This window comes from Photinus pyralis, unplaced genomic scaffold (assembly GCF_008802855.1).
Source record: "Photinus pyralis isolate 1611_PpyrPB1 unplaced genomic scaffold, Ppyr1.3 Ppyr1.4_LG4, whole genome shotgun sequence".
In the NCBI taxonomy this organism is placed as follows: domain Eukaryota; kingdom Metazoa; phylum Arthropoda; class Insecta; order Coleoptera; family Lampyridae; genus Photinus; species Photinus pyralis.
The window spans coordinates 48,209,031-48,353,209 of NW_022170511.1; the positions used below are offsets into that span (position 1 = coordinate 48,209,031).

Sequence of the window (144,179 nt, forward strand, 5' to 3'; positions counted from 1 at the left end):
AAACTGAAAATTCCGGAGACGGAAGTGACTTAATTTTGCGCCGAAATCGCAACAACAGTATGCAAATCGTCTGACGCTATTGCACGAGTAATTAAATTCCAATAATTGGTATGGCCTTGTTCCAGAAATCTGAAAATAGGAACCGCTCGGGAGCGTAATGCCAATAACTAACGTTGCGATGTACTTCATTATACTTTTAGCAACGCGAAATAGCATTAATTTTACAACGGTCGATTATTTACTTAAACATACCCTAGGGGGTTTATCGGAATTACTATTTATTCGGCATTAGCCTGATTCGGTGTATGTAAAAAAGTAGGCATTTCAATTGTAACGTATACTGATCGCCGGGGGGCGTATTTCCTTGACACAATGCGGGGAACAATGTAAACTGTACAACATGGTAAAGAGTTTTCGTTGTTATTATCAAGCAAGATTATCTGAGTTTGGCACAATTCGCCCTTAGGTCATATATTTAAATATAAAATTCTTTGTAAGCTGGTTTTGTTACGGCATCAATTTTCCAACAGTCACATAACCGAAATCGATTTTTCATGTCATCAACCGCAGACTTCTTAAAGCGAATTAGTTGATTGAAAATAGAAAAAACGCCGAAAAGAAGTTTTCGAAGAAATGGAAAATTGTAACGCTAGTGTCGACGGTGATGCGGTAATAAGTTAGACTAGCTCGCGTTTTCCATAACAATACAAGTTGATGAGCGAGCTGCGAATTGCTGCCAACATTGTGTTGACACCAAGCAAAGCTGCTAATCGCAGGAGACAACACAAAACGCCGGAAAATCACTTTTGTAGTATGAATAGTTGGTAGCACGCCTGTTATCATTTCAAATGTGAATAGCGAAATGCATCATGTAAATCGCTACACATTTTTCAACAATGAATGAACCAAACGAGGCGAGTTTTTTTTTTGCGAAATTTATTCATTTCGCAAATCAACTGCGGCAATCTTTTCATTTCAGCAAATTACGTCAACTGCATTTTCGCACTTGTGGATGAATGATAAAATGGACTATTGTTAAAACTTACTAACGATAAAAGGTGGCGTAAATTTGCAAGGGAGAAGATACAGATCTTTGGTATACATTGACCGATTTCGTCCAAACTTTATGCACTGACTTTTGTTAAACTGTAAAACTCTCTGTTTCAATGGGCCCAATCTAGATTGTTATTGATCATTACTTTCTAGGAGTTGTAAAACTTGAAATGTGCACACATCGAGGAAGAGGTTTCGGAAAAGGCACTCGCAAAGAGAAATTGTTAGTTCTAGACGAGGTGTATGGAGCAGGCTTTCATATACGAATATGTTAAAAACGGAGACACATGCCCGTTCAACAATCATAAGTGAGTAACATGCATCTGTCGCAGTTCCAATTGTTCGTTTTGTAGATCTTTCATGTATGCCAGTTTGAGGTTCTTTAAAATTGCTCTCGAAATTTCCGGAGATCACCACGGTGGACTCAAAACATTTGAATGCACTTCATGAAATTTAAAACTTGAATTAACCGGCTCACTTCGCACAAATGCGCCATTGTGGCCTGCTCGTCCTAAGGTTAGGTTTCTAACTCCCGGCCTTTTCTCTCAACTTAACTCACCTGTTTCAAATGTTATTTTTCATGAATTTTTCAAATATTTTAATACTTATTCTGCTAGTTGGGTTACAGACAAATTCAACAAATAAAAGATCATGTAAATCGATCGAGCCGTTTTTGAGCTTTATTTTGACTAAAAGTTGATATAAGCATATGTCTGCAAACGCTTCGTTACCGGTCTACAGGGTGTTATAATTTCAAGATTTTTGAAGTTTTTTCTTTATATCTCCTACATTTTTATATTTTTATTAGTATATATTGTGTTGTTATTTTGTTTTAGTTGTAACTTGAAAGAAATTATAGAGCGTCTGGATGTGACAATTTTTTCATTTAATTAACCGGGGGGGTTATTAATAATTTGAGACACAGGATTGCGTAAATTTCATGTTATAGTTTTGGTTCAATTTCTTAGAAGTGTTCTGTTTTTATTTTAATTCCTAGAATTTTTTTTCGATGTAAATTCTTTTTAATTTTATTTTCCGTTAACGAGGTATAGCGCGAAGTAGAGAAATACAGGTTTTCGCAGAATTGCGGGCGTACGTGCCGTTTAGGCGCAAGAAGTTGAAAAATCGACGCTTCGCGTGATTGGCGGGCGGGATGTTGAAGAAAGGAGAAGGGCTTTTGGCTTAAATAGGAAATTTTTGAAGAGAGCGTGGCTTTTTGGTCGTTACAAAGCCAACCGGCGCTTCTTCGGTTACGTTATTTTTTGAATTTTGTGGAAGTTTCTTGCGTAGTGGATCCAGGTTTAATTAGAATTTTGTGTCTGCCGTTTTAAGAAGAATTTTTGGAAAGTTTAAGAAGTTTGTCGCCGTCCTGTTTTTTTTTATTTTTGCGGAAACACGGAAGTTGTGAATTTGTGGGTACCCGAAGAGAGAAGACGTCGGTGTTTGAGTGTTTGGTTTGCGTGTTTGTGTACGGATACCTCTTTTTATCGGAGTACGTTACTCGGACTAATTTTAAAAGTAAGTAGTAGTTAGTGTTTTGTTTTGTCTTGTTTTTTTTTTGTAATGTTTGAGTAATTTGTTTTTTTTTGTGTGTCACTTATCTGTTTAAAATTGTAACAATTTGTAAAACAGAAATTTACGCAATTTTTTGTTTGAAATTAAACCAGTCATTGCAATCCAGGTTTTGTTTATTAGAGTCAAGGAGAGGTAATTGTCGGCGTCTCTTACTTTGTTTCAAGTTGATTAAATCTGGGGGTAAAGTTTCATATTGGAATTTAAGGATTTGGTTAAGCCACCTATTTATGTCATTGTTGGAATGCTGTAGGGTGGCAGAATCCAGCTGGACCTTGAGATGCGGATAAAAATTTTGTTTTCATTTTAATTACAACTGAGCTAGCTAGAGGTAAATCGTGGGATTCCCAGAAGTGTAGGTTAGGTCTCACAACAATAATTTGGCGCCCAAAACCGTGGGGCAATTTCAGGGAAACGCGAAAGTAGGTAAAAATTTTTGTAGGTAAATTCAGATTAGGGTTGTTTTGTCGTTCGGGTAAAAAGTTATTTTGGTACCCAGACATGTCATTTTTCAGGGAAAAGAGGTGTACATTGTGGAGGTTAATTGTTATAGGAATTTGTAGGATGCGTAGGCGTAGGAACTTGTTAAAATGTGACAGGAAGAATTTGGTAGGGTGTTTTTGCAATTTAAATTAGATTAGGATGTTTAGGATAGGATTAGTTACGGGGTAGGTAGTGTTAGATTTAGTGTTAGGATTTTTTTTTGGAACGTGATTTTTATTCAAGACGAGAAGAAAGAAGAGTTGTTCACGATGGGAGTGTCATCTATTCAGGCAGCGAATTTTGCGGTGTTTATAGAAGCGATAAGAGAGTTGAAGAAGGAATTGGGGGAAAAAATGGATGAAATGAAAGCGCAGAATGCGGAATTAAATGCGGAATTAAAAGCGGAATTAAAGGAAGAAATCAGACAAGAAATAGAATTAATGAGAAAGAAGCGATCAAATGAGATGGTAATTAAAGAAGAAGTTGAAGTTAAGGAAGAAGTCGAGATTTAAAAAGTTCATAGGCAAGATGAAGAAGTCGTACAAGAGAAAGAAGATGAAGGGATTTTAGTTGAAAATAGGGTTGAAGTAGGTAGTTATTTTATTGCAGGAACTGGTAGGGGACCAGAGTTGAAGGTGAAGTTGTATTGCGTGAATTATAGGAAGTTTGAAATAGAAGATGAGAATAGGGATTTGAATTATTTAATAGCGAAGAGTTTTGTGGATAATAAGATTTATTGTAGGGGTAGAAATTTACAGGCGAATTTGTTGGAGATTAAGTATGTGAAAGGGAGTAATAGTTTAAAAAGGAATAATAATTTATGTGTGGACGTTTTATCAAGGAAAGGAATAGGCGGGAAGGAGATAGGAACTAATTATGAGATTTTAGATAACCAGATAAGGGAGAATTATTTTCAGGATTTTTAGAGGAATTTTTATTATGATAGGGTAGTAGGAGACTTAGAATTGGAATTATCGATTGAGAATGAAGGGAATTTGTGTAGCTTTGAGCAGGATGAGGATTGTAGGAAGCAGGATAAGATTAAAAGATTTAGGAGTAGTGAGTTTTTGGAAGTAGTAGGCATTGATTATTTGAATAATTTAATTATGAGTGAAAAGGGTAAACGGATTGTTGTAATTGAAGAATTAAGAGATTATTTTATGTGTGGGATTTTTATAGAGAAGCCCTGGATTAATTTAGAAAAGGGGGGAGGAAAAGAAAAGCGAGAATGGAAAAAGTTTAGGAAAAGATTAGGAATGATAGGGATGGTTCCCAGGCGTATTTGGTTGACAGTACAGTGCGAGATTTTTGACTTTGATTTAATTTTAGATTAGGGATGATAGGTTAGGTTAACTGCTGGAATAGGTCGGACCTAGGTTGAAACAATGCCGAAGATGGTTCGATCTATCCGGCATTTGAATAGTTAGCTAAGGGTTGGAGAGTTACAGTAAATTAGTGGTAGTTCTTAAAATTTTATAGTATGTTGATGAAATTTCTCAGGCTCAGCTGGTGACGTCACCGTGCGGGGTTTCAGTAATGACTAGGGAGCTGTGTTAGGCGATCGTGTCCGAATACCTAAAGCAGGTCCCGAAGTTTTTTTAAAGTTAATTGGTAAATTGAAAAAAAAAACCCTGTAATTCCAATATTTTGTTTTGTTTTCATAGTCAGGGGAGGATTGTAATTTTGTGTTTTGTGTTCAATTTAAAGGGGGAAAATGTTGTGTTATTTTGTTTAGTTGTAACTTGAAAGAAATTATAGAGCGTCTGGATGTGACAATTTTGTTTAGTTCAATTAATTAACCGGGGGGGTTATTAATAATTTGAGACACAGGATTGCGTAAATTTCATGTTATAGTTTTGGTTCAATTTCTTAGAAGTGTTCTGTTTTTATTTTATTCTTAGAATTTTTTTCGATGTAAATTTCTTTTTAAATTTTATTTGCCGTTAACGAGGTATAGCGCGAAGTAGAGATAAGGTTCTTCGCAGAATTGCCGGGCGTACGTGCCGTTTAGCAAGAAGCAGAAAAATCGACGCTTCGCGTGATTGGAGGGCGGGATGTTGAAGAAAGGAGAAGGGCTTTTGGCTTAAATAGAAAATTTTTGAAGAGAGCGGGGCTTTTTGGTCGTGACAAAGCCAACCGGCGCTTCTTCGGTTACGTTATTTTTTTGAATTTTGTGGAAGTTTTCCTGCGTAGTTGGATCCAGGTTTAATTAGAATTTTGTGTCTGCCGTTTTAAGAAGAATTATTGAGAAGTTTAAGTAGTTTGTCGTCGTCCTGTTTTTTTTTTATTTTGCGGAAACACGGAAGTTTTGAATTTGTGGGTACCCGAAGAGAGAAGACGTCGGTGTTTGAGTGGTTGGTTTACGTGTTTGTGTACGGATACCTCTTTTTATCGGAGTACGTTACTCGGACTAATTTTAAAAGTAAGTAGTAATTAGTGGTTTGTTTTGTCTTGTTTTTTTTTGTAATGTTTGAGTAATTTGTTTTTTTTCTTTTTTTGTGTGTGTCATTTATCTGTTTAAAATTGTAACAATTTGTAAAACAGAAATTTACGCAATTTTTTGTCTGAAATTAAACCAGTCATTGCAATCCAGGTTTTGTTTATTAGAGTCAAAGAGAGGTAATTGTCGGCGTCTCTTATTTTGTTTCAAGTTGAATAAATCTGGGGGTAAAGTTTCATATTGGAATTTAAGGATTTGGTTAAGCCACCTATTTATGTCATTGTTGGAATGCTGTGGGGTGGCAGAATCCAGCTGGACCTTGAGATGCGGATAAAAATTTTGTTTTCATTTTAATTAAAACTGAGCTAGTTAGAGGGAAATCGTGGGATTCCCAGAAGTGTAGGTTAGGTCTCACAACAATATATATATATATATATATTAACCACCTTGTTTAAGGAATGCTCGCGATTGGTTGCTGCACGAGGTGAGTAATTACTGCGCTGTTGTCGCAATTATATTTATTCTGGAGGCTGCGTTCGGAGTTGCTTTGTATCCGACCTTACCTTCACAACTTTTGTTCTAATGGCTTTGACGGTGGTCCACCTCTTGTTTGCGTCTGCGACCCTTTTATTTATCTGGCCCACTTCTTCACCACAGATTTCCAATCGCAAAATATCTAAGAAGAATAATGATTGCCTTTAATTGTAATTGCTATGGTGGCACCTGCAAAGTGACCAATTGCATTTTTAATAGCAATGTAATTATTGCATAACCGACAGGTAAATAACTTATACTTGAAATCACGAATCTTTGTCCCTGCGTCATTGATTTGTGAATCAATTTCAGACAAGTTTTTTATCGATTTCGCATACTTGACAGATATTACAGTGTTTTAGCGTATGTCTGAAATTGATTCACAAATCAATGACGCAGGGACAAAGATTCGTGATTTCAAGTTTTACTTGCTATTCAGCCTGTATGACACACGACTTTTAGATTATACGTAAAATGGGTAGAATATGAAATACATACTCTTTTCCGCGCAGCACAAGCAAGATTTTTGAGGACCACCGCAACTGATTTCTCCCGGGATTCCTGAATAGTTGTATGGTCGCCTGGTGACAACATTGAAATCAAAAACTAAGGAAGGAGCTTATATATTTCCTAATTCAACTTAGCAGATTTCAGGTGTATTTTATATGTGTTTTGGGTGTAATATTCCTGTTTGAACAGAGTGAGATGGCAACGATTTGCGTTACTCTGTATTGAATCAATAGAAATTATTATTCAGGTAAGTTGCTAAACGAAGTATATCGATTTGTCGTCACAACCTCTAAAGTGGGCTACTCGTTATTGGACCCTTTACAAGCATTTGTATTTGTTCAAAGCACCTGTACAAGCTCAAATACACTACGTGATACGTAAGTACGATAAGTGTTTATCGTGAAAGAATACAATTATTATTTTATTAGTTTGCATTTCAGGTATTCTAGCACGGGCATGTCCAGTCGATTTTCTGAAGGAACCTTCCGACTTATTCCCAGGAGTTCACGGTACGGTAATTTGAAGTCTACAGGACTCCCCTCTTTAAAAGCTTCGTACCGACCGTAGCGACCGGCTTACAGTCTGCCATTCCGAATCGCATCTGGTCGTTGATAAAACCTCGCTGATGCGCAGCGACTCTACTGCCCTTTTGCAGAAAGTAAGTGCCCAAGCGTGTGCTTCACTCCGACCTCTTTCGACAGAAGGTCACCAGTTTGGGAGATCTCGGAAAACACATTATGATGCAGTTACCAATTTACAGCGTACCGAATTTTAAAGTCAAATAAAACTGTTATTTGATGAAATGAATAAAATATATGTACAATTGTAAGTACCTATTGTATCTTTCTTTGGTATTAAAACCAGCAAGGCGAAACACAGAAAAGAGGGAAAATACCATTTTTCAAGAGCAACAATACGCCATTAAGGCCCGGTTGTATAATGTCAGTATAAACTTCAGTTTATAGTTGAATTGTGGGTTAAAGGATTTGATTGGCTAATATTTCACAAGTTGGCCAATAGTATTTCTCAAATCTGTCGGTTAAACCAAACTGAAGTTTAACCTGACATTGTACAACCGGGCCCTTTATCGGCCCTCCGATTGACTTTCGGACAACGTTGCCAAACTTCTCAGCATGGTATAATTATAATTATAATTATATGTATTTAACCCCCTCCCTTTTATCTCAATAGGTGACAATGAATTTGTGCATAATACATCATTTCCTTCCATTACAGCATATTGTGTAAACGTCATGTAGGGGTAGTTAAAGTGACTTCTTATGGCTCATCAGCATTTTGTTCAAACACTGATTCGCCATAAACAGTATTACTTTAACTTCTTATAACATTATTACTTTAAATATACGATACTAATAGGATGTTTTTTCAGAGGGAAAACTGATGAAGGAATGGAAGAATTCGGACATATGTATATCTAGACAATTGGAATTTTTAGCCACAACCGTTACTCCATCTCCAACAGTATCCAGTCTGGATGAAGAGCCATTTTTGGAAGACGACGTCGATGATCCTGGTAATAACGAAGAGATAGTACCCGTCTCTCGTCCTGGCGCCGTGCTGGCTCTTTCTGAAGCCGGGTTCATTATCAAATGCATCGTACACCTCGCCTGTCGATAGCTACATAGTATAAGTTGTTTTCACAATTTCACGTTTTTTTGTTTTTATATTGTATTTTATATTTTGGTATTTGCATTTCATTTTTTTATTAGTATTTCATATTGTATATTTTTTAATTAGTTTTGATAATAAAAACATAAATATTCATTATTAGAAGATTTTAATTATTTTGCCCTAAAGAAGTATTGATGACAGCTTATAATGCTTTATTCGTGCTATGCAATCTTTAATTTTTCGGCTAGTCAATTATACAAATATCTAATACCAGTTTCAATTTGAGGTTTTTCATCTAATATGAATTCTTCACTTTGCTTACCTACCTTAATGTTACCGCCAACCTTTCTATTAGCCCTTATTGCCAACAAATACCTTAATATAGGTACATAAACCTCTCGCCAGGAAAGATTGCCGGTCACAGAACACTTGATCCTGGTCTACAATCTATGTTTTTCTAAAGATGTGAGCGACTTCCGGGATAGTATCATGTCAATGTTGAACAAAAAGACTTTTCGTTCAACATTGGCACGATCCTATTCCGGAAGTCGCTCGCATCTTAAGAAAAATATAGATTGCAGATCAACACAAGGTGTGCTGTGACCGGCAATGTTTCCTGGCGAGAGTTATATACAGGAAACTGACATTGAAAGCCGGTCGCAAATTACAGCACCACTACGTTGCGGTAGGAAGTGTCAACAGTAAGTTGTCATACTTGCTTTAAACTTTATTGATGATTATCGTACCTTATAATTGTCAGCTTTGTTTTAGTACTAAATCGTAATAGTAACCCGTGAAAGATAAAAAGGAGAACACAAACCATTGATGCTGGTCTCGATGGAAATTAACTATCAGATAAATTAGCGGTAACTTGAAAGACCGACCTTTAGTTTCTAAGTACGTATTTAACCATGTCTAAGCGTCGATTTATAGTTACAGGGAATTCTTTTTAAATGTATATGTCGTAGGCAAATAAGTTATTTCAGGCAAATGGCATTTTCCCGCGCAAATGCTATCTGCCTGGGGGTCGATTTTTGGCCGTACGTTTCCTTAAAACGTATACGTATTCGTAAAGAAACGTATGTTTGCAATTTTTGACCATACGTTTATATTGCGTATACGTTCAATTGTGTTCGTTTTTCTGCGAGCGGGTAAATGGCGTTCGCAAACGCTCGCAACTGACGTTTTGTGGGTTATGACGTATTGGTTAGTGTTGAAGTTTTGACTCTTGAGACTTGAAAGGTATCTACTAACAACAATGGATGAAGCTGTGCTGCGAATGTGTTTGTAATAGACAATTTAGAGAATGCTGAACGCAATTATCGCCCTAATAGGAACCGTAATCCTTGCAACCCCATAGAAGTCTTAAATGAAGCACAATTTATCAAAATGTATCAGCTACTTCTTTCCATGAGTCTTGCATTTTCTTGCACGTCAAAATCGTAGTTTATTTCCCTGCTATTATATCGGAGTGGTTTTTAGCAAACTCTACTAGCCACCCTTTTTGGTTTTGCGTGGTATTGCACCCTCGCTTTGGCGTGTCCATCGTGTTTTCAGTATTCATGCTAATCAGTGCCTAAAATATTATTATTCTTTAATTTGAAATGACTGAGCAATATCTTCACCTCACCACCTAAGCTCAAACCCAAACGTCAATGAACGTCAAATAGTCCGTTTTAGTTCTAATCAATCAATAAAGGCGACGTTGTCATATGCACTGTACGTTTCGGTTCCAGGCAGTTACGAACAGTAGTCAAAAATTGCATTTGGAAAACGTATACGTTTTTAAAGCTGAATTTATAGTTCCGTACCCGCAACGCCGTACCGTAACGTTTAGAATACTAAATAATAATAAAATACTAAATACCCTACTTGTTGCGTGTAAACATTTATAGTTAACAACGTTAACGTTGCGTTAGAACGGTTACGGTACGTAGGAAATGCCCAAATCTCATTTCTTACGGTAAATCGTGCTAACGCGTTTGTCGTCGGCAGTACTCGGATAATTCAAACAGTTGAGTTTATCCTGACGTTCGTTTCGTTTATTTACAATAATTATTGAATTGACACTTTGTTGGTTATTATTATTTTGAAATGCACGTTACTCTTACTGACATATGTCATAAGTTCGTGGCGCAAGCTCATCTCTTACCACTACGGTAACTATAAATCGTATAATTTTCGTTAACGTAAGATTTTACGGTTTCGTTTTTACGTTCTTAAGGCTACGGAACTATAAATCCGGCTTAAGTCTTCGCATCTAAGCGTATACGAATAGATGCCACTGGTTTCAAAAATCGACCCCCTGGGCAAATGACTTCATCAAAATAATTTCTATTTAAAAGTCATTTGCCTAGGGAAATGGCATTTGCCGAATCCGTTGTTGGGCAAATGACTTTTAATGAATGAACGCGTTGTGCATCTTCATCGGTGGTTTTCTATTACCTATATTATTGTATTGTTATTTCGTGAGTTTATTTAATTTATAATTTTGTGTTAGGTACCAGAAAGATGTTTTTATTTTTCCGCAGGTAAACTTACCCCGAATTTTCCGTACTGTCTTTTAGCATTGGAAATGCTTATGTTTTGTATGGGTATAAATTTACTAGGTTTGCAGAGTAGAAAAAAAGACAGTGGTGCCGCGTCTAGGGTTGATTGTACCGTACTCGACTGCAATCGGTAGATTCAGGAAAAGTCGCGGATACTGTCGATACGGTACTCACTTAACAGTGCGTAGGGGTTTTCTTAATTCGAATTGAAAATTCTCGCACATCGCCCGTGATAGTATTACAAGCATGTTACGCCGCTTATTATTCAGAAAGTTTACGTTTGCGACACGAGTGAGCTTGCGAGCGAGTGGAGCAAGATTATTCCGTGTGAAGGGTTATTTATGACTATAGGTTATACGGTTATCATTTCCATTGTCTCCGATGGTTCAAGGATTGCGAAATCTGTGAATTTTTTTCTACTCGACAAACCTGGTAAATTCATACCCATAAAAAACATAAGCATTTCCAATGCTAAAACTGATCAAATGCATGGAATCATGATACTAATATACGGCATGGAACAGATTACTGTAGGCAACCAACATTACACGCGACGTACTGGAGCCGTTTTTACAGTTCCTGAACGTTACCACCCTCCTACCGAGTTAATATTTTTATTTGTTACTCAGTTGTAAACGGTGATTAAAAAGACAAAACGCAAACGGGTAAACGTCATGTTTAAACGCTACTGACTTGTAAAACTGACAGCAGACTTGTAAAACTGACAGCAGACCTGTAAAAATTTTACACGTTAGTAATCTAGTAATTTCATTGGCCAGAATTAATGCGAAGTCTCTGTTACATGGATCACATGATATTTTAGACATTTCTTCAAGATCAATTTAAGAACTAATTATTTACGTTTACAAATGAGTAACAAATAAAATATTGTACATTATACGCCAGGTAAAAGTTTTTACTGGCTCTAGGAGATGACAGGCTCGCCTAACGGCTCGCCAGTCAACTTCTCCTATCGCCAGTAAAAACTCACTTACCTGGCTAATAATGTAAAATACTATAACCTTATCGCCTTTGCTATACATCTGTGTGTAAAAAATCACAATTTGATGCTAATAATAAAAATAAAGACTATTTGCTAACCCATTTGACATTGAATAATCAAGTTACTGTTTCTATAGCAGATTGGTTATCATTTAAAACAAATTCGTGTAGAGTTGGTTGCGTATAGCCATGTATTCCATGCGTTTGATCCGTTTTTCCTTTCCAATTAGATACGAAGCAAGGTTGGTATCACTAACCTTGGAACGAAGTACGCATAAAGGAAAGTCGTGATCACGATGTGTATCGTGGTCACGAACTTATAAATTAAGATGGACTGCTAATGCTGAATTGACAAATGACACCTACATGGGGGCAGCCATGATGTGCACATTAACCTCACGCTTTCTAAATAAATTACAGTGACACATGTCATTTTCCAAGGCTGCAATAGTCTCAAAACTTGAGCACTAGGAAAATTCCCCTAGAAAATAACTAAAATGTGAACATCATGACCGCGCCCATGCTAGGGCCATTTCTACCTCTATGCAATTGTTTGATCAGCAGTCCATCTTAATTTATACGTTCGTGATCGTGGTCGTGATAAATTTTCGATATGCCAATATTGCGTTTTCAGGACGTTTTGAAGCACCACAGACCCCAAAAAAGTGATTTTTAGCTTGACGTCTGTGAGTGTGGGTACGGGTGTTTGTGTGTGTGTGTGTATGTGGTTCGTCTTTTGTGAACACGATTTTATTTTAAATTGCGATCAATCAAACGCCGCAGTCTTTTGATTTTGTAGAAGTTTTAATATTCACTCGTGTCAGAAATTAGTCCTTTATCAAGCTTTAGCAAGATTAACATAGTTCTTTTCAGGTATTAGGTACTAAGTGCGAGATTATATCGGCCTCGAAAACACGTTTGTGTTTATAAAATTAAAAACAAAGGGTAGGTAAATGATGTCGCAGTCGAGCCACGTGTTGGTATAACCTTGTAATAATTGCACTTAGTACCTATTTGATAGTGGACAGGTGGATTCTATGTAACATATACACTTCGAAATGTTCTAAGTAAATACGGTCTTTTGTCTTTCTTTAGTGCGGCGGTTTTCTTAACTTGCTCGCAATTACTCGTTATTTTGGTAAAGGTTTCCTAACAAACTGAACGTAGGTACGCCATTTTGCCGTGGATGTTTCCCTTTACGAAATAACAATAAGTTTTTCGTGTTCGTGTCGGTGTGAAAAATCTTCTTTTTCTCTCTTCAAAGTACTTAAGACTTACCTTCTGTACCTCTTTAACCCGCTAGCTCAGATAATAAAATGGGTGCAAATAGGAAGATAATTCGTTCTATTCTAGCTCACGGTATAAAATTCATTAATCATAAAAACGTAACCAAAATTTGGAAGAATGTTATTTTGACGTTACTACTCTCATATGCTTCCGAGATTGGTATGTAAATGCAACAATTTGGGTTTCCTTTATACGCAAACTTCTTGACCTCCTTGAGAAATTACAGAGAATTAACATTAATTATCTTTAATACCTTTATTTGAAAGTCAATGGATTCAAAACATATAAATATCTCCGCCCTTAAAAGAACGGTAAAGCTTAATAATCAAAAATAACGGACATTTCCTTTAACTAGTACCTTAATCAAATTTAACTGTTATAGGTACAATCCCCTAAAATACATAAAACCCCAAAAGTCAAATATAAAATTGTTCAGATCGATCCAAAATACGCAAACTTCACGATTTAATCAAGTTTATCAAATATAAAACTGCAAATTCTACCTTAATTCGTCTCGGTAATGGCGTTGCTTCTTATCTAATCGCCTTACATCCGCTGGGAACAGGTTGGTGACCTCGCATTCCAGGCGTTCGGTTCTGTCGCTACAGGAAATCAAACTGGTGGTGGTGGACTGCCAAATTTCCCCAAATCTAATCTTCTCAATGTGGAAATACCCAAAAATACTTGCTGGCTTTGCAAGCAAAACGCAAAGCTAAGTTAAACAAGCGCTGGCGGAAAACAATACGCCGGCGGGAAAAACTAACGCTGCATAGGCTCTTCTTCCATACTGGGAAACAAACTACGTTGGCACGCAGACCCCAAATTCCACTCTTAGATAACGATGTTGGCGTAAAATATCTCGATAACTTTATTTACGCTATATCAATCTTAAAACGTTCGGCGACGTCACACTACCACTTTTGATTTTTTGTTGCGTATTGAAATCGTAGTACGCTAACTGCGTAAGGTGCCTTTACACTTACGCTCTTTCGTGCGGTATAAACGCGTGGCGTTCCAATCGCGCGCGAACGACACGCGCCAAGAACGTGGCGTTCCAAAAGTGTGTTGTTAGAAACAAGAAATTTGTAACGTTCCAATCGTGGAGTATTGTCTACGCGCCCGGAACGTAAGAGGAAAAGAGTGTCAGTGTAAAGCCGTTTTCGCCTGCTTTCGCACGTTCTTTGCTTGGCTCGTGGCATTTTAGAATTTCTAAAAGTTTTAAGAAAGTTTTATCAAAAAATGTATAAAATAAGGCGGAAAAAATGTATTGCTGCACTTTGTGTGGCTGTGCAGATGAACCTAACGGAAGAAGAAAAGAAAAAAAGAGTTTGGGTTAAAAAGTGGAGGGAGGATCGGAACAAATTTGGTCACATGCCACTTTTAAACGAACTTCGGCTAAATTTCCCAGACGATTTTAAAAACTACCTTCGTATGGATCCTGATACATTCAAAATTTTATTGAATTTGATTTCGCCAATAATTTCGAAACAAAATACGAAGTTAAGAGAGAGCATAAGTGCCGAAGAAAGACTTATGGCGACTTTACGATATTTAGCAACGGGGCGCTCTTTCGAAGATCTTAAGTTTTCCACTGGAATTTCATCGTCTGCCTTATGTCAAATTATTCCTGAAACTTGTAAAGCTCTTTACCAGGTTCTGAAGAAAGAATACATGAAGGTAAGTTTATTATTTTATTATTTACACTATTCATTCGTATTAATATTAGCAATAGATGTGTAATACTCTACTAAACTGCTTGAGGGTACAACAACAGGAGGTTGTGGTGCATCTTCGCATGGCAATGTAACTTGCCAACACTGCCTGCTATCTGATGAGTTTAAGGTATAAGATGATGAAGATGATGCAGGTCTTTGCTCATTTGCGTCGGACAATGTAACCGCATCTGACAGCTTATTTAATAAACCACGAGAAACAATGCTATTGATTAAGCTTTCAGCATAAACAGCTTGTTCGGGGTTCATTCTTTTTAATTCTTTGGCCCATGAAATTCCAACTGCATCATATTCATCGATATCATTGTGTGCTTGAAGTTGCTGCTTACAAAATTCCATAAATTCTTCATTTCTCTTCTTAATAGTGGTTTTCTTTTTCTGCCTTGGTGTGGTACTAAGAGATTTCATCCCTGATGAATATGCGGATTTTGGAGTTGAATTTGAAGCATTATCATTCTGAAAATTTATGATATGAGAACTTATTCACTTTGAGCGATGAATTAATAAGACTAAGGTCCGGTTGTACAATGTCAGTTTACACTTCAGTTTATAGTTAAATTGTGGATTAGAAGATTTGATTGGCTAATATTTCACAAGTTGGCCAATCGTGTTTCTGGAATCTGTCAGTTAAACTAATCTGAGGTTTAAACCGACACTGTACAACCGGACCTAAGTAATATTTTGTTTTAGTTTCCATCAACAAAAGAAGATTGGTGTAAAATAGCCACCAGTTTTAAAAATAAGTGGCAATTTATTAATTGTGGAGGAGCTCTAGATGGAAAGCACATACGGATTGTTCCTCCTCCTCATTCTGGCGCTCAATATTATAACTACAAAAACTTTTATAGTATTGTGTTACTAGCCCTTGTAAACGCAAATCACGAATTTATATTTGTTGACGTTGGAAAAAATGGCCGACATTCAGATGGGGGTATTTTAGAGTATACCGATTTTTATGATGGTTTGATGAATGGTAACTTGATTTGATACAATAATAAGTAGCTAATTTTATTATGTTGTATTTCAGGTCACTTACATTTGCCAGACAACAGCGAAACAGATAAAAATCTTAATTTTGTTTTTCTGGGTGACGAGGCATTTTCGTTGCATGAGAATTTTTTAAAGCCGTTTCCTCAAAGGGATTTAACGTATGAAAAGCGAATTTATAATTATCGTTTATCACGCGCGCGAAATGTCTCAGAAAATGCTTTTGGCTTACTGTCTGCAAGATTTAGAATTTTGCATACAGCCATACATATGACCAATCCACAAAACATTACGTATGTTGTTTTAGCTATTTGTGCTCTTCACAATTTCCTAATTAAACGAAAAACGTTGTATGCCACTCTGAGATCGTTTGATCAAGAGGATGTGCTAACCCATGAATTACAACAGGGAGAATGGCGCAACGTCACTACCCAACTCGAAAATTTAGAAACGAGCCTGCAAAAAAATGTATCGGTAGCAGCAAAAACTAATCGCGAAAAATACATGGAATATTTCAATAAAGAAGGACAAGTGCCCTGGCAGGATGCCATGTTAAAGAAAGGAAAATCATAATATTAATTATGTACTATATAGCTTACCTCAGTCAATAAAAGGTCCTTATTAGATTTATTTTCTCTTCTTTCCTCCACAAGTTCATCTGTTTCCCATTCAGTGTGTTCTGAAAGTTGTGTGTCTTGATTTTCTTCTTCCTCATCATCCTGGCTATTATTATCGACTACTGTTTCGTCATGAGACATATTACTCTGCACACTTGCGTTTGGTATCTCTTGATCGCAAGTAAAAAGTAGTAGATCATAGTACCAGAGCGTTGGTTCATACACATCCGGCACTCCTGCTCCGCTCCTTTTCGATTGCAAAAGCTTTTTCAGTTCTTTACGGAAAGAGCCCCGGAAGCTCTGAATTTTTTTTATCACATAATCTCTATTTGCTTCTGTATTAAACGTTTTGCAAAAGTCAACTAGCTTGTCATATGCAAGATTTTTTAAATTTTTGTTAGTGTAATCTTTGGATTTCACTTTCCAAAGACATGGATGGCCTTTGTAAATTTCTATAAAGTTTGCAACAATTTCTTTTGACCAATATCGGCTGTCCGCCATTTTGTACAGAACCAGAGAAACACCGACTCTTACAATGTTTTCAAAATGAAGTACCTGAAGAAAAATATCTGTTTAACGTTTATGCACGAGTATCTTTGATTCGGATACACTTACCAATTTTTATAATAAAACGTGGTCTAAACGCGCGAAAACCGGCAACCAAAATGAGCACGTTTTTTAACCGCACGCAATTCCTGCAGTAATGCGCTCGCGCTCGGCATGCAGGACCGGAGTTACATCCAGATTCGCATTCTTTCGCGCGCGATTGGAACGCCACACGTTTAGACCGCGCGAAAAAGCGTAAGTGTAAAGGTACCTTATACCGCGTACTTCAATTTTCCAGACACTAATCACCACCTTTTCTACTCGATGGTTGAACGCCGACTACCTGCACTTTTTACTCCGCATAAAAATTCCCCTCGCACCGTATTAATTGCATTCATATAAAAATGAAACAAAAGCACTTTAAAAATAGAATCTGTCCTTTGCACTTTATATCTAAGTTACATTGTGTAAGAACCATATTTTAGGGTAGTCCTTAATAACGAAAAAGTAAAATGTCAACGCAACCCCTATTTGATAAATGTGGCAAGCTGACTGGTCAAGTATGCGCGATTCTGCACATATGGGTGCAAGGGTCTTAAGGGATCGTGTTAAGGCAGTTAAGTTGCGTACGCGCTCTGGTCACGATCGTATAAGGGATGCTAGGTAGAGCATCGGACGTTAGTGAGTTTGGTGTAATAGCTCTTTATTGTGAGTGTCTCCCACGCGTAGGTGGTGAGTGTCTCCCACGTGTAGGTGGTGAGTGTCTCCCACGTGTAGGTGGTGAGTGTCTCCCACGTGTAGGTGGTGAGTGTGTTGTGCAGGCCATCGTGCTGGTCGTGCTTTGTTGTTGGGCTATGGTAAAACCCCTGGCAGATATCCGGATATATTCCTAGGCTTTTAGAGTGCATTATGTGCATGTGCCTATGACGCGGTCCCGCGGGTAGCTCCCGTTGATTATACCGCTGAGTGATCTACTCGCTCGAGTAGATCATGGTGTCGACCCAATACGAAACATAAAGGCCTCATTGTTAACACAAACAGTTCGGGGGTGAACTCGACCTGGATGTCGTTCCCAGGTAGGGCAATGAGTGACATAGATCGACGTTACTGATCTATTGGCCGAGGGTCCTAGTCAGAGGGCCAAGGCGGGATGTGTATCCTAAATAATACACGTGCGCGCGGCGTAACCCTTTCTCAAATAGGTATGAGCTCCATCTTAACCCTTCAGGAAACCATCTCCAACGACGCATTCAACCCCAATCGCCAACCGGAGTGTTCGGAGATCCAGGAGCGCTTAGTGCCAGTTCGGGGCTAACGCCCCCCGGTGAGTTACTTAATTAATTGGCGAGGATTGCGGTTAAGCAGTCGCGATATTTGTTTACATGACCCTTGAGCGCGGGAGACGACCAGTCAGACTGAATGCTGCCATACCAACCCCTTACGCGTAGATTACAGAGGGACGTTTCTAATGAAAGGTGAGTTTACAGTAGATTTGTCGCATCTTAATAATGAGTTCTGACCAACAATTGGCTCCAATTTAATTAGTGACTTCCCTTGTTGACATATAACATACCCCCCCTCTTACAATTGTAATAAAAAAAAAAGAATGTGTAAATTTGGTTTTAAAAACTCCAACCCATTACATTAGTTGCTGTTTACTTCCCATTAATGTGGTGAATCTGCTAAAAACTTGTAACGCATTACTTTTGTAAGCCCGAAAGTAGGTTCTAAATCCAATCTTGATGGTCCAAGATCCGAGAAGCGCTGTCCAATCGTCAATTCCATTGGTTTCAAACAAGTGAACTTACGCCCTCGCTACCCACTGTTGCTCTATTAAGGTTTCATGTTGTTTTGTTAATACTGGAAATCCGCTATTGTAAATAAACTGTGCATTTCATAATTGTATTTTGAAATAATGCTATTCTTCCGCTCGCACGACGACAGGCGAAACACAAATTTTCGTGGGTTTCGTTTATACAATTAGTTCACTATCATTGGATCATTAGTTAACAAAGGTTTATTGTACGTCGGTAACCAACGAAATCATACCCGTGTTTCTATTGGCTATTTCTTAATGATGTAATGATAGTGAACTAATGAGAATAATTGTATAAATTCGCCATTACATAGAAACAAAGGTTTATTGTACGTCGGTAACCAACGAAATCATACCCGTGTTTCTATTGGCTATTTCTTAATGATGTAATGATAGTGAACTAATGAGAATAATTGTATAAATTCGCCATTACATAGAAAAACGACTGATAGGAGACTATAAACGGAGTAACATGACAGAAAACACTTTAGGGGAGAGTGGGTAGGAATGGGTCACAGGAGGAATGGGTCATTGAGATTTATTTCCTATAAAACGGGTGCATTAGAACGGTTATTGAACAATAGATGGCAGCAGGTGTGAGTAACGTGTTCTAATTGCGTCTCGAGAACAACAGAACGAAAAGTGTAGTGACGGTTTTTTGGATTTTAGAAGTTAAAAGTAAGTTTTCGTGTTCCTATTTGATGTGAAATATTTTCCTTAAGACTTGAGATAGATAATTATCATTTTTTTCCTGAGAGATAGTAACTATAACGTGTTAAATGGCGCGATTAGTTTGTTGTCATCTAACCTTAAAATTGAACTAAATTTGTTCGTATGTTGAAATGTAGATGCAGGAGGAATGGGTCGCCAGGATGCAGGAGGTTTGGGTCTGACCCATTCCTCCTGCTCATTTAAATTACTACTTTATTTACATTAGCTATACTTATTTTCTAGAAATGCCTAGAGTTTGGACCAAAAAGACTGACCGTATAAGGAAAAGGCCAGAAGAAATCAGTGCAGCCATTGAAGAAGTAAGTAGGGGCTCATCATTAAGGGAAGTGTCTAGAAATTACGGGATATCGTTCTCAGCATTACAAAGACACGTGGCAGCATCCAGAAATAAAGAAAACTATGTTCATAAACCAAACCTAACGGTGCGCCAAGTTTTCACTCCAGAGCAAGAAGAGATGTTGGTAAAATATTTACAGAGATGCTCAAAAATGCATTATGGCCTTACTTCCAACGATACTAGAAAATTAGCTTACAAGTATGCTAAAGCATTGGAAATTAACATACCAACAAAATGGGATGAAGAGCAAAAAGGAGGAAGAGAATGGCTATTCGGTTTTCTTAGAAGAAATCCTCGGTTAGGTTTACGGACACCTGAAGCTACTAGCTTATCCAGATCGACTACTTTTAACCAACATAATGTGGGACAATTTCTTAATAACGTGCAAGACGTTTATAGCCGATTTAATTTTACTGCCGATGATATTTGGAATTGCGACGAAACAGGTTTAACTACTGTGCACAAACCTCAGAGAGTACTAGCAGAAAAAGGGTTGAAACAAGTAGGCCAAATTACGTCAGGGGAAAGAGGACAACTGGTAACTATGTGCTGTTTCATAAATGCTTCAGGAAATACAGCACCACCTGCATACATCTTTCCAAGGCAAAGAAATCTTGACATAATTGGTAATTCTGCCCCGCAAGACAGTTTAATCCTGGGACATCCCAGATGACTGGAGATAATTTTGTAAAAGTTTTCGACCACTTTGTCAAACACGCACGATGTTCGAAGGAAAGGCCCCTCGTCTTGTTTTTCGACAACCATGATAGTCATGTGTCAATAGAAATTATCACAGCAGCTCGAAATTCAGGCGTATACCTTATTACTTTCCCTCCACATTCCAGCCACCGACTGCAACCGTTGGATGTTGCAGTGTATGGCACTCTCAAAACTCGCTATAACCAGGCTTGCGATGACTTTATGGCAACTAATCCAGGAAAACCTATTACAATTTACAATATTGGTGCATTATCTCAAAAGGCATTTGTTCAAGCTTTAAACAAAAGCAACATCATAAAAGGCTTCGAAAAAGCTGGAATTTGGCCGTTCAGCAGGGACATATTCTCCGAAGACGACTTTTTAATGGCAGCTGTTACAGATCGCGTATTAGAAACTCCAGATCAACCTGAACCTTCTGCCAGTGCAATAGATCGTGAAAGACCAGTGACACCTCCTTCTGCTACTAGCCGAGTACATGCGACACCGCCTCCTTCTACTACCCAAGAAAATGTGGCATCTCCTGCTTCTACTAGCCAAGTAAGAGCGACACCTCTCCCTTCTACTAATCGAGTAAGTTTATAATTTTGAATTACTTATCTATTCCACATTTTTATTTTAGATACTTTCCCCGGAAGATGTTATTCCATATCCAAAAGCGCCTCCGAGAAAACTTATTAAAGTTGGACGAAAACCAGGACGAACTCGTATATTAACTGACACTCCGGAAAAGGAAGAAATTGAAGAACGTAGTAAAAGGAAAGTAAAGTTCAATTTAATGGAGGGAAAAAAAGAAAATAATCTAAAAAAGATAAAAAGTAAGCATGATAGCAACCGAAAGACAGGCATCTGTATAACAAAGACCGCAGAAAATGAGAGCTCTAGTGATTCAGAATCATTTGAGCCGCAAGATTCCAGCGACAGCGAATTTATTCCTGAGTTACCAGAAAAAGATTTTGATTTTTCGGCTGAAAATGTAGATGTGGACGACTTTCTTGTAGTTAAGTTTTGCACGAAGACCACTCTAGTTTATTATGTGGGGCGTGTGGAAAAGGAATTAGATGAAGAATACGAAATGAATTTCCTTCGTAAAAAGGGGAATGGGTTTATATTCCCACTTGTTCAAGACATATCTTGCATAAAAAAGGAAGATGTTGTGTTAAAACTCCCATCTCCCTTTAAATCGGGTTGTAGCAGTAGACTTTTTTCTGTTCTTTATTTTGACGTCGATCTCACAAGTTTTGAAAAACTTCGGTAAAATTTAAATTTTTTTCGTTTCAATTAACCTAAATAAAATATTCGTTTTATTAACTAATACATCCGGTAAAGACCAACGTTTGTAAGTAACGCATTCCTCCTGCGCCATGACCCAAACCACCTGCAAGCAGGAGGAATGGATCAACACGTGACACTTGGTAATATACTCTGCACTATCTACTAATTTTTAATTTTTTATTTCGGTAAACTGAATATGAAGAGTCCTTTAATGTCAATGCGATCCATGAAAAAGTTGGTTTGCAAAGTTAATCATATGGAAATTAGGGACTATAAAGCCAAAAATGACCCATTCCTACCCACTCTCTCCTATTTATTTATTTGACTTCATTCAAGCACGAATAGGTACAACTGAAAGGGGAAACACGTGAGTCAAAAGACAAGAGGTAAAGGGCATGAGGCGACAAATTTGAGACAACTGGCAATAGATAAAAAAAACGGAAAATTGACACGAGGAGCAAGAGACTAAAGACAACAGAGAAAACTCGAAAGACAAAGACAGACGACATAAGAGTGACGAAGAAGGTACAAAGTTGTTATTTAGTATTTCAGCTTTTACGTAGCAGTCGGCAGCTTCACAGAAAGAAACTCGAATAATCTAAGAAAAAGTATCTGCGCCTAGAATAGCTAACAATGCATAGAGGATACTACAAAAATCATATTTTGCCTCCTATCGATTATAGTAAGCAACTAATAATTGTCGGTATCTTCCTCGCATTATTAGCTAATGAATATTTGCACCGTCAAATTTATACTGAGTCTGAGACTAAACGTGGCGTCGCACATCAGTGGCGTCGTAGATGATCGGGTAAGCTGCAGTTTCGATTACAATATTTTATAGTGAATATGATTGGTTACTCCTGGAACAGATATACACAAACAACAGATTGCTAACCTCATTTAGGTATACTGAAAAGCGCCCTCTATTGAGCAGCATGTACCTTTCCAAACTGTAAAATTACTCTTATGGATGTATCGTATGTATCGCTGCAAAAAAATTAAAGCGAATGAGTAGCTCCATTGTTCAATTAAACAAACGCAGCTCAGCTTACCTACTATCACTGTAATAATATCAATAATGGCCATTTGCATCGACAAATTAGCTTAAGCGTAGCCTAAAATCTATGGCAACGATTATTGCGACGTTGGTTGTCATGGATTATCAGCTAAGCTCGGCTTAAATTTGTCGGTGCAAACCTTAGACACGGAAAGAGGTGCAAACGGCCATGAGAAGCAATTCGAATTGTGCGAACTTTAGCGTTTGAAAATTTTTGCAACGACATGCATAAATTCTTAAGCGTCATTTTACAGTTTGAAGCGGTACATGTTTATACTGCTGCTCAATAGAGGGCACTTTTAAGTATACCTGAATGTGTTAGCAAATTGTTGTTTGTGTATATCTGTGCTCCTACTAATTTACGGGCGAACTATATATAATCACGCAAAAAATAACGCGATTTTTCCAGATAGTAATAGCCAAATTTATAATAATCGCATTAATAGTAATAATAACCAGCGGAAGAGGTGGTCGGTTTTCTTTGCGCCAAAGATTGTATTTGATGCATTCTGGCTTCATAATTTTGCACCGCATTTCTCAACTTCTTAATATTTTGCATGAGAGCAATATTATCAGTCTCGGCTTTTCGCAGAGCTTCCTCATTCACCTGATACATTTGCTCGGTTTGGTTGTTTACGAAATTAATTTGATCGGTAAGTTCACGTCCTCTTTTCGCTTCCTCCTAATCGATCAAAAATTGTCATTCCTGTTTAAAATCATGACACAGTTATTACCTCTACGCTCCTCTGGGTATCGTATAAAGCCGCTCTTAGCTGTTCGTACAAACGCTGCTGTTCAGTTAAATTAGATTCCTTCTTGTCTTTTAAGTTCTGAAGTGCGTCCATTCTGCGTTGATAAGCTTCCTTTACTTTAGCCAAGACAAGAGAAACTTGTTGTGCAAAACGTTCAGCTTCCTAAAAATAACTGAGTGTAGGCTGTAATTGTAACACAAAAAGTGAAAATACTTCAGCCTTTAGGCGTCCTTTTTCTCCTTCTTTGCGAAGCTCCTTTCTCATTTGTGACGATATATTTTCATGCTTTTTTTGCATTCGAATCGCAATGGTCTCTTTTTCATTTGCCAGTAAATCTATAAATCTAAAGAGGGAATTACTGAATTATCACGAAATGGAGTCTAAATCAGCCTAAATCGTATCCTTCGTTATAAGCATTTTTAAAAGACAAAAAAAATTGGACCCTTCTTTAAATAATAAAAAAAGATTCCTTTTTAGCGCATTTCCACAAAAATAAAAAAAAATGCGCTATTGTGGCCACTTTGTCCGTCCGTCCGCTCGTTTTGCGACGCTACTAGTTCTTTATCTTAAGAGCTATTGTTCTACTTTTTTCGCTATTTGGTTCGTTATGGTGTCGAGTCTTGTACCAAGGAAGGATTTTTTTCTGTACCGCTTACAAAAAAAGTTATTGTAAAAAAAAAACAAAAAACCGTTTTTTACATGTTCCATAATTTTACACTTTTGCCGTTTATTAACGATCCTAGAGATCGTTTAAAATTTTGCATTGCTATCTGTCGATTGCCGGTTGGCCTGTCCGTCTGTTCCTTTGTCTGTCTGTCCATCTATCTGTCCGTGTGAACGATAACTTTGTTTAGAAATGTTCAATCGCTTTTACATCTCCGTTAGTTATGAACTGAATTGCATGAAATTCAATATGGGCATAGCTTTAGCCATATAATACGCAATGCCAAAAGTTGAATCGAATCGATTCAAAATCACAGTGCCCTTTTCGCATCTCGACCATTTATAAACCGAATTGCAAACTTTTTTGCTTATAAAAGTACAGTGTGAGCAACAATGATTGAAGCGTGCGTCATCACCGCTTGTTCCTATTAATATCAAAACTACCTTCTTTGTATGAAGTTGTATACGAAAATGACGTTCTGCGCTGTCACAGTGACGTGCGTCTATTCGTATTTCGTATCTTGTATCAAATCAGCATATGCTATGAGCGGCACATTGCCAATTTAGCTGAAGCGGCACGCTTCAATCTTTGTTGCTCACTCTGTATTTGAATGAAATTTGATACATAGGCACTTGGAATAAAGGAAAATCAAAACGCCAATTTCAAAATTTGGTTTTGCGCATGCGCAGTGCCACCTTTTTTATTTATGGAAGCATTTAAATGAAATTTGATACATAGGTGCTTGGAATAAAGGAAAATCTAGCGCCAGTTTCAAAATTTTATTTTGCGCATGCGCAGTGCCAACTTTTTTATATATGGAAGCATTTAAGTGAAATTTGATATTTAGGCGCTTGGAACAAAGGAAAATCTTACATTAGTTTGAAAACTTAGGTTTGCGCATGCGCAGTTCCAACTTTCTTATTTAGAAAAGCATTGAAATGAAATTCTTCTCATAAACTGAACTTGAAGTAGCACGTCAAAAATGGATTGCCCGTGTGCAACGCTATCTTTCATATTTGTGGCCGGATTTTTACGATTTTAACAGAAGTTGCATCTTACAAATGGGAAATGAATACAAGTGGAAATGCGCTTTATGTAAATCGTTTACGATTACTTTTTAACTTGTTTTATATTAAAACATCGGGTGGTGCACGGTAAGTAGGAACATAGGGATTTAACATGGGAAATTAGTTTTATGCAATATCCTACCCTCCTGTACATTTTACAGAAAAAACTGTTGTTCAGAATTAAAAGGTGCATACAAAACCATTGTTACATGTTTTATTAAGCTTTTGGTATACCCGCAAATTTCAACATTTCTGTTATTACTAGCAATTCATAAAACAACACAAGTCATGGCTCTTACTACTATACAGGAATTATATAAAATTTTTAATTTTTTTCGCATAAAAGGATATACTTTTTTTTATAATTTCGTTGTTTATTAAGTCAGGACCAGGAGCTTTTTTGACTTTTTGTTTATATACTGCCTTTGAAATTTCCCTATGAGTAAATTTTTCGAAATTAACATAATTTTGAATTTCCGTTTCCAAATATTTTCTTTTATCTTTTTGTAATTCGGTTGTTTCAATTAAATCATCATCTGTTATTAAATTTGTTACTAATTTTTCTGCTGTTTCTATCCATGTAGTATCATATTTAATTGTGGAAGGTATATTTTCTCTTTTCATTTTATTTAATTTATAAATTGCACCCCGAGGTTCTTCATTTCCGTGTTTAGTTACAAAATCTTTTAAATGATTATTTTTAACTTTTCTAATTAGTGATGTATAAATTTTAAGTTCATTTTTATATTTTAATTTTAATTCAAATTTTTTATCCATATTATTATTAGTCTGATATAATTTTCCAATTCTCATCACTTCTTTTCTTTTATTTGTTAAATTTTCATTCCACCAAAAATTATATCTTTTTTTACTGTATTTGATTTTAGGTATTAATTCATTGCATATGTTTTGAATATTGTTTGTCAATTTAAGAATATTTTCTTCAATATCATTTATATTTTCTATTTTTATTTTTTCATTAAAGTAATTATCACTTGATAATCTTTGAAATAATTTCCAATTTGCTTTTTTTATTGAATATCTGTTTTTATTCTTTTCTGCAATAATTTTTTCTTGTTTGCCGAAATTTATATCAAATGTAATAGCATTATGAATATTAACTGTCCTATGTATGTATATGGATTGTTAGGTTTATTTGATATTATAAGATTATTTTCTGCTATGAATTGTTCCATTTTTTCTCCACAGTTAAAATTTCGTTCAAATTGCTGCATTAATAAGAAAGTTGCGTTTTGCGACTGCGCCGCCTCGCCTCGCATATGTACCCAAATCACCATCGATTCTAGAATGTGGACGAGTAATATAAGAGACCAATGTAAAAACCCTGCGTCGTTCTAACCCGCAGTCTCCATATAAACGCCAAAATATGACGAAAGTGCATTTCGAAGACATTGGGGCGGAGGGGAAGAGTAAAACCCTAATGTAGTTGCCATCCAGTCTCACGCATTTTATAGAACCGTTGACACATTGCTCGGTTTCGCCTCGCACATTGAAACGCAAAAGAAGGTATAGCTCGGCTTCGGCGGTTGCGCCGCCTTGCCTCGCGCATGTACCGAAATCGCCATCGGATCTAGAATGTGGATAAGCAATATGGTAGACCAATGTCAAAAACCGCATCGTTCTAACTGTTCTAACCCTCGACGTTCCCGAATAAAGGCCAAAATATGAAAAAAGTGCCTCCTATATGCAATTAGGAGGTGGGGGGGGGGGGGAGTTTCGGTAGATTAACGTAACGTAAAACCCTAATGTAGATGCTACCCAGATTGTATAGAATCGGTTGACATGTTGCTCGGCTTCGCCTCGCACATTGAGACACAAGAGAAAAGACATCGCTCGGCTTCGGTCGCATTTGACCGATCGTAGGTTTTTCCTAGGTCGTCTCGTTTGCGCGCCGCGAGGGATAAAGCGGAGCGACGTCGATGAGGGCAAACTTTGCCCTCCGCCCCGAACGGCCCATAGTTTTCGGACGGGACCCCGTACGTTTTACGCGGGCCAGTCGGGGGGCTATCGATTAAGTGCGTGTCGAGGGGGTGAAGGAGGGCTACTTTTCGAGCAATTCCGCCCCCTTTCAAACCAGGGGGGAGGCGCTAACTTCCGCGATCGGCTGCATATTTTACACATGGTGCCTCAAAAGTATGGAATAATGGGTCTGCAGGTTTAACAGTTTGTGTTATATTATGGTTATGAAATTTGTTTCAAATGAGAATTGCTTGAAATTTTTACACATTTTGGCACACAGCTAAATATTTCATGATGACGTCATTTGGAATTATGAAGTCACCCTGTATTTTATTGATAATTTACATCCCTCTGAATAATACCTACCTTTTAAAATGATAGGTTTAAAAGTGTAAAGTTAACGTTTTTCGAGATGCAAATATTATTTCTGATGCATCTAGCTTTTACTTGTACACAAAATGGCAACTTTTAACGTAGGGTGTACATCTGAGGTCATGCGACCTTGGAAATAATGTTTATTTGTTACTCAGTTGTAAACGTTGATTAACAAGACAAAACGCAAACGGGTAAACGGCATGTTTAAACGCTACTGACTTGTAAAACTGACAGCAGACCTGTAAAAATTTTACAAGTTAGTAATCTAGTAATTTCATTGGCCAGAATTAATGCGAAGTCTCTGTTACATGGATCACATGATATTTTAGACATTTCTTCAAGATCAATTTAAGAACTAATTATTTACGTTTACAAATGAGTAACAAATAAAATATTGTACATTATACGCCAGGTAATAGTTTTTACTGGCTCTAGGAGATGACAGGCTCGCCTGACGGCTCGCCAGTCAACTTCTCCTATCGCCAGTAAAAACTCACTTACCTGGCTAATAATGTAAAATACTATTGTATCTAAAAACCTTGGAGTATGAAATATTCTGTTACATTGACAATGCTGTTCAAATTTTTACAAGCGCTACACTACAGTCGGTTTTCCACCAAAAAGGAGCGAAGATATGAACAAAGCAGGGGCGGCGCGACAATAGGACATTATGTAAGTACCAAGGGTTTTTTTAAAAACACTTTCACGGTGAGTATAACGTTCCAAGTGGCTCAAAACCACGCAGAAATCTGTACACATTTTTGTTAGAACCGTAACCATTCATTTATTTATAGGAACCACAGGGAAATTGAATGAACACTACATCCCTCAAATAGGCAGTTCCCAAACTCTCTGTGGAGTGAAGAGGATACCCTTGTAATACAACTTTAACTAAAAGCAGGTTTCATTTTTATTTTCGTACCTATATAAAGACGATTGTGCAGAAATGAACAATTTAAATCGTTGAAGAAACTGTGGGATAATTCTTACTAAGGGACTAAGCGATCGTATGGATGAATTTCAAAGTAGTATAGGGGCCACCTGAGCCAGACAGTCCCATGGCGCGCCACATCTGCGCTATAGCACAGATCTACACATACACAGATTGCTAACTTTATGCAATTTTTGGGAAACAAATTTAGATATACTTAAAAGCGCCCTCTATTGCGGAGCAGTACAAACATGTACCGTTTAAAACTGTAATATGACGCTTATGGATTTATGCATTAGATGTCGCTGTAAAAAATGTAAAGCGGTAAAGTGTGCATAATTCGAATTCGTTATTCGTTATTAATTATGGCTCAGCGTACCTCCTATCATACCATATCACTGTAATAATACGAATATTAAGGAATTCGAATTGTGCAAACTTTAGCGCTTTAATTTTGTTTCAGCGACATCTAACGCATAAATCCATAAGCGTCATATTACAGTTTTAAACGATACATGTTTATACTGCTCCACAATAGAGGGCGCTTTTAAGTATACCTAAATTTGTTTCCAAAAAAATGCATAAGGTTAGCAATCTGTGTATGTGTAGATCTGTGGCTATAGTGAGGTTTGTCCCTTTGCGGCTACATACATGAGACGTATGGCGATAGCTATTTTTACTCTGTAAATGCGTGCTAGTAAGTAGTTTTAATTTTTGTTTTATTTTTTATTAAATAGTGTAAATATGTATTTAAATTATAGAAATGAATAATAATTAATTTTTCTCATCTTATCTTATTGTTTACATTAAAAGTGTGCGGGTCCCCTATACACTTAGCAACTACTTTGCTTTCAGAGAAGGTTGAGATGTAATGCAAATTACAATATTCGACATTGGTGATGAGATTCGTGCGTACTGCATCAATTCAACACTTCAATGCACTGCACCTATTGGAAAGTTTTCTTTGGGGTTAGGGCAACAACTGAATGCCGTTGTGCAATGTTTCTGTCCAATATATTACTCAGGTAAGTTAATAATCTATTTCTTTTAACGTTAGGTCATTGACCTCGGATAACCTTGACATTGTAATTTGACACCTCAAAAAATGCGATTATTGTTTTGGGTGACCTTGAAAATGTACTTTGTCAATTCGACCGAAAAAAAATAGAGTCATTGACCTTCGATGATAAAAAAAATGGAAGCAATTATTACAATGTATTTTCGACTACCTATCATGTTGATTCGAGGACATTTGACAAATTTAATGACGAGTTACGGACATTCCTTTCTGCAAGTAAACTTGCTACCGAATTTCTATTTATACACTTGCTAATTTGCTTGTTCAAGTTGGAACAACAAAATGGCTCCATGTGTGTGGTTGCTATTGCTATTGCAACAACATTAATCAACGACATAAGTTCTAAGAGAACAAAAGAAAACGAAGAGAATGGATAAAACGTAGGGAATACTATAAATGCAAATACTTTAAAAACGGTTAAAGCAAATGTCAATATAATATTATATATTTTTAAAATCAGACAGGAAAGTTCTATTCAATTTTTGGAAAATATACGGGGCGAGGCGTTTCATTAAAAATTTACAAAATTTGCATTTTTTTACTATTTACTACTTTACTAATATACAGGGTGATTCCTATAGTACCTGCCACCGTTTGGGAGCGTATAGGGGGTGCCCAGGGGAGTATTTTGATATAGGACACTTGGGGTCGGAAATCTAAAATAAGGGCGCCAGAACCAAATTTATCTTCTGGAATTTCACGCCTGTATGTAGGCAACCCAACCGACCGACGTTTCGCGCGGAGCGATGCAGAGCGAGTTAGCGCGAGGTAGCGACATGGGAGGGAAGGAGGGAAAACGACAGTCAAAAGCAATAACGTTTACAAGTGTTCAACGTGGCCACCGTTGTTCTCAATGCACTTCCTACATCTAGCCAACTATTATTATACTATTGCCATAGTGTTTATTCACTTGATACGCGTCGTTGCAGACGGGATTTCGTGGGTTTAAACAAAATTCTGATCAAGTGTCAGCCACACATCGCCGCCTGAGATCGCTCCGTGTGCACCGCCGGCCGGTTGGGTTGCCTACCTACAGGCGCGAAATTCCAGAAGGTAAATTTGGCTCTGGCACCCTTATTTTAGATTTCCGACCCCAAGTGTCCTATATCAAAATACTCCCCTACGCACCACCTACACGCTCCCAAACGGTGGCAGGTACTATAGGAATCACCCTGTATGATAAAACCCACAACTTTTGTATTTAAAGTTTTTGTCTATTTGTTATAATAAACGCGCCACACACTATCTAAATATACCGAATAACCCCGTACATATTCTTGATTTCAATAATTCCCATCCCAATTTTTTTATTGGTGAGGTTAAAATGAGGCTGACTTTAGTGTGCTAATTCACCATCATACACCTTATCATCACCTGTACTAACTTGTTAATTAAATTATGTGGATAATTGCTGAACAAGCTCTCCATCAACTTTCTGTTTGGATATTTGTTAATAGCCTGTTCCCACATAGTCGCCGGAAGCTCGACTACATCTTCGGGTTGCAAAGACACATCAAAAAATGAAAGCGGCATGGTTCTTTGCTCTATTTCGTCAAGTACTTCTTCTCGTTGAGCGGTCTGTGTAGAAGAAGATAATTGATATGTCACCAGAAAAAATAACACGAACCTTCTGCCTTCTAGCAAACACTCGGTCGTGAAGTAAAAGTAACAGTTCAGTGCGTCTTTGTTTATCGTCCATCGCGGCATATGTGTCATATTTCTGTTTTCGTTTTAAATCTTCGATAAGCTGATCGATAAGTACGTTTATGGTATCATTTTGTTGCGGTGGCACTTCCTCTAAACCACCAAGGGAGGTAAAGAAAAAGAACGTTAGTGAGTTCATACTTGCCATTAAGTTCACTATTAATATTCTGAAGAAGCGCTTCGTAATACGAAAGAACCTTTTCTCTTTCAACGGGATCTTTGCGTCGCAAAAGAATTCGTTCCATCTCCGACATTGGAGGTACGTATTCGGGAAATTTTTCTTCCATGACTCGGTCGAACACCCTAGAAGGAACCGAGATTGAATGAGTATTTTCAGTAACTATTAATGTACCCCTCGCCGCCGCCCAACCATTTCGGTTCCGCTTCTGCTAAAGTTACAGCTAAATAAGCAAATGCCCCTTCACCACCAGGAAGAGTTCGAGTAGCTAGATAGGTACGTCCATCGCGCGGATCATCTAAATCTGGAGCATCTGCCACTTCTTTTAACCAACCCGGCTCCTATAATTTAACTAGCAGTTTACGTCATTATTTAAATCTGTTTAGCATACGGCAAGATTGGAAGATAGATGTTCGAACGCTTGCATTGCATCAGAAATGTCAACTTCATTGGGATTCCCTAAAAATGGTCCGGCTAGCTTTCCATCTTGCATGCATAAGATCAGATTCGACAAATAAATATTGCGACCACGTTTTTTGTCAGCAGTAATAGGAGATCCGCACAATTTTTTCAGCCAAATCTACAAAATAGTAGATGATATTACGCACCTATCAATTTACATTTACATTGCAATGTGCTAATTCCGCTTCGTCCTTAAAGTTCTTAAGGTATTCGTTTATAAATCCCAAGTAGAATAGGAAATCTTGGTCTAATTTATTTTCGATACTTTTTTCTGTGTCCATTTTTGTGACATAAATTTAAAATTTTACTTGGCACTACGTTTCCATAGTATTCATATCTTTAAATCCGGGTTTACTTTTTACAAGCGTATCGGTGGTTCTGCATTTTATTTATTTTTAGCGCATTTTTGATTCTCAAAAAGGAGCTTCACTAATTGTCGGCTGTTCTGGCGCCTTTTATAAATCGATCGAGATTTCGACAACGGAATATCGTAGAACTATCGGGTTTTTCGCATTATATTTGTACTATCGTGTTATTCCTGCATCGCTAGTCTGAAAGCCGAAAGGAATTCTTGAAGTTGATAATTTATAAATTTCCTTTAAATGTGTTAAATAAAGAAAATAAGGAAATCGATATATTATATGACAGAAGAGACGCTTAATGCACTGGTGGTGTGGTGAACGCCATCCACTTTTCTTGTGTAACGCACAGCATGCTACAGTGACAATGGTTGTATTTTTGTTCAATAGGCTTAGCTAATTCGCAGACATACGTTTCTATGCCAATTTGATAAACACATTGTGTGTACAATAAATACCGCAACAAATTGGTACTTCTGTGATAGAATCAAAGGATCACGCCGCATCGGTAAACATTCAATCGCCAAACTTTTGATCATTCTTTCAAACATCTGGCAATTATCGAATTTTTTAGCGCATTTTTGCAAATTTATTTAGCGCATTTTTGCAAATTTATTTGTAAAAAGTAGCTTTTAATCTCACTTTGGCTGGCTGGCTGGTTGTCAGCAAATGTGGGCGCGTAGAACTCTTGTAGAAAGGCAACGGGTGTACATGTATCTACAAGGCCGTGTAATTTGTCAACCTTAGGAACAGGGCTACATGATGTAGGGTTGGCGACAACTGGGCGTCATCATCGAGCGTAGTATACTAACGTGAAGGTTTTTCAGTTTTTTCCTATCTTCTACTACAGTTTTGGTCCGATTCTTTTCAAATTGGTGTCGTCGGAAAGATGTTGTAAACGCGCACAACTCCTGCGTGGCGGAATTTTGTTTCTTGTCCCAGGGCCGAAATTAACGACCTTTTGCAAGGCGCGCGCGCGTCTTCGAGAGGTAGTCAACTTCGGGCACCTTTTACCTTCCGTTGCGAATTCGGTCACGCGTTTTAACGTTTTGTAAATCTCGAATCGCTGTCTCTCTTTCTCGTGTCGCCAATAGAAGCTCGAGCAATGAGAAGTGCCCCCAAAAATTAAGTACCTACTATCTTGTGGAAGGTTTTTAGCGAAATCCACCAAAATGTGGGTGTAATATAAGTATGCACCGAAAAAGGAAATGTGGTAGCCTCCGACAAGATCTAACTGATGGTGGAGTGAAAATTCAAACGCGAATTTGGGGTGAACGGTGCGTCGGAAGTGGGTACCGTGAAAGGGAATGTGGTAGCCTTCGACAAGATCTTTTATTCATGGTTGATTCAAAAGTGGCTAATAGAATACTGATCTGCCAAACAAAGATGCGCTGAAGTCCCTTCGATCTCACACGAGGACTTTGATAATTTTTTAAGTTTAAAGTGTGTATGGACTTGTTTGTACACTTTTTGCCTTGAAGAGACAGTCGCGGGGGTGGTAAATAACTGTTGTTTGGTTTTCACATGCATGTTACAAAATCAACATTTTATTTTCCACAATAAATGTTCTAACCTTCTAGTCCGTCGTACAGATAAGTTACCTCTATACGGTTTGATCTCGTACGTACAATCTCCAATATCTCTAACAACGTCTAATTCGCTAATAAAATATTAAAATTTGTTCTGTGTGATTGCGGTAAAGGCGAGAATAACGAACTGGAAATTCAAAGCAATTATTGAAGATTTGAACATTTACTCTAACTTCCTTATTTATGTTACTCCTCTACCGTATCCATCTCATGACGGAGGAATTTCATCAAACAAGGGTAGGTGCAAACATTCATTAAAAATTACAGTCCATTTAAATATACAACTGTTGTTATGTATTGTTTCTTACATGAACAATTACATTTATTTAATAAGCATCACATCAAGAATTAATACATTTAAATCGTAGACCTTGACTAACTGGCTGTGTCTCTGCATACATAATTATCATTGAGTTAGAAAACTAATGGAGGGAATCAAATGCTTGGCCAGACGTAGACCACGGGAACCAAAAGTGGCCTCTAGCTGTGATTAAAGTACCACACCACTTCCGTTATCATTAGCGTCTCACTTCAGTGGCGTAGAGATATAATTTTCTTTCCACTAATAGGAATAATAACAAAAAAAACGTATAGAAGGAGTAAAATACATGCTCGTGGTAAAGTAAACAAAATAGACAAGGATGGGAAAGTATGCAGATTTAATATAATCATTGATTACAAATCTAAATATACATCGATGTGTTCCAGTAGTATAATTAAGGCCAGTTTACTATAACCACTACAACTTGACAACTCCCATTAAATTCACTGTGTTGATCAATAGCTACAATTGACTGGTTGGTCTCAGGTTCATTACAACGGCAGAGAGATTCAATAATAATTTATTGTTTATTGGTCTCAAAATGTATCCGCACTCGTAATAGCTATTAACATACCAAGGTATGTTATGCTTATGACTATCATAACAGCCGCAGATGTCAGGTTAAAATCCGAGCGTAGCGAGGATTTTAAGATATCTAAGGCTGTTATGATTGCCATAACATCAGCGGTTTGTTCAATAGTTTATCGGTTGCAGGCGCACAATTCCCTACTTTTAGACAATTTCGTAAATTTGATAACCAAACAATTTTATCGTAATCATCAAAGTTGCCGTACATGTCTGTTGCTATGTTAAAATTTGGTTGTTATGGTTGCGAGTGTTGCTAATCAACAGAACCTATTTTTACATTTGGTTAATTAGAAAATGAGTAGGTAGATATACAGGGTGTCCCTAAAAGGTCTGTACAACGCCCTACCAGGGTTTCTTGGTATCAAAATAGGACGATTTAACCCAACTTACCTCTATCCAAAAGTGCCTCGGTAAGGCGCTATCTACCGCCAAAGATTAAAAAAAAAATCGATATTTTTATTTTATCGGAAAATGGTTTTGCCGATTAAAATGAAATTCGGGATGTGAATGTCTAATGTAAAAAGGGTTTTTGTGATATCATCGTTTTGATCGTAGTTGCTATGTAGGTGGTAAAATACTGACCATCCACATCTGAAGAGGTCTAAAACTTTTTAACTACTATTTTGACGGTTCTGAATTTTTAGACACTGATAGACAGTTTACTTGCAAGCATTTTTTGTCTCTAGATGAATATCGCTATCTGTGATGGTTTACGAAAAAAAAAATTTAGGCATGATGAATGGCATGCACCATACATGCTAATAGTCCCATAGCCCCCCCCCCCTAAATCCGGCACTGAATTCAATGATCCACCACAATCAACATCTTCATTGTCATTAATTATGACTCGTTTTCTCATCTGTGGTTCGTTGAAGGCGTATCGTAAATGATTACTGTTTCTTCTTACGATGTTGCCTCTATCATTTTGTACCAAATACGATCGTGGGGCTACATGTTTGTCGATAATCTTTCCTGGTTTCCATTGGGCGCGTTCGTAAGACTCAACGGTTACTGGTTCGCTGCTTTGTCGCCAACCGGGAACGGTTGTGGGTTTTATAACACGACCGCTACTTTGTATGGGATTAAACATGCGCTGTATTGATTCGTTATTTCGTGGTTACCATTTTGAAAATATAAACAAACGCTAAACAAGGCGTGTTGGCGGTGTGTTGCACATGTTTTCTGCGAGAGGACAATTATAGCTGTTTTTTAGCGAGCGATTGGTTTGAAACAGTAATTCGAACCGATTTCACTGTGACGTCATTGGTTTAAGTGATCGCTAAAATGGATGTTTTTAAACCATTTTAAATGTAAACATAACCTATATTTCCACACATAAGTGAAATGATCAAAATCAACTTTTACATTACATTACTGAATTCGAGACCGAATCAATGATGTTGCTATTAAGGGTAATACAACATTCAAACGATAATAATGACCATTCATTTATTTCTGCATTATTAATGCTACAAAATGAACAGCATTTGAGAATTAAAGGATTTTACGAGGGACTGGATGTGTATTTGGATTCGGATTTTTTTAATTTATTCCGTATGAGTAAAATCGCATTTAACAACCTTTTTGAAAAAGTAAATTGTATGGAGTTAAACAAGCCCTACACTGGAGGAGAACATCAAATTCCTGCTCGGAAACAGCTCTTGTTAACAATTTGGTGGTTAGGCAAGGGAGAGACCTTAATTTCTGTGGCAGACAGATTTGATGTCAGTTTGAGCACAGTATATCATTGCACAAATTTTTTACTTTCAAAGTTACTATCTTTACAATCAAGATATATTACATGGCCTGATCTTGCAGAAGTGTCGAAAGTTGAACTAGATTTTCGTGAGCGATGTGGATTTCCAGGTAAATTCCTTAGAAAATATGCTCTGTCATAATAAAATAATGTTACAGGAGTTGTTGGAGCGATAGATGTTTGCAATATATGTTTTAAACCGCCCGTGGAACACCAAGAAAGCTACATAGATCGCAAAATGCAGCACTCTATTAAACTTCAAGCGATTGTAACATCACAAAAAACATTTACTAATGTAAAAAGAATACACCTATAATTCACTCAACGGTAGTAGTATTTATTTATTACTCTTTGCTACGCATTTGTTTGTCTAAAATTGCAGTTTCAATATAGCGCCCTCTAGTAATAGCTAAATAAAACAAACAATCGAATTGCCACCTGTCATTTTTAGTACGGAAACAGAACACTATCGTAATAGTCTGTACTGTAGTGTACTTTATAGAACAGATACCTTAGTAAATTGTTGTATAAAATGTTAAGATGTCGCTGTGGTGTTTTGGTGAAGCGTCGGCTTTACCTCGTAATGTTTTTCCAATCACAATGCTAAATGCAGCTTTTAATTTTTAAAAAAATAGTTGTGTGTATATAGTGATATTTAAATGGTCATATTATTTAACAAGCTTCTTTTTTAACTGCATCGCGTGAATTTTTTAGTTTGATACAAAATTTAACCTTCAATTTTATTCGTATCATCAACCTCTGTGGGTACATTGGGACAAGGCGTGTATTAAATCTTACATTCATCACTTGGAAAGATAGAAGTGAACTTTTTTATACATTTATTTGGTGTAATTTATCTCCAGGTTTGTGTGTAAAACATAAACCATGAGTAACGCTATTTATGTTGCTAAAAGTGAAACAGTGCCCAGTATACCGAATGTATGCAGATTATGCAGTGCTGAAGACGAAGAGAATCTTATTGATCTTTTCAATCCGCAAACTCCAGTGCTTAATTTCTTCCGAAGCGTAATTCTGTACGGAACTGGTCTCGAGGTAAATATTTTTAGTTTGTAGCTTGTAATTAACTGCATATCCATAAGTATTTCAAAATTGTAGAGTCTGATGTGTAAATTGTGGATATCGGTGCATATGTTCACTTTCTTCCCATTATTTCATTTTACCAATACGTGAAGAGATTAATGAAATTGGATTGGTAAGATTGTCAGTGTTATAAACAAATGAAGAATCATTGCATTAATGTTGATCGAACTTTAGCCAACTGGTCGGTACTGACGTTATGCAGAGAAATGTTGCATAAAGAGTATAGCAACAATTTGAAGCATCTAGACAACTAACCATACACTAAGGTATTACACATGTACTTGGTGACACAAGGTGACGAATTTCAATCTGTTCAGTTTCGTTTCCTTTCTTTCCATCCGGTGTATTTGGCTAAAACATGGCGAATCTCCTAACTACCCATAGAAAATAACACCACCGTATGACCGCACTGTCTCTATAGAGTCGCTGTAGGTTCACTGATAACAGATGAATCAAATGTAATCAATGGGCATGTTGTGTTCACGACAACTTTGTTCACTTTGTCCCTCGCTTTGTCCCCATCACTGTTTCCGTTAATTAGCAGTATATCTCATGTGACATCAAATAAAAGCTTTTGAAAAATCGCATTTAATTTGTGTAAATAAATGACGTTTAGGTCGGTCTAGATGTACTGATATGAAGGCACAAGACAAAATTGTAATTATTAAGTCGGAAAATAACTAAAGTAAGAGACGATAAAAAAAATCGTGTGAAAATACATTTAAATTTTATGATATTATTATTTATATTTATTATATTAAGGTAAATGCACCAATAATGGGTCGCATAAGGACGTTAACTCATATTTCTCTTGAAGTAGGACAATGACAATGACGGCAAGCCGGATTCTACTACTATCAACTTTTGTCTACAATAATCAATGGATGTAACGTTAACATGCACCTTCTAAAGTACCATTAGATAATTCCAAACATTCTCGGGAGCATGTACCAATAATGAACACCCCTCATATGTGTAGATCTAATAATGGACCCCCCAAAATTGAGCCAACATTGGAATGACTTTATATACTGTTTAAACCTGGATTTAGACAAGAAATGTTACGAACTCATGAGAATATTAAATTAGTATTTTAATAAATGGTAGATTTTACAAAAAACACAGTCATGAAAAAAGTATTATAATACAAAAAAAATATAAAATATTACATTTCATTGACGGCAACTTTTTTTTTGAAAACATACGTCAACCTTCTATCAACCATTGCAACTTCGGGTTGGCTGACTACACCTAGGACTTGATTAATGGAAATGAAAGAAATGTCATTCTCAACTATAACAAATTTCATTTTTTCTGTATCTACTGATTTTAGTCCTTGTACTTTAATCCCTTCAGTACCTACCATGTTCTTGAACTATACACAAATACGTGTATTTTGTAGATTTTCTTTTACCACCCATGAATTCTACCCAAACGTAGTTCCCTGTTTTAACTTCCTTCGTTTGTACGGCAGGTTCTGTCTTCACTTCCATCAGTTTCTACATCCCATGGTGAATCGGATGACTCCTGTAGTGGTGGTTCCAAATCACTAGCAGATGATTCTGATTCATCGTGTAATCCTTTTTTCTTTTTTTCTGCTGCAATCCTATTTTTTTCTTCTGTGGTTCTTTTCTTTTCTTCTCGTTTCATTTTTCTTTCTTCTTTTTCTTCTTCTTTTTTTTGCTTTAATTCCTCTTTCTTCTTATAGTAAGTGAGCATACTTGGAGACGTACACACAACGGGAATTTTTTCCTTCGCTCTCTTTTTTGGGCCAGCTGTTTGAACCGGCCATAAAAACGCCCTTTTAAATGGTGACGGCGAGGGTGACGGAATCATAGGCAAGTCTGACCTAGATTCTGCTGCTCCCGAGGCTGCCACCGTATTTGACAACTCGCCCGTATCAACATCTGTTGGTGTTTTTGGGGCTGCATATGACGTTCCCGGTTGTTGTGTTACTGGTGTAACATCAAGAATAACATTTTGTGGAGTTGAGGCTAAAGATTCTGAAGGAGTGCTAACCGTTGGTTGTTTTGCGTCCACAAATGCCACCTTTTGATCATAAAAAATGCTAATAAAGTTAATACTATTTATTGAAGCACCTACCTGCACCTCCAAATCTAATTGGTTTGTAGTTTTTTTCCATATAGCATATAAATCACTATCTTCTACTGACCCTGTCCACTCACCCTGACATGTTTTAAACTTGTTCAATTTTACTTCACCTATTTCATGTTGAAACATTCTTAAAAAAATTTCCAAGTCTTTATTTTTAGTTGATCTGTCAGTTTTGCTCACATCAGGTTCGGTACTTCCCTTTTGAATCTTAACCTTTTTGGGATCCCATGGCATAAGACCACATGCTTTAAATCCATTGCTGATTGTCTTATCTGACAATTCATCTAGAACGGACTTCAGCACAGGAGCGAAATCATGCTTGAGAATTTGTTTCCCATCATTGGCCATTCTCCATTCCGATACTTTTTGCTTCCAAGTTGCTTTTAATGTATGGAATACGGCCACGTCCATTGGTTGTAAAAGGTGAGTTGCATTCGGAAAAAGTGCCACTAGTTCTATTTCATGCTTTAAACAAAAATTAGTCAATGGTAGAGACATGTGACGTGTGACCATCCATGAAAAAAACGACTGGTCTGGCTATATTGTTCAATGTTAACCACGGTTCGAATATATTCGCCATATATTCGTAAAACGTTTCTTGCGTCATCCAGCCATTTTCTGACCTTCCCATTGCCCATCCAGGTGGTACCGAATGAGCTATGTTGGCGGGAATTCTTGCGTACCTGTAAAGTTTCCACTATTGGCAAATGCAAGTGCTTAGAAGGACTGTGAATATGAATCAAAAAAGAATAATAAATAGGTACCTATACCCAATCATCAGTGGTGCAAGCTGACCTGCAGCATTTGCAGTAATCAAAACCAGGGGTCTTTCACTGCTTATTATTTGTACATTATTTCCGAAATACCCGTATTTCCAAATATATTTCCACTATTTCTTATATTTCCATTTATTTCCATTCTATTTCTACTATTTCCATCTATTTCGATTATTTCCGTTTATGACCGAAGTCGTATTTCTGTACCACGTTCTGAAATTTCAAGCGATATTTATGCATATTCAGGTTAATCGGACTGGGAAAACTAAGAACTGATATTGAAATAGTCAACTTGTAGATGGAATTTTACTCAAGAATTTCAAAAAAACCTCGAAAAAAACAATATTTAGATCTCGATTTGGATTAACATATTTTATTTTATAACAATAACAAAAAATTTCATTCTGAGACAAGTAAAAAAATAAAGTAAAATACATTCATTTAATTAATAACTATATATAAAAACTGGTATGTAATGACGAGGCTTTTACGGTTGTTTGCATTACATCTCGCATTACATCCTTTTCTCAAATATATCAATATTATTTACGAATGATATATTTAAATTTCTCCCCGCCATCGTAAAAGTTGGGTCAGGCGAGGGGCAAACCACTAAGCAACATTTGTGACAGTATTGCGCAAAACTGGGATTTCTCATGATTTTTTTGCGATTTCGCATGATTGCGCCAGATTTCGCAAGATTGCGCCGGATTTCGCACGATTGCGCCGGATTTCGGACGATTGCGCCGGATTTCGGACGATTGCGCCGGATTTCGCACGATTGCGCAAGATTTCGCTGGATTGCACAGTAATTCGTAGGATTGCGCGGGGGGATAGTGTGGTGTTATTTTTCGCCCAATTATGTGCGATGCTGAAGCCTTATCAGATTTTTTAATAAATACGGGCAGTTTTTTAAGGGTTTTGTAGAAGACAATAAACGAATACCTATGTCTTACAAAAAATTTTAATAAAAAAAATATTAAGAAACATGTCTAAAAAACAAAACATTTTACAAAAACTCTTTTAGCTCTTTCTTAATGGTCTTAAAAATTTGCTCAATTTTTATTTTCTCATTTCGTCTTAAATGAAAAGGTCCATTACCCATTAATGACACTGGACCATAAAAAATGAACTTATTGTTAACAATTTGTTTATCGTCCTCTCTTGGCCAAACATACTTATCTAGTTCTAATTTTAAAAACTTTATCTCACTTTTTGCATTATCTACCACTTTTATGATCCTTGCAATATACCAGCTTTCGTAGCATACTGCATAATAAGCTTCCTGTTGTATACTTATATTTCGACTTATATTACTTACTTCCGAGCTTATTTCAGAATCATCGTCTTCCGAAAAGGTTTCATTCTCAAACTCGCTATGAACAGACAACGAATCACTTACTGAAGTCTCAGAATCTGAGATATTCTCACTTTTCTTCTTCTGCTGAGTCTTCTGAGTTTTCAAATTTTGTGTGTTTTTGACCGGGTTGTTGACACATTTTTTGCCTATTTTTTCATTAATACCTGATGTTCTTTTTTTTGAGGAACTCGTTGGTCCACTCATAGCTTTGCATCGAATTAACCTATCGCTCGACAAGCGTCCTTTTCTTTTGAAAAACAGCCAACATAAAGTTGATTTTTTAACTACCATTTCTTTATCATTAATTTTAATTTTGATTAAAGAGATGTCTGATATGTCTGTTTTGCATCCGCTTAGGTCTTTTATATCTAAGGATGTAAAATTTTGCAAAATCTCTTCATCTTTGTTAATATCTTGTATATCTTCTTCATTTGCGGTTAATTGGGTTTCTGATAATTGTTCTGCTTCATCTTGAAGTGCCGTCGAGGTAACATTGGATTGAAGCAAAAAATTGCTGTCTGTATGGTCAGAATCATCTTCCGTTAAAGCTGCCTCCCACTGATTTTCTAACATATCTATTCCTAGTATTTTACAATCATTGACTGCATCATCTCTGGCTTTTATTATAACATTTCGTAATTCTTCGGTTGGCGGAATAAATGTTTCTTTGTTTCTTAAATTAGCACCTAGCTTCTTGTTTCTCTCTCTGGAGAACACGAATTTGTCTCCTAAAAAACACATATAATTAAGTAAGTAAGTAGGGTCAAGTGGGGGAATTGTAAACGGTTTTTGCTAGTCTGGACAGTATATTTTCATAAAATATGGAAATGTTAATTTTTCGAAGTTAAATTATAAAAACAACGTTATTTGATGTCTTTTGTTTCACGTTATGCAACTATGAAATGTTAAAAACGTGACTTTATTTGTTTAAAAACAAGTTTACAATTACCCCATCAGTTTACAAATACCCCCAAGTCTTTGGGGTAATTGTGAACACTATTTTAATAAACTATGAAGGCAAATGGAGTAAAACTTCGGGGAATTGTAAACAAATTAGGTAGCTAACTAACCATAGAAATTTAACAGACTAGATCGTTGTTTACAATTACCCCTAATCAATAACTAAAGACATGTTTTAATACAGATATTTTATTTTGAAAATGCCTACCTACTTCTTTTCATTTACAGATACATAACCTGGAAAAACATAAATTAGCTTGCGTTCACGTGATTCAATTGTAGGTTGTGGTAGCATTGCTTTTATTGCAGAAAATGGAATATTTGAAATGTCATTTTCAATTACCTATAATAAATTCAGTGTTAATATTGTTAACACTCTTCATTCCAGTAACACAAAATTCTTCTTTTCCCACTAAATTATTCACAACACACAGGTAAGTATAGTGAGTTTTATTTCTTTTCCCACCTACAAAGTCTGCTAGCACATATGAACCTGGAACGATCTCATTATAATTAGGTGGTTCGTAGTTTACCTCAGGTGTATTTTCCATTTCCATTTCAATTATGAATTGTTCTTCAGTATCGTCATCGGTGTTATCCTCGTAGATATCCTTACTTTTATCTACTTGACTTGGATTTACTTCCTCTAATTCTCTTGACTTCTTGGTTTTTTTTACATTATCTGTATTTTTTTGTGTTCTCTTTTTTGCAAGTGAATTTTTCTTATCTTTTTTTTCTTCAGCTTCTATCAACCTTTTCATTACTTCTTCAGAAGTTAAGACCTCCCCATAACTAAACTGGGTTAGTCTTCGAACAACAGTAGATTTGTTTTTATTCGTATCAGGTTTTTGAGCTTGGTTTTTTTTTTCTAATACTGATGAAAATATTTCCACTACGGTTCGGGGATTATTCAAAGGTTTCATTGGGGAAGGTTCAGTTATTCGTGTTGATAAATCCATTGCCACATTTTGAACTTCTGGGCTTAAGCAATCTTCAATTCTTGATGCTGAAATAATAGTTTTTGTAGGTGTTGAATGCATTACAAGTTCTTGCGTGTCGCTAGATGAAGTGGATGGTTGTGAATTCCACATATTAGTATTAGACACAAGAACAGTATTTTTTTCAGTGTTTTCAGTAGATGTAGATGGTGTTTGGTGCTCGATATTATTTTGAGGCAAGTTATTGGTCTTCTCAATCTCTGTACTTGTGCACCGTTTTGCATGTTTGTACTTCTGAAGGTCTACGGGATCGAATAAATTTTCTGGAAATTTTGCTGGGTCAATAGGATATGTTCCAGTAGAGACAAAGCCACTAATAATATTTTTTGAAAGCAATGATTCTCGCAGCACTTCTCCAAGGAAAACTGCAAATTCTGCCTTGCTGAGACGACCAGTTCCTTGTCCAACTTGCGTCTTTCCATATTGCACCAATTTTTTATCCCACTTTACTTTGATTGGTCCAAACACACATTTGTCGAGGGGTTGGATTCTATCAGTCAAGTGAGAGGGAAACCGTACAAGCTCTATTTTATTATTCATAGCCTCTTGTATTATTCTTATGCTATAATGACTGGCATGGCCATCATACATTAAAACTGCAGCTTGTTCATGGTTATTGTTGCGAATGCTGTTTACATGAGGTATAAAACAATCTTTGAACCAGTAAAAAAACTGTGGTTCTTCCATCCACCCATTAGAAGAAGCTGCATATCGGGTTCCAGGATAAGATTCAGCAGATGTCCATCGCGCCTGCACAGCAGCCCCCTTGAAAACGATTAACGGTGGAAGAAAAAAGCCATCAGCTGATACGCAAATCAGAACGGTTGTTGATTCACGTCCGGATCCTCCTGATATTCTACACAGGGCCTTGCCTTTTTCCCCGAGTGCTCTTAGTCGGCTGGGATCATTGGCAAAACCACTTTCGTCGCAATTAAAAACAAATTTAGCATTATCCGCTCCCTTCAGATCATGCTTGTTGTAAACTTCCTCTAATTTTGAATAAAAATCATAAACTATTGCTGGGTCACGAGCCGTTTTTCGGCATTTTTGTAGATGTTCAGGCTTCTTTAAGCTAATATTACTATTTCTCCTCATGAAACTTTGGTACCAGTCCTCACCTGGTAAACTATTATGAAATGGATTCGGTATATCATTTGCTTTTACATATTCAGACACCAATTTCTTTAGTTCTTCCTTATCACAAGGAAAGCCAATTTGTGCCCGAGCTATTAAGCATGTCGCAATTTGCTTTTCAATATCGGGATTAAGTACTGGTGGGCGACCTGCACCCATTCTATCTAAGGAAACTTTTCGGCCCTTCATTCGATGATATATAACCGAAATAGGAACCCCATATTTATCTTGTGCTTGGCGATATGTGGCATTGCCATTTTGAATATCATTTACAGCATGCTCGATATCTGCTACAGAATAATTAGGTGGCTGTCTTTTTTTTATATATGTTCTAGGCATATTGACCTGAAACAATTGCCTATTTAAATAGCTTACAATGCTCAGAACTAGCATGAAAACTAAAAAAAAGTTGAAAAAACAATTAAAAAATGAAAAAATTTAAGTTTACAATTACCCTGTATGTGTTGTTTACCATTACCCCATTACACAAAAATTAGGGGGAAATGTAAACATACCAATATTTTTCCTCCTAACCCATAAATTTTCAATAATATTGATTTTACATGATTCTCAATACATTTAACTATCAAGCGATAATGATACTTTTACTTACCAATGAATGAGTTCAAAGACACAACACTTTTGTTAAATCAACGTAAAACCGAAATTCACTTTGCGAACAGGTGGTTTGTAAACTACACTATGAATGGGGTACAAAGAGACTGAACATAGCCGCAAATGCACCAATGGGCAGCAGACATTACAGGAGTACCAGTGTTGTCAATAGCACATAAAAATAATGTGGTTTAACAGAGTTGCCAATGGTGTTTACAATTACCCCTTGTTCACAATTCCCCCACTTGACCCTAGCAACAATTAAATTATTGATTAATGGCTGATTTAAAGCTAAGCAAATCGAGTCAGTGCAATAATTAGTTGTTACCACAAATACTGTTTTAGGCCTAAATTTCTTCAGTATAATTTTAAAAGTCATCTCTAGTACCCACCACTTACATAAATTTAATGAAATTTTGTCGCATCTAATAGTGAGTTCCACAGTACTGCTAAGTAGTAGAGATTTTCTGTTACATTTATTGCATTAGACACAATTTCATGCTTAGTAAAAAAATTAATAAACTAAGCTCGAAACTAAGGTAAGCTGTACTTAATATGTCTTTTTCTTTTCTTACTATTATGTAATGCTATACAATATCCAATAAGCTTCTTTATTTACTTTACCTGAATCGTTTATTATACTATTTATAGCTTGAATTCTGTGTCTTCTTCTTAACAAATCCAGCATGTCAAAATTTACGACAGTTGACCAAGTTGATGTCATCGACCTCGTCTGCCTAAAGAATTTTTCACACGGTTGGCTGCTATAAATCCATGGTAACACAAATTCAGGATTGCTTCTAAACTTTTCAATGAGGATCATATAACCATGTGCATTTAATTCTATGCAAGTATATGTATTCAGAGTGAGCCAATTTTTTGCCAAGGTGTAGTTGCTTTGTTCTTTAATCCAAGCTCTCCATAGACGTAAAAAGAGCGTTACATACCAAATTAAGTAAACTCTTTCCTCTATTGATAATGACTTATCCAAGTATGAATCCAAAATGTATCGAGTGAGAACAAGCAACTGACGGGTAGCTTTACATACATCACTGGTTAGTAAGCTGATCACACGAGTGGACGACAATTTGTCGATGGCTTCAAAATTCATTTTATCCGAACCTAACAACGAAAAATAAAAGCTAAGCAAATTTTCACAAAGGACTGAAAGAAACTGGGTATTTACTTTTAGTAATTACACCCTGTATAAAAAAAGCAGTAATGTTACTTACTATCCAGATAACTAAGGCATAATAAATGTTTGTCTTTGGAAACAGTGTTAATCAAATCGGTTAGATGATCCTTCGACACTTCGTAATTTCCCATTTCCAACACAATTTTTTCATTCAATAATCTGTTCTTCATTTTAGTGGCAATATGTACTGTGTCTTGAATTGGCACTAGATTATTTATGTCAAAATTTGCCTGAAAGGGTAAATAAATTTACTTTTATGAACATTAGAAAAAACCGGAAATATATTTGTATTTAAATAATCCAAAAAAAAACAATTTTTATAATCTACTTAGTTCTTTCCTCGGTTCTTTCTTTGTTTAATTCCAGAGAAATAAAAAAATTACCTGAAAGTATGGTGAATACGGTGTCTCTTGTTTGGAGAAAGCAGGAAGTCCGGCTATTATTTTCATGGCTTTTAAGCAACGAGAATCCCCATCAGAAGAAATTCCATCGACTACAATATTGTAATTTGTGGTTTCTTGTTGTATATATTTCCATCTTAATAATACATCTTCATGTGTAAATGTGTTATTACTCCCAAACAAAGTCAAGCAAAATGCGGCAGCCCCATCTTGTAAAGGCTGAGCCATAAAAACATAGGCATTTTTTGCAAGATCGCTATTTTCTATAATATTTTTAATATTAGAGACTGAATTTATTAAGTTTTGATTCGTCTTCGGAAAACCAGTGTGTTCCAAATTAGTAAGAACATAGCCTACTAACTGGTTGGTTGACTGATCATAACGCGGTCGCCTCACAATAGCCGTTTGATCTTCTGAAATAAAAATCCGAAGAGGGTAATTTCTTTTTTCTAAGAATTCTTTTAACTGACCAAATGCTAATTCTCCTTCTCCACATTTTTCATAATTTTTTGACAAGCTTCTACTTAAAGTTGAAACAGAAGGAAGTCCGTTTGGAATATTAGCTACCAGAGTCTCATATGCAAGACGCCCTGAAGTTAAAAACAAATAAAGGCACAGATTTTTTAGTTCATCTGGGTACCGATTAGCAGAAGAGCTTTCTGAAGAATTTTTATTTACGGCTCTTATAAGCATTTCAAAAAACGATTCTGGGCCAAGTTTTTGACACTCATTATTTAACATTTCTGGTTGTCTATTTTCACAAAACATGTTTGCTGATGTTGAAAAAGCTTTATTTAGCGTTGCGTTTTTAAGTATTTGACTTTTTATTTCTTCACAAATTTTATAAAAGTCGGTGATTTTAGTCTGACTAGAATCAAAATTTAATTTTTGGTAGGAAATTTTTTTTTCCGTTCTTGAACGACTTTTAGGCGTGTTTTCAGCCGGCGAAATATTCAAGTTACACACCGTTTTACCCTCGGTTTCACCTCTGCTGTCATCTATTGAAATTACAGAATTACAAATATCCTGATTTATGTCCTGTTCCAAGTTCTGTTCAGAAAAGTCTATTTCCTGCGAGATTTCCTGCATAGTTTCTGGAGATTGTTCTTCTGATAAGTCTATTTCTCTGTTTGTTAATGGGCGTGAATTTGGGCATTCTGGTGGCAAGGATGAATTAGACGGTAAAAAATATTTTCTTATATTCGAGTTTATTTTTTTTTAACTGTAGATTTTTCGGAGGGTAATTTAAAATGAGTTTTAAAGTGCCTATTGACGTTTGAAAGGACCCACTTTTTTTTATTTCTCTTCTTATCTATTTCGCAGTATGCTTTTGACCTAAAATCACATCGACTACATTGAATAAACGCCACGTCATCCTTGACTTCAACAATGATATCGTTAGTTGCTTGTTCCTGAAGACAAGAACTTTCTTCTGCTCCTATGCTTTTCAAGAATTTTTCTTGATAGGAGCGAACAACCAATTTTATGTGCTCTCGGATCCTTTCATTATTTTCCGAGTTATTTTCTTCAGAAGATAAAGCGCAGTCATTATCAGAAGCCGTACTAGAAAGGGATGTACCTCGGGATGTAGCTTGAGATGTACCTGGTGTCTCAGATATTCTTTTTTTTTTTGTTTGGCGATTATTTATTCTATCGTTAGTATTCAGTCTTTTACGCTTATTTTCTTCAAATTCTTTACATTTTGTTCTCAAAAATTGTAGTAGTTTTTTGTCTCCATCCACGATGCAAAACACAGGAAGATTTCTAATAAATATTCCAAAAAAACTTATTTTTTCCTCTTCTGTAAGTAACAAGGGTAAAGTTTTTCTTGCAAAATCTTCAAGTTTTACGATGTCTTCGTCGTCTAATAAACTGAGAGCTTTATGATTAGAATATCCGGTGTATGCAAGGAGATCAATAAGGTATGCTGGAAAATTGGTATCTATATCAAATTCTTTTAGGATATCCAAAATTTTATTCTTGCTTTCATTTACTCGCTGCATTTTCTACCAACCTAAAAAATTATATGTTTGTCACATTGAAAAGATTAAATATTAACAGAGAAAACCAATATACCAGGTAAAAATAAAAACAGGGAGCATGCCGCCATGTTTCTTGTTTAAGTAATCGTTTTGAAATTTTGGGTCAATAATTGAATCGCAAATACCCATTTTTATAGCCGAATTCGAAATACGATTCTCACAAAACTGACGCTTCTATGATCCTTAAATTAACAAGACCGCGAAAGAAGGTTAAAACGAACACAAAAGTTTCTGCATCAGCATTTGCGTTTTTTTCAAAGCTTGTGTCTTACAAAATACAAAATAACTACAATTGGAAATTTTGCGACCGTATTTATTTCATTAATTGTAAATAAAAACGAAAAACAAGCGAATGTGAAACGAAACTCTAATGTAAAAGAAGATGCGCTTTGCCATTATAATTTATTGGTGATAAATCGGAGTTAAATTTAAAATTTTGTTTTTATTAATAATTCAGTCAATATCCTTCAACGCACGCGAAAAAGTCTCAAAAAAAGTATCAATCTAATTTTGTATTATTGTTGTTTTAACGCGTGAATCGTATCCCAAAAACACGAGCTGTAATTTGAAGATACTCTGTAAGTTTTCTCCTCGCTATTAGTTTCGTGATTCTTTTACGAAGTAAAGGACGAAATATTCTTAGAAATATGCAAAGGAATTTAAGTCAAGCGTTTTCTCACAATAACCAAAAGAAAAACAGTTATTTTACTTACCTTAAGATCTGAGAAACTCGCCGAGAAATCAAAATAACACAACAGTCGAGACAACAATACACTTCAGACTGCACTCATAATAAGTATTTTGTTTATGCTGCAGAAAGTTAACACTTCCGTTACGCATTGCGCTGAAAATCACGCGGGAAATTTTTGGAACGCTATGATTGGTTGAAACTTGAAACTCAAGGTTATCTGTGAGGCTCCGATTTCCAAAAATTAACGGATTTCGCGGGATTTCGCAAGATTGCCGGTCGATTTCACGCGATTTCACAAGATTTCCACGCGATTTTGCGATTTCCATAGCGATTTCCGCGATTTCGGGGGATTGCGACAGAATTTGTGACAGTATTGCGCACAGTGGTTAACCCCTCGGGGTCAGGTAATTTTCCAACTATGTTTTTACGTTCCACCACAGATATGTCATTGTCTATATATATATTGGAATGTTTTTGCATCTTCTTGACTCTGTAGACAATAAACCTCTACTTCGTCGCTATTAATTATTTGTGTTACTGCGGCAACATATTTATACTTCGTGCAAGTAGCTCGCCTGCCTGGTAATTTAGTTGCTGTAAACTCCACAAGCACAAAGTTCCCTGATTTTAGGTCATCAATTGAGTAGAGCTCCGTCATTTCCCCACTATCTCCTACATCTACATCATCCAGACTATCTCCACTTTCTATCCAGTCTTCGTTGGATGACGAGCTAGTTTTAGAATGATTGTCAGATACTTCATCTGGCTCACTATTCGTGTTTTGTTTTTTCCCATGAGCTTTAGTTCGCTTTTCAACAATTTTGGATCTGTTTTTTAAATTATTTTTTAAACAATTTCTTTTCAATTCAGTCTGACCCCGAACACGAAGAAGCCTGTCACCAGAGTTGGACTGGGTCAAGCATAGAGTGACCCAGTTAGTTTACTGACCCGGTGACCCAGCTTGACCCGGTGACCCAGCTTGATCCAGCCTGATCCGGTGACCCAACTTGACCCAGTTTGACCCAGTGACCCAGCTTGACCCGGTGACCCAGTTTGACCCGGTGACCCAGTGACCCATCTTGACCCAGCTTTACTCAGTGACCCGTCTTGACCCTGTGGCCCAGTAATTAAATTATTGTTAGGTATCATCCAAAACAATTTCAAGTAACTTTTAATTTAAAAAAAAAACTTCCTAATAATATTCGGCAACAAGCACGTAGCCCAATTTCATTCAAGAGAACTAATACCTAAAAAAATCAAATGCATTTGTTTATAGTTTGTAGTCAAGTAGTCAATGAAAGTATTTAGAGAAAAGATTTATTTGGATTAAGCTAACTAGTAGAAAAAAATTAAATGTGAATGAACACCTGTAAGCAAACTGGTAAGCCCTGAAGCAAAGAAATAACATTATTCTAATACAATTCGGGACATGGAAAGTTTTTTACGGCAGTATTAAAGCAAACATCACAGAAATGGCAGTTGTCAAGCAATCGAGTATTATTTTCAACAAACCAGCATTAAGCATTTATTTCATAATCTGTACACTTGAACCGAGGGCACTGAGTTAACTGCGTTAGTCGATCAAACTAGGTGATTGGGTCGAATTGGGTCCCCGGGTGAAATTGGGTCAAACTGGGTCACTGGGTCTAACTGAAAAGAGTATGACGTGACCCAGCGACTCAGTGACCCAGTTTAATTTAGTGACCCAGTTGACCCAGTGACCCAGTCCAACTCTGCCTGTCACTACTGAGCTGTCCATTTTTGTCAAAAAAATACCATATCAAAGATGATTTACGCACCTTCATAACTTTTCCATTTATGTTTAATGCAAGAAAGGACTGTGTATCATTTTTAGATCTTGAATAATCTTTTAAATCTAGGGTGTGCAATGATTTAAAAGACGTCAACCTGGAATTTAGTATAGTGGCATCTTTGATCATATTTTGATTATACTCGCTATCGGAAAGTGCATCATCTTCTATCACATTTTCGGTTTCTTTTTGTAGCCTTAGGACTTGAGAATAGACTTCTTTATTGGCATTTTTAATACTGCTAACTTCGAAAACCTTACAATAGTCGTTTATATGCTGGTCAGCAATTCCTAAATCAGCCCAACATTTCACGGCGTCTTTTTGCGCCGCGAACAGAATATGATTTATTACAAATTCTGTAGGCATTTCCTTGTTTTGATCGTAATAACCAGTTCCAAGCTTAATATGCTCCTCTCTTGGAAATCGAAATTGTGAACCTGCAATTGCTAATTTAATACAGAGAAATATTAGACATTAAATACCTAAATCTGTACTAATTTCGTTAATACACTGTATTCGATTAATTCTTCTAAGAATATCAAGCATCCCAAAGTTTACCATCGTTGAAAAGGTGGACGTCATGGAGCGAGTTTCACGAAATAGTTTCTCACTAGGTGGTGCACCAATTGTTTGAATTGTTTTACGTTTTTCACATTTCGAATGTCAAGAGGAAGTTTGTTGAACATTTTAATGCACGCGTAGTAGCACCCTTTTTCAGTCATTGACAATTTATGCCCTGGATAGTTATATAATGCCGCATTTTTACGAGTATCGTAATTGTGACTTATTTTGTTTAAATTGAAGATATTTTTATTTTTGAATATAAACAAGCAGATTTCGTAGATGTAGAGTCCGAATGAAGTTAGAATGGGGTCATCCCGCCTTCATTTTTTATTTCTGATCCACAAAGTACATTAAAAATAAAAAGACCCGTGTGTCCTCAATTTTTATTTGCGAGTAAAATAAACCCAAAATAAATTATTGAAAAGCTGTGTTTTTAGTCCGAATTTGAAACGCTTCAGTCTAAATACGTCATAAACCTACAACCAATCACGTAGAAGTGAGCTGGCAACCTTACGCGAGGGTATGACGTTTGTCACATTTGACGTTTTGAGAGGGATGTTTAACTGCATCTAGCACGAAAGTGACAAGTGCCTGTGACAGATGACGCAAGTTATAAATGCCATTCTCCTGCAATATTGCCAAGTCGTTATGTCATCTGAATGGTTCTAGGAGCTGATTGGTCGGGCTTATTACGTCACAGAGCCCGCCATAATCATATCGTTTTGAATAAACCTTTAAAACCGCACATGTTCATTATTTTTTTGCTAATCAGCCTCTTTAAATAAACTTTTACTGTCCAAAAAAAGGTTTTATGGTTTCAGGTACACGCTTATTAAATTAGAACTGCGGAATTCAACTATACTGTAAACCCCCATGATTTCTGAACACTCCCCTATACGATTCACGATATTTCAACCTGTACATCGTTCTAATGACATTTTTTTGTATCTTAAAAACCTTATTGTGATCAACGCCTTGTCCCCAAAACGTAATGCCAAATCTAAGTCTACTCTCAAAGTTAGCATGATAGACAATTTTATGTTTAACTTCAGAAACAGTCATGTTGGGTATATCTTTTTTACCGCATTACAAAAAAAATAGAAAAAAATACTCTGTTCCCAGTGAGCAGAGTGCCGTCACAATAACGTCATATTTCCGCCACTCCAAAGGTTATTTTAACGTCATTTATATAGTTTATTTATACCTAAATATGACGTCATTATGTCATAGACCCTTTACGTCATTATATGTACGTTAAAACGACGACATTCAATGTACGTTAGAATGACGGCATTTTATGGGGTCAATAGCCCAAAATAAAAAGTAGGGAATTGGTTAATTTTTCTGGGAATATGACAAAATTAAACAATAAATGTACTAAATAACTTTATTTTTCTATTTATACGCTAAAAGTACAAACTACTTTAGTAAAATCTAATATTGAAAAAAAACGATTACTGTATACTATGAATAATTGGATAAGATATAAAAAAATCAGGTTTCTTTAAAAATGGAAACAAAATACACTTAGCAACTACATCTTTAATACACACAACTTCAAGAGAAGGCGAAAGGTTAGATACAGCATAAATGCACAGATCTTCAGATGATAAAGGATAGTCAAAAAATGATTCATAATGTGAAAATGATTTGCCTACAAGGTATATGTTACCATCTTTAATGATATTATGTATTTCAAATACCTTTTTTTTTAGTAATGCAGTATGAGTTATAAGAAGAAACTGGGTAAATAATAAAAGTACACTTATTATATACAACTTTTTTAAAATGCTTTATATCTATTCTACCTCTATATATTATAGGAAGGATTCCAATATGTTCTAATGTAGGCACTACCTGATCATTGTTCTTAAAAGAATTTGAAAGAAACTGCAATTCTTGTATCCTACGACATAATTGTTGCAATGGTTTTTTAGGCGATTTTACGAAGTATTTAAGTTTTCCTAAAAAATTTTCATAAGGGAAAGCCGAAAATTCATCTAGTGGGCCATATTTACTACAATCTTCATGTAAATGACAAAGCATATGGACATTATAAATCAGAAACTCCCAACCATATATATTAGGACTATGATTGGCAAATTCATTTAAATATATGCCAGCGCGATTGGCACCAATATTGTTTATATGACTTGAAGATACTAAAATGGTAATTCCAACATGGAAAAGCATAAAATGTTCGTACATGGCAACATCAAGTTTATCTCTTAAAACAATAGGTGATACATATAACAGAAATGTTCTGAACTCTGTTGCTTTCCATCTCTGCAAATCTTGCAATGATCGTCCTTTCCTATTGAATTCTAATGGGATATAATCACTCAACAACAAAATATCATCTGAAATTTTTTTTACAATTTGATTTCCTAATCTGACATGTAGTGCACCCGATATCCAAATGTTTAAGAGTTTCCTCATAATTCCCAGGCAAACATTATGCATGTAATCTATAGCAAAATGCGACACCAGTCCTAAACCAGGCACTTGTACCAGTGGAGAGTCATATAAGTGGTGAGATTCATCTGACTGTAAAGTAAATGTATGGTCTGTTCTCTTTGTACTATGAACTTTTTTAAATATTACTCTCCCATTCAAATAATCTCCAGTTTCAATACATCTCTCGCATGATGAATAACCACTGTGAGATTTAATTCCTTTTAAATAAGATCGTGCTGGAGCATCACATACAAAAGCATAAATTGAAATTGATATTGTAATTCCATTTATCTCTATACCATTATGTATTAAAACCTTCAACTCTTCAACAAAGTCTTCCAGATATGTACTTAATGGCACAGGCTTCCCAGAGCCACTAAATATGGCAACAACAAAGGGTTCTACGGTAATAGATTTAATCTGACATAATATTGGCCAAATATTTACATTGGAACTTTTAAATAGTGGCAGGCCGTCAACATTGAACGCTAATTTAATATTAATCAAGTTTGGTGATGTAGAAATAAGAGGAGACAGAATTCTTTGTAAATTAGGAGATATACCCAGATAAACCATTTCTCCACTATCCAGTTGTTTTGTAGCGCAACTTGATGGTGTATTTAACAAAGTTCTACAATCAAGTGGTAAGTAGGGATGGGAATCATGTAATATATGCAATAGATCTGTGAATGCCGAATGTGAAACTTTAAATTTTAATCCCCATTCTCTTAAACTATTGGCAAGTGCATTATGTTTGGGAGTTTCTGATTTTTCCTAGTATTTTTATATATTAACATTGTCATTAAATACATGGCTCTTACCTTCAGAATCAGAATTTACATTTTCGGAATCAGAGATTGAATCAGAATCAGAATTTTCGTCAGAGTTATTATTGGAACCATAATTAATTTCAAAAGAACAGCTTGGAAAACTATTGAAAGATCTAATAATGTGTGTTGGACAGCTGTTGCCACTCTGCGATACATTTGCCTCTTCGAAACAGAATGCTTAGGCATTATTTTTTAAATTTTGTAACTTTTGGCGCTGCGGAGCGTGTTTTAACCAGCACTTAATTATATCTTCAATTTCCCTCTCGGTACAATCTGTAGATCGTCTCACTGTAGCTGTAAGTAAAACCCATTAGTAATCAATTATGCTTTTAGTTATAAAACATACCAACAATAGCATTTTTCAAGTTCAATTCAAAAAAAGGGTGTTTTCCTGCTCTCTTGCCACAAAAATTATATTCTGTGGCTAATGGATTACTAATGCAACGCTTCAGGATTAGATTAGTCTTTTGGGTAATACCTTTACCTCCAAAAGATGAAAGATATGTAACCTGTAAGACAATAACCGGAATGAAGTAAATATATCTACAATTTACGGAAGCTTCCTTACCAAATTAGTAAAGTGTTTCTCGTTCTTCAAATATTCGTCTAATATTGAAACAGAATCTACGTCGGCTAAAGGAAAGTTTACAGGAAACTTGGTGGTAATTTCTTCAACTGTAGTCGAATGTGAAGGGTTTTGGTTTTCAATCCAGTCGATAATTTTATTGTTTTGTTCCTTTATAAGATGAAGCATTGTAAATAATTTTGAACGGAACCCTAAAAGACATAAAAAAAATATCACCCTGTAAACACTTTATAAATAATTACGTTTCTCTTCCTCATTGTTGTACGAAGACGATAGTATTGTTGGTCTTGAGGATGTTGTTGGGGTAGAAATTTCTAAATCTAAATTGTCAGTATCAACTTGCATCGATGGCGAATTTGGAGTAAAAGGAGGGGATTGAACCACATGAACTGAAACAAAACCCAAAATATAGATGTGTCCTTGACCTACTTCTTGCTGTTTAAAGATTCATATAATTATAGTTAAGTATGTAAAAAATCTCTCGATGTTCATTGAAATTGCTAATTTTTTAAATACATGCAGATACCTACATAAACGGAATGCTTACCTTCCGAACCTACTGTTTGATTTCCAATTAGTTTTTTAATCGCTGCTGGTCTAGGAAATTTCGATGGAATTTGCTCTTCATCAGATGATTCGTAATTCTGGTATCTTGAAGGAAGTGTTCGAATTCTTTTTATTGGTTTTGGGTTTGTAGCCTCTTGCTCTGATTGTACATCGGAAGTAGTTTCAGCCTTCTTTAGTTTTATGGATGCCTTTTGAAGATCATCTAAATTATTTGTGAAACAATCGAATATCTCTCCATTTCTAACTAACCTGTTTCAAATAAACGCTTTTTTATATTGTATAACTCCCAATCATCGCTTGGTTGTTCAACGTGCTTTAACGCCTTATTGTAACGTTCGAGTTTTTTATGGGGCGGCCACCAACACTGCTGCTTTAAAGGAGTTAACCATGTGTTACAAATTACCGCAATTCCTTCCCCTGCGTCTGAGAATTCTACGCCTACGTACATTCTAATAAATCAAAAAATTAATATTGTATATATACCTACCTACCTACTTTTATAGTTAACGCACCTTTTATATTATAATATCATAAAACTGGTAAAAAGTATAACCACAAAACTTCGTGTAAACAACTGTTAAAATGGCTGGTGGTGGTCGCTGTGTGCATGCGCAGTAGGCCGCTGACCGCGGGCAAGGGGGAACATTTCGGGAGAGGGCAGCTGACATACGCGCATAATTCAATTCGAATTCCGCGAAATACGAACAAACTTTAACAGGCAAAAATATATTAATGCGAGTACTACAAATTTTTAATATACTGTGCGTGTACAAAAATTAACAAGTGTAAGAATAATATACGTATGTATAATACAAAATCAACCTAAGTAAAATACCCTTATAATGACGTTATATGTACGTCTTTTGCGTCACGTTTATAAAACGTCACAAAAATCACGTTTTTTAAACGTGATCTAAAGAACAAACCACGTCATTAACGAATAATGACCAAATCCTGACGTTACATTTACGTGATGTTGCTAGCTGGGTTTTCTGTCTGTCTTTATTGTAGTGCGTATTGTTTATCAGCTATATGGATCACGAGGGGCGAACCTCCATTGGAGTCTGGTGTACAAATTAATTGGAGTCTTTGGAGTCCCAGTGGTAGTCTCAGTGGTAGTCTCTGGTATTCTTTGGTAGTCTCTGGTATTCTTTAGTAGTCACATTGGTAGTCTTGGTAGTTTCTGGTAGTCACAGTGGTAGTCTCAGGTAGTCACAGTGGTATTCGCTGGTAGTCACAGTGGTAGTCTTAATGGTACTCTTTCATTGTCGCACTTATATAAAACCTCGAGTAAAAACTTATATAAAAAAACTCGATAAAAACTCATGACTCCTTTCTCAGTTTTCCTATCAGAGGATAGGTTTGACGACAGATAATATCTCGAGCAATAACTATACAAAAATATTTTTAGGAAAATATGGCAGCAAGGGTATACGAGAGTAATTATATAATTATATTTTTGTATCAAAATTATTGTTTGAATTTTTCCTATCCACAACGTTAGTTTTTGTAACATAAATATAATAAAAATTACATTCGAGATTACATTCATTTTCAGAAACAAATGATTTCTATTCTTTCATATAACTAGATCGGTACGGAACTCGCTTCGCTCGTTCCGGCCGATCACGGCGTTTAATTAACAATCGCCGTTTTGTGTGGTTTACCGTTTGTCAATTTTTTGTTTTTTTGCTTGATTGTTTTGATAATGCAGTTTGAACCGTGTTCTGTGTGGTTAGAATATTGTAAAAGGCGAAAAAAGAAGAAAGAGACTTGATTCGCCTCAAAATGAACTAATATATTGATACTCTCTTTTTTAGTCAATCTCATCCTATAGGTTGGTAAAAATGCTTTGCATTTTAAATCTCCGCTAGAGTGAGTTTATTTCTCACAAATACTGCTGAAAATAAGAATGTTGCGTTTTGCGCACAACACGACTTTTTGCGTACCTATGCGTCTTATTTGCTTTTATTAGATGGACTTACCATCCAAATTTCGTTCAAATTGCTCCAAAAATAAGACAGTTGCGCTCTCCGCATGCGCAATAAGAGTTTTGAAAAGCGTGTTTCATTTGTTTTTGTTAGGACCCACAGAGTTGTACTCGTATATAGTAAATAGAGGAGCTGTACACAGGACCTGCGCGTTGCCAAATTAACTCCAACTACAGTGGTCACATACTTATATAGTTTTAACAGCCAAGGCGTTGTGGCGCATTCGCGGTGCGTGAAATGCGTTTGTTTTGCTCACACCTACGTTGTTTATTGGTCACTATATCTTCATCCGGTTAGTGCGCACACTCGTCAACGGCCTGCGCAAGATCCAATTGGAGTGAATTTTATGCAACAACACTGTCTCTCTATTTATTATATACAACTCTGTGGAAGGACCTAACACCAAAGTTTCGTGCAAATTGCTCCGTAAATAAGTAAGTTGCGTTCTGCGCAACATACATGAAACCCTAATGTACTTAGATGCTAAACAGTTTCACGCTTATATACAACCGTTCACACATTGCTCCGCACATTGACACACAAAAGAAGACATCGCTCGACTTCGGCGGCTGCACCGCCTCGCCTCACGCATGTACCCAAGTTGCCGTGGAATCTAAAATATGAACGGACACTTTAGGAGACCAATGTAAAAAATTTGCTGTGGCCAGCACAGATAACACCCGCACACCTGCACATGCGCGTTTCTGCCCAAAATCTTTTCAGATTTTCCTTTTAGGTCTAGGAATATGTGTACCAAATTTGTTTGAGTACAGACCGACCTCCAATGCAATACCTCCCTTACCAATACAATACAATACAACGTAAATGTGCGGGTTGTGTCAAGGTGTCTATATACACATCTACAAAATTTGGTACAATTCGACGCAAAAGTTTCGCCATAATATTAATTTAACATTTTTCCTTACGCATGCGTGATTATGCCCAAAACCTTTTCAGCTCTTCCTCTTATGTCTGAGAATATGTGTATCAAATTTGGTTCCAATCGATTAAGCCGTTTAATCGGAAATGAGAGTACAGACAGACCGACAGACCGACATCATAGAGACTTTGTTTGATTCGGATACCTGGTGCTTCAAAACGTGTATTTTCGTAAATAAAAGTTGGGGGTCATTTTTTACCCCAATGCAATAACTCCCTTACTAACGTGCGGGTGGTAAAGACTGTATCGTTCTAACCCTCGGCGTCTCCCAATAAACGCCAAAATATGAACAAACTGGCTTCTGTATGCAATTGGAGGGCATAACACCGTAATGTAAATGGCACCCAGTCTCACGTTTGTATAGAACCGTTAACACATTGCTCGGCTTCGCTTCGCACATTAACACACAAATGATGATGTCACCGTTGGATTCTTCAATATGGAATATTTTAGTTCTAGGTAAACTACTTTTTCCGTTCACATTACGCCAAAGTGTTATTAAGAAAAGTTGTTCAGAATGAAAAGTTATAGCGTTATGCAATCAATCAATTTTCAAAGTGGTTGGCCATACTTTGATAAAGACGATTTTATATTTTATTTTTAATTTGCCTATTATATGTCAATTATATCTGTCATATGTGATATATGAAGCAGTCTATTGCGCCCAAGGGCATAATGAGAGGGCATAATGGATTGTCATCTCATTATGCCCTCAAAAAATTATGTAATAAAAAAGATGCAACTTGATTCGTATGAAGCACTTTAATGTTGGGCAAACAATAATCATGACATTTGTATATTGGAAATGCATTCTTTGGAACGATGAAAAATAAAATGTTGTATGCACCTCGGGCATTACTCAATATTTAACCCTCGGGCGACTTACAATCCCTCGGGCTCTGTCGCCCTCGGCATAAATATTGTCTTAATGCCCTTGATGCATAAATAACTATTATGGACCTATTTTACTTCAAGGGAATCATCCATTTCAAATCTCAACAACTCGGCGCGAGGAAATAGCGACGAACTATAAAAAATTAAAGACCCTGTTAAAGGAAAATCAAGACAATCTAGAAAAATATCAACTGTTTGTTTTTGTTTTTTATATATTTCTTTTTTGTATTAAATAAAACCTTGGCTAATAAACCATGATAACCCACTTTGCGAGTTACGGAAGCTAATTTTTTTTGTTTTTTTTTTTCATTATGGATGGAAACTCTTCGATGTTTGGCGATATTGAAGGAAAAAGTGGGTGAAAGTCTTGTTCATCCGATGCATATCAGTATTACTTCTGTTTAGTGGTAGTCTTTGGTAGTCTCACTGGTATTCTTTGGTATTCCACTGGTAGTCTTTGGTATTCCACTGGTAGTCTTTGATAGTCGCCTGGTAGTCCCAGTGGTAGTCTTAGGAATTCCCAATGGTAGTCTTTGGTAGTCTCTGGTAGTCCTTAGTAGTCTCTGGTAGTCTTTAGTATTTCCATTGGTAGTCTTTGGTAGTCTGGTGTACATTATTTTCGAGGGAGGTTTGCCCCTCGATGGATCATATAGTTATCAAACGAAAGCTTATATATTATAAGAGGTGAACCCAGTGAAATTCAGCCTAAATTCAATAAATGAAAACTCTAGATCTTGATTATTCTTTCGCAACAATCTTGCGACGAACTTCCCCCTTAGCTCGTGCACAAACGGTAGCTTAAATGATGAAAGCACAATTATTTCAAGTTCATTTAATGGATGACTAATAATATAATTGTACAATTCAATTTATCACACCGTAGACGGTCGGTCGGTCACTTGGGCGCCACCAAGACTTATCTGCACCCCTCGCTGCACCCCCTAAGTCTTGGGAAAGGGGCGGTCTTCTCGGACGGGGTGGAAAGCCTCCGGGTATCCTCTAGTGGCGAACGGAATATACCAGGGATCAGTCAGAGTTCACCACAAAATGGCGGCGGTCACTTCCGGATTATCTAAAACAAAATAAGGCCGACGGCCCTGGCGGTAAATTTCCTAAAGGGAATAAAGCAATAAAGCACAAAGCGGTGTCTAGGAGAAAGAAAAGCGGAAAATCAAGGAGAACAGAATATAATGAAGTTTAGCGGAACGGTGGCAAAAGGTTACGGTTGTGCAAACAAGGGAAACTCAAAACGGTAGTGAAAAGGAAAGGACAACGGCATGACTTACGGTCGCTAAAAAGGGAAAACGGTAATACAAAAGGGTTTCGGTGAATTCGGAATGATACGGTTTCGCAAATTAGAAAAATCAAAAGGCGTACTTACAACTCGAAAGTATGAAGCAGAAAAGATCCTTCCCAAATTGAGCATTTTCCTTTTAAAGGAAACCAATTTTGGTAGAAGTGGAACATGGAATTTCCAAAGCCCGCAGTGCTCGCACCGAGCGATGTAGAAAATAATTCGGTTTTTAATTAATTGCAGCTCGTGTGATTATCTTAAAAATCTGGGGCAACTTGCAAACAACTAGAAAAATTACAGCGCCTCTGTGGACACCTCTCTCGACGGTTTTTGACAAGGTTTACTACAACTGCCCATTAACATGGCATTAATTAACAGCGCTTACCTAATCAAGCGTAATCAAACCTAAGTACTTATCAATCCAATCTGCAACTAGCTCCCTTGGACTTCTTCTTCCCAAACGGCGCTATCGCTTTAACACTCTTATCGCAACATGCAGGCATACGGACGGGACTGCAAAACTTGTAAACAACTCGATTTGAACTCGTTCTATCCTTGATTTTACTTATTATGGGAATCTAAAACACCTTATAAATAATTAACGGCATTGAAATCAAAGAATATTAATTGCCCCTCATCTTCGCCAGGACAACATCCTTCGGTGGTTACAAAAATATCGCGGTCGTGGTCTTTGTAAACGGCAAACTAAATGGAGAAATTCCGGGTGCTTCGTTACAATCTTTCTAACAACTTATTCCTTTCTTCTTGAATGTCATTGCTTTTCTGCAAACTCTGTTTTAACTCTTTAATGTCATTAGCATAAGATTTCTGTAAGGCTACGATTTCGTCAATCCAAGGTGAATTATTACGCCTCCTTTTTTTGCATCTGGGATTGCTACTTCCTGTAGGTGTAGAGCATATTTGAGCGTTATCTTCAACAGGTGTGGTATCCATGTCGCTACGGACCGAAGCCGTTGAAAAGTTTCTTTTTTGTGTATTGGAGGATGTACCTGTTGAGCATCCTCCCATATCTCCCTTATATATGGGGGTGGCACATGAAATAATGTTTAATGCGGAGGTTGCATTTATTGACATATCGTTTTCAAATATTTCATCAAACTTGTCATAATTACTGCTTTCCTTTTGCCTGAAAGAGGAGCTCTAAGCTGTACCGCGCACGAAGCCTCGTGTTCCTTTTAAAAATTGCTTCGAGCTCGGACGCGCCCGAAATTGGATTTCCCTTGTCCCCTCATGCACCACCTATTTTCTAGGGGCGCGAAACACTTTTGAGGTTATATACCTACTTGTCCAAAATGAACAACTTCCAAAAAGAATTTGTTTTAAAGGTAGGTTTCTCTTATATGCTGGTATATACTTAACATATTAAAATAAATTTGAACACAGACGTTATTTGATAATGCAGCTCAAAAGCTGATGGATTTTGATACAAGCAGTAGTAGCAGTTCCGATTTTTCATTTGTTGAACAGGATAACTGCAAGAAGCGAAAGATTTGCCTGCGTGTTAAGAACTATGTGGAGAATATAGTACGTGAATATACAGAAGTTGAGTTTAAAGCAGATTTTCGCATGTCGAGGAGTACTGCGTATAAAATTATTAGTAAGTAGTAAGGTATATAAAATTAGAACATTTGTGTGATTTTCTCCTTTCATAGATATGTTCGAAGAAACAAGCGTTATACCACAACATACAACTGGCAGGGAAAAAATTACTGCGGAGAAAGCTTTTCTCCTTAGTGTCTGGTATTTGAGCAACCAAGAATCATTTAGACAAGTTTCTAGTCGTTTTGATGTGACATACAGTTCGGCTCATAGGTGCCTCATTAGAACAGTTAATTTCCTATTGTCAATAAAATCAGATGTTATACGATGGCCGAGCCTAGAAGAGATGGAAACTATTAGCGCAAACTTTGAAAAAATAGGAGGTATAAAGAAAGTTATAGGATGCATAGATGGAACGCATATTGAAATAAATAAACCTAGACTAAATCAAGACTCTTACATTAATCGTAAAGGATACCACAGTTTATTAATGCAAGGTGTTGTTAATAATAAAAAAAAATTTATAGATGTATTTTGTGGCGAGCCTGGCTCAATGCACGATGCTAGACTTCTCCGAAAGTCTGGAATTTATAGAACAATACTGAACAATGCTAATGTTATGAAGAACTATATAATATTGGGAGATTCTGCATATCCAAATTTAGACTGGCTTGTTACACCATTTAAGGATAACGGGAAACTTTCAGTTCGACAAAAAGAATTCAATAAGAAAATTTCAGCAACCAGAGTTATAGTTGAAAATAGTTTCGGTCTTCTGAAATGTAGATTTCGACGCCTAAAAAAATGGAAAACATCAATGTAAAACTGTTCCAAGTTAATTATGGCTGCAGCTATCTTACATAACATATGCATAGACGAAGATGACTACATCGAGTTGAATCTCGCGGATAATACTGATCCTGAGGAAGTTCCATATCATTCTATCGCAGAACCGACCAATACTTCTCGGCAACAACAAATCTTTTGTGAAATGTATACAAATAACCCAATGTGATATGCAATAAAATAAAACTTTTATTTCTTACAAGGTACAAAATATGTAACCAAAAAAACATGTACAAATTAATAAAACCGATCACAAATAATGGCGGTTCATTCTCGTGGAAGTCAATTATCTCTTGTTGCATTTTTAATCTTTCTTCATGTCGTTGCTTCTTCGCCTTACATTCTTCCCTTTTTAATTTAATATATTCTACGAGAGATGTTTTAGCCGATGCTTTTGTTTTCTTCTCGCTTTCACTGGCAACGTGTTCATCAGTTTCAGCTACAATAGGCTGTTCAGTAGATTCACTATTTGTAAGGTCCGTAAGGGGAGCGTTATTAGAATTAATTGAATGTTGGCAATTGTTTGTGGGTTTATCTCCTAAAACATCATCCATCAAGTCGAAAAATAAAAAGCGAGCTGGAGCCTGTCCGGTACGATTGCGATTATCTTTAGCTTTTGAGTAACTACGGCACAGACTTTTCCATTTGTTTCTTGCCATTACTTCTGTAATATTATGGCCGGAACTTAACATATCGTTACAAATATGCTCATACACATGTTTACGCTTTAATGGATGATTGAGATCATCCTTATGTACATTCATTGCATGAATGAGATCTACTGTAGCTTGATATGACCACACATTTCCTCCTTTTGAAACATTTCCCTCATCGAATTGATTTTCTTCGGTTCTTTGTGTAGTTACATACTCACAGTTTGCATTTGTTTTGGCATGAAATAAAAGGCTGCCAAGAAACTTCTCATCTGTAATGCAAAATAGAACAAGAGGTCATGTAATCTGCAAAGCTTACCATTTTGTGCCCTTACGTAATCATCATGATTTACAATAACATTATAATGTTTATTTGTTTGTGGGTCTATTAACTCTAAGTTGTACTCATCCACAGATTGCAAATTCATCTTATATAAAAAATCAAAATACACATAACCTCAAAAAGGAAAACAAACCAAATTATTTCCCTGTTCCATTTGAATACGGTGGCAACTACAACTAGAGCTACTCCGAACGAACTGCACCAGAGCTTCACGCACTTAAATGGAAAGCGACTAATATATCCAATTTGTGCGACCCCTTCCAGTTTTTCCGTTATTATCCTTCAATTTAACATATTTGTTTCAGATTTCGAAATTGTTTGTGTAACTCAGTCGCATTAGCATTATAACTCATTTCGTTAAATTGCCCTCCAGAATGACTCTTTCTTTATGGTTCTATCACGTCATTTAGCTCTATTTTCATGAAGTAATAGTAACAATATGGTATCATGATCGAAGGTCAATTTATTATGCAGCAATCGAGGCACCGATGCACATTGTGGGTTCTAAGGTAAATTGCTTTCAGTACTAGCAGTAGTTTCATCAGATTCAGTAAGCCATAGTAACTATCCATCTGAAATAAAAGCAAAGTAAGAGTTAAAATGTCACAATTAAATTACATTTAAGGCATCACCTATAAATAATTATTTTACAGGGCCCGGAAGTGAAATGTGACGTTTTTCGCTACACTGTAGTGATTAGAAATTTTGGTATAAAAAAAAGTAAATATCTGAAAAATAATACGCATTGAATGCAGTTTTTAAAAAATTACGTCTATGTAAGCTAGAAGGTATTTCTTTTTAATTAAATAAACAAAAAATCGTTAACACTGATTTAATAATTAAATTTACCCTATGTTCACTTTATTTTACTGAATTCATTTAATTACCGCGTACCTACCTACCTATCCATGTTTCGTGAATTAAAATACATTTCCAATATCACCTGACCAATTCAAACGTTTCAAACTCTCCCATTTACTTTCAATAACGAGCATCTGTGCCAACACATTTAACACCGAGATGTACTTTACACTGTAAGTAGAACACCGCTTATCCGCAATAAGTCACATTTTAACATACCAGTCTACGTCTACCCCGAATTTAAAATGGGTCCAGTGTGACTGTAAGGAATGAATAAATCTATTTATAATACACATTTTTTTAACATACAAGATCATCAAGGATTTAAAGTGTACCCATTGCGCTTTCCTCACCAAGCATAAATCCAGTCTTCAAAGCATCTAACATTTGTCAAGACATGGATCCTGCCAAGGATTTAAAATGTAACCGGTGTGATTTTGTCCCTTAAAACACATTCAATTTTAAAACACATTTGTTAATACACAAGACCAGTAATAATTTCAAATGCGCCTGATATTAAATACAACCCCTTAAATCCCGTTACTTTTTAAGGAAATACCTAATCACGCGCCAGTGAAATGCCGGGAATGTCAACTCAGTTCGCACATGATCGGTATTCTACACTTGCACCTCTGCTCTGTTGCACCGTGACTCCCTTCGGTGGCCACCGCACTGCAACCGAAAGCGCGCTAGAATTTGAATTTGCATTGAACTGTATTATAAGGGAAAGGGGTAAATCTACGAGTAAAAAAATATACTCGTGGACCCACTTAGATTGCACCGTTTCGTAATAGTTATTTATGCATCAAGGGCATTAAGGCGATATTTATGCCGAGGGCGACAGAGCCCGAGGGCCTCTGGCCCAAGAGATTGTAAGTCGCCCGAGGGTTAAATATTGAGTAATGCCTGAGGTGCATACAACATTTTATTTTTCATCGTTCCAAGGAATGCATTTCCAATATACAAATGTCATGATTATTGTTTGCCCAACATTAAAGTGCTTCATACGAATCAAGTTGCATCTTTTTTATGACATAATGTAACTCCGTCAATCAATTTGACGGGCCGTTTGAGGGCATAACGAGGGGCATAATGAGAGGACAATCCATTATGCCCTCCCATTATGGCCTTGGGCGTAATAGACTGCTTCATATATCACATATGACAGATATAATTGACATACAGGGTGATTCCTATAGTACCTGCCACCGTTTGGGAGCGTGTAGGTGGTGCGTAGGGGAGTATTTTGATATAGGACACTTGGGGTCGGAAATCTAAAATAAGGGTGCCAGAGCCAAATTTACCTTCTGGAATTTCGCGCCTGTAGGTAGGCAACCCAGTGAACTTATACTGGGACCACTGGTTCCAGCACGATGGGTGCCCTGCTCACTACGGGCGGCAGGTGAGGGAACACTTGGACCAAACCTATCCGGACAGATGGATCGGCCGTGGAGGTGCGGTGGAGTGGCCTGCCCGCTCGCCCGACATCACCCAATTAGATTTTTACTTGTGGGGTGTGATGGAAGCGCACGTCTACGAGACTCCCGTCGAATCCGAAGAGGACTTAATTGCGCGCGTCGTCATGGCCGGAGAGGCTGTTCGCCAGGACGTAGGAGTCTTCACGCGAGTTCGAGGGGAGTGGTTGGCTAGATGTAGGAAGTGCATTGAGAACAACGGTGGCCACGTTGAACACTTTTAAACGTTATTGCTTTTGACTGTCGTTTTCCCTCCTTCCCTCCCATGTCGCTTCCTCGCGCTAACTCGCTCTGCATCGCTCCGCGCGAAACGTCGGTCGGTTGGGTTGCCTACATACAGGCGTGAAATTCCAGAAGATAAATTTGGTTCTGGCGCCCTTATTTTGGATTTCCGACCCCAAGTGTCCTATATGAAAAGACTTCCCCTAGGCACCCCCTATACGCTCCCAAACGGTGGCAGGTACTATAGGAATCACCCTGTATAATAGACAAATGAAAAATAAAATTTTTTTCGTGTAGTCAGCAGGAAACGTGGAAATAAACAAAACAAACGCTTGCACGTTGACGCGTTAAAGCAAATTCAAATTCAAGCGCTTGCGGTTGGGCGTTGTTGAGGGAGTAATTTTAAATCTAAGTGTATAGGATAAAAAATATTGTGTGCACCACGGCACGAAAGTGGCAAGGAAGTGGCCAGCCTCGGCTTCGCCTCGCCTGGTCATATCTTCCTTCGCCCCGGAAAACGACCACTTTCCCGCCTTGGTACACAAAGTACTATTTTAAAAATTATAGATTTTAAATGTCCACCATTAAACTATACATTTTTCATTTTCTCGGCCGTGGTTCATAACTTTGTCAGATTTTAAGTGAAGAAAATCATTATGAGAGACCTAGCACAGCATATGAGGCTACAGATCTCTACATACAATTAAGGAATGACATTTTTAAGTATGTTATAAACTTTATTTGTCGAAAATCCATTTCCTTAAAGTTTAGTACCCGCAACAGATACGTTAACGTATATCTGTATTATTACTTACCTACTTTCTTTTCATGATTAAAATTCAAAATATTTTGTGTATACCAATAAAATAAAGAATATAAGTTTGTGTTTTTAGAACAAAACTGCCTACTTGTTTACAAGACAAAATTACTTAATCAACTAGCAAACGTCCTGTGCAATTGCTAATATTTGTTCTTTAATTTCTTCTCCCCGAGGAACATCGAAATATTCTTTGGCCGTAAATAAGTTTGCAAGTGTGTCTCGTTCCTTTATGCTCATTTGAGTATAATTCTCAATGGCCTTTCGTAAAATCATGCTTTCATATGGATTAAGATACAAATAAAGATCTTGCAGTAAGATGTCACTGGTAACTTCAAGTTCAGGATCTGCTAACATGAAAAGAGTAGTTCTTGAAATTTTGGATGGTAATGATCCAGTACTTAAAAGCATATGTTGTAATGCTCTGCCTATATACACATAGTTTCCCTTCTCTTTTTTCTATTAAGGGGTACGAAAGGAACGATGCAGTTTTCACCGCGAAAATACAACCGGTCAATTTTTTCAAAGAATATGTTGAAAACTTCCTTCGTTAAACCGCCCCCATCGATTCCTTCTTCTTCGATAAACTTTACCGACAACTGCTTTTCTGATGCTGACTTATCCTTATAGAATTCAATCATTATCTGTACACACTCTGATCTCTTCACATTTAGACACACTACTGGTGCATCTGGTGGCAATGAGGGTATATTCAGAGCAATTGGAATATTTGTGATTGAGCCGGTCTCGTTTAAAGCAATGGGATCTATTGTACCGGTAAGGATAATCTCTGGGGTATCATTAAGGTCAGAGAAAACAGGGTCTGTCAGGAGGTCAGTTATGCACTGATACGGAGACCAAGTCAAAGGCGGATTTAAATTCAAATTATCGCAGTCAAAAGGCTGTATCCATTGCTGCTTGAGGCTTGCCTTGTCGTCTTAGGGCCTCCCGGATAAAAACCCCGCCACCAGGGTAAGCTTTTTCCATAATGGATGAGGGGTCCTATCAGGCGAAAGAAGTAATTTAGATGTAGGATGTAACATAATGGAATATTTACACAGTGACATATAGAGCGGAAACCAAACTTGAGTAGGCCAAAAGGGGACTACCACAATTCCCTCGGCATTATCATTCTTAATTTTTTGTAAAACTCTTAAGATAATAGAAAAAGGAGGAAAAGCGTAAAATTTTAAGGCGTTCCACGGGATCGTAAGCGCATCAACTTTCCAAGAGCTTGGGTCCCTAAACCATGAGCAATATTTATCACACTTAGCATTGAGCCTAGATGCAAATAAGTCGATATCAGGAGTTCCGAATTTTCTGGAGATTTCTAAAAATGAATCATTGCATAATTCGTACTCCGTTTCTCCATCAAACACGCGAGCCGCTCTATCAGCTTCGAAATTTTGCCTAGACGCGAACCCAAAAATTGACTGTTGAAGGCTTTAATTTGCTTTTCTTATAATTAATAAGGAAACCCAAACTTAAAAGAGTTTCTTCTGTAACTTTTATATTTTTAAGGCAGTTTTCATATGAATTTCCAAGAAGTAAAAAATCGTCTAAGTGCACTACAGAGACCAATCCCTGGCCTCTCAAAAACGCCACAGCAGGCTTCATTAATTTCGTAAAAATATATGGGGCTGTACAGAGGTTTTTTAAATTTAAAATAAGACATCTGGTTTAGGTACCAAGAAAATTGACGAGACATACTGTCCTTTAACAGAATTACATTTAGAAATTACCCCACTAGCCAAAAAATTTTGTAGTATGACAGAAATTCCCATTACTCCCCATAACTTTTCCTTAGGCAAACGTTGTTGATAAATTTTTGTAATAAAAGGAATCCTGTAACCTTTTAAAACGTTTAAAAGTGATGGGTCTTTTGTGAATAATTCCCATCTTGGCCTAAAATGTTTTAATCTTCCTCCAAATTTACTTACATTTAGTTTCGCCTGGTGGCGGAGGATTTCCAGCTCCAGCTGGAGCTCTTGGGTCTTTGTGTACTTTTTGCCCCTCGTTGGTTCTGATGGTGAGGGGTCTTGTGGTACTGGGACTTCTGTAAAGGGCGATACTGTTGACTTTTTGGTCTGCTCTGACGATAGTCCCTCGAATTTTGTCGAGGCAGACCTTTCCAGTTTAAAGGTTTACTACATGTAGAAGGTGGCTTAAGATCTGCACCCGACTTCTGAAGTGCTTTTTACAAAATAAATAATGTGACTAATATACTAACATTCTAATATAAATACCTGCCGACTCTTCATTTAATAAATTTTTAGAAAGCTCTAACGAGATATTTATTGGAGGTGGTGCAGGAAGTGTATTGAGTGACCCTTCTTCATCACTGCTTTCATAGCACAACCGTTTTGGAGGATGAATAGCCCTCTTACTTAAACACGAATCCTCATCGGCATCTGATTGAACATCAGACTGTAATTCGGCTCTCTTTAGTTTTGACCTTGCTTTCGAGTAATCATCTAAAAAAAATGCATTATGAATAACTAGAATTATAATAATGGACAAAAATACACACCGTTTCGAAGAAGCACCTAGAAACAGGATAAATTTTCCAGTTTGCTTCATTTGGTGTCTCTCCCGTTTTTAATGCTTTTTCGTACACAGATTGAGTTTTGTAGGGTGGCCAGAAGGCATTTTTTTTCTTGGCGTTAACCAGTTTCTGTTAATTATAGCTAAACCGCCCCCACAAGACGCAGAAAACTCCACACCTAAAAACTCCATCTTTTTTATTATGTATGTAACGGAGGACGCTAAGGCTACGTTTCCATGCATACGAAAACCTAATACGCATCCGTGCAATTCTCTGTACAATATCAATAGACCATTTTCATGTACACGTATTTCGTATGCGAAAACTCTACATTCTGACAGATTCTGTCAATTAACATAACCTAAAAAAGGTAAATCAAAACATTTCGTTCTTCACATCAAATTTTACACAACGCCGTGACTCGGGGCCATATATATATATCTCTTATATATATGCTCGGGGCACGTTGCCGGAATTTTTCGACAAACGGGGCACGTTAAATGCGCGCGTTCATACAAATAAAAACATTGAACAGCTGATCATTTTAAAATAAAACCTAACCTAACCATCAAGCTCCCTTTCGTTATCTGAATAAGTTCTCATTTCATATGGTGGGTTAACAACTAATTATCATTATTTAGTAATTACTAATTAGTCACTAACAATCAGAATTTTGCTTTGTTCTTAATATTTCTTTTCATAGTTAAATAAATGCACATGTGCATTATGATCGATTGCCTGATGCTCCTGTATCAATGAAAATGATGAATCCGAAAAGGAAATAAGGAAATGTGTACTTAGGTACTTCCGAAAATAGTTACTATTTCTATTTATACTGATTTTACGTTTTTTAACAATCAGTTCTTAGGGATAGTACGGATATCAAATGATAGGATTCATTGTCTTCTACAATATTGTATTCAAATTTTTTACATCAGATCTGCTAAAACAATATAAGGTAAATGTTTAGATTATAGGGCCATGAACGGATTGCTATAAAACATTTATCCACACTACTAGGTTGTATAAATAATAAAGTTATGAATACATTTATTGGCACATTATAACTTTTAGCACTGGATTCTAGTACTTGGAAAGTGTAGATATGTTTTAGTATTAAATTTCAATACTTCACTTTAGAACATTTTCCGTTAATGAACAGAACTACTACAACTACACTACTAGTACAAATATCTGAATTTTAGTAACTTTTATTAGTTATTTGCTCCAAGAAACGCTCGCATTTTGATAATCAACAATTAGCTACATAACTATGTACGTATTTAAACTTCGAAATCTACCTCAGCCTTACAGTACAGCCAGAGGTTTTCTTGTATTATTTTTTTGTTAAAATGTCATTGGCAATAGTTATTAATTAGATCTGCCTTGAAATTAAACTGTAGAAATTAATATCTTGCTTGGATATCACCTTGACTTCATTTGTTATAAACATTTCATAAAATACCATTAAAAAAAACGATCATAATTTATTGTAACAATATATACAAAACCAGGTTTTGATTCTTGGCAGTTTAGTTAGTGCAGAGCATTCCAAGTGAAACCAAAATAGACAGGATTCACAAACTATTGATGGACGATTTCCTAGTTGCATTGCACATGATCTGCATGTCCAATCTTCCTTGCTTTTCTTATCATTTAACATAAAAGAAAAGTACTCCCAAGCATCAGTGACAAAGTACCTCTTCAGCCGAGCCAAATTGACAGAATCATCTGCAAACATATGGTGTCAAAATAATTTGTATTGTATAGATGTACATCCATTACCTAACACACAATCTGGAATTTCATTCTTTAAATCTTCTACCACCACTTCAAATGACGGATTCAGTAATGTTTCCTCTGTAACTTCAATATCATCATTTATAACATGCCTAAGAATATAACAGTCCTGTGATTCACTTATTTTCAAAGCAAACTTTAATGGAACAATCTTATTCCTTTTTTTCTTCAGACCTATCACAGTTGTGTCATGACCCCGTGGTCTACCACGCTTCTTTATTTTTAAAGGCAGTTCAATATTTATATTTTCTGACAAATTTTCTTTTTCATTCTCCAAAGTAACTTTCCGCTCTTCATATGTGGTTTGCGGTTCAATAGTTATGTTTGGTAAATGACTCTCCCGAGCACTCTCATCTCCCTGTGAATTTACTTCAGTATCCACTGACATAACCAGTTTTTCATTTTCTTCTTCATCAATAAGCGTTTTTCCTGAAATAGTAGCTTTATAATTTGTTCTGTTTACTAGCTAATGGCTTACCTATTTGTGAATCTGAATTAGGAATATCTATGTTTATTTCCTTCCCCGATTTCCAAGCATCATCAATCCTCTTTAGAAAGTTTAACTTATGATTGAATTCGCTGCCACTAGCCATACTAAGCGTGTTTACTAGGGAATTCGCAACAAGAGTGGCAGACTTTCTCTTCTCCGTTATTGTCAATGTTTTCATTTTAGGTTCAGAACGATATACATGATGGTCACCAACTTGTATTGATTCTTGATTGGCAATCCTTTGTTTTGTTAAATAGAAGGAAGTTTTCCAGCGTTCATGAACTAACGATTCTGAATACAATGGCATGTTTTGCTTCACCCTTACTGCAAAAATATATCGGCAAGGTAACATCATAGATAAAAAATCTGAACAAGGACAATATTCATGAGTAACTGATAAGTTGCCTTTCGATGAAGCTATTGTGAATGTTCCTGTCGGTCCTTCAATTCCAACCTTTACATTATCAATGAAATTGATTTGCTCTTGTATAAATTTCATGCTGTAACGGGTAACAACATTTGAGTAACAAAGAATGTCTTTTGAATACCTACTTAGAAATTGCGAACAGTGGTTTCTTTAAAATATGAGTGGCTGCTTTAAAATCCCTTTCTTGTTGATTAGAATTTATAAAAATAAAGAAGTTCTTGACGAACTGCATCAGTGTCGAATTCTTATGCACCACTTGCTTAATTTTTTGATTTATAGATTCCATTCTGTTGTTTGTAGTGTTATTAAAATTACATTGCTTCATATTGAAAATAATCCATTCATTTCTTATCCTGTGCCAATTTTTTTCAAAATATGCTATCACAGATTGTGGAACACACTCTTTGAATTGAGAATATAATAAATCATATTCTGATTCATTTTTACTATATACAAGTTTTTGTACATAATTTAACGATAAATCACGCTCTTCTCTGGAAATATTCATTTTGTCACAAGTCACTTCTCTTCTAAACGTCTTTAGTGTATGGAAGATACAAAGATAAAATGGAGTGTTTGGGAAAAGATCTTTAACAACTTGACGTTCTACTAAATCTTTATCGCCCATGAAAGATTTCACCTTTGTAAAATCAAAATGTTTTTTAAATTGTTCAAATATCCAGTGGTAGGTCTTTTTATCTTCGGTAGAAATAAGTGAGACATTAGCAATTTCTGACTGTCCATTAGAATCTACTACCAGACATAAAAATACAGTGCAACCTATATCAATCAATTTATATGTTCCATCGATACTTATAAATTCTGGCCAAGCATTTAAAGCATTTCTCATATCTTGTGTTGTAAACTGCATTGCTTTGAATTTTTCATCCTCATCACAGAAAATATCAACCATACATCCTATAATCATATATTAAATTTATAAATATTTTTGCATAAAAAATAAATACCATAAGATTTTGTCAACAAAGAAACAACTTCATCTAGATCATTCTTCTCTATCTTTCTTCTATAATTGATATTTTGCAAGTCCTTTAATGTCGTTTTCTTCCCAGTGTCTGCCAGCACTTTACTCTGAATTTTCTTTTTATTTGCATCCAAAGATAAAAAAGTTTGCACAGATTTGAGCTCGTCTTCATTCAATGCGCGAGTCTGAGGTAGATGATCATACACCTTCTGAATAACAAAAATAAAAAATTTAAGCATATCTTCAAGAAATGTGTTCTTAATAGGGGAGACTAGGGAGGGTTGATACACTTAATTTCAAACTATTACAACTGCCACCAGAGTGCGTGTATTCCAATGGTAAAATGCTTTTTTGGAGCTCCATTGTGTTACCTTTCAATGCTCCATTAGTAGCTTGGGTTGCTCTTATACCTTTTGCTGAAAAAAATTGAAAACAAAAAGTACAAAATGTATCGAACCTCCCCTAGTAGAGGAGGTTTGATACCCAAAATGGGAGGTTTGATACACAGCAATAAGTATACAAAATTCAAAAGCAATCGTGCATTTATTTATTTATACTTAATCAACATTATCAAATTTGTCAAAGTTTATTGGAAATTTTAGTTTTCGCGAGGCTCTTGCGGTGCCACCAACGAATGCTGGAGGTGGCAGTTTAATGGTCTCACTTTCAGATGCTATTGACTGGTCTGGAACATCAGGATAGACAAAATGATAGTTGGGTTTCTTCCTTCTCATGAAGTTGATCAGATAACCTTCATCGTGTACTTCCAAAACCTTCCCGGCATAGTGCCTTACAATTTTTTTTGTAGCAAAGCGAACTAACACATAATCCCCAACTGAGATTGGTCCTGCTATGAAGTTATCTTCGGTCTTCTCATTTTCTATACATTCTTCGATATCTGTACAATCTTCTGAGGAGGAGCTCATTATAACACTATCGGTGTCAGTTTCTTCCTCGATGTTTTTCAGTTTTATCTGCTTAGAGGGACCTGCCCGACTCTTTTTTTGGATATTGAGATTGCGTTTACAACCCTCTGAATTTCTTTCCTTGTTTTTTTTTTCGTGGTATAATTTTATTTCGTTCATATTAGGGGTATCTGTGAGAATTTTTGTTTTAGTGGGTTTTCTGCTTGATACAGTTTTCCTAGGTGGAGCAAGTGGAAAGGGTCTAATCTCTTCTGGACTCTTCACCACATTAATTATGTCGTTTAGAACATTATCTTGTTGTACTGCTATTGTAGGAGGTGGTGTTTGCTCTTTAGCGGTTTGGTTTGAAGAATTGGGACGATCTGTAACCTTTGAGGAGCAGAAATCTTCTTCGGAAAATATTTGTGAATTAAACGGAGAGATTCCGGTGGCAGAAAACCCTTTAACGATGTTAACTGGAGTAAAAGCACGTTGATATGCCACTTCAACTAATTTCGCTATATTCTTTAAAGAGATAATTTGTCCAGGATTTTGAATCATGAAATCATCACATGCTTGGTTGTAAAAAGTTTTAAAAGGACCGTACACAGATACATCGAGAGGTTGGAGGCGGTGGCTAGTATGTGGTGGAATAGTAAGAAGAACAATTCCATTCTCCTTACAGATATCGAGACCCTTCGGTGACAAATGACTATTGTGGTTATCGAGAATTAATAGGACCTTATCGGCTATGCTACATTTTGTAAATTTTATAAAATGTTGTAAGTAAACTTCAAAATTTAGCGCAGTCATCCATCCACTTGGATGCGTAGCAGCTCTTGATCCAGGTGGAGCACAAGCGGTCATGTAATCTTGTTCACGCACTCTTGGATATATAAAAAATGGTGGTATGGATCCACCAATCGCGTTGATTGTACATAAAATAGTTACAGTTTGGCCCCGTTCGCCTGATGTCACTTTAGCAACTTGTTTTTGACCTTTCTTTGATATTATTTTTCTAGGTTTATGGACGGTTTGAACACCTGTTTCGTCACAATTGTATATCGATCCAGGCCCGAACTCCTCTCTTGCAAGTATTGTTCCTAACAAGTTAAAAAACTCACCAACGGTATGCTTATTGAACGCAGTTCCTCTGGAGAGACTAGTTGGTTCCGGAGTCCGTAATGATAAGGTATTGTTACGATTCATAAAACCACGTAGCCATTCATAAGTTGCACTTTCCTTCTTAATCCAATTCTCAGGAACTTTTTTGTTGTTTTCGACTGCATACAAATAAGCAAATTTTCTAGTTTCCTTAGAAGTGAAGCCATAATTCATTTGTGCAGCGTTGAGTAGATATTTAGCAAGCATTTCTTCCTCGCACCTACTAAAAATTTGAGAAGATGAAAAGTTGGGTACAAATTCCGTGACTGCCCCTTTTTCTCTGTATTTGAGTACATATCGTCGTAAGGTCATTTTGTCAATATTATATTTGTTAGCTGTTGTTCGAAGCTTGCTACCCTCAATTACTTCTAACACCGCATTCTTCATTGAATCAGGAGAAACAGATAGCCGATTCGACTTTTTCTTCCATTTAAAAGGCATTTCTGTAGAAACAATTCCATATTACAATAAAATATTCTCATGTGGGGAGGATTGACACATGTATCAAACCTCCTCGGCTAAAATGTATCAACCCTCCCAGAATTACCTCCAATACGAAAAAAAATTAATTCAAAAACATAACCTAAGTCGTTACGCGAACACCTTGACACAATTTACTCGCTACAAGATGCAGTTTTCAGGCAACAGTCGCCCAATTTGATATGGATGTTAGATTTTGAGATATATCCTTACACTTACCTTACACGGAATAATAACACAAATGCACAAAAACGTTAATACACTCTAGCACGCCTACTAACAGGAATAACTGAAATGTAGCACGATTAACCTATTGCCAGTAATGGCGGGGTTAAATGTTGCCAACTTCAACACCTTACGATATGAAGTGTGGGAAATTTGAATGTGTATCAAGCCTCCCAGGGTATCAAACCTCCCTAGTCTCCCTACATCGCAAAGTTGACAATTTCCTATTATCCACTGACATTTTAAACTGCCTTTAAGTTTAATTCAAACTCGTTTGTTAAGTTATCTATAAAATTCATTGTTTCTTATAAAGTCCGTCGTCAACGGCAACGTCCTTTGTACATTACACTACCCTATACGCTGCTTAATTTTTCATACCTAATGTTGTTGATTCTATTACCATGGTTGCTACCTACGCCAGCCTTGAGAAACATTTTTCCCTCATGATAATAAATAATAAAAGATGAATTCGGATAGATATGCTTCACGGCCGGTAGTGTTATAAATTCTTGAAGATAACACGGTGGAAACTATTGGTGGGATACACTGTTTTAATCGATAACAAAAAATGCTCTAATAATAAACTCGAGAACGCAAAAAGTGATCACACTCATTTTCCTATGATAGGTTATTTATGTTTTCTTGTTTATCGTTTGTAGGTGAGAGGGCCCAAAGTTACAATCGATAAATAATCAGCACTCTTAAAGATACGGGAAATACACGCTTAGCTGTTTTCAATCTAAGGTATAATCTGTTCTGAACTATCGGTATTCCAATCTCTATAAACGATAGTGAAACAAAAGTCGAACCAACCCAACTGGAGATTAATGTTTCAATACTAGCACTGAATAAGTAATAATTACTTATTCAATGATACTACGTAGTACTGTACATTTTTTATCGGAGAGATTTTATGGAACAGAAATTAGTATCCTGGCCGATACAATACTTGTACACCTAAACTGCGAGTTGCACATAACAAGTTGTAATGGCCTTCCGACTGAATCCACCTACCACCCCGTGAATTAATCTTGTGGTTGTAATTTTTGGACAGGGTTTAAATACCCCTAGAAGGAAAACCCGTGTAATCTTACTAACTGTAGGCATCTATAATCAGTTCGTGTTCAACCATAAGGAATCAAGATTAATGTGGTTATTAAAATATTTGGTTGTAATAAATGACATCTTCAACTGTGTTGTGGCGTTTGTAAGGATAATTCAGATAGTGAAACATAAAGGAATCGATCACTATTAAGCAGAAATGTCAGATGTGACAAATATTGTAATTCATTTCTTCTGTCATTTAAAATTACTGCAACACCACCTTTCCATGTAGCTCTTCATTCATAATCAGTTCACCTAAATCACCAATCATTCCCATATACTCCGATTTACCAGTCGTGACATTGAGAATCTTGCGGATGTGTGCTAAAGATAGGTAATATAGCAGGAATACGTTTATTGGCCACCTACGTTGAGGTTCCAAATTGTTTGCGACTTTAATTCTCTTAGGGGGCTCCATTGCTTGAGGGTTAATCACGACAGGATCCCTATGAGCATACCTTTGCGATGTCAGGGGAATGTCCCAGTCGTCCGGTAGTCTAAACATGTTTTTCTTCCGAAGTTCCTCTTTGTACGCATTATCCTTCTCTGAAAAGTCCAAGTAATACCCACCCATTTCCATTTCTTCTTACCCAAATCGCAATAGTCAATTTGGTAAACTGTCCTCCCGTTATAAATAAACGTCTTAGTCATAACTTCGTTATTAATCGGTTCCTTAAAATGCATTCGTGCAAGCTTTGGGTGATTTTCTTCGTGCTGGAATTGAAAGTAATTACTTAAGTTTGAGAGGTTCCTAAAGTACCAAGTGTAGATAGGTGTCGGCGTCTACAACCGGCGGTTCGGGGGATGTTGGATCGCTGCTGAGCTGCAAGTAATTCTTGAAGGATTCTCCCAGGGGATCACTAAACTCTTGCGTCCCCTTCACAACATCTCTGTGAAGTGGTAGCTGTGAAACCTTGTTTAATGTTATGCTTACGTTTTCACCCGTTTCGGGTAGAAATCTCTTCTATACGTAGTTAAAAAGGGGTCCATAGCAAATTAATCAGAATTTGTCAAAATAATTTAGTGAAAGTACATAATTGGTTACTAGATTTATCTTATGTAAGATCACAGATATACACATACAGTATAACCTTCCTTTTTTACAAAAAATCGACTACAACAAAATTTCTCGGGAAAACACTTTTTCTTATTAATTTTGGTGCGTAGAATCGAAAACGATTCGTACTTTTTTGATTAGACAATCAAAAGTTATGGACTAAAAACCAATTTCGAAAGAAAATTTAAAGGGCTGTAACTTTTGATCTAGTAGCCCAATCTTGGAACTGTCTGAAATTATGGAATCTACAGCCCATATTCTATAAGAAAATGTTTTTTTTCCGGTCGATCTGAGACAATTTTTTTCTTCCGGCCTCAAAAAAAGGCAGTGTATAACCTTCCTTTTTTACAAAAAATCGACTACACCAAAATTTCTCGGGAAAACACTTTTTCTTATTAATTTCGGGGCGTAGAATCCAAAACAATTCGTACTTTTCCGATTAGACTTCTCAACCAAAAGTTATACACTAGAAACCAAATTCGAAAGAAAATTCAAAGGGCTGTAACTTTTGAACTGGTAGCCCAATAATTACATTCTATAAGACAAATTTTTTTCCCGGTCGATCTGGAAAAATTTTCTTTCGGGCCTCAAAAAAAGGCGGTGTATAACATACAACAGATTGCTAACCTTATGTATTTTATGGGTAACACATTTAGGTATACTTAAAAGCGCCTTATATTGACCAGCAGTTTATACACGCACAAAAAACGAAATTTTGCAAAAACGTTTTTATTTTTTACCGAAGTTATTTAAAAAGGTATTTCAAAATATTTTAAAAAAATTTTTCCCTTTAAATTTTATATCGGACGTTTCGTCTCCGGCTAACCATCATCAACTTTGCTTTTTGTGAGCATTTTTTCTGATTTTAAAATATAAACATCAATATTTTTTAAATATTATTAAAATATCTTCTTTTTTGCCTTGCAAACTTTGTCTTGAGTAGTGCATGTTTGTAGTTTTTTGCGTGTTGCGTTTGCGAATTACCAGCGCCATTTCTTATTAAAAAATAGTGATATTTACATTTTTGAAATAAAAAATAAAAATATGCTCTATCAAATGACACGAAAAGTATGAATGACATCCATAAGAAAAAAACAAAGTTGATGCTGGTTAACCGGAAAAGAAACGTCAGACTTAAAATTAGCATCTTGTAGAGGGAAAAAAGTGGCCATAGTTTGTGGGCTTCAAAACGTTCATAAAACGCAATATTGGCATAATGGAAAAATTAAACACGAGTGAATTCATGCTTAAAATACGCCGAGAATACATTTACTGCGAGTGTGCTGTGTGTGCGTGTATAATATCTGGTTAATATTTTAATGCCAATCTAATTGGTAATGATTTCACAAAAAATACAATGATCAGAAAAATTAATATATCTCGTTAGAAAAATATCGTACCTCAAATTTGGCGCAAGAAAGAAAGACTAATAAGAAAAATGAAAGGGGAGGATTTTTGTATTGCAAACAAGCATAAAGAATCGGGCGCAATCCATGAGATTTTAGCGCATTTTTCAAAAAAGGTTCTTCATTACGTGCGTCAGTGTGAGGGATGAGATCTCGACACAAGAAAAGCTAGAAGCTGGTTGATGACTCGTCATTAGATATAGTGCAGCGAGTTTTTTCCCCTAATAATTTCGGGATGATGTCCAAACTTTTAATTATTCACTAATTTCATCGGGGAAACTGCAAAACATATTACTTTGATCGAGACTTTGATGCACAGGAACTAAATGATGTGGTCTTCCTGTCATACTGTCATTTTGGGTAAGTTGGCAAACGTTTATGTATACGTTAATCAGATTGGGAACGCAGAAAACAAATCACAATGTACGTTCGTAATAGGAAGATTATCAATTAGTCGGTCGATTCCTTGATCGTAAACCTTATGGGATGATATCGTTGCTTTTAGAGAGGTGAAGTGGGTGTTGAAGGAAGGAATTGATTTGTGACAACTTCTTAAAACTTATTTTTTATGTTCTCTCAAATTTTCACATGGATCTCCTCTCCTGAAGTCAATGTTTCATTAACTTAATAGTAATAGGTGGATTTTTAAACTTTGCTTCTTAAGTTATTTTTTTTATCCGCTCGCTGAAAGGCTCTCACGAATAAATCCAAAAATTTGAGTAACAAACACGTCAAACCTGGAAACCAAGTAAGATAATCGGTGATTAACGAAATTCGATAAGATTCCGCCTCTTGAACATGCTATAAAAGCGTGGCGTTTTCGTCGTGATGTGTATACAGAATTCAAAATGATTAAGCTACTGATGGTGACTGTTCTACTGATGGTATTATTTGGCATGGTAGCAGGAAATTGCGACGGCACCTGTCGTTGCACTCCCGACTTGTGTAATGCAGATGAATCATACTGGTAAGCACTTCTGCTCTAGTCTTAACTATTTTTGGCACTTCGTCTCGTACCATAAAATGGAATTCACAATACGGTCACTATTTCCACTGGTACAAATTGTTGAGTAATTTAATTGACATTATCCCCTCTTGTTTTTCAGTGGAAAATGCGACGCTTTATGGGAATCCGAGAAGGAGACAAAATGCTGCAAGTAAGACATGAAGATATTGAAATAAGTACCGCCTGACGTACAAAATAAGCTTGTGTTAGTTATAGTTTCGATGTAAAATAATTAAATAAATCACAAATACCAAATTTTATTGTTTTGATTATTCGTGGGATTCAGAGTCGAGCAAAAAACAGGTCCCAGTAATATTTGAAGTCCTCATTTGAAGTGAAGTGAAGCTAAAAAACAATCGTAGCAAATAGATCGCATAGCATTTCCCCTTCGAGGGGAAAACACATTTGCTTAGCCCTAAAAAGTACACTGTGCCACAGTTTCACAAAATGCGGATACTAAAAGACTACGACATCTTTATGTTGTTTCCATGAGCTTCAACTGATCTTTCAGAACGTGATGCATCTTCAAGATCGAAATTGCCGAAACGAAATTTTGCAAACCAATTTTGGCATTGTCGTTTGGTCAATCCATCTTATCCATACATATCACGCAATTTTCGCCTTGCTTGAACTGTACTTTTACCTTTGAAACAGTAAAATGCTAATTTCGATTTTTCATCTTTGATAGGGCGCCAAACAAAAACTATTGTAAAGAATCATAGACAATTTTTAATAAACAAGTCTTACTACGTCAGCTAATATACAGTGAATTTTTTTTAAATGCGAACATAGGAGTTTCCATGCAATGTAATTTCCCTATGTTCGATTTTAAAAAAAACACATCAATCTATTGAGTAGTTCAAATGAGTAGTAGATACAATTGACAGCTGTCACATTTTTAAAAATACCGCCGTCCAATTTAATTACGAAATCGGTTAGGTTATTGCTTAGAATGTCAAGGAGGACACTTCGAACATTTATTGTAATTGTTTGCGTTATTTATTTTCTTATTTTCTTCATTTATGTATTGAATAGATCAAATTAGTAGAATACCAGGTGCACATGACCTACAAATAATTGAAGGTTGGTTCACAATGAATTGTGATGTCAGCGCGTGCCATATGTGAAGTCAAGTTATCGTAAGTTTAAGAAAAATGTATCCTAAAGTTGCTATGGCCTCACATGGCTTCTTTAAAAAATCTTACCGAGTGCTTTTCATCATAAAAACTGTAGAGTTGCTGTTCATAGTCACACAAGTTGAGCGTTTTGGGAATGTGAACCGCGCACACCTCATAGATTGATGTGTTTTTTTAAAAATCGAACATAGGGAAATTACATTGCATGCAAACTCCTATGTTCGCATTTAAAAAAAATTCACTGTATAATGATTATGCGGCTTAAGTGTAAAGTTAGTTGTGAAGCCCTCGCCATTTATCATAACAAAGAATTCAATAGTTATTATAGAAGCAGCTTATCATCTCCATGGAGATAAAAATCATGTGCTTTTGTTTGTTACTTTCATTTATTTTTACATTTTTGACACGTTTTGTTATTACGAGTAGAGCTGAGTTTTATAAAAGATTAGATTTGACGAATCATTTTATTATAAATGTGCAAAATACCGATCAAGACAATAAGGAGAACTACGTCTTACTGTAACTCCAAGAGCACTTTTGAAGTACTATTTGATACTATGAGTACAGCTCACTTGATAAAAGATTAGATTTCTCCAAAGGTGTTGTCGTTTTAGATATGGAAAATATAGACCCAGATATTCAAAAAAGGTAGGTACGTTTTACTGTAACTCAAAAGGCATAAACCCAATGCTGGTATTGGAACCTGGATAGATTAATGATAAAAACATCAGAGAGTGAACCTGCGGTTGGTGAAGTCGAAGAAGCCGAAAAACATAAAATGATTGAAGAAGACTGAAAATGCTGCAACTCAAAGAACGGGAGAAAGGCTAAAAGTCGAGAAATGCCGAAGTAGTCGTAGAAAATCGAAGAAATTTAAGAAGCCGAAGATTTTAATTGTCAACATGCAGTATATCCATCACTATATTTGTGTAGGTAGTTAAAGTTCTCATGTCACAAAGATCCGCTTGTCTCAGTTCATACTTGGACACAATGTACTTGTTTCTAAGAAATTTCTTTTTGATTCCTTACGGACATCCTGTTTGTATACCACGCCTTTAAATCATTATTTTTCATTGCAGTTATTAAAGATTATTTTAGAAATACCTATTAATTGAACACAATAATAAATTGTAACAACTCGTTCTGAAGGGATATGGGATGAGTTCATTCTCCGTAACGTCGCGACTTCTTCACGATTCTTCCTTGACGTGTTTTAACGGCTCGTGTGTCTGTAACTGTTTGTTAAAATTACTGGTTCAGTACAAACTGGTAGGTACCTCATTCACAGCAAAAAGTTCGGATCATTTAATGCAATAGTTTAGCCATAATATGGAAAAAGTAGAAATAGAACAGTTTTTTGTTACTTTGACACACTTGGGCATACCCGATTCTGTCCAAAAGCTTTTCCTTTCATATTTAAGAATACAACAAACAGACCGACTTCATCGTGATTTTGTTCCATTTGAATTCTTGGTAGGTACTTCAAAACGTGTATTTGGGTAAAAAAAGTGGAGGGTAATTTTTACCACATTAATATAGACCACGCTTTACAAACGTGCGTGTGATAAAAAGTGAGGTTCGCGGCATCTCGAGTTAGCACTTCATTAAGCGTATGGTTGGTTACCGAAATAGCATTATTTTTCAGCAAAGACTGTAAAACAGTACTTATTATACGTACAAGCTTCTTAGGTCTGCAGAAAGAATGTATTACAATGAATCTAAATCCTAATAGCATAGGAACAACAATGGCGTAGGAAACAACAAGGTAAAGGTGTATGAAGTTCGCTGAATGTTTTCTGGGAGAAGCTGTAATATTACAATTAATGATACGTGTGAAAGGGGATTATATAGTTTTACGCATAAACTGTCATTTTTTGTGATAGAAGCAGAAGAGCTGCATACTATCTAATTGTTTGTAAAATTGTAGAGCAAGCTTTCCGGAAGGACAATACAGTCGGTATTAATGTGACCAGCATGTTGGCGCCCTTCGGTCGAGGAGCTGCAAATCGTGTGGTTGCATATTCTCCAAAAAAAATCAATTCTCCAAAACAAATCAAGTCTTATAAACGTGAAGATGAAAAAAATATTATATCAAAAGTATATTGGTGCTACATTCTGATATCACAAATTAAGAAACAAAATCGTTAACCGCTAGCTAAATAAATTTGTATATTTACAAATTTTCTCTAGCACATAACATTTAACATCAATACAAGAATCAAGTCGTAGATTTTATGCTTTGGAAAAATCCAAATTGCCACACGGGCGAAGCAAAATATCTTATGTTTTAACTCCTTATCAATAAAGTACGTATTACTTTGAAGGTACACTGGAAATGAGCTCTCTTCGTTTATAAACGACTCCAGCTTGCGTCGAACCGCTCTCCTTACTTTGGCCATTACTAGTGACTTCGAGAGATTCGGAGTCCGGTATGTGTCTGGTGAGGTGCTTACTATCTGTATATCTACGTTTCGTATACTTTTTCTTATCCGAATTTGTGGAAGTGGTACTTTTGGGCTTTGCATCATTCTTTGAGATCCTTTCGAAATCCGCAGTTCTCGAACGGAGAACGGCGTTACCTATACTTGATATTGTCGGATTAAATGTCGGTTCCGCGTTTTTCACTTGTGGCATTATCGGTTTCGGAATCTCAGACTTGATGGGGATAGTCGGTCGCGCCTGTCTCAGTTCGGGCGTGGACATAAACGTCACTTTTTGCGCAGTAGTTGGATCTTTAACTGCCTTTTTGTTGGTGGAGGTTTTCATCGTTGCTTGTTTCAAAGTGGTTACATCTTCAGGGATGTAGTTCACTGAGATGCGCGTGTTGTCTGGAGAACCCGGAGGCGATGACGTCCACGAGAGAGGTGATCCTATATCTCCAATGCCACTGCTTACGCTAGAGGTGGTTGTTGTCTGTGGCGGGCTTCCGATCGGGGAATCGTAACCTTGAATGATGGAAATGCTGCCGGTAATTGGGTGAACTGTGCCACCTGACGATTCTGAGTTGTGTCTTCTTCTTGGGAGTTCAGGCTTAGACTGTCGCCCGCTATCTAAAACGTAAGCGTATCCACTTGTATCTTCTATGTATGGAATGTCCTTGTGGTCTACATTAAGAACTAATGACTGATTTCCTGTTGTCTGCACTGGTATGGTAAGACTAGCTTTAATAACACCTCGAGAATCCACCATATATGGCGTGGATCTCCGCCTGTCGATTATAGATCCGTCTGTGCTACGAATACGATCTTCGCCTGGATAAGAACTGTTACTGTCAAGTGATGGTGATCTTAGCTTAGACATTTGATTGGCGTCGTCATCTTTCTGCCCTCGTAATCGAGATATGATGTTAATTGAGGAAACTGCGGTATCTTCTTCTTTTCGTCTTCCGCTAACCGAGTCATCTCGTTTTTTCCTAGCCGCTCTCTCTCTAAAACGATCCTTGCTGTTCCTGAAACGAAACGCAATTGACTACTGAAGGGTGCCCATAAAAGTTAAGTACCTGAATCTGGCAACCAGGTTAGGCCCACCAGTGGCCGCTGCTTCGTGCAGAAATTCCTCCCGAGACCAAGTTCGTCGTGGTTCCGGAGGCGTGTTGCAACTATCTGAGTCTGTGTGCGTAACGTGTTCGATTGCAATGTGAGAAGTGGGGGCCGTTGGGGTTAATGGAGCTGAATTACTTTCGCTGTCTAAATCATCGGCATAACTGCAATTTATTCATTAGGCTGATACCGAGGGTGATAGAAAATTGCACTTACTCATCTCCGCTACCGATCGCCTTTCTGTACAGCAGTTGATCCAAAACCTCGGGATGGGATTCTAGTAGGTAAACGTATACATCATTTAGTAATTCGGCTGGTACATTAAACAACGCCCTATTATTGTCTATTAACGTACGAACGACGTTTATTACATCTATGTGATCCTCAGGACGCTCAGTTGACTCTTTTGCGCCTTGTTTATTGCAATGGAGAATGTTGGGGGCGAACACTGTGGCTAAGTTATTTGAATCCATTTTATTACCACCGAGAATCTCGCCTAGAACGAGACGCTGAAAAGGACATTATCACATCCGAACAGAGTACCTACCTGCAGCATCCGTTCTAGGTTCGGCGGTTCTAGCGACGTTAGTAAGAAACGTCAGTAATGTGCACAATGTGTCACTGTGCGAAATAGGCAGCAACTGCACTAAACGCTGCAACGCTTCAATCTGCAATGCCCTGTTACGGACACCTAAAAATCGACTTAAAATCGAGTGAAAAAACCAGGGGTCATACGTTGGGTTTTGACAAACGCGTGGTATAAATCTCGACAAAGTAGTGGATCTGGAAGGTCCCTTAAAAACTCCTTCAATAACGTGGCGACGTCGTGTGGACATTGGTCGTTTCCTATCGTCGACTCCTTGCCGCAGTCGAAATCTTCTCGCAACTGAAGGCAGCACAATTAGAAAGGCGGACGAAACCTACCCGATTCTCTTACCTGCCTAACTCTCTTCTTCGACGGGCTCACCCTGAATATTCCAACTGTTTGTAAACCATTAGCTTCTAAGTGTCTAACGCATTCAGTTAAGATATTCGGCACGGCCGGCTCATCTTCATTGGAAGCTGCCAGGATATCAGCTGTCGACCCATATGAAGAGATGCTATCTAGAAGCCCGGGGACGCTTCCCATCATCCTTTTTTCGTGCAACAGCAAGTTTTCTCTTGAACCAATCTAATAAATTGAAAAATTAGTTTGCCAATGCACTAATTAATGTCAAAACATAGCAGTCAGTTGATATCCTTAGCGTGTACTTATTTCTATTTAAATTCTGTGCCAAATAAATGACGTCAATGCTTGATGCAACACATTGATGACGTAAATGAGAAATTAAGACAACCACTCTTACCAATGCCAAACGTGCTAGCGATGACAATACGAAAATAGTCAGTAAATCGTATTTTTTACGGTTTCCGCGTTTCTAATTATCGTAAAATTTTAATTTTTACGTTCGGTTTATTAGCAATATATACATTTGTTTTGAGTTTAACAGCGAGCAGTCGAGACAAATTGCCTTTAAAAAAAGCTATAAAATCTCCAAACACCATCTTGTGAACTTTCAAAGCGAATTTAAAAGCGGAGCGATCGTTTAATTTCACTTCCTGGTTTGAGTGTAGCAATCAATATATTGGATAATTTGGAAACTAACCTCGTCATCTTTGGTGGTATCGACCAGCGACGTGCAACTTGCTCTGCTATTGTTTCGCCTCAAATTTGATTCATCACCGGATAAATCTCGACTAGTGGCCGCCGTTGAGCTTCGGGATAGTCTGTCGTTGTCCACGCACTGAGTTAAGGGGATTCCAAATACTAAACCGGTTGAGGTTCCATCTGAAAGAAGGATTTATTTGAGACTTTATCAAAGACGTCCTATTGGTCAGCTTATATTCTATTTCCATTTCCTTCTTATAGAAATACTATTGATGGCATGTCAAATACCTTGCAGTGTGTAATGTATTGTTGTATACCCGTCATATGGTCACTATTTAATAATCGAGGGGTCATGCGAAACCTGTCACCGTAGTAATAAAATAAATAAATAAAAATAAAAAGATCTGGTCATAGATCGATTGAGTGTTTTATCTGTGATCCGGAAGACTGAGGTTCAGATGCACAAATACTCCGGCGTTAACACGGGATTATTTTTCATCCGAGGCTTTTGATTGGCTTACAAAATGAAAGTATTTACACCCTGATAGAACAATGTCAAAGATATACTCCCTAATCATGAGCCTTACCACCAGGAAGCCGCATCAAATATGTAGGTGCAACCGACCCTGAATGTTTTTATACAAATCAACCCTGTGATGTATCAGAAACATAAAACTTAACGTGCAGGTTATCTGCCTAAAAACGTTATTTAGCGTTATCTGTAACGTTTTCTACACACAACCTGCACGTTAAGTTTAACGTCAGTGATACATCACAGGACTGAATATTATGGTGAAATATGATTAATTTTATCTTTGTTAAAGTTTTTGTTAGCTAAATTTAGGTCTGTGAAGTTTTTAGCACCGATTCATAACTGTCCCAGCATCAAGTCCCAAATAAAAAAGCCTGGGATATAGAAAAAAGAACCACGAAGTAGTAATTTATTGTATAGCAATCGATTTCGATACGGGCACTGTACCTTCAGGCTTAGCTAAAAACATACAAGTTATATCTTGGATATATGGACAATGTTCTTTACCGTAATGTTTTTAATTTAATTTGAATCTGGAGCACGGAATTAGTTTATTTTACCGGAATTTGCTATTTTGGTGTCCATTTTACCTTTTAAATTGTTTAATTTTCTATTCAAACTTTATCCGTTGTGTAAATTTGTTTATTTAAAATTATAAGATGTAGGATTACGTGTTAGAATGTTAAACATCTGGTCGTTTTGCCATAAGGAATGTTATAGGAGATAATTTAACTTATATCTTGCAAAAGTATCTCTGCAGCAGCCTTGACCACCCCCCAAAGGACTGTTTGGTGGCTGCGGCCGCGGCCATTCTCACAAAACGTTATCTTGTCACCAAAGCGTTTCTGAAGGTGACTTTTGATGGTTCTGACATCACGTTTGTAATCGACTTTGATGTGGTCATGTTGGGCAATGCAATGTTTTGCTGTGGCATAATACTATAAAATATTAAGCAAATCCTGCTACTTTTTGAACTTAATAAATGTTTCAAATCGTAATGTGCTGAGGTACATACAGGGTGACAATTTGAAAACTTACCACCCCCCATATCTTAGTAAATGAACAAAATATTTAAAAAAATCAAAATCCGTTTCGGTAATTCGGAGGGGGAATCACAATTACATAGTTGGCGACGCACCCCCTCACACCCCTTGCGCCCCAGCCACCCCAACTTTTAAATGTTAAATAGTGACCCCCCATGTGTGATACGTCCTTGGAAAGCTCTGAAAAAATGCTTTCCAACCATACCAATAGCATTACATTTAGTTTAGTAATTATCATGCAAATCAAAAAATAAACTAATATGATACATTTTCTAAAGTTGGCTTTTATTTCAATAAATGTTCAAAATGGTTTCCGTTCTTGGTAAGACAGTATTACTATGCGATCAAAAATGAGTTGCTGTCGAGTCGCCCTTTGAAATTTTTGTTTACATGGAAAATCGTATTTAACTTGAACTTCCAAAGCCGAGTCGACAGCAACTCATTTTTGATCGCCAGTTATAATCTATTCTCAGACTCTTGTCGAACCTTTTCAAATGTTGGTTTTGCAATATTTCGACATTCTTGAATTATTCTCGAGATTATTCTCTGTCTTAGTTCGTCTATTTTCGCCGTTTGCGTTTGAAATACGACAGATTTCAAATGTATCATATTAGTTTATTTTTTGATTTGCACGATAATTACTAACCTAAATGTAATGCTATTTGGTACGGTTTGAAAGTATTTTTTCAGAGCTTTCCAACGACGTATCACACATAGGGGGTCACTATTTAAGATTTAAAAGTTGGGGTGGCTGGGGCGCAGGGGGTTGGAGGGGGTGCGTCGCCAACTATGTCATTGTGACTCCCCCTCCGAATTACTGAAACGGATTTTGATTTTTTTTAATATCTCGTTTATTTACTAAGATATGGGGGGTGGTAAGTTTTCAAATTGTCACCCTGTATATAACCATTTTTGAATTCTTATCATCACTTCTTTGAATACAAGCAAGGATCGAAACAAACATAATGCTGCTCATTTATTTACTATAATCGAAATTGTAGCCGATGTCCCGGACTAGATTCTCCAAAGCTGTCAATGTTTTCGTAACGAACCCATAATTTTTTAAAATGTCAAATCGGATAATGAGCGAAATGAAAAATCGCAAAAAGATTTAACTTTGGCACGTACTCACACGCACTAATTTATACTTCACAATGTAATGATACATCAATTGACGTAATAGTGCCGAAAATTGGTGCAAGGCTTGTAGATCCTTGATTCATAATAGCGCACCTAACTGTATTAAGGTCGAATCGTCACGTTTCGGCTACAAGTTTATTACTTTATTTATAAAACTGTCGCATTGTGTTCCTGTATGCGCTAAAAGTGAAGCAGATTCCGCATTATCGAGAAATGGAAGGCGAAAATAACAAAAGAATTCGCCAAAAATCACACGAATAAATTGATGCGGGCGAGTTTCTTAAAAACGAATTCTAAATTTGCGAACAATTTTACTATTTTTACAATTTAAGGTTGTCTTAAGGCTAAAATTAAAAGCGCTCCATTTTATTTTTGTCTGTAAACACACTTAAAACTTCGGATTATTCATTCATTATGGCTGCTTATAGACAGTTTCATTACGCAGCCAATAAAATCCGAGCACAAAAAATAACCTTCTTATAAAACAAACTGGAAGATAAAAATAACAAAAAAATTATAAATATAAAGCGCATACTTGAACGTGCATAAAATGAAAGTGGTGCTCACGTATAGTGAGAATGACAACCTTTGGCTTCATTACTTGCAATAATTCATCGAGTTTCACATATCTGTCAAAATACCAAGTTTATATGCATTAATGAAAATTTCCATGAAAACGTCTTTGCCAGACATTAGGGATCCTGCAAGAACATAACATTGCAAAAAGCAGTGGGTGAAAGAGCTACGTAACAAAGAAACTCAAACGTACAACAAACCTTTATCCTTGTCGCCTTCCTTTCGATTCGCGTCAAAAAATCCAGTAGTCAACGCTTTCCTTTTGAGAAGGTAGGCCCTTCGTTTGGGTTTTTGAGGGGCGGTGGCAGCTGCGTCTGCAACAGCAAATTTGAACACAAATCTCCCTCTGAAACCTAATCACCTGTTGGAATTTTCACGTTAACCCCCAGATTTAACGCTTGCAGTTTCGCCAAGGCAACTTTCTGCAGAACCTTCCGCTCGATGTCGGTTAATTGCAATAAAGTGGTATCGCCCAAAATTACTTGCCTTCCAGTTGTGCTGTTCCAAACGCACCCGCCCTGGAAGAAAGACCGGCATGTTAAAGTCACGTTCGATTTCAATTGCCAACAAACATATTTTGGACAATAATATATTGGCATTCAAGAGTGAAGCCAGCAACTTGTTTGATTGAAAAAATATTTATACAACAAAAAATGTTATTCATCACCTACTTAACGACATTTTCCGAAAATTTCGGTAGTTATGTTAAATATTTTCGCGTCCTTTCATCTTTCGAATTTTGAATTGACTTCGCATATCATCACGTTTATTTTAATAAAAATTTCCATTAAAATTTTGAGCGTCATTGCCATATATTAGAAAAAAAATTAAAATTAGTATGAGTAATCATGGCATTTTATATGCTCTAAAAGTATGCAAAGGTTGGTATAGAAGCGAGTATTACTCATACATTGATAGAAAACATCTGCTGAAATAATTGATTTTTGATTTGAAAAAAAAATGTTTGAGTTCTGGTATTTTTAGTGTTACAGTTTCGTACTAGAACTTAATTTCGAAATATTTACAATGCGTTCTCCGGTTTGAAACATCTGGAGATTCAGGGCAGAAATTTAAACATCCCAAACCACGTTTTTTTAAAACAATTTATTCGCAAAAGTCTTCGTTGCGTGCTTGAAATTGAATGGCGATTTCGGGAAAATTATATTACATACTTATCCCTACTGGTAGAGGCTGTTTTTAGCACACCTTTTATTGGTTGGATATTGATAGTGCGTCATATGACACGCAAAATTATCGCTTAGCAACAGGTCTATTTAACAGTACCTACTGTTAATCGGTCTATATAAACAGAACTGTTCCCGTTAAGCAAACCTGATGTGTAATCAAAAACGCAGCAAATCTGTACTAGAATCGGCCACTCTCTACTACTATCCCGATTTGCAATTCTGTAATCAGTAGCCTTTAAAATTTAAATAATAGTTTAATTAGCAAAAGTAATTTTTTAAGGGTTCATTAAAAAACCAAACATAAGTAATATAATCCGAGTAGTTGAATATTCAAATTGCGTCACAATTCGCTCCCGTTTTTGACTTCTCTTGATTTGAAAAAGTCTTTTTAATTTAATTCATCAATATTTCATAAAATTTGATATCAACATGCATTTTTTCCGGGTGAGAATTTTCCGAGAGCGCATTGTTCTGGAAGCGAATTATCAGCGAGCGAATTAACCGGGCGCGAATTCTCCTGGGGGCGAATTATCCGGATTCACATTACCCTACAATGTGACAATATCATCATACAATTGTCAGAAATACATTGCTTTTGCAATAAAATAAAGTTTTATAATATTTTACACGACGATAAAGGGAAACTAACCATCTCGTGACAGTTAATAATTAACATCTTTCACTAATGCCCGTTTGCACCGATAAATTTAAACGGAGCTTGGCTTAATCCATGGCAACGATTAAGGCGACAATGGTTTTCATGGATTTTAAGCTACGCAAAGCTAATAAACGCACCCTTTTAAACAACAAACAACTTCATTTACATTATTTCCATTACTACATTCCCCACTTTTTATCTTATGTGTACTACGACTTGAATATATTGTTTGAAATGGAATCCTGACCTACCTCACCTCTTTTTTGTATATAAATAAAATTAATTTTTATAATTTATATTTCGTTATTTTTATTTTGATGTTAAAGTATCGTTCAGTGTTCATCCCACAAAAAACGCATTGTTGGGATACCCTGCTTCTCTAAAAGGGGCACCGTATGCCTCATTTTAACAGTTTTCTTAGGGAAAATTCCAGAATTTGCATAATCTTTGGACAACTTTACGGTGAATTTTATTCTTCGATATCCTTTTCATTTCCGGGTTCAGGCGTACTAGTAAATATTGTAGATTTATTTAACCTTTTTTACCTTTTGTTTTTCTGGGTGGAGCTTTTGGAGGTGCTTTAATAATGAATGCATTGGGGGCGTACTCATTCCCAAAGTTATATTCATGATCTGATATTTATCATGGATCCACACAGTAGGTAGTTTGCAATGCGGTGTTCCGTTTAATATTTGAAACAATTTTAATGAACTGGCTTGATGAGGTGCCAGATGAAGACCATTTTGGGCTGATGCAGTGTGTAGTGTGATTAGAGAAGATACTGCCATTATCGGAGGGGGCTGGGCGATCACCTCGCGGTAATTTTTAAGGGACTCCTTGGCGATGAATTTGAAAAATCCCACTGTCCCTCCCAGAACAATAATTCGTCCATTCTGAATACCAAAAATGCTAAAAATTTCATCATAATATTAATAAGTAACAAATACAAAATCTAAGAACCTGTTGTAACATGTCTACAAACGTCTATCTTAGAAATCAAACAAACAGTATTTCATCGAACTTATTTATACTAGTAGGTATAGCATCGCAAATCACATTTCAAACACTTCCTTTCAACGCTTGATTTGTTACTGGAGTATTGACGTAGTTTTTATATTTAACGTAGTCAAGAAAATCTTTAAAACCTCGGTCGTCGAGTGAAGTATTAATTACAAAAATCACAAGTAAAGGAATTTTTTCATTACATTAAAAACACTATATAGAAGCAGCAGTGTTCCGACAATAATTTATTTAATTCAGACAACATACTATCCGACAGGTGTTTTAAATGCTGTAACTATGCGACCATGAATATGTTTATGTCATTCAACATCATGATGCCCAAGCCGTTACTTTGTAGCTTTTAAAGCACATTTATTTGGGATATCGTAGGGCAATATATTATTATCGGTCAAACATTGACAGTAAAATGGAATTCTTGGTAGCTCTCCCTTTGTATATGTTTGTGCCATTTGTTAGATGTAGAATTACGAAAAAGTATGCACCTTGGGTATCAGAAACGTTAAGGGCCTTGTTCCACCAAAGCTGTGTAACAGCGACGCGACACGATTTCGACATGGCACAAGCAGGCGACAGGGAGTTGTCCCACAAAGGCAACGTGTTTTCTACTTAAATTCACTGAACAATATCATCAAGGAAAGATAACAATGTCACTGCAATGCACTAGAGTACTTACGGAACAGAAAACATTCTAGAGAGTCAAGAAAAGGAAATGGAGAATGCTTTTATTGCAAAAACTAAAAAATCCCCGAATGTGTTTGTTGCCGCTAAGGAACTCGACAGACACCCAGTGCTGTTACTAGTTTTTCACGAAATTCCTGACAGGTAGTTCTGTTGGAATTGTAATGGAAGATTCGCAAGGCGTGGTGGATGTGAAGCTCGTTTTTTCTATAGATATGATCTATATAGAATTTAATAGCTTTGAGAAATCTGGAGGACGAGATATGGGGGATTTGGACCATATTCAGTTACCTATATTAATTAGTGCTCTTTGATTGCAACTGCGAATTCCGCATGAGGGCGTTCTCTAGATCGTGAGAAGACTAGTGAGCAGAATTTTTTGGCGTTACTTTTCGAGCAAATGAATATCGCGAAAAAAAACCAAATAGAAAACGGTATAAAAATGTTGTTTAGTTGCAATCTAAAAACATTGGATTTGACGTTTAAAATATTGCTAGAAGAATGCAACGACTTCCGAAGAGTTTGGAAAAGTTAAGGTAGCCGACGAAAAGGTCCATATTTCAAACAATAGAATTTTTTATTTCTCAACGTAATGTACTAGCGAACTCATTTTATTGTCCACATCGTCACTTCGCTTTTTTCTTTATGCAAAATTCGAGATTCATCTTAAATTGTATTACATTGGAGTAGACATTTCTTTCTATTTTTAGTGAAATATGAATTTAAGTTTCTTTTACCGTCGCATTTCATTATATTTAAATATAAATAAAGGGTAGGGACCGTGGCCACGAAAATTTATTAAGGTTAAAAAAAATCATAGGGCAAATTGTAAATAGATAAAACTGTAAAATTGGATGTAAATTGCATCGTATTCAATAGGTATTAGTTTTACCTCAATATATTATTAGTTGTTAATTTGGTTTAAATACCTAATCACCCTGTGTTTTATTTATTTGTTCAATTTTATCACGAGTGAAAAGACTAGATTTAAACATCTGGAAATAATTTTCTTTCAGCTTGTTTAATTTTTTATGTCGAATAAATTTGTAAAATCTGTCAATGGTTGGTTTTGTGATTAATCGAGCCTAGACAAGGGTACTCAAGTTACATTCTTCTATTTTGCACACAGAATTATATAAAGGATTAATTGAAAACTTGTTAATTAATTCTTTGGAATGTTCGAGGCGATTAAGGTTGCTGAAATTCTGAAATTAATTAAATTTACGGGATTTTCGGCGGTGCGTAGACCGGGCGTGAATTATTTCTTTTAAAAGTATACTATAGTAATGGGACTCAATAGAGAAATGGATTACATTTTTTTTTAATATCGAATTTTTTCGTCCTCATAATTTTTACGCGGTCAGAGCTGATTAACTTTCACTTTTTTTAAAGATGTTATTTTAGAACATTGATACTTATGCCACATACGAAGAGCTAATATTTTATTTTATTTTTAATTTATTGAGCCTTCTTATACTATATAATATAAGTATATAGAATTGTACAGTAAGATCTGATTGTACGAAATTAAGAGTTTCCAGAAAGTATGCTTCTCAAAACGTCATTCTTCTTATACGTCCAAACAGGTAAATATTGTTGTGTAAACTTGGTCACCCTGCATGTGATATAATTTAAATTCTTTGAAGTAAATGTGGTGGGTTTTTACGAATAAACACAAAGTGTGATCGTCGCGTTTGAATTTGTACTTCCGTGAATATTTTTCCATTTAGAAATGTTTGTAGAAGCGTAATTTTTGTTTTCATTTTATTGCTTTGGTAATTTAAACAATTGAGATAAAATTTAGAAGTAAGGTTAAATCGGGTCTTTAATAAGAAGCGTTTCTATCAGGCAAAATTTAATTAACGCACTTGTTTTACTGCTGATAAGAGAATGCAGGTGTTACGAAGAGGTGCGCGTTCCATGAGGAGGGAGAGGTGGGGCCGTTTAGCGCCTAACTCTGATTGGCATTTTGTTTGAAAGATGCATGAAGAAGGAAATGATTTTATGTAAGTGGTGTTTCTCCTTAAATTCTGGAGACAACGACAAAAGGGGGCTTTTTGTAACGGTTTGAGAGCGTGGACACTATTTACGCTCAATTTTCGGGCGTTCAGCCTGTGTATGTGAAAACGTATTTCGTCAGTATTGTAATAAAATTTGCAGAAGAAGTGAAGCAATATTAATAAAAGATTTAGGTTATTACATCCTTAAGTGAAGTAATAGAAGTTCGTGGTGTAAAACACACGAGTTCCCAATAACCGTTTATTATGTAATAATTAATTAACCAATTCGTACAATATCCTGAAAGCAAAAACCCAACTGAACAGAGATGCGAGGCGTGCCACCGCAAGTCGGATACTGCCGATCACCGCGCCGTCTGAGTGCCCGTCGAGATTCCCCGCTCTCCCTAACCGCGCAGCGCTTACAGTGGAAAGTTTGTAAAACGATTTGTCAGTATACAGAAAAAGTTGGGTAAACCAAGCAGTTGAAGCAGGGTGTGGGTGGCTTAGTGACCGTTTACCATTGCACACAGCAATGTCCCTTGTTAACGTTTCTTTTAAAATGCCAAAGGCTTTGTATTATCGGGCTTCCCTTCAGTTCTGCAGAGATGGAGGAAGACTATTTGGTAGAATTGCTCATCCTCCATTCATGCCCCAAGAATTAGGAAGCCACATGGTATCAACTTCTACTTATAGGTAAATAAAAAAAATGTACCTCACTTGAGGTAAAATGCTGGCGCATTGCCGTAAAAACTGGGTACTGAGTGCAATAATTTCAAAAAGGAAATTTAGGAACTGAGATAAATTTGCGGACATCCCGTGACTTTGACAATCAAGGAAATGTCATAAATAAGGTTCCAAGAAGATTTATACACGTCAATTACGTTTCAGACTTCCGAGTTTTTTGAAAAATGTTTAATTTAAAGCACCATTACGATACGAAGTAATTTATCTTGTCATAAAAACGTTCCCGTGTTGTTCCCTAAAAGCTCGTTATTTTTTGTACCGTCAAATCGAAGGTGTGCGCTTAACCATAAATAAAATTAGATTAATGACCTCGGAAAGCATCTGTCATGTAAACGCGTTACACATACTACCTTTTTCGAGGTATGGCTCCCAGATGTATCCAAACGGTAGGTGATACAAGGAAGTTCAATTGCATTCCACATGCGGCTTAAAAGCAATTTTGGCATTGAGATAAGATAAGGTTAGTAACCTAGCAGGAGGTGTCTTATTTCAAAGGAAAATATGTTAAGGAAATGAGTCAAGTGGTCAATGGCCAAAAACGTTAGTGAAAGATTTTCCATTTCCGAATTTAATTTTTTAGCAAGACTAATTGACTAAAACTAGGTACCATGTCAGTATAATATTTTGGAACGAATTAGTAATACTCTATGCTATGCTAAAGTAAATCTTACGATAAACCCTTGTATCGCTTAGTCACGACCACATATAGCTACACAAATTTTGGAGCTTTTCTTTAATATGTGACCACCAAACCGCCATCGCACTAGAAGGCACATGCGTTAGGAACTAGAAGGGTGTATTATTATGAAAGCTAAAGAAATTCGATCGTGAGATAATGGTACCAAAAAAGCTCAGCACGAAAGGAAAGTGAACATAAGAAACAAAATGTTTTGACTTGGAACCACAATAACATGCCAAAAGACTGCAGTTTTAGAACAGGCAAGGGCAGAACAAATTTGAAGGTCTATAGGAAACGAAAAGGATTGCACGGTCCTTACACGACCATACTTGCTTAACCCATACGTAACAGTTCAAAGTTCATAATAAAAAATTCCGAATGGCACAATAAACCTCGGGTATACAGTCCTTTGTATGTCAACAAATTCCTCAACGCCTAACTTATACCTACGTGTGTTTCGAATAGTACAAAAAATGCTGACGTATCTACGTTTTGGTATTTACGATAAAGTCCGGTGGCCGGTGGGGGGTACGGCGCGTGATGGGAACAGGTAAGATTAAGAACGTCAGATTGATTAAACGTCGTTTGGCACGGCAAAGCGTCCATAGGCTATTGGCTATGTATATATGTTTGGGTTTTTCAATTCCGCCAAGGTAATTTACCATAGCGTTCGACTGACGACTATTATAATGAAATCGCCTTCTCTCATTTTTCGCGAGTTTAACAACCAGAGATTTGTTGTTGCGACATTTTTTACATCGACAATAAATCGAAAAATCGTGCCAAATTCTATTGTAATAATAGCCGCTTAAGTTTACTGGTTGCAAACCGAAGCGGCAATTTCTGCCCGATTTTTGGGCAACTCCAATTCCAAAGGAGAATCCAGTCTGGCTCGAGCGCTTCTAAAATGTAAAACAATGACGAATTGTTAGAGACCGTTTATTTTCGAACTTATTAGCTGTAAATAGCCGTAAATAACCGAAAAATTAGCAATTGTAGTAATATTTACATCCATCGGTTGAGGCTGTGCGTTTATAGTAACTTCGTCTATTTTAAGTACGTTGCTAATCAAATCGCACCTATATTTTTAGCTTCACGGTTAAATGTGTAAAACTTACATTTAGAAGAACAAAGTATATTTAGTATTAAATTAAAGAAAAGAGATATTTAAATAAATCAAAATATACGTGGAAGTTAATTTCTAAAAATATACACGGTGTGATTGTTAACTTTGTTAGTGTAACTTTGGTCACATCTATTTAAAGTTGTGCGGAAAACTGTTAGGTGGTATTTAATTTTGTTTTTTATTTTTATTTTCTGCCGCATCTTGTAATGTAGCGTAAAGGCATTTTAAGTTATATAAAACGAAAGAATGTAGGTATAAATATTTATTTTCGTGTTGGTCAAGGTATTTTTTCTTCGTATATCCAAATTGCAAACTATCAATATTTTGAAACTTTTTTCCAGAATTTGCCTAAATTGGTTTTGTAGTAAATAATAAGAAATCTTTATGGTGTAAACAGTGCGTGAAAGATCTCATCATCTTGAGTTTAGTATTTTTTGAGAATTTCTGCCATTTTTGGAGTAAAGGAAGTGAGATAAAGCAAGCAAGTAATATTAATAGATGAAATCACAGGTGTATGTCCATAAAGAGGTTAGGAATCGATCAACTGAAATGATTTATTTAAGTATAAAAAGAATAGTTCTCACTTTGTTACATTGTAATGCCAAAAATACGGGTCGAATTTTTAAATTATAGTCAGAATTGTAAACGTTAGGGTTACAAGACGATAAATGGGTCAAATCGGCTGTAATCCCTGCCTGCGCCCAAGGTAGCTAATATCTGCTGGAAAACTGATCGTACAGGATCCATTAAAATTGATACATACATTTCCAATTTGTATGGAAATATTTTTTAAAATGTAGTTGCTTTTCTTAAGCAAAAGTTATGGGGGTTGAAAGTCTAATTTACGGATGCCCGGGCAATCCGCATCCACGTATTTGACCTGAACTTAGTGTACTTTTATCCATCAAATATCGTCAATAAAATGGATGATGCACACATTCTCAATTTTGAAGGAAATAAGGTTTAAACGTAGTCGTATTTATTATGCAATGTTTTTTCATTAATATCATTTTATTTGTGGAAACTTGTTTTAAGATTCAGTAATCAATTTAGTCGATCATTCTTAAATGGGGGTTTGTTAAACTGGGGATTTTCAATTGTATGCCACTCAACCATATGAAAGTGAAACGAAGGACGAAGATCAAATGCCCAGAGCGAACAACCGTCCATCTGATCGGTCTCTAATGCACCGTTTTACAGTTTAACCAACATCTGTTTTTCTAATTTTTTGGTGTTCATGTAGGGGATCATTTTTATTAGTAAAATCTACAATTGTTCACAGAAATGAGGCAGTGAATTTAAAGGCACATTTTTTTCCAAAATGATGGCCATTGAAACATTTATAACTTACTACCTATACTTTTATCTTTGTATTTAAAATATTTTTGCAAAATTGCTTCGTAATAACAGATTTATAAATTTTTAATTAAAAAATACGAAACTAAGCCGCTATCTTGGAGTTTAAGTGATTTCCTGGGCCAGGATTAATGAGGATTTTGGGTACTTCTCACAGTATAATGCGAAAAGAATTATTTGTCATAATTAATTTTGACTGCACTAATTCGCATATTATGTTGAATCCTAATCTACACAATATATCATCCCTTAAATTTTAACAATAAAATGGATCAATATATTTTCGGGTAATTGTAAAGTTATGGGGGATCTATTTGCTATTGTCGGTATTTTGTTAATTTCTATTTTGCACATATCATTCCTTAAATTTCAACAATAATCTTGGCACTTACATTCTGAATTTATATGGCAATTGTCATAGGGAACTGCAATTTCAATTTAAAAGGGTGGACGCGTATAACCTTTATTTACGTAGATATTTCATTGAAACGAAATCCCTTATTAGTTTGAACTGGGTCTTCACATTTCCTTAGCATTTTTCCAAATTTTTCATTATTTAATTTTTGGAAAAATTCAAGTGAGCAGTCCAAATAGAAGTTAAATTTATAAATTTCAAAAGATCTTCACTTAGTTCAACCGGGTAAAAACCTTCCCCTAATTTCTGACGCTGTAAAATAATGTCAACCTTGTAAATTCGATCGTATTTCCCCAATATGGGTGTTAAATTTCCCTTACTGTACTTTAAACATATGGTTTTTAAATGTGCAATTTACATCTATTGATTCTAAAGGCTGTGATGTGTCAATTTTAAACTCAATTTCGTTTTCGCAGGTTTTTGCCATTCACTACAACTTTTAATTTCATTAACTGTAGTACTAAAAATTCATAGTCTGGGCTGTCATCTCGATGGCAGTGACAAGGGTCGCTACGGTCTCCCATTCTTTCTATCCCTTGCATCCTTTAATTGACATTTCTGCACATTTTCTGCAAAGTGTCCATACCTTGAACAACGGATGCACCTCTTACCACAAGCAGGGTATTTTCGTGGGACAATTCGGCAATTGAACCGAAATCACTCATTTTGATTTACTTACAGTGCGCAGAAACCTTTTTTATTAATCTAATTTAATACTCACTGCACCATGTTCTATATTAACAATTAAGAAAATCTTTATTTATATTTATTGAAACTATCTTTTGAAATATTACATTCATTACAGGACTTCATTAAACTTGACCTACATTTTTTAACCTATTGCGTTGCCAACCTATGTATTGCCAAGTCTATGACAGTACTGATATTTATTTAAAAAATGATTGTTTGGTAGAAACATCCTAAAAATTAAAGAAAACGTTATTAAATTATTATCTTGGTTTGGGCTTCCAGAGAACGACCAGGTAGCAGTTTTAGAAAAAGAATACTTGCTTTTGCAAAAAAAGACACAATTTCCTTGATTTAACTTATTCTCCATGCTAATTTGTTTGCAAACCAATACGAATTCTGGACCATTAATTTAAGAGACGTGCACAATCTACGGGTAGTACAACTATTTTTTTTATTTAAAAAAATGTGATGGGTCTTTCCTTTTAAGGGATGCCCCGGCGCCTATTGGGTGCGTGTGTGAAGAATGTATATTTGAAACTGTCTGGATATTTTTGTAAATGATAAATCGGAAATAAAAATTCTCTCCGATATATAAACTCATTGTAAGTGAAAATTTAGATTATTTGTAATACGGTTAGACATTCAGTCTAAAAGCGAAAATTGGGGGTATTTTTAGAAGATTGATGCAATTTTTAACACTCGTGCGTACATTCAAAGTTTACCAACTTGTAATAATCGAATGCATCGATCCTGGTGAAAAGTTCCAGAAGACTGCAATTGCTAAATACTACGACGCAATAACACAATGACGCTTTAACTGCATATTAGTTTTTCCGCAAATATCGAACTATTATTAAAGCAGTTACGGATACAAAGCAGATGACGTTAAATTAAAATTGAAACTGTAAATCCTGGTAAAGTAAATATCTACATTCCAAGTTTACGTTTACAATTTGGTCGAATACGTTTCATTCAAGGAACTGCACCGAAACCTGATTGGTTATTTTATTGATTCGGTTTTATTCAATGAGCAATGGTTGACTATTATTTCTAAGAGCGTCCTAGCTAAATACCTTGGTACATAACGAAGCTAAACACGTTTTGGTTTCGTGAAAGAAAGAGCTTTGGCAATGATTTTTTGATCTGATCTTGATCCGTTTTGTCGGCTAACTCACAATAAAAATTTCAACAAAATCCAACAGTCTGTTATATTTAACGACACTAGTATAAATAGAGTTCGTTTCTATCAAATCTTTATAAACACGTTAAAGCAATTGGCACCTCAATGACAAATAAACGAAAACTTGATCCATTCTGAAATAAAGAAAGTAACTACCTTGAAATTTAGAAATATACAAAATTTAAGTGCTTGTACTGAGGAGGGGGTGAAGATGCAATGTTTTTTTTAAATGCCCAAACGGCTTTCGATCACCGACCCCTGGTCGATAATTTGAACACGCGCTTTTAGGGCGCAAACAGATGTGATTCACGGTGTGTTTTATGTTGTTGATGCGATTAACACCTAATAAAAACATATTTTTAAATATAAAAAATTTCACCAAAGGTTGTTATAGAAAAATACGGTCGCACATAAACTCGGTTTATCGTGCAAACAGACATTCTCTTAAATTGCAAATATTGGAACGTCACACTTATTCAAATGCGAATACCTTTACGTACTTGCATCGGCATATCAAATACGAGAGAACAATCGAGTAATTACACCACGGGAAGGTCATTGAACCTCCAAATTCGAAAACCCACAATTATAAAATTTCTGTATTAATTAATGATGAGTTGCAATTTCCGAATAATATATAAATTTGGCGTCACACCAACCTACTCTTTCGTTGTATAACAACAAAAATAATTTTTCCACACTTTGATGTTTCCGTGCGTTCTCATTTCCCAAAGATTCATATTTTGATTAACGACTCCAGTTTTATACCGACTGACGAATGTTTAGGAAGAAAGCTTGATCCGGAATGGGCGGTACATGTAGACAGGGCGCAAGAATTTTTACAAGCCTTCCAATTAATTATTGTCTTGGTGTAGATTTCAGCTACATGCCTTTTGAAATGCGGAAATTTTAAGTAAGCTCGGTACTTGTCCTAGTTAAATATCTTAATTTAAACGGGCGAAGACAGTCGAAGAAAAAATGTGTGTGCAGAAATAAATTTAAAAGTATACAAACGAAGATTGACGCTGAAAAGTTCAGAAATGCGGAGTTACGGTTTTTTAAACTAACAGTCGAAAAGAAGAGCTCAACTGTTAGATTCAACCCAGTTGATATTTAAAAAATGTTTTAAATTCCCATTGACAAACATATGTGGAGCTAGAAATTGGAGACAAATTTATTGTAACTATACCGCGTGCACATCAGATTGGGGATTTTTGCAGTAGCATATCCTTGAGATTTCTGGCCTATGGATATTGAATAACAATCAAGATCTTGCAGTGTATAAATTTTCAGGCAAGAGTGTTATAGATCAATTGCAACCTTTCTTGCTTTTTCATTTTAATTAAACCGTAAAGCTGTAAAACTTAGGGGGCAGCACTTTCAGAACGTTTGGTCGCCGACTTTGAACTTTTTCGCTGAATACTCGTAACGCAAGATTGCTTATTCCCTACAAAATTTCCGAGATGATCACAGTAAAAAGCTAGGTAGTATCACCAGAAACAACAAACTTGTGAGGAACAATAGAGCTTTTGGATAGCTGCCTCACAAGGAATTAATTTTTTAAAAAATGCTGAGCCACTGGCTACCTCAAACAAGTAAAGATGATGCAATTGGTGCCGAAATACTCGAAGCTAAGGCAGAGGAAAATATGGTTAGCTAGCAAAACTGTCTAGTGAGGATACATTAAAGGGTTGTCTTGAATATCATGAACAAAAATACCATGCATCTTTCTACCTATGTGCCTTTATTAGAGGTAGAGAATTAAAATAAGTTAAAACTCAATTCGTCGCCGATCGTGTCTCATTGGGTTTGTTACACTTATTAGGCGAGGTAGTCTCGGTAGGTTCGGAAGAATTCTAAAAAACATTAGGTAAGGTTCGATTAGACTAGATGGATCTATTAGAGGTTCGCTTGAATTCCAAGAAAATGTATCTTGTTTCCATTAACCAAGATCTGTGGCTTCGAAATCTAAGTCGTTACACCCGAAAACGGCAGTTAGAACTACAAACAACTTTTCTTAGTTCTATTTTTTGATTTGGTGCTCAGCTCTCTAAAACATCTGTATATTATATTTTTTCAAATAATAAAATAGCCATTGATAAAAAATTTAAGAAAAGCATTTTTTTTTATAACCACCCCATCGATTTTTGAAAGTAAAACATTTATAAAATCTCTACATCCTCTACTACAACATTATTGTCCTAAACATTTTTTTAAAACAATGTTGACTTCCAAAATGCCCCCCTCTTCGCAGAATAGATTGAAAAAAATGTTTAAGACAAATGTTTTAGTAGATACTGTAGGGATTTTATATATGTTTTACTTTCAAAAATCGATGGGGTGGTTATCAAAAAATGCTTTTTTTTTAATTTTTGTTCAATGGCTATTTTATTAAAAATAAGAAATAATTGCAAATACAAATGTTTTAGAGAGCTGAAAGATAAGTTTGTCTTTTTTCAATAGTCCTGAAAATAAGGGAGTTATTGCTGCCATGTGTATGTCTTTCTAAGGTAAAAACATTTAATAAAATCCAGTCCGCATAGCGAACAGAAGTAACAGTCACAGTTCTCCTGTTTTCTTAAAAAAAACGGTCCGATATACCGATACCTTGCAAAACAAACACGGGGTGAGCTTTCGTCCACGACGGCACGATGGATAATAAATGGCAACTTAGGGAGGGTTGAATTCCACTAACTTCATTTCCCTAAGCGTTACACAAGTCGTGTATTATGCGTTCTAAGAACGTTCGTTTCCCTTGATTCACCTTCTGCCGCCAAGGGCGCTGTATAACATTTTTCCTTCCCTTAATTATACACATTGCCTATCAATTCTATAGAATACCTGACATATACAGATTGCCGGTAACATATACAGGGTGACCATTATGTATTGAATATAGTATATACTCGGTAAATACCAACTATATACAAAATAATTCTATAGCAAAGTTGTTTAACATTTTATTTCCCTTAATAAGGCAGCGTCCAGTTCTTCTTATTTCAGAAAACAAATGAGCAAACGAAAAACAATTGAATTTTTTTAAATAGCAATGTACTCTTTCATTACGCTCATATGATAGATTTTTTTTCTTTTTAATGATGTGACATGTCAGTACAGGAAAATTAAAAAAAAAAATTATAATTACATCAATAACATTAGCTAATTTAGATATCCTACATCAAAATAAAACAAATGAACGTATATGTTTCTCGAAGACAATACGATATTAGCAATAATTGCTCCAGAAATTTCTTCCAGAATACTCAGACAATAATTTCAAGTTTTCCGTGATAGGTTAGTTCACTGCCTCGCAGTTAATAATAAAAATATTATGAACACTTATTGCGATGGAATCCATTTTATTGCTAATTTCATTTTGTCTTCAAGGTTTAATAGGAAACGTACACGTTCATTTGTTTTATTTTGAGGTAGAACATCTAGATTAATGTTATTGATGTAATTATAATACTTTTATATAGAATAATTTTGAATATAGTCGATATTTACCGAGATATATACTATATTCCATACATAATGGGCACCATGTATTCTTGCGTCGTTTGCAGTTAACCTAAGGGTGAAGTATTTAACAGAATTGTATAGTTAACAAAGATTTTATGAAATTGCCCCGGGTGCAACCATTCTAAGGTGAAAAACATTTAATAAAATCTGCAGGTTTGTGTGAAAATTTTAGATGCGTGTACCTTTTCTAATGGTGAAATATACAGGGTGCTGACTTGCGTAACGCATCGTGGGGATTTTAATGTAAAATTCATAACATGCGATTATTGGCTCCCCACATTATTTTAGAGCAAAAATGTATTAAAGTTTTTTGTAGAAAAAAATTGTTTACACCAATCAACCATATTAGTTTTCAATTTTTTGATAATACCTATAGACGGAAAATTGGAAAAATAAAACCCGCATCTTTTTCAATAATCTGGGATGCCATGGAATTTTCTAAAACAAAAAGATATCCAGTTATCAATTAGCAGCAGTTCGAAATGGATTTTATGATCGATTTGCTTACTGTCTTGCAGTTAATGGTGACTTATTCGAACATTTATTGTAAATTGTTTTATTAGGAAACCGTTTTTAGTAATTCGCTGTTCTAAATATAATACTTTTTGATAGAATTTGATTTGTTTTATAGCAGACATTCCATGGCATGACTGATATTGGCGTAGTTTTTGTATTATAAAATTCCATGGCATCATCACAGATTATTGAAAAAGATGGGGGTTTTATTTTTCCAATTTTCCGTCTTTATCATGCAAACAATTGAAAACTCATACGGTTGATTGACGTAAAAAAATTTTTTCTACAAAAAACCTCAATACATTTTTGCTCTAAAATAATTTGGAGAGCCAATAGTCGCATGTTATGAATTTTACACTGAAATCCCTATGGTGCGTTACGCAAGTCACCACCCTGTATAACAAAAACTATATATTATTAGTGTATTGTTTGGGCGCTCCGTAACAACAATCATAAATTTGTTGTAAAGCTATTATGGTACTTCGGTGTTTGAACTTTTTCATCATCAAACTTTTGTATTTAAAAGTAGTTTATCAAAGTTGCATGGCATATCCTGTGTAGTGAAGTAGACAAAAATGCATGTTTCTGTTTTGTTTTAAGCATCAATTGCACGAGTTCTAAAGTTCATTAGTTAACTGTTTTATCCAAATCATTCCATTTTGGCCAAAATATCTCCCGATCCAGAAATTCCTCTATACTATCCCTCCAGAAAGCTCTGAAACTGACACGTTTCACGCGATTTTGGTTTATTTACGAAAGCAGGCTTTCTCGGGCTTTTTGCGAATGGCATTTCGACAACTTTGCACCCAAACTGCTAATTTATAATAACTTTGTTGCTGAGGCAGAGATTAATCGCAAATATTTCATACCTATGCCTAATAAAACACCAACGCCAACAGTCAACCCATTGAAGTACACTTTGCCAAACAACGTAAGTTCAAAAATAAAACGAGGGGATAATAAAAAAAATTGAGCCAGTAACTAAGAAACCTCTCTGATTTACAATTTCTTCGAACTGAAGTAATAAATTAGTCAATAATTGGCGCGATCCTGGAACTGTATTATAATCCATCAATAAAGATGCTGTTGACGGACCATCGAGAAAATATTTATGGAAAATTATCTAAGTGGAACCTTTTGGTAATTAAATTTTATTTAGTAAAAGTAAGACCTAATAATAGGAACAAGAAGCGTTAGTGATTTCAAGGTCGTTCCATCAAAATTGACGAAGGCTATATTTCCACAAGAAAAGATGGAAAACATATTGCCAGCTGTTTCACAACACGTTGTACGGCATGCATTATTTTACTTACACACGCGGTAAACGTCTACACGGTTCTTGTAGTAAATAAAAATCTACATTTTTAGGATCAGCGGCGCCTGTTAGAGAAAACATATTAAAACACTCACCATTGGTGTCCAACTGGATTGCGTGGGCGCTGGTCTCGTTTGGCTCTTGGACCTCGATCTAAATATTTTTTTCGCCATCAGTCGACTACCATGATGCATGACACTGGAGGAGGACTTGGACTTTTGCATGGTTCCTCCGGTGGTAGTAGCTGCAGGGGAAGATTTATCGTGTGTATGTTTACCATGCAAAAGGTTTGAGAGAAAGGTTTGGCCAGTGGAAAAGAAGCTGGGATGGGTGGTATGTGATTTTTCCGTTTCGTCAACGGCCGTCGCGTCTATACTATCACGGGAACTTAAATTAGGATTATCGCTAGAGTCGTAGAACTTTAGGTCTTTCGCGAACAAGATCCAATCGTCATTCGTCTGACAGCCCTTGTTTAAACCGTCGTCGTCACCCGGTTTGGTAATCTCGCCCTTTGCTTTAATATTTCTCAAATTCCGGTCGTAGTTAACACGCTTAAAACGATCGTTTTTATTTGAGTCAACGCTTTTTTTACGCGCCATCCGCAAGTATCGTTTAATTGTATCACTAACCGATTGGGAAACATCGTCGTTTTCTACACTACTGCGCCTTCGATGAGTGTTACTTTTAACTTCTTTGGGCTCCTCGTCTTCGCGCTCCGCCAGCATTTTCTTATATTCTTCTTCGAGCTGCAGGAGAGTGGCCTCGAGTATCGGACCTGTTTGCACTCCAGCATTTTCGTAGCTTATCTCAGTTGTTTCGACCACCTCGATTAAAGGGGGTTGCGAAGTGAATGAGTCGGTGAACTTCTCTGGATGTTTGTAACTCCTCAGGTTTACGCCACCCCATGGGGCAGTCTGGGGACTATATCTCATGCCACGATCATTGCGGAAAAGCTTGGCTTGTCTCAAATCAAAATATAACTTTTCTAACGCCTTGCGATTCGTAAGTAAGTCGGATATTACCTTATCCCTATTCGCGTATTGGCCAAAGTACCTGCTCAGAGTTTCCGTGAGTGACTTTTGAATGTGGTCACCTTCAAAATGCACCTGCTGCCTCGGTTGAGGAACGTAACCCGGTGTACTCGCCCTTGTTGATGTGTCCAAGTGTTTATGTAACTTATCGATCAGTTCTAGGTAATTGAAGTCTACTGAGGTATTGGGAACGTTGCGTGGTTTGTCTGCTGTCCCGGATATCGTGAGGTATTTTTCTAACATTTGCAGTAATTCGTTTTCGGCAACTTCCTCGCTCGTTGGAGACGGTAGCGGGCTGGATTTGAACTGCGACTTCACCGAGCTGTTTGGTGAAGAGGGCTTGTTTAGGAAGTCGTATTTCATTTTTTGGATATCGAACCTTCCACCGCTTACGGAAGAAATGGCTAAGTCTTTCGGTCTCTCAGGTTTAAATTGAATTTCATCCGAAGAGCTGGCCTTTCGGCAGCTACCCCCCTTTCGCCGCTCTTTTCGTCGACGTTGGGAGCGAAAGCAAAGTGCGCCCGGGTATGAATTTTTCCTCCATAACAAGAAGTTCGGTTCTCTTTTGCACACCTCTTGGAAATATGCTTCTATTTTAGGTATGTCTTCGGGACGATTTTGCACCCCTTCGGGAATTAAGCGCTTACCGGCATCCGTCATATATCTCCAAGTTTTTCTGGTGAGCAACCACCGCTCCTTGGGCTTTTTCCGTTTGTCTCGAATCGATTTGGCCATCGTCAAAGATTCGTCGTTGCTTTCGGTGGACGGATTTCTAAACATACGGCTATTACGTCGCTTGGAGGTTCTATCAGCCATCGCTAAACTGATGGGAGCCGAACAGGTTGTATTTTTAATAGCACGCACATAGAATTAGATGTTAAAGATCATAGGTTAAGTAGATTTTCTATCACCTGTCGTATAGGTATTTCCGTGGGGCATGCTTGTGGATAATTGCCAAAATTCTTTAATTTGCGAATTTTGAAACATTCTGTTGTACTTCGAATATCAGATAAAACTATTTAACAATTAGGCAATGATTTAAAATTAAATAGTCGTGACAAATGTATACTATATTAAACACGGCGTGGGTTAAAAAAATATAAGTGAGATCTATCGTTAGCTCAGGGAATTTTTATTTCAAATTTGCTAAAGTATTAATTATAATCCGTTCGCAAAATGTGCGCTTAAACATACTTTTTTAAAATAGCACTTTCACTTCTATTAGAGATCACTTTTTGATAACACATTTTAAAAATAGTTCCTTGTGCAGGTTTTTTATAAATCTGTTGTTACTTTCTTAATATAAATCTCACCGAAAATTCGGTACTAAACCACATGCACTTCGCTGACCACTCACCACTGCCGCGACAGCATAAGCAAGCGGCTGCGGTGAAACAAAAATATCCTATTTGGCAAGAGACACCTAGTTGACTAGACAGAGTTAGCAAAATAACGATAAAGCAATTCTGCCAGATTTCAAGAATTAGCTGTCTACACCTTTGATACAATTAACCCTAATTAGTTGCGAAGACGTCAAAATTATACAAATTACCGCCCTTGAATGGTGAGGTTAGATCGAGAACTATCCAATTTTCTACGGTTTGAATGAAAAAAATTCGTGTTCAATTTTTGCGATACCGATAATATTAAATGTACGTCGGTTGCGTTTCAACGGCGAAATTCACTAGGGCACTAAGGGTTGTTTGCTCCAGCTTATTTAACCAAGCGCTTCCTTCATCAGTTTACCAACTTGAAAAGAGGCTCAAGGGTTGTTTTGCCCAAGGTCATTCTTCATTGAAAGTGTTCACCCCCTGGTGTAACTTTCAAAAAAGCGGATGTATTTATAAAACCTCAAAGATCCTTAAATACTACCACTAAGATTTTTGACGCCATTCGAATATGCCACCACCTGAAAGCGTTTCGGCAACAGGGATTTAGTGTTTTTCTTAACAGGCATTTAGGTGTTAGCTTTTGGATGATTTTTAGGTCTAAATACCAAATTGGGACGTTAATTTCAACGCAGTCTTAATTACATGATGAAATTATCATCCCCTATTCATAGAGAATTGCATTCTGCAAGGGATACCGGATACGCAAAAGAGAATGTAATAGGTTTAATATACCAAACTGAATATGAACTTGTGGACTTTCCCCCATGTCGTTGCCGAACCCATGATTGAAACCCCTTTTGAAGAAATACAAATGAATAGTCAAAAAGGGACAGTTGTTTGTTACTCTGACACAGTGCGCATACACGAATCTGCCCAAAAGCTTTTCAGTTCTTCCTTTCATGTCCAAGAATATGGTTCCAATTCAGTTCAACCGTTTAGCCAAAAAGGAGAGTACAGACAGACCGACATCATCGAATTTTTTGTTTGATTCGGATTCCTGGTGCTTTAAAATGTGTATTTTCGTAAAAAAAAAGTGGAGGGGTCATTTTTATCCCCAATGCAATACCTCCCTTTACTAGCGTGCGGGTGCTAAAGAACAGAACTAGCCGTTAGTTTGCGATTTTAGCGATTTTTAGTGTTAGATATGACTAGCCTAAGGGTATCATTTGCACAAGGAGCTTGGTCGGTCTGCTTTCTCACAGGCATCACTCGCAGAAAGCACAGTATTTTCAAATGGGCAGAGTCATCTCCTTTGGGGATTCCAGTTAGATTAGTTTAAGTCTGTATTAATGTAACAAAAGCACAATTAAGCTTTTAGGACGTAAGACATAATTTTAGTCCCAGGCTAAACTAAACATGAAAAATTTCTAATAAATGCTTAGGAGTTTCCCTTCGTAATGGAAAAACTTAAATGTTAATTAAATATGTTTAAAGAATTGGGATACCCACAACAAGCCCTTCTTTCAAATTATCCTTAGATCCATCATTAGGAGTTACGCCCCCAGAGATCACGAAATTAGAGTTTAGTTTTTAGGTGCTTGTTGGTAATTATAAGAATTGATGGACAGTTTGAAAGAATATTCAATATTTAAGCTGAGTACGTGGTTTCAATGTATTGAAAGGCGACAAGGGCGTAATTATTGAAGGAAAAAGAGTGAATTATCCATTCGGTTTGCTGCTAACGCTCTCCTGTTTGCAGAAAATACAGAAGATATGAAAATATTAATTAAACATTTGAAGGTGAGGAAGAGGAATGTGGATTAACGTATTAGAGATTGGGGGGACTGCAAAATGCAAGTGTATATGAAAGATGAAACGCCGGAAAAGGTAAACAACTGTAATTATCTAGAACACACAGTAGCAGATGACTGGAGAAGTTGGAAGGAAGTAAAGATGCACGTTGGAATGGGAAATGAAGCATTTGTAAGGCAAAGTAGAATACTGTACAGCAAGTTGGACATGGATCTAAGTAACAGAATAGAGAAGTGCTTTGTATGGACGTGAACAGAGCTGGACAGTATTCGATTTTGTAAATACTTTTATTTTTCATTTGCCTATTATATGTCAATTATATCTGTCATATGTGATACATGAAGCAGTCTATTACGCCCAAGGGCATAATGAGAGGGCACAATGGATTGTCATCTCAAACCTCAAACGGCCTGTCAAATTGATTGACGGTGTTATATTATGTCATAAAAAAGATGCAACTTGATTCGTATGGAGCACTTTAATGTTGGGCAAACAATAATCATGACATTTATATATTGGAAATGCATTCTTTGGAATGATGAAAAATAAAATGTTGTATGCACCTCAGGCATTACTCAATATTTAACCCTCGGGCGACTTACAATCCCTCTCTGTCGGCCTCGGCATAAATATCGCCTTAATGCCCTTGATGCATAAATAACTATTTAGTATTCAAATCCTTTAAAGTATTCAAATACTTTGTAATTAAATACTTTTATGGAAGCAGTATTTTGTATTTGTAACTCAAATACTTTCACAAATATTTAGTATTCGAATACTTCGCAAAGTATTTAGATACTTCGTAAAGTATTCGAATACTTCGCAAGGTATTTGAATACTTTGAGAAGTATTCGAATACTTCGCATAGTATTTGAATACTTAACCTTCCTTTTTTTTACCAAAAATCGACTACTCCAAAATTTCTCGGGAAAACACTTTTTCTTATTAATTTTGGTGCGTAGAATCCAAAACAATTCGTACTTTTTCGATCAGACTTCTCAATCAAAAGTTATAGACTTAAACCAATTTCGAAAGAAAATTCAAAGGGCTGTAACTTTTGAACTAGTAGCCCAATATTAGAACTGTTTGAAATTATGGATTCTACAGGCCACATTCTATAAGAAAATTTTTTTACGGGTCGATCTGAGACAATTTTTTTTTCGGGGCTCAAAAAAAGGCAGTGTATAACCTTCCTTTTTTACCAAAAATCGACTGCATCAAAATTTTTCGGGAAAATACTTTTTCTTATTAATTTTGGTGCGTAGAATCCAAAACAATTCGTACTTTTTCGATCAGACTTCACAATCAAAAGTTACGACTAGAAACCAATTTCGAAAGAAAATTCAAAGGGTTGTAACTTTTGAACTAGTAGCCCAATCTTGGAACTGTTTGAAATTATGGATTCTACAGGCCACATTCTATAAGAAATTTTTTTTCCGGGTCGATCTGAGACAATTTTTTTTTCGGGCCTCAGTGTATAACCTTCCTTTTTTACCAAAAATCGACTACACCAAAATTTCCTGAGAAAACACTTTTTCTTATTAATTTTAGTGCGTAGAGTCCAAAACAATTCGTACTTTTTCGATTAGACTTCTCAAGCAAAAGTTATGGACAAGAAACCAATTTTGAAAGAAAATTCAAAGGGCTGTAACTTTTGATCTAGTAGCCCAATATTGGAACTGTTAGAAATTATGGATTCTACAGGTCACATTCTATAAGAAAATTTTTTTCCGGATCGATCTGAGACAATTTTTTTTTCGGGCTTCAAAAAAAGGCAGTGTATAACCTTCCTTTTTTACCAAAAATCGACTACACCAAAATTTCTTGGGAAAACACTTTTTGTTATTAATTTTGGTGCGTATAGAATCCAAAACAATTCGTACTTTTTCGATTAGACTTCTCAATCCAAAGTTATAGACTAGAAACCAATTTCGAAAGAAAATTCAAAGGGCTGTAACTGTAACTGACTCCATACATTTTGAGAAAAATCCCCTTTATCGCCCAACCTTTTTTTGACATACGTTGTGCGTAATCTGATACCCCCTTAATTCCCGTCCGATAAATGTACAACTTAGGTATTGTAAAATTTTGTGCCTGCGGTATCGAAAATGTACAAATAATGATATATTCAGCTCACTAAATTACTTTCTATCCAGCAATACACGGAAAAAATACGCTGTGTCTACGAAATTAGTAAACCCGCAACCACCAACCTCAACTATCTCCTTCATACTTTAATACAAATGGTGTATGCTTTCAACAATATTGATGCCATCTTGTGATGCCCAAAAATGCATCTTCACGAGGTCGATAAAATCCAAAACTCGTATAACATTAAGCATAGCCACGTGCAAAGTCAGCAAGCACCGCCAAATTGTCTATATGGCCTCTGGTGCCTAATTTTACCGCAATAATGGTAAATCCCAAGAATCTCCGCGCGAAATTTAAACGACCTTACGTGCTTCAATTGTTCCTTTGGAAATCGACAAGGTGAAGTAACATCTTTTAACGGTTAATTAACGCGGGCCATTAAATTTGAATTATACACCGATACGTTTTCGTGCCCTTCATCTTAGATAATCTATTTTTGTGTGAAAAAGTGGAGCAACTTTTAAAAATATCCACGCGTTTACTTCCTGCGTCGAAAAATAAAAAAATAATTTAGATACAAAATACCTGGTGCTAACTCAATGAGAACATTACTTATACTACCTGAATATATTGATATTTATACCGCGTTCTGGCTGAAAATATCTCGCTTTAAACAAAGTTATTTTGTGGTCACTTTCTAAGCACAGAGAATATGTCAAAAATAAATTTGACTTCCACCGCATTTAATCAAACTGCCGAATGAATGAATTTTAGTTATCCACGGGGTGGAATTTAGTTCTAAAAGATCAATGAGTCGGAAAGCTGATCAAGTTCGTTCCTACTGACCCAAATTTCCGTACAAAAATATTTAGATTTGGCCCATAAATAAAGGCTTCAGGTAGGCAATAAAACTGTTTTTGCTGTGTAAGTAAATATTTTGCGAACGAGAGAGATCTTCCGAAACTGATTTTACATCGGTAGTCCAAATATATTCTATGCCAATGCAATTATATCACAACATTAATAGAATACTTGTGGCCAACTTATTATAGCCGCGTTATTTTAAGTTGACAATATTGTTATTACAACTTTGGAATGTATGCGTAATAGATAAATACTTTATTAATTTTAGATACAAGCTGGCAAAAATATTGGGACAGGACAAGATTTACCGATAGATTAGGAACAATTGAATTGTACAAATTGCGATTTCGTAAGCTGGTTCTCGTTGAGTATACACCGTCGATAAATTATTTGAAACGAAAAGGTCGCCAAAAACTCTTACCAAGTATAAGCATTCTCATTTAGGGAGGCACCGAGTTTATAGCAAGATCCTAAAAGTTTGCAAGGCGCATTTTTCCTTGGTTAACACGTGAGATTTAATAAATCCATACGACTTTGGATTCAAAAGTAGCAAAAGGCATTGACCATGTCTCTTATCCACTCAACTGCATTGGTGGGAACACTGAAAAAGAGAATCCTGACCATTTAAACGTGTTCCGTCAGGGGACATTGGAGAAAGTGGCACATCAGCCAATGGGATAACAGATTTCCATCGTCGTCACGGTTAAATACTCGAGAGAATTCGAATAAACAAAAGAATCGACCGATTCTGAAAATATTCCGAAAATTGTCAAGGACATTGAAGCATCCAAGAAATCTCACACGTTAGAAGAATGTTATGAATCTGAAAAATAAAAAAATTAAAAAAACTGAAAGATTTTTGAACAAACTGAAGAAACCGATAGACTTTAAGGAATTTTACATTTGATTAATATGCACGAATACAGAAATTAGAAAAACCATTTCTAATTATTAAATAAAATGGAGTAAGTATACAAAATACTAATTTCGGAAAGGTGCCTTTGCTTTGTAACGAGATCGTTTTGTTCTGCAAGTGGAAAAAATTACGTAGTGAAGAAAAATCCAAGTGTCACATTGGAGTGATTAAAAAGCAAATTGTCGTGTCGGGGAGTACTCAATGCAAGAAAAATTGTAAATAAAAAGGTTAGTTGTTCTAGGATGGTGTAGGAAATTACACACGTGCGTACTTTTCGGCAATAGCCATGACTTTTGTTGTTTTATGAATTGGTACTAATAACAAAAATGTTGAAATTTATTTTTAAATTTGCGGGTATACCAAAAGCTTAATAAAACATGTAAAAACAGTTTTTTATGCACCTTTTAATTCTGAACAACTTTAAACTCTACAGTTTTTTCTGTAAAATGCACAGGAGGGCAGGATATTGCATAAAACTAATTTCCCATGTTAAATCCCTATGTTCCTACTTACGGTGCACCACCCGGTATAATAATTTGGGTAGCTAGTAATTGACTATAAAGAAATTACCATTGAAATCCTTATGCTGCGTCGCGCTAGGCACCACACTGTATATATTGTTCTTTGCCAAGACAAAAGTTATACACACCAGTACCTGAGGATTCACAAAGCTTGTATTCTTGTTTTATTTTTAGCTTAAAGTTTCATTTACCTTTTGACGTGACTTGTGCACGCCTGGCGCCCAAAATTATATAAGCCTCGGTGGCTGTTTCACTGGAAGACCCATTTCCCCTGCCTGACCGTGGCCAATTCCCTTTTCCTTCTCGAGATTCGCTGCACAATCAAATGCATACCAGTTATTCTACTCCTTCAGAAGAAAGTGATTGGAATTATGAGAATGTTCTATCAACCTTCAAAAAGCTCCAGAATTATAAAATTGACGGAGATGGAGACTATCACGGGTACGATGGTTCTGTGGATGTGGAATATATTGAACCAATTAATCCAAAAATGCCCACTTTTCTGAAGTATCTTAGTAAAACATAGACCTATACTGTTGGAACTTGCAAAATGGGCGCAAGTACGTGAAAGTACACGCCATTGAAAATTTGATGGTGGCCCCCACTCATTTACTAGGTTCCATTTAGCAGGTTCCAGGTGTGTGGTCACCCAACGCAAAGTTAATAAAGAATTGGGTAAACTTTTACTTGAAAAATCAGGCGACCGACAACCAGGTGCATTTTTTTGTACAACGAGAGAGGAAATTCTGCAAGCATTCTGGGTACCGTGAAAAATTCATCAGAACTTGAAAACTTATTTTCCCTGGCACAATAATGCATTAAACATTATTGTATTGTATTTTTGTATAGGTAATCCAATTTATAATGAAATAAAAAAAATAATTGCAAAATATAGTTATTTGTACCTACAACTAGTTTTGAAAGTGAAACTTTTTTTCATGAATTCATGGAAAAAAGACACTTTCAACACGTGTTGTACACAAAATTTTTTTGTATAGTGATCCATAATAACCCACAATTGAATAATTTGATGGACATTCGCGATTTACTGTAACTCAAAAGTGGATGCTATTGTTCATAGACAGGACTAAACTCCAATGGAAACGCATAGTAAAAATCGTGAAAAAAAGTACCACTTTCAATACGATTTTCCGTTAAAAAAAGTCCGATAATTTCATCACTATGTAAAAAAATATAAACATTGTTATTGTCATTTATTCCCAGTAAATCAATCATTTATCCCTTCAATACTGTCAAATATTTTTTCTTGTTTCTTAGTTAAGTTTATTTAATTAATTACGTCGTAATGAAAAAATAAAAGATTTAAATTAAAGTTATCTGATTTAAAGTGGTTTTTTAAAATTCATGTTAGCGCTAAATTTGCTTTTCATTTAGGGGTGTGTTGTTCTACAGTTTCAGAAATCAAAGTGTTTCACTGATTAGTCTAAAATGTCACAAATGATCATAAGGGGTTTTTAATGAAATTTCTGCAGTTGCAAGTTCAATGAGCGGGGAGTTTGTAGTGAACCCTAATACCCGCAGTCATGAGATGTTCTTGCTCTACCTAAAAGGATGGATAGTTCACTACAGGGTGATAGAAACAAATGGAATGAATTTGAAAATAGTTATGGAGAGAAATGCATTCCCTTTTAAGACATCACTCTTGTCATAATAATGGAAACGGAAACACTTGTTGGGTCGTTTATGACCACCTTTTGGACCTGGTGGTGGATATTAATTGGGTGTACAGACTGCATGGCACTATAAACTGTATAACAAATTAGCACACTGCAGTATGGTCTAAACCATTAACGAAATATGCAAGAGTTTTTTTATTAAATGGATACCACGTCTACACCACAAGAAACGTTCTTCTACGGTCAAGTATTATTGTTAGCAGTTAGCATTGACTTTCAATTATGTTAGTTTTTAAATCACAACGAAAGTCGAAACATACACCAGGACAGACATCTATAGATCATCTCCGAAGGCTTCCAAAACGTTCAATGGTTGTGGTTTACGAATAGTAAGGAGTAGCACCATCTTGGCAGCACGCGCAAGTGACTACATAGCTGACGAAAATAAATCTTGGCAACATTCACTAGATTGCAGTAAGATATATTTTAAAATCACGTAGTAATAGTAAATGTTCTCTGACGTTACCAATTCATTTATAGACAACGTAACATATTATTGGTATGAAAAAACGAAAACCTTTGGTAACAAATCCAAAAATTGGCACGTCCCGCGTGTTTACATGTTTAAAAGAATTCGCGCAGAACAGTGCCGAATTTTTATTTTGCGGAAAGAGGCGCCTTGAGAATAGCTGTGGAAGATGCAATTTTATTGTTGTTCTGAAATGAGACAAATGGTTAGATAAATTTTGTTTTATTGTCACAAGGTGGAGATGAATCAGTTTCTACATCACTTTTGTTAATTTATTGGCCTTAAAATATCGTCGCGTCTTTGTAATTACTGTTGGAGACACGCCTGGCCTGGCCAACATTGTCTAACTCTAATTTCACACTCTCTATTCTTGTTGTCAAAGCTTCCGGTTTTGATCCTGTACTACACGAAGACGACGTCCATATTAGATTTACATTTACGAAAGAGAAAGTTCGCCCCCCAAAAGCGTTTCTGTTCATGTTTCTAATTTCTCACTCTTCTCTTGCAAGGAAGACTAGTTTCCTCTAGCCGATACAAACTCTGATCTGATTGGATATTATTCATTTTACTTATTGTGTGCATCGAATGATATTCACTTTTGTCAGGATCTAGTAAATATCTCGTGTTGGCTCGATATTGTATGTAGAAAACGGGTGCAGAAGAGAGGTGCAACATTGGAAAACAGACAGGTGTGTTTGATCTAAAATTCAGTTTTTTATTCGATCTCCAGACAACGTCGCGACAATAATTGTTTTTAATATTTTTTCATACCCGTGTAGGCGCGGAAAGAATAATTAGGAGAATTTGTAGGGCAAGCAATTGCTAGTCGGTTACCGCATGTTGGTGGTAGATCGACAATATCTAGTGAGGGATGGACATTGTCTGCGTTTACGTGCCGATAGTACTCCTACTTTTATACTTTGTCTAAATATAAACAGTGTAGGTAATGTAAAATAAACTTACTCAGAGAAAATTTCAGATTATGACTTATTTCTTGATTTGATGATACGAAGATGATGGGTATACAAAATTTGGAAAGATTTGAATGATCTGAAACATCCGCAGAGACAGGAGAATCGAAAGAATTCGGACAACTTGAAAGATAAGAAAAATCCGATTCAGTAGAAGGACCCCAAACATTTGAATTACGCGAAGGATCCAAAAGGAGTACGAAGAACTCTGAACAATTCACAGAGGCGGAAGATTTCGAATAACGGATGAATCCCAGGAATCGCGAATTTAAAGACTCCGAAATCAGTAAGAAAAATATAAAAACGCGAAAGAGTCTAAAAACCAACAATCCGAGGCATCTGCAAAACCCAAGGAGAACTGGAAAAACCAAACAAAACAAAAATAGAGATCGAAAAAATCCTAGCAATCCGCAACAACCTATGGATACAAACAGCCCCTAGAGAAAAAAAAATATATAAATAAATATGAAGAAGCATATCAACCATTAGAATTTGAGTAACATGAAAAATTGGAAAAATTAGAATAATTTATTTACGAAGAATTTAACACTCAAAAATAAACAGAAGCACTTATACAATCATATAAGAATTTGAAGAATCAAAGAAATTGAAAGAATATTAATAGTAAGAGACTTGCAGGTCTGAATGGTCTGAAGAAACGGAAAAAAATGGAAAGTAGCTTTGAAAATAGAAACGTTTCGACGAGAAGTGAAGAATCTATACAACGTTAAGAGTTCTCAGGATTTTATGGTTCTAAAGCTTCTGAAAAATCTAAGACTGGAAGAAATTTGTAGATTGTGATGGAACCAAAGAAATTGAAATTGATAAAAAGAGAAACCTGAAGATTTGAAAGAACCTGAAACAAAACGAAAGAACCTGACGAATTAAAAAATTAAATAATCACAGAATCTGAAAATGAGGGTTTAAAACAATCTGCACAATCTCTGGCACAATCTGAAGCGTCTCCAGAAATAGAAGGATCCCAAAAATTGAAATGCGAAAAGAACCGAGATAATTCAAAAAATTTGAAGAATTTGACGAAACTCAAGGGAAAAACCACAGAAACATTTATTTGATTAACATATGCTGTAAGTGAACAAAACGATTAAAAAATATTCATTCTCTACATTGTCTACAGTCTACGTGCTGGATCTGTATCTACGTCATTGTTGACTTATGTAATTACAGTAGACTTGATGAAGCTTTCTACATCTGCATCTACAGTCGTGCTTCTTTTATTGTCTTGCTCCTTCATAGTTTTCTATGCTCTAAAAAACTGTACAAGAAAATGCATATAAATTTCAATACGATTTGTTTTACAGGAGTGTATGAGCTTGAATTGTGTCATACCGCCTTTACCATTCCGTCTGACTGTGGATGTAAAGCAGTGGTCTCGTCTTGAAAATGCCGAATAGTTGACACAGGATTTGAAATAGCGTCTCCGACTCGAATTTGCTTCCTTGATGATCAGAGTGTAGTTGTAGGGGTACTCCAGATCTGCTAAAAAGTTCTTGTACCAGAACGTCGGCAATGGTTGCCGTCTCTTGATTTGGTAGAGCATGTGCTTCTGTCCATTTGTTGAAATAGTGGACACCAAAATGTATTTCTTTCCAGCCACTGCCTCTGGGAAAGAGCCTGGGATATCAATGGCGATTCTTTCAGATTGTATTGCATCACTGGCAATTTCTTTCCTACTTGTCCGTTGCTTGTGGCACAAACTGCACATTTTCTGCACCATTCCTTCACGTCTTGTTTGCAATTCACCCAGTAGAATCGTGCGCATTTTTATGTTTCAATGATGCGACTTGGATAACAGTCCCCGGAGCGCAACTTGCTCGCTCCTTCCCCTTGACTCGTCCTAGTTTTACCTGGCTACTGGTCGCTGTAATGTTAGTACAATTTCTTTTTCTGCCTCGTCTGCACCGCCAGCTGCTCTATAAAGCTTTCAGGAGCCGTAGGATATGCCAATCTTATTAACTGGGCTATATACCAGCTTCGAGGCGGATTTTTGCGTCCGGTTCTTTAATTGGGCGTAATACAACTGCTGTAAATGTTTATCTCCATATCCAGCTGCTAACCGTGACACAATTTGCTCAAAATCTTATTGTTGGTGCTCTGGAATCTCACGCAAAGCATATAATGCATCTTCCCGCAACAACTATCAGGAAAGTTCCCTTCTGTTCCACTGTCCATTTCTTTGTAGCGGCAACACCTCTTATTTCTTGTTAACCTGCTTCGATTTTGGCTTCCACTGCTTCTATTTTGGCTTCCACGGTTTGTGTGTTAACCGGTTTTTATTTTAGCTTCCATTAATTGTTGGCTAGCTTCCAATTTAGCTTCCATGGTTTGTTGACCGGCTTCCATCTCATCTTGACAGGTATTAATTACAGAAATTGCTCCATTTTTTTCTGACGTAGATCTGGTCACTAGTGGCATAAACTTCCACTAATTGTCCATTTAAACAGAACCGCACGCCTAACACCAGTGTAACGTAAATTTAATTCGTGCTTTATTTCTTAAACCTTAAGAAGTGGTGAGAATGACTACGATCAAAAATCTGAATACTACAAATTAATGTTATAAAAATGAATTCAAGAAACGAAAATACACACATGTTTTTAGAAGACGAGATATAATGAAATGGGAAACAATATTTCGTTTTTTGGAAACATTTATTGGATTTGCAAGTCCTTTTAATGTGTTGGAACTAGTTTCAGAGCCCTTTCCTTTAGTAGAGTTCGCAACCAACTGCCACCATTCTAATGACGGAAAAATGCGTGCCTCATTTAAGCCAAGCGGAGATCAAAAATAAGCTAAGGCAAAACACACGGGTTCTCTTTATATACAAATCTGATCATAAATGAGCACTTCCGCTAAAATTAAATTTTATAATCATATAGAGAAATAAGAGTGGAAATCATTATACATCGCTTGTTTTGAAAACAATTTATTTTTACAGCGTGCGCAAATTTTGCGAATTGAAAGTTGCGTCTTGCGAGGACACTTCTATGAAAAAAATAATTTATAGAAACTTTTGTTTTTTTACCATGCATTTTGTCCACTACGAGGTGTCGCAATTAACGGTCGACGGACTAATATTGTAATAACTCGAAATTTATTTTAAACAACGACGCTTAAAAACAAACGGTCTGTGTGGCAGAGAACCAACAGTTGGAAAGATGGTACTTATCTCTTTATTGTTTGTACACGACGGTGACAGTCGAATTTATGCGTGTCAGTTGGAAACTTAAAATAAGTACTGAAAAGAAGTAAACGTGACAATGCGACGGTGACGTTTTCGTAGCGCGAAGCTTTAGCAAAAGTGTTCTTTTTATCTGAAATTAGTCCTCTCAGTCATATCATATTCCATTGTCAGATTGTACTCTTATAATATGTCATGTTCCAAACGTCGCGTGTCTCTCGAAATATTTGCCACTTCCACAGTTTCACATGATCTCAACCGTCCTATTCATTCCTCAGTTCTTTGGCTTTTCTGTCGTTCAAAGTAATGTGAGGGATACGTTCGATCTATGTATAGCTGTTTGTTAATTGGTAACCCAGAATTTAATATTGCGCCTAAATAATATAACCAGGAAGAACGGCATGAAATGTGCTTTTCGTATGGGAAGCAATCTGAACACCTTATAAATTAAAAGTGACGATGGCAACCATTTCAACATATGGTGATACACTTTCCGAACATACAGCATAAGTAAAAATTTTGCATATGTCCAGTACTTTAGAATGTAGATTGTAGAGTATTAAGTTCCAGACACTTTTGTATATAATCGAGTATATAATACAGAAAAATAGATTGATAAATAAACAGTTTGTGCGTTATTATCTGGAATGAATACTGAAACATGAGTTTTCTCATAACGTTAAATAGGATACTCTCTCGACCCAGTCTACTATACTAATTATTTACCTAAAAGTCAGGAAAATGACACATTACTGGCCGGGAAATATTGAAGTACGAGGACCCTTTGGGGCCAAGGATTTTAATTTCCCAGTCAAGTTGTGCCATTTTATTGACGAGCTTTGTATTAAATTTTACCCAAAATCGTATTTTAATATAAAATTTCAATTTTCATATAGAACTTTTGATTAATGTCTGTCAGTGATGACAGGAGTCACTATAGACATTTAGCAATGTGAAAGCGGCCGGAATAGTGACAGGTACGGTCGGTAAAGTGACAGGAGGCAGCAGGAAAAGTGGTCTGGTCTGCCTCTGTCATGGTAAATTTCCCGACATAAAGTAGGCATGAAAATTAAGGTTTCCCTAAATGTTGTCCCCATTCAGAGCTGTGCAAAGCCCTTTTGCAATGGGCTTCATTCCAAAGCGCTCAAGCCCGTGTAAGAGGAATGGTGAATGGAAAACTCAAATTCCTCTTAGCACGAAAAGAGCTTAAAATTCCAAAGCCCTTTAAAAAAGGCTTAAAGTTACGAAGCCTTACGCTCAAAGCCCTTTGAAATTGAATTGAATTCCTTTTTAAAAATGAATTGAAATCCGTTAGGAAAAGGAATTGGGATTTGGAATTAAAAGAAATTGAAATCCTTGGCAAAGGAATGGAATTCCTTCGCAAAAGGAATTGAAATGTCTAATAAAATATGAATGATTATTACTCTAACAAGTGTTTTTCGTTTTTATAAAATCGTTGAGTGAAGGGATAAAATATAATGAGAATACAGGACCCAGTAGCCGTAACGTAATAAATAAATATAGTTGGTTTGCATAAGTGCTGGTTTGGTTTGCTTGCTTGCTAGTGCATAATTGCATATAATTGTATTATAATTTAGTTAAGGCTCTAGATAGAGGTAGGTACTTACACTTTATCCCATTAGAGAACAACAACACCGCACGCACTAACAGTTCTACGTACTGCAAAGTGCAAACACAAAAATTGGAAATAAAAAATGATGTGGGAGTGGGAGGCATATAAGGAATTGAAGCCTTTTTAAAGAGGATTTCAAGCCTATTAAAAAGGAATTGAAGCTCTTTAAAGGGAATTGCATCCTTAAAATGGAGTTTTCAATGAAAAAGTGATTTCAATTCTTTTAAAAGGAATTTAAGCTCTTTGTCTGAAATCCAAAGCCCCAAGCTCACGCGAAAAGGCTTTAGACGTAGATTCCAAAGCCCTGTTTTTAGAAAAAGCTTGAAGCCTTGGAATTGCAAGCTCTTTTAGAGCTTGAGGCTTTCCAAGCCTTTTGTACCAATTCCTTTGCACAGCTCTGTCCCCATTAGTGTTTTTTTTTGAGATTAGAGTACAAAACATAATCACAATCAGCTACAGCAGCTTTTGAAAGTTTGGACTTGCGCACTGGTACATTGTGGTCGAGCAACAAGACACCTTGCGTCAGTTTTCGGCGTCTCTTCGCTTTAATGGCATGTCTTAGGCTACCCATCAGGTTTGCATAATGCTCTCCCGTTACTAGGGTCACTAAAATTCCCCGAGAGTCCAAAAAAATTGTTGCCATCATTTTTCTTGCAGAATGGACGACTTTAAACTTCTTGGGAGGGGCGGAACCCATAACATGCTACTGAGGCGACTCTTGTCTCGATTCAGGATCATAATGATGAACATAGGTTTCATCTCCAGTGATAAGTCGATTGATAACTGCATATCATTTTTTAAATTTGTCACCTGTTTACTGCCCGATGGGTAATTTAACTATTACTTTTTTCCCGTATAGCGGGTAGTATTCTTCAAGAAAGTAACGATTAAATTCAATAGCAAGTCGATTTGGTATCCCTCGAGACGTATTATTTAGTGTAGTTGTAGAAATTCCATCCCATCCAAAGAGTGGCATTTTTTTACAGTTGCAATTGTATTCACTACCCCATTTTAAGCATTGTAGCATAATAGTGGGTCATTTTCATGGATGGGATTACTCAAACGAAGTGGAAGTGTGCATAATACAACATGGGGCTTCAATGGCATCAATGAAAGGTTTTTTTTGCAAGTAATAAAAACACCTAAAAATAAAATGCTTCGCCCACCCTCGCACGTAACATAAACTCACATATAAAACACGAACATTGTTGGTTGATCTCTAACGACGTCCCAAATCCAATACTACGAACGATCGATATTGTTTCACATTATAACTATACCAAGACGCCTTATAAAGATCCGTATAACCGACAAGGTTGCAGTATTAGACGTGAAGTCAAATGTCAGTCAAAAGCGCTCCTTCACGCAACACTAGGATTTCTAGTACGGGAAAAGTTGCCAAGTTTTTACAGACCGTAACATTCCCAGTGACTGCATCATAGCAATTTTTCTTCAATTTTAATCGGTCGTACACAAACTTGTATATTAAACAACGTTTCGTCTACAGACGCGCTGTTATTCTCTAGGTGAGGCAAACAAGTCAAAATTTGTGTGGTACACGTACCATTCATTTTGGTTTCTATTGTGTTTTCCAAATCTATGGAAGGAAGAGCTAAGTCAGCGAATTATTCAATTACAAATAATGTTATCGCAGCGGTAAATTTGCAGTAGAAAAATTATGTTAACGTCAGTAATGATGAATCCAAGCCAAATCTAGTAAATACAACAGTATACAAGCACTATCGAAGAAAGTATCTTCAGCTATTAGCTGGAGCTAGACTGCTTCAGCACTCTAAGCTCAATTTTAAATTTTGTTTATGCAACGCACCATAGGAATTTCAATTGTAATCTTTCCATTTCTGATGATTGGCTACCCTAAGTATTTTAGAGTCTATTTAAAAAGTCTATTTAGGTTTTTTGTAGAGAATCCATGCATACTACTTATAGCTTTTAATTTTTTGAACTTTGAAACCAAGAAATTGGGTAACTAAAAACTGGCGCTTTTAAGAAATTCAGTGGTGCCATGGCAGTTTGAGATCAAACAAAGCTAACTAATGGCAAATGCAGGCGATTTTGTTTGATTTCATAACTCCATGGCATTACCGGCTTTATAAACAAGACAGTTTAATTTAATTTTTAAATTTTTACTGTTTCTGAATTTATAAAATAGGAAACAATAGTATATACGTATTCGTAATTTTTTTCTCTACAAAAAACCTAAATAGACTTTATTTCAAAAATAATTAAAGGAACCAATAATCGGAAATTAAAAAATTTCTATTGAAATTCCTATGGTGCGTTCGTCAAGTCGTCACCCCGTATAAACGCCAGACAATTCAGATCAAGCGGTTCGTAATGGGGCTGGAGCTGAACATAAATTCTTTATCCAGAGAGGTGCCACATTGTAAGATTAGCAAGGGTATAATATATGAACTAAGAAATGAAAAATGAAAAACCAGTGAGTGCCAATTTGAGTATGAATTTCCCACGATACTTTCGCAATAGAAGTGTGTCCGCTTGGAACTAAGTTCGTAATCTATTTTCTCAGAACTTAATAACAAATTAACTGGAACTACACACTCGTTATTCAACATTCATTATTATCAAAAAGCAAAAGTCTTTGGGCTGGAAATCTTTCTAGCTGTCCATCCAAAATTGTTACCAAGAAAATCTGAAGGTTCAGTAGTTTATGTCTGCTTCTGCATAAAGAAGCTACCATTAGAATGTTTCTAAGACAAAGAGAAAGAAGATTTTTAAGAGTTTTTCGAATACTCCTTCTGAAAATATTTCAAAAAAAAATTTTTTTGATGCAGTAAATGTTTAGTAACGTTGCGCTTAAAATTGACGGATACATGAATCCGATTTGGCCCAATGGTAAATCTAAATCAACCGGGGACACACAGAGGCCTACAAAAACATTTTCATCAGAATCCGTCCAGCCGTTCAAGAGGCGTTCAGTCACAAACACACGTACAGTAGAATTTTATATTATATACACGGTGTTCATTTGAAAACTTCCCATCACGGATTTATCGAAAGCCACTGATAACGGAAAAAACGCCGAGACACGTCACAAGATTTGGCAAGGGGGACAACTTTTTAACCACTTCACTTAACTACTTCACCCCCTTCCACCCTCTGTCCCCCAGAGTCATTCCCTTAACAATTTTAAATGACAAGTGGTATTGAGTAATAGCTTCTTTGAAAGGTCTTTCGAAGTCCTTTATTTTAACGTTTGGATTTTTAAAATCGGTCGATTCGTCTAATTTGATGGTTTTACTCTCATGCCCTATATTAAAAAAATTGCCGTAGATATATCGTTAATTTTGGCGTTAAGTTAGGAATATTTTAAAATAACAGTGTCTATGATCTAGTTCAGTTGAATTTTCTAGTGAAAACCATAAATAGATAAACCTGCAAAGCGAATTGCAAATTGGAACTATTTCATTCTTTCATTTTTTGTTTAATTTTGCCAGCAAATTAGAAGAATAAGCTTTGGAATGAAGCAGAACCTTGGGACTTAAAAGAAATGTGCCGTTGCAAAGGACAATAATAGTTATTTATGTATTAAGGGCATAATAGTTATGTTTATATTCTCGAGGGCGACGAGTTAAAAAGCTCGAGGGCCTATGGCCCGAGAGCTTTTTAGTCGCCCGAGAGTATAAACATCAGTTTATGCCCGTGGTACATACACAATTTTATGTTTTACAAATAGTTTTATTCGTCAAAATTCGTTTACAAAGTAATTCATTATGTTTGATCGAGTATGCGTGGTTCGAATTTGTTAATGTGATTGAAACCATCCAAACGTCAAACGTAATTTTAAATAATTCAATTCATCGTGAATGAGCAAGAAGTTCCAGAAACTATTCGAAATAAGGTCAATCTTATGATTTAGTAGGTAATGACAATTAATAATTGACGTTTCTAATTTTCAATGACCTGCAAATATTTGTTCGTTTTGTTAAGTATAAATGAGTTACTATGGTGATACTTAATGCCCTACACAGATATAAAATGTGCTATGATAGGTTAGTAAGACATAAAATTTATTTTTTTAATCGACGTTATAACTTTAAACTTCAGAATGACTCAATATTTATACAATGAAACTTGGTATCTTTAATTCAGATATAACCGATAATTGCAGCGATATCTAGGAATTGTGATGTTAGGTTTGGTTTTTTCAGGGCCGGCTCAAGGCAAAAGTTACGTGTAAGCAAGCACTAAAATCTGCGCCTCTGCCCGCCTCGCTAAAGCCTGAATAATGAGAACTTTTGGCAAGCACGTTTTTAAAAATGAAAAAAGTTTTCGCCTTAAGGCGAGTAACTAGCGCATTTTTCATTAATTCATCAGTACTTCCGGACAGGTCATACAACGGACTGTTTGTGAATACAAAGGAAAATAAGTTATGGCATAAATATTCATATAAATAAGAAACTTAAGATTGCGTAGTCTGCGCATGCACACACCTGATGCTTAAAGTATGCGATATGTTATCCTTTGCTGGAAGAATGGTTAAAATATAAAAAAATCTTTATAAATAAGAAAGTTGACATTGCGTAGTTAGCGAATGCGCACGTTTGATTTTTACAATATGCGATATGCTTGTCTTTACTAGAAGCACCTGTGGTTAAAATTTTAAAGAAATATCTCCATAAATAAGAAAATTAACATCGCGCAGTTTGCCCATGCGCACATTAATCGTCAAGATTCTTCTTGGTTAAGATGTCAGAGCTATTAGCTACCGAATGCAAAAAGAACGAACTTAATATCTTGAAAACTGTAGAAGTAGTTAAGGCCTCGGACGGACATACGGACGGAGAAAGTGGTCATAATAGCGCCTTCCAACATGAGTTGGAAAATTCGCTAAAAATTTGTTAAAAAAGTTGTTAATAGATGTCATGCAGATATTTCACGGGGTGGTAGCACTCGTCAAAATAAGAAAAAAATGCAAATATGTGCGTGTTCTAAATGACGCCATTTTTGTTATACAGGGTGACGAAGTTTCAAATTGTTGTTCTCGTATATTTTGCGTTTTCTCTCTTATGTTCTGGGATAATAGTTTGAAATTTGATAGATCAATTATTTTTTAGAATCTCTATAATAAAGTATCAAAATAGTTGGTCGCAATATACAAACAAAGCACACTTGATCTGAAAGAGGGATGAAACTCAGATAATAGAAAACGGAGGGATTTATGAACAGGAGGAATAGTTGGGAGAAATGAAAACCCAATCAGAGCGTTTTTAAACTTGATTTGTGTAATAACTATAACAGCTCAAACACTGCCAATTGGTACGTTATAAAGCTCAAGAATACAATAACTTTTATCCCCTTAGGTCTCAAATGGCCGTAACGTTTGGTTCTGGATGCCCAAAGTGAAGTCAGCGCTCTAAATTTCTTTGTTCCCTCTTCGCAATATCCGACCAATTGTCAGAAAACACAATAAATTATTATTATTATCAATAAATAACCGCTATCGGAATGGACTAAATCTTTAGCCTGGGCTATGACTATTAAAAATATTTGTAGGCTACTGAGGACATTGTCATTATCTGTAATAAGTTGCAGTACAAAGACCATATAATTTTGTCTTAATTAGTAATCTATTTACGACCCCAAATAAGAAATTTAAAACAAAACTTTGTCTTTGAATTTCCCTTGGAACGCACCCTAGAATTGGTGGATTCTCATCCGGGTCTTTAAGCGTACGTCGGTTTTGGTTTTATCTTTGCTTCCTCTCTTGGATTTTGAGCGTCCAAAGTGCCGTTTGGAACTTTAATTGTCCCTCAGCAGAGGATCGTCCCGTTATCGATAATTATTTGAATATCGATAATGGGATGATCCTCTGCTCTACAACACAAGACTGAGATACCATAACTACAGGTTCTTAAATTGATGGCATAATTTGATACCTTGCGCGGTAAAAATCTTACGCAACCTTTTAATTAACGAAGCTTTTTTTAACTCCTAGACTTCGAAATAAACGAATTCGTGTTAAGATTGATTACCAATCACTCGAACTACGTAAGTTGGTGTATTTTAAGCTCGATATGCCTTGCACAAACTCAGTGCCTGTGCGTTTCCACGATGGTCACAAACTAACATTGTGGAAGGTTTTGAAAAATAATTTATTAGGACCGCTACCGATTTAGATCAAAAAGTACGCACATTTCATATATCATGGAAGTGTGTCTGAAACATCTGGCAACTATTTGCGTGAAGCATCGGATTTTTGAGAAACCGGGCCGTTATTCATCGTTTATGCCTTGAAGAAATTAACATGCACTTGCGTAGACATGCTGTCTACATATTTACGTTTTTTTACCTCAAAAGCGTCAAAAGAAGAATTAACTTTAATGAGACCAACATCAAAACTTTCCTTTCATCCCTAAATATTCGCATGTGGGCTTTAAAATTTATGCGTTGTTGATAGATACAATTTTTCTTTCATATTTACAAATAGTCAGCGGTACCTATACATGCATGGTGATTCAGAAGCGATCACTCTCTTCGGGGTGTTCTGGATTCGATCAAAATACATCCAGACGTTGGCAAGGGATAAGACCTCCCATCGTTTTCCCTGAATTAGCCATCACTGTCTTGTTAATTTATTCGCGCGCACCTATTTTACAAGAATCTCGATAATTAGCCGTTATTTTTAAATGGCCCAACATCTGCTAGGAAGTAATGTGGCGTACGCCAAATGTTCTTGCTCTTGACAGAACACGCACTCTGATTGTTACTAATACTTTTAGAATTTATCAATGAATAATTAATAACGTTAAGAGTAACCGTGACACACTGAAAGGACGAAAAATGAATACCAAGCAGTCAAGACCACAGACGGAAGTAGATGCGATTTGGCATTATGAAGCATTTAAGGAAAATTCTATTGTTAGCATTTTAAATTGGAAAAGCAAGCAGGAAGTTGGTGAAACAGGATTGGGCGTCTACACGTCAATGTTATACGTCTAAAAGAAGTAGTAAAGATCTTTTATATTCAAAGGTAAAGATGTCACCCGCCACTTACAAAGTCCAAGCATCCCAAAAATGCAACGCACGATTGGTTAACAGAAGACAGACCTGTCAGTTTCATGTAATAGTATCTAAAGTAGCTCCTAATGTTTTTAAAGTACTTTTAAACATGTAAATACAACACTAATACCGCTGAAAACAGATGATACACATAAAATCTTATATTAGTACTCAAGGTTAGCTTTATTTCTGATGAAAGTGTAGTTTCACTCGCTCCAGACAAAGTTGCCCACCAAATTTCTACGACTCCAGCGCGAGGAAAAAGGGCAAAGGAAAGGATTGTACCATCAACTTACCCATAATTGTTTTATCCAAAAATTGAGTGGCCGTTTCGATTCCCATTAGTGCCGTAGGTGATTTAAATGATAAAACTCCAACTTGAACATCACCACTATTATTACTTACGGAAATCATTTAATTCGAGTTTATCTCACATTTATCGAGCGTCTTTTTTTATTAAAAAATTGAGGAAGGTTTCACATATTTCATTAGCTTTGGACAGATTACGGAATTATTTAAGTCAGGTTGACTTAAGCATATTGGTCGAACTATTTTCAGCAACAAAATCGTACACTGTACAGTTAAACTGAAAAATTAACACTGAATCTGATTCGGCATAGCTTTTGGCTCGACTTCTTCGTTTCTCTATCTTTGTCTCATTGCTCTTTTGTCATACTGGTACTTGAGAATAATTTAAGTTACAAGGGCGTTCCTTGAGTTAGAACGGCTCACCTGTTACCCCCTAACTTTTAAATTGGCAATTTTGCCCGAAGCTCGATGACTGATGAACTTAACGTGGTTTATCGCCAAGGAATTGGTTTGTACCCCCACACCATACGTCTACACTTATTGCATTTCCTATACTTCTAAAAACTGCACATAAATCTATTCAAAATATTTTTAGAAATTCGCTCAGTTGACAAACGTGACGCACACGCCGCCGTTTAGCTATCTAATTTCGTTATAAGTTTTACTACGTAACGAAAGGTGCTCGATTAAATATTTACATTAAAATACGAATTAAGTCTATTATATTACTTTCGATTCCTTGTTAGTTTTTCAAGTGTCAGGATTTTCCACTATGTAAATATTATAATAGAATTCGTAATATTTTCATTTTCTTTAATTTAAATAGATCATTTCGTTCACTTTTTATTACTCTATTACAGAAAAATGCTATCAATAATGTTAATAACGAACTAGAAGTAGGCGAAGATAGACGTGACGGGTTATTGTAATTGACATGTGTTATTAATTTTTGCCAAACTTTTCATTTTAAAATTTTTATCTTTATTACTTTTTGCATTAACATTTGAAATTTATAGGATTGGGCCTTTTCCAGCGATAAATGCGTACACTGAGTCACGGTCACGGCGGGGGTAACGAGTTTATTGGAAGTCTAAAAATTGGGGTTCGTTAGAAAGCTCCTTGTTCATGTAAATTTGTCATTTTCTTTGTCTGTAGTTATATATGGATGCATTGAAGAACTTCGTCTGTGCTGAGGGTTTGTATCACATTTAGTCATTTTCAAGGTAAACTTGGTCAGTTTTTACTTTTATGTATTTGAAGTCTATAATTTTCCCCCCAAAGCAAATAGCAAAATTCGTGTGATTGTTTTAATTTCCAAAAGGCTCACAAAGAAAAGCAATTCACTTTGAATAAGCTCTACCCAATGACCACTGCGATAACAGAACTAGAACGAATCATACACGGAGAAAAATGTATGTTAAAGGTAATTGAAAATATAATAATAGCTATCAAAAAATATAATACGTATAGGGATAGCTATGAAGAATTATAAAATTGATCATATACATATTGTTGCAAGTGTATAGCTAGTTTTACTATATATTGTTTTAACTCATACAAAAAAAACTGTATGTAACGGCAACCATCTCATATGCATGCTTTTGTAATACGGGAGTAGTGCCCTGCCAAAAATCGACTGCACCAAAAATTGCTCGGGAATTCTTATTAATTTTGGTGCGCAGAATCCAAAACAATTCGTACTTTTTCGATCAGACTTCTCAATTAAAGGTTATAGACTAGAAACCAATTTCGAAAGAAAATTCAAAGGGCTGTAACTTTTGAACTAGTAGCCCAATCTTGGAACTGTTTGAAATTATGGATTCTACAGGCCACATTCTATAAGAAAATTTTTTTTCCGGGTCGATCTGAGACAATTTTTTTTTCGGGGCTCAAAAAAAGGCAGTGTATAACCTTCCCTTTTTACCAAAAATCGACTGCACCAAAATTTCTCGGGAAAACACTTTTTCTTATTAATTTTGGTGCGTAGAATCCAAAACAATTCGTACTTTTTCGATCAGACTTCTCAATCAAAAGTTATAGACTAGAAACCAATTTCGAAAGAAAAATTCAAAGGGCTGTAACTTTTGAACTAGTAGCCCAATCTTGGAACTGTTTGAAATTATGGATTCTACAGGCCACATTCTATAAGAAAATTTTTTTTCCGAGTCGATCTGAGACAATTTTTTTTCGAGGCTCAAAAAAAGGCAGTATAACCTTCCTTTTTTACCAAAAATCAGGATACACACATATTGGTTTCGAATATATAAAATTATAAGTTCAAAAATCATGATATATTTGCAACAATAACGTATAATAATCAATATAATACAGTTTTGTTGTACTTATACTGCCATATTGTATTGGCCCAACCCTCAAAATCTCTAGAACATCACTCATGATTATAAGTGGTATAGAATTCATCTATAAACTTCACTAAAATTGCGAGCCACATACACATACGCACTGAACTGACTGTCGACTGAACAAAAACCGCATACAATATACAATACAGAGCTTTTAATAAGTTAATGCAACCTTTGCAACGGTTGTTCTCAAAATAAGCTTATGCTTATCTTGCAGATTCAGCATCATTACAATTAGGTACATCATATGTTAAAAATTATTAGATGGGTTGTTAAACTAACAATCTTTCAACCGCAAAGTTTTCATTTAAGAAAGCGTTATATACTAAACTGTATTATACACAAATAATAAACCCATTTCGTTAATAAACTATATTTTAATGTTTATTATCTATTTGCTCTTGGATATATTTAAATATCTAAGATCATATTTAATATAATATCATTATTATTATAGTGAGAATAATTTTGATTAGACATATTCACATTGTACAGCGTGTGTCAAGGTTTGTTTGATTTAATAATAGCTTCTCGTACTGATTACAATATAATTTTTACTATATGATTTTAACAATCCATTTTTCTCCGTGTAAACTGGACACAAAAATCCCCCCGGCAAGGGAAACCGTATAATTATTTTACATGTAGGCTCTGAAAACGGCTACGTAGATGATGGACTTCTACTTTTTGAAGGAAGGAAACCCTTCAATTACCATGAAGAGATGAATGCAGTTGCGTTTGAAGAGTGGTTCTCTATATTACTAAATAAAATTTCTCAAAATTCACGTAATGTTCTCGAAAATATGATATGCAGGAATACAATCGACCCAAATTAATTTTGATGCAGATATGGTTCGTTCAGAACGTCTTCACCTCATTCAGCTGCACAGAGATAAATTCGACACTTATGTAACTGACGAAATGGCTTGAGATTACCACCATTCCCAGTGGCGGATTTAAATCTTTGCGCGCCTAAGCGCACCGAAAGATATGCGCCCCTACAAAAATAATCTTTAAATTGCAATAAATTTTAAGACTCTAATAAAAATCACATTATAACTTGAAATTTTTAAAACTAATATGAAAAGAAATACAGTAGGCATGCCTACGATTAAGTTTTCACCCTGTGGTTTTCACACAAGTCAAAATTTGAATTGTCGATTATCGTTCTTTCAGTTACAGTTTTTTTTAAACTATCTACCAATTCCTACTTATTTCATAATTTTAATTAAAAATTTTTATCATTTGTAACTTGTTAGGGGACCAAAACTTAAAATATTACCTAAAATAAATATAGTAAAAAAAATGCCGCCCTCTAAAACAGCCGCCCCTAGGCCCGTGCTTAGTGTGCCTATATGTAAATCCGCACTGACCATACCATTGTGAACTGAACTCAATTGAAATGGCATGGGCAAAAATAAAAATGAAGTCTCTCTATTAATTTTGTGACTACCTATAGTAGTAATATTTTCAGTGTTAATCAGGCTGTTATATTTGTACTCGTAGTTAAAATCGTGGACACTTACACGTTACGGCAACGAAAAGAAGGTCATTTGTTTTCCAAACGACCGTAAAGGGTGCTTATCCAAAAGGGTTCAAAATCTGTTGTTTCGCTTTAGGGCATGTTACAAGCGGCCGATTTAACGAATCCATTTTGGGACCAACGTGAACCATTAAATTGTTTTCTTTTTAATTTCTTCGTGAAAAAGAGTTGGGGTAAATCCGATAAATAAAAAAGTTACCCAAGAACTGGAAACTAAATTCGGAAATTCACAGTTTTGCAAGGAATTAAGTCCTGTAGAAGAACGTGGTAATTTTTCAGATTTTTTCTATCTTCTACAGTTTTAGTCCGATTGTTTTATCGGTATCGTCGGAATTCTCGGGAGTTCAAGGGGACCATCGATTAATAAACTCAAAATAACCGCATTGAGACATTTGGTTTCCGTTAACTAAAAACAATGCTCCAATCTGGGCGCAAACTCACGAAAATCATATTATACAGAATACCGACAGGTGGGAATTGGTAAAACTATAAGGCATGCTATCTTTTCAAAGCATTACAACAACGATACCTGTGTTCAAAAAAATATTCATTTTTTTTCTGAGTAGTAAATCGGTTATGGGTGTGATTAATCTCTTTTGTTGATGGATATGGCAAAATATATAATAGCCCATTCCGAATTTGTTTGATCTTTTTTACGCGTGGTGTTTTGACCTTTTGGCAGTGGGTGCGGTTTTACGAACGCCACACTTGTAAAATTTTAATCATCTCTTCCTTTTGAGATAGAATCGCTTCCGTACATTTTTGTACGATCGCCAGATTTCGAAACGTCTGATCAGATAAGATTCTCGACATTTTTAATTTGGTCGAAATTATGCCATCTCTCGGGATGAGTCAGTAAATCGCCCCATCTCTCCCTTCAAACGCGATCGTAATGGCGCCAATATTCTGAAATTTCATCTGGATTAGTAATAGTGCAGTAAATATACATAATAAATTTCTCTAGCGTTTGATGTCCACCAACGTGTTTAATCCCGAGGTGACTATTATAGAATTTACTCACTCGGAAAACGGCGACGGCTCGTAATAACCAATTTGGATACGCCACCATTTTGTCTCGGGCATTGTTGTTGGGTCTAAGTCACATTGCATACCACAGCAAAGCCAAAAAACCTTGTCAATACAAAACAAAAGGTGTATTTTACGTTTGGGAATGACATCTAAAATGGTTCCAAGTACGAGCAAAATATCTTTTAGTAAATGCAAATATTTAGGTAATTTTATTGCAATCGTTTGAACCCACGCAATTGGAAAGACAGATAATGATCTTTTTTCCTTTCAATCTACCGTATAATCCTCGTCTATTTACACTTCATATATTTGGCGTTACCCGGAAAGGTGTAAAAATATTTTAAGACACGCACCAGAAACTACAAACAATAAACCTGTATAAAGCAAAAGGGCATTGACAGGAATTGGATCTATTCTCTACTGACGTCAACAGCGTATGATGTGCAAATATAAGTAGAATAAATTTAGAAATGACGTTTCGACGCCGGTTAGATATACTTAGCCCATACATTTAGGTTTAGCTTCCATGGTAAATCGGTTTATAATGTATTACCTAGTAGTTACTACATCACTATAATGATTACTGAAGTTCTGCCAGAAGCGAAAATACAGTTGCGAAAAACTGAGGCGCAAACTATTGCCATAAATTGAAAATAAAATGGAAGACTAAACATCGCGAACTCAAACAAATAGATCTAGACATGGATAAACGAGGGTGACGATTAACATTTTGGAATAAGCTTCTTATTATGTAATTTGTGATGCACATTGTTATTGTGTATAAAATTCTGCTACGCCTTGCCTTATGTACATAGCATTTTATAAAATGTTTATCTATTGCATCAATGTCGATTCTATTTTGGCTTGACTTGATAAATGGCAGAGTTACTTTGGGTGTAACAATTCGCGTCACATAATTACGTTTGAAACATTCCTATTAGTCCAGTCAAATAAGAAAAAATAAAAACATTAATCGGTAAAGATCTGAATTTTGGTACACATGTTCATTAGTGTTCCCTATTGGACATACTAAAAGTCCCCGTCAAAATCTGTTGCGCTCGAGGCGCCATCCTGGAAAAAAGGAGCACTTCTTCAGTTTCTTGCCTATATATCGGCAATATTATTGATACGGAAAAATAGTTCAGATAAAAAATATAGTTTATTAAATTGCCCATAAAAAAGCATATTAACATTTTTTTGTATGTCCAATACTTTAGCTATAATCCGACATCGAATAGGGAATCAAGTATCCTGAGCTCTCGAAACAGTCACGCAGATATTTTTTTACAACTTATTACAAATCATTAAATTCATTGAAAATTCTACCAGTATTTCTTATATATGGGAAGTCGTCGCACTCAAGCTTGGTATGAGACACGTTTAAAGGTTTCTCATAAAACTCTCTCTCAACTCAATAGAACTTTCATCTTCAATGTGAGCACTGAGTGTGGACTGGGAGCCTTCAGTGCAGTCCGAACAGGGTCAAGGTAATTCTGAAGGTCTGATAACGATGTCGGTTTTAATATCTCTCACTAGCAGGCACCTTATACTTATGCAGATAAGGGCATTCTTCAGCTTCAGAAATCATTTCGTTGCTCCAACACTTTTACACATTTTCGCTTACCTTTTTGAAAAAAACATGATGTATCATCAAACATTATGTCATTGCTAGAATGCTTTATCGCACGACGATTCTGTTCATTTTTTGGCTTTGTTACAACTTACAGCTATCGGTGTAGTCATAAAAAAGACGGCCTCCTTCTATAACTACGATACTGGGCCTAAACGCGTTCTGACGTATTCAACGTTGAGATTACAGGTAAAGTACTGGAGATATAAAAAAAATGTAAATACTCTTTTTTATAGGGAATTTAGTAAACTATATTTTTCATGTAAACTATTTCTTCGTGTCAGTAATACTTGCCGAGATATGGGCAAAAAACTGGAAAAGTGTACCGTTTTTCCAAGATGGCGTCTCGAGCGCAACAGATTTTGACAGGGACTTTTAGTATGTTCATTAGAAAGTCCCAACAAATGTGTATACCAAAATTCAGATCTTTACGAATTAATGTTTTTATTTGTCCAAAATTGTGCTAATTTGACTGGACTATATAGAATTGACACTTTTTAATGGGGTGGATTCGGTGCTCCTTTGTGTTCCAAATTGGAGACCAGAGTGGATGTACTACATCGATTATTATTTGAATCATTCCTAATTCAATTTAGATTATTTGCACAGAATAATTAAAGATCAAACAAACTTACCTGTGAAGTTCGATGGTAACCATGTGAGACATCAGTCCGACTATACCTATAACTGTATACAGGGTGGTGACTTGCGTAACGCATCATAGGGATTTCAATGTAAAATTCATAACATGCGATTATTGGCTCCCCAAATTATTTTAGAGCAAAAATGTATTAAGGTTTTTTCTAGAAACAAATTTTTTACGTCAATAAACCGTATTAGTTTTAAATTTTTTGCATAATAAAGACGGAAAATTGGAAAAATAAAACCCCCATCTTTTCAATAATCTGTGATGCCATGGAATTTTATAATAGAAAAGCTACGCCAATATCCGTCATGCCATGGAATGTCTGCTATAAAACAAATCAAATTCTATCAAAAAGTATTATATTAATTTAGAACAGCGAATTCAACATAAAGAAAAACCAAATTACTAAAAACGGTTTCCTAATACAACAATTTACAATAAATGTTCGAATAAGTCCCCATTAAATGCAAGACAGTAACCAAGGCGATCATAAAATCCATTTCGAACGGCTGCTAATTGATAATTGGATATCTTTTTGTTTTAGAAAATTCCATGGCATCACAGATTATTGATAAGATGGGGGTTTTATTTTTCCAATTTTCTTTATTATGCAAAAAATTGAAAACTAATACGGTTTATTGACGTAAAAAATTTGTTTCTACAAAAAACCTTAATACATTTTTGCTCTAAAATAATTTGGGGAGCCAATAATCGCATGTTATGAATTTTACATTGATATTCCTATGATGCGTTGCGCAAGTCACCACCCTGTATATGTTAGTTGTTTAGTTTAAAGCCGCAAAACCAAGAACAAAATAGATATATGACTCCACGAGTTGAGTATGCAGAGAATATGGAAACATCCCCTCCAGTCTTTTTGACCGTGCGGTTTTTTATGAGTAAAGAACAGACTTTCATCACCGGAAGAGCGAAGGGGTGCTGTCAGGCTCAAGTAATGTCTCACTAGCGTCGTCTCTTTCGCCGTCCACCAACCGTTTCCTTGTTTTCCCTTAAATATGGCACCCCAGACAGCCTGATATACTAGCATCCGTGTAAATTGTCTCGTTAAAATGATCCTTTTTATATGGGTTCGTGGAAGTAAAGATTTGGTTCTCCCACCAAGTTCTTGAATATGGTAAGAGCCTTTAGCGGCATAGTTACCGGAATATTGAGCGAGGGCGCGATATTTGGCTCGCCTCAAGGATTTTGTATATAACCATCGCCAATACAGTGTCCGAAATCTATAACAACCAACCTAGTGCGTGGTCATTACAAATCCAGCACCATATGAATGACGTACGAACGAAAAGAAGATTTTTATGTGTATTTACAACCAGTTTTTATACAAATGGATATTTTTTAAATATGTTACATTTGCCTTTTTTGAGTAGCTTGATGGTTAGCTAGTAAGACATCGTATCCAACTTTTCCGTGCGTGACCTCATACGTCGTGATCGGATAGTACATTCTGGATGGACGAATGTAACCGTATACTGAAAGAAAAAAGGGGTTGAGTATGCAAATGCATCAACCACACATCATCGTTTGAAGTACCTACAGTTTACTCATCTCGAAATAAGTGCGCGAATTTCAAACCTTTGATGTCTAAATATTTTTTTACATAACCACATCTGCTTTCCATTAAAAATAGTTCTACTAAAAACTGTGTAAACTCCTTCCAAAATTCACACTCTGCTTACTAAGAGTAAAGTGACCGGCAACATTTTACTCAGAAAGGTTCCAATTAACCTGATTGCCGGTAATTTTGTGTTTAATTCTCTTTGTACAGCCGCCACAATCATTTACAACCGTGTTTATAAATCATTACCCTTATTATATATAATTGAAATGAGAAAATATGACGCTACATTAGATTTATTCCCGTAATTTATTCTCTCAACGAGTGATATAGTGGCGAATTAATTTCGAGTAAATTTTAATTTCGAACGACGCCATTAAAGTTGGCATCTCATTCACTTTTGGTCGGTTTACTTTTTCTGAAATATAAATTTTCACCACATGCCAATATAATAATAATTTTACGATTTCGATATTTTTCGTTAATTGAAAACGAATTCGAGCGATTGTTGCTTGATCAATTGCAGCTGATACTTACTACGCCTTGCACTAGGAAGTGGTGGAGGAATTTGTTGGGTTTTTGGACCGTAAATTTTATTACCATGGATTAAGATCGCATTACCAGTCGGTTTTTGCTCCTCATCCTCTCCCTCTTTGGCGATCACTGCAAACAGTACGATATAATGCATTTTACATTTTTGTGATCACATACTGTCTCCACAGTAATCCATTTGGTACGTGGTCCATAATCTTCCTCTGTTCATTTTATGTATGGCCGCCAAGGCGGCTTTAAGCCCAACTTCTCCCTAGAATTACTGAATGAGTGCATCAACAAAAGACCAGACGTACCTCATCATCCTCTCCAACTTTCTTATGAACAATCCAGTTACCCCCTTCTGGTAATTCCGAAGCAAACCTGTCCACGGGGCGTAGCCTTAAAGGTGTAAATGTCAATAAACTGTCAAAAGAATTTTTCAAACACTTACGACTTTCGCCTTTCAATTGGGTGTTGTCGGTAATATTTTTGGTAGGTGGTTGTAAATGCTTGAGCCATAACTTGAATTTTTCTTTTAAGCCAAACGAATGGTGTACTACTTCAAATTTTGAAAATGAACGAATAAATCAGGGCATTCTTAAATCAATTTACAAAAATGGGTGTTGCTGGCTAAGGATCTTTATTAAAATCGAACTACAGATTGGTTTCAGCATATCGACGTCGGCTGGATGGCAGCGGTTCTTTATACTGTTGGCGATTCTTCATTATCCCCAGACCGGTTTTACTTATGGCATCCTGATACTCGGTTCTTGCCCCCTCTACACCAAACCAAGTCGCCACCGTTGTGGGAGCTAAAATACGTCATTCAACACAGTTAAAACTGTGTTAAAAACAACACTTACTGGTTCCAAATGTCAGTGGCGGGCACGAGTCAATCGTAGGACGTGGAAAGGGCGAATATCTGAATCTCGTTGGGTCGCGATAACCTTTTCCGACACCAATCGTGGGATTTTTTACTGGAACTCCCGCGGGTGAGTCCACCGCAGGCATCAGTTTTACGTATTCTGCTGGTGTCATGCCTGAAAGATATTTTTTTTTAGTTTCCAAAACCTGGTTATATACTAGCTGAAGAATAAGAGCAACAACCAGGAAAGTTCATCCCTAACCCAACCCAAGTGGTGGGATCCGGGTAATGTCACGACAAGTGATAGCGAAGAAAATCTGAAAATGGGCGGAAAACTAGTCCATATGCGCTTGGGAGGTGAAACCCTTAATTTAAAACCTGCAAACGCGGAGGCGGTATACGCCCACAAGCAATTTACAAGATTCACTTCAGATAGTAACCAACCCAACGAAAATTTTTCGGAGGTACCTAGGTCACATGGATTGTGGGCGAAGCACCAGAAGGTCTGGAACATCAAACAGGAGACAATTATAGATGCGTGCTGACACAATTTAGGGAATTGGAAGCTTCATGTTTCGACCTAACATCTAAAGTCTCACCTCTGCAGGAAGAAAACAAGGAACTAAAGAAAATATGCAATCAAAATGTAGTCGAATTAAACCATAGCCCACTAAAGAATATACCTAACACTGTCGAAGATGAACCGATTGAATTTTCAAAAACGTAGACCCAGTAAAAATCGGAAAGCACAATCTTTTCTAGAGGCATGACCAATACGGTTAAAAATCAAGGGGCGTCTGTGAAGGCAAATCATCACTTGATAACGACGTCGGGATGGGCAAGGTCAACCTAGAGTTGTCAAGAGTCAACAAGAGTTTTTCAGAGTTTTCTGAGGTTAATAGTGTAAGAGTGTGCACTTAAAAATCTTCATTGGTTTTTAAAGCTCTTAACAACCTTTAATGCTGATGTTAAATCCTTAACAACTTTTAAGATGATTTAGGCCATCAATAATATTTAAGGTC

At 36.1% G+C, this 144,179-nt stretch overlaps 12 protein-coding genes across 16 annotated transcripts; 2 read left to right on the plus strand and 10 right to left on the minus strand.

Moving 5' to 3' along the window:
* The first annotated feature begins 14,104 nt into the window (after window positions 1-14,104).
* Window positions 14,105-16,418, plus strand: LOC116168923. The gene is made up of 3 exons (XM_031484938.1): window positions 14,105-14,739; window positions 15,486-15,768; window positions 15,823-16,418. Exons 1-3 carry the CDS (start codon window positions 14,302-14,304, stop codon window positions 16,353-16,355), a joined length of 1,254 nt encoding a protein of 417 aa, XP_031340798.1. The 5' UTR covers window positions 14,105-14,301; the 3' UTR covers window positions 16,356-16,418.
* LOC116168924 lies at window positions 14,677-17,140 on the minus strand. The gene is made up of 3 exons (XM_031484939.1): window positions 17,015-17,140; window positions 16,382-16,954; window positions 14,677-15,251 (listed from the first exon to the last, which is right to left on the minus strand). The coding sequence occupies exons 2-3, from the start codon at window positions 16,898-16,900 to the stop codon at window positions 14,766-14,768; spliced, it is 1,005 nt and encodes a 334-aa protein (XP_031340799.1). The 5' UTR covers window positions 16,901-16,954; window positions 17,015-17,140; the 3' UTR covers window positions 14,677-14,765.
* A 6,162-nt stretch (window positions 17,141-23,302) lies between these two features.
* On the minus strand, window positions 23,303-32,377 carry LOC116169332. The gene is made up of 9 exons (XM_031485405.1): window positions 32,235-32,377; window positions 32,000-32,188; window positions 31,783-31,949; window positions 31,576-31,733; window positions 31,354-31,523; window positions 31,111-31,304; window positions 23,845-23,974; window positions 23,614-23,793; window positions 23,303-23,561 (listed from the first exon to the last, which is right to left on the minus strand). Exons 1-9 carry the CDS (start codon window positions 32,349-32,351, stop codon window positions 23,319-23,321), a joined length of 1,548 nt encoding a protein of 515 aa, XP_031341265.1. The 5' UTR covers window positions 32,352-32,377; the 3' UTR covers window positions 23,303-23,318.
* A 9,142-nt stretch (window positions 32,378-41,519) lies between these two features.
* Window positions 41,520-43,321, minus strand: LOC116168499. Its single transcript, XM_031484377.1, has 2 exons — window positions 41,998-43,321; window positions 41,520-41,945 (listed from the first exon to the last, which is right to left on the minus strand). The coding sequence occupies exons 1-2, from the start codon at window positions 42,775-42,777 to the stop codon at window positions 41,910-41,912; spliced, it is 816 nt and encodes a 271-aa protein (XP_031340237.1). The 5' UTR covers window positions 42,778-43,321; the 3' UTR covers window positions 41,520-41,909.
* Window positions 43,322-54,024: 10,703 nt separating this feature from the next.
* Window positions 54,025-57,434, minus strand: LOC116167599. Of its 5 annotated transcripts, XR_004144576.1 has the most exons (8): window positions 57,400-57,434; window positions 57,137-57,336; window positions 56,868-57,089; window positions 56,563-56,709; window positions 56,303-56,511; window positions 56,081-56,243; window positions 55,726-56,028; window positions 54,025-54,353 (listed from the first exon to the last, which is right to left on the minus strand). XR_004144576.1 is itself a non-coding variant. In XM_031482994.1 (7 exons), exon 7 carries the CDS (start codon window positions 55,478-55,480, stop codon window positions 54,143-54,145), a length of 1,338 nt encoding a protein of 445 aa, XP_031338854.1. In that variant the 5' UTR covers window positions 55,481-56,028; window positions 56,081-56,243; window positions 56,303-56,511; window positions 56,563-56,709; window positions 56,868-57,089; window positions 57,137-57,336; window positions 57,400-57,434; the 3' UTR covers window positions 54,025-54,142. The 5 variants fall into 4 exon arrangements, 4 of the variants coding, with proteins under 4 accessions (XP_031338854.1, XP_031338857.1, XP_031338855.1 ...); XM_031482994.1 differs by having other exon boundaries at window positions 54,025-56,028; XM_031482995.1 differs by having other exon boundaries at window positions 54,025-56,028; window positions 57,137-57,428.
* Window positions 57,435-62,650: 5,216 nt separating this feature from the next.
* LOC116167610 (protein ALP1-like) lies at window positions 62,651-64,611 on the plus strand. The gene is made up of 3 exons (XM_031483005.1): window positions 62,651-63,352; window positions 63,411-63,624; window positions 63,680-64,611. Exons 1-3 carry the CDS (start codon window positions 63,320-63,322, stop codon window positions 64,387-64,389), a joined length of 957 nt encoding a protein of 318 aa, XP_031338865.1. The 5' UTR covers window positions 62,651-63,319; the 3' UTR covers window positions 64,390-64,611.
* Window positions 64,508-65,791, minus strand: LOC116169209. Its single transcript, XM_031485236.1, has 2 exons — window positions 65,385-65,791; window positions 64,508-65,337 (listed from the first exon to the last, which is right to left on the minus strand). Exons 1-2 carry the CDS (start codon window positions 65,491-65,493, stop codon window positions 64,508-64,510), a joined length of 939 nt encoding a protein of 312 aa, XP_031341096.1. The 5' UTR covers window positions 65,494-65,791.
* A 7,010-nt stretch (window positions 65,792-72,801) lies between these two features.
* Window positions 72,802-75,246, minus strand: LOC116169839. The gene is made up of 4 exons (XM_031486018.1): window positions 75,014-75,246; window positions 73,607-74,963; window positions 73,114-73,557; window positions 72,802-73,059 (listed from the first exon to the last, which is right to left on the minus strand). Exons 2-4 carry the CDS (start codon window positions 74,115-74,117, stop codon window positions 72,809-72,811), a joined length of 1,206 nt encoding a protein of 401 aa, XP_031341878.1. The 5' UTR covers window positions 74,118-74,963; window positions 75,014-75,246; the 3' UTR covers window positions 72,802-72,808.
* A 328-nt stretch (window positions 75,247-75,574) lies between these two features.
* LOC116168884 lies at window positions 75,575-77,863 on the minus strand. The gene is made up of 2 exons (XM_031484880.1): window positions 77,799-77,863; window positions 75,575-77,542 (listed from the first exon to the last, which is right to left on the minus strand). The coding sequence occupies exon 2, from the start codon at window positions 77,538-77,540 to the stop codon at window positions 75,588-75,590; it is 1,953 nt and encodes a 650-aa protein (XP_031340740.1). The 5' UTR covers window positions 77,541-77,542; window positions 77,799-77,863; the 3' UTR covers window positions 75,575-75,587.
* A 1,145-nt stretch (window positions 77,864-79,008) lies between these two features.
* LOC116169952 lies at window positions 79,009-79,956 on the minus strand. Its single transcript, XM_031486163.1, has 5 exons — window positions 79,843-79,956; window positions 79,669-79,798; window positions 79,499-79,622; window positions 79,278-79,454; window positions 79,009-79,232 (listed from the first exon to the last, which is right to left on the minus strand). Exons 1-5 carry the CDS (start codon window positions 79,896-79,898, stop codon window positions 79,114-79,116), a joined length of 606 nt encoding a protein of 201 aa, XP_031342023.1. The 5' UTR covers window positions 79,899-79,956; the 3' UTR covers window positions 79,009-79,113.
* Window positions 79,957-85,611: 5,655 nt separating this feature from the next.
* On the minus strand, window positions 85,612-111,456 carry LOC116168388. Its single transcript, XM_031484192.1, has 10 exons — window positions 109,176-111,456; window positions 92,353-92,509; window positions 92,192-92,305; window positions 88,699-88,880; window positions 87,990-88,223; window positions 87,788-87,938; window positions 87,600-87,743; window positions 87,269-87,548; window positions 87,013-87,216; window positions 85,612-86,961 (listed from the first exon to the last, which is right to left on the minus strand). The coding sequence occupies exons 1-10, from the start codon at window positions 110,925-110,927 to the stop codon at window positions 85,827-85,829; spliced, it is 4,353 nt and encodes a 1,450-aa protein (XP_031340052.1). The 5' UTR covers window positions 110,928-111,456; the 3' UTR covers window positions 85,612-85,826.
* Window positions 111,457-141,507: 30,051 nt separating this feature from the next.
* Window positions 141,508-142,917, minus strand: LOC116169669. Its single transcript, XM_031485818.1, has 5 exons — window positions 142,744-142,917; window positions 142,607-142,691; window positions 142,470-142,563; window positions 142,296-142,421; window positions 141,508-141,672 (listed from the first exon to the last, which is right to left on the minus strand). Exons 1-5 carry the CDS (start codon window positions 142,809-142,811, stop codon window positions 141,548-141,550), a joined length of 498 nt encoding a protein of 165 aa, XP_031341678.1. The 5' UTR covers window positions 142,812-142,917; the 3' UTR covers window positions 141,508-141,547.
* Between the last annotated feature and the right edge of the window lie 1,262 nt (window positions 142,918-144,179).

Coding starts and splice junctions, on each gene's coding strand:
- LOC116168923 (XM_031484938.1), top strand. CDS start 14,302: ATGTATAAAATAAGGCGGAAAAAATGTATTGCTGCACTTTGTGTGGCT. Junction 14,740..15,485: donor TGAAGAAAGAATACATGAAG/GTAAGTTTATTA, acceptor ATTTTGTTTTAG/TTTCCATCAACAAAAGAAGA. Junction 15,769..15,822: donor TTATGATGGTTTGATGAATG/GTAACTTGATTT, acceptor GTTGTATTTCAG/GTCACTTACATTTGCCAGAC.
- LOC116168924 (XM_031484939.1), bottom strand. CDS start 16,900: ATGGCGGACAGCCGATATTGGTCAAAAGAAATTGTTGCAAACTTTATA. Junction 15,252..16,381: donor AGGACCTTTTATTGACTGAG/GTAAGCTATATA, acceptor ATAAATTTTCAG/AATGATAATGCTTCAAATTC.
- LOC116169332 (XM_031485405.1), bottom strand. CDS start 32,351: ATGGACACAGAAAAAAGTATCGAAAATAAATTAGACCAAGATTTCCTA. Junction 31,950..31,999: donor ATCTATCTTCCAATCTTGCC/GTATGCTAAACA, acceptor GTTAAATTATAG/GAGCCGGGTTGGTTAAAAGA. Junction 23,562..23,613: donor ATACCCAGAGGAGCGTAGAG/GTAATAACTGTG, acceptor TTGATCGATTAG/GAGGAAGCGAAAAGAGGACG.
- LOC116168499 (XM_031484377.1), bottom strand. CDS start 42,777: ATGTGTTTTTTAGGAGACAAATTCGTGTTCTCCAGAGAGAGAAACAAG. Junction 41,946..41,997: donor ATTCTGAAATAAGCTCGGAA/GTAAGTAATATA, acceptor CTTATTATGCAG/TATGCTACGAAAGCTGGTAT.
- LOC116167599 (XM_031482994.1), bottom strand. CDS start 55,480: ATGGTTTATCTGGGTATATCTCCTAATTTACAAAGAATTCTGTCTCCT.
- LOC116167610 (XM_031483005.1), top strand. CDS start 63,320: ATGAACAACTTCCAAAAAGAATTTGTTTTAAAG. Junction 63,353..63,410: donor AAAAAGAATTTGTTTTAAAG/GTAGGTTTCTCT, acceptor ATTTGAACACAG/ACGTTATTTGATAATGCAGC. Junction 63,625..63,679: donor TACTGCGTATAAAATTATTA/GTAAGTAGTAAG, acceptor CTCCTTTCATAG/ATATGTTCGAAGAAACAAGC.
- LOC116169209 (XM_031485236.1), bottom strand. CDS start 65,493: ATGAATTTGCAATCTGTGGATGAGTACAACTTAGAGTTAATAGACCCA. Junction 65,338..65,384: donor TTACGTAAGGGCACAAAATG/GTAAGCTTTGCA, acceptor TTTGCATTACAG/ATGAGAAGTTTCTTGGCAGC.
- LOC116169839 (XM_031486018.1), bottom strand. CDS start 74,117: ATGAAATTTATACAAGAGCAAATCAATTTCATTGATAATGTAAAGGTT. Junction 73,558..73,606: donor TAATTCAGATTCACAAATAG/GTAAGCCATTAG, acceptor CTACTATTTCAG/GAAAAACGCTTATTGATGAA. Junction 73,060..73,113: donor AATTCCAGATTGTGTGTTAG/GTAATGGATGTA, acceptor ATATGTTTGCAG/ATGATTCTGTCAATTTGGCT.
- LOC116168884 (XM_031484880.1), bottom strand. CDS start 77,540: ATGCCTTTTAAATGGAAGAAAAAGTCGAATCGGCTATCTGTTTCTCCT.
- LOC116169952 (XM_031486163.1), bottom strand. CDS start 79,898: ATGGACCCCTTTTTAACTACGTATAGAAGAGATTTCTACCCGAAACGG. Junction 79,623..79,668: donor CCGACACCTATCTACACTTG/GTACTTTAGGAA, acceptor TTTCAATTCCAG/CACGAAGAAAATCACCCAAA. Junction 79,233..79,277: donor AAACAATTTGGAACCTCAAC/GTAGGTGGCCAA, acceptor ACCTATCTTTAG/CACACATCCGCAAGATTCTC.
- LOC116168388 (XM_031484192.1), bottom strand. CDS start 110,927: ATGGCTGATAGAACCTCCAAGCGACGTAATAGCCGTATGTTTAGAAAT. Junction 92,510..109,175: donor AATCCAGTTGGACACCAATG/GTGAGTGTTTTA, acceptor TCTTTCTTCCAG/GGCGGGTGCGTTTGGAACAG. Junction 88,224..88,698: donor ATACCACCAAAGATGACGAG/GTTAGTTTCCAA, acceptor TCAATTTATTAG/ATTGGTTCAAGAGAAAACTT.
- LOC116169669 (XM_031485818.1), bottom strand. CDS start 142,811: ATGGCTCAAGCATTTACAACCACCTACCAAAAATATTACCGACAACAC. Junction 142,564..142,606: donor AAGTTGGAGAGGATGATGAG/GTACGTCTGGTC, acceptor CAGTAATTCTAG/GGAGAAGTTGGGCTTAAAGC. Junction 141,673..142,295: donor ACTTCCTAGTGCAAGGCGTA/GTAAGTATCAGC, acceptor TTTTTCTTTCAG/TATACGGTTACATTCGTCCA.